A 144,179-nucleotide genomic window follows, 5' to 3' on the forward strand; every position below is an offset into this window, starting at 1 on the left:
GCAGGTATTTTTCTTTCTTATCTTTCAATTTTAATGGGTTCTGTCATATATATATTATCTATTTATTTATTTATCATTAGTCAGGCTTTCATGCATACTCTAAAATTTAAATATATATTTTTTTCTATATTTTCTTTTAATAATTTTATATTTCATTGTCTTAACTTTATATTTTGAGGTCAGCTAGAATTTATTTCTGTATAGAGAGCTATTCTTTCTTTTCCAAATGGTTAGTCAGTACCCCAGCATAATTTACTGTTAGAAGGAAGTTCATTTTTTAGTACCAATTGGAATTCCACCCTTAATCCCATACTAAACTCCCAACATACCTTTTTCTATTTCTGAACTGTATTTGGTTTCATTAATGCATCTTCTCCTGTACTTGCACCACACTATTTTGGTTACTAATTGTAATTGTACTATTTTTTACAAATTGTTTCACTGTTCATCTGCTCTCTGTGCCTGACCAGATTGCAACCTCCTTGAAATCAGAGCCTTGACCTTACATTTGCATCTGCTGTGTATGTGTGTCCTCAAGAGCAATCTAAACACTATTGTACACTCATGGTACTGCACTGCATTTGTCTGAACCTGGGCTCCGAATTTCAAAAGAATTTATTTATGAATGAGCTTTCATACTTTTGCTACGTGTAGAACAGTGGAAATATCTCTCTGGAATTAACTTAGCTAACAGTAGAATTAAGTGATGAGTTGACTTTTGTTCTGCCCTATAATTGCAAGAGAATCAGATGTATTAGTTGCCCTAATTAAATATGATTACTTTGATTTAAAGTTTTGATTGCTATGGCCTAGGAATAATTTTGCTACTCTGCAATGAGATAGAGCAAATAATTTTGACTCTGGGAATGTGCTTAGAGTTTTACATAAGGTCTCGTTTTGTGGTACAGCAGACATAGGCTAGGTATTAAGAGACCTGATACAAATTTTGGTTTTGTCACCTACTGACTTTGTATTTGACATATAATAGACTTGAAATAAATATTTTTTATATTTTTATAATAAACAGAAAGATGAAGAATTACATAAGTTTTCCTAATCATAAAGTGTGTTACTAATTGCAACAACTCCTCAGGAAGTTATCTGCAGTGCCAATATAGTCAACATTTCTTGGTATCAGACATTAGAGGGAACAGCTTCATGGAGACCTCTCCATGATGACAGCAAAAGCTTCCTTAAAACCACTTTGACCTCAATTGTTCAGAACCGGAATACCTCTTTCCTTCAACCATCCTATGAAATACAAAGGAAAACATTTCCAGATCCACATATAAATTTGGAAACTAGATTAGTCCATGCCGCTCATTTCTTGGAAAGCATGCCTTGCCTCCTCCTTCACTCAAAGTCAGTTGTTGTCTTCAGGAAGTTTTCACGATAGACCTAGTGCTTTATGAAAACGTTGGCAAATTTTCCATAGTTCCATACAATGGAAGGTAAGTAGATTCTTTTATATTTGGACTCAGGGGGAGGTGTATTGCCAAGAGACCTGACTTGGTAGAGAAGTTCAGGTTGAGAGAGGAGTACAGGACACAATGAATGTGCAACAGTTAGAACCCATGGAGGACACTCTATGATGATGAGATTATGAGCACCTGACTTTTAAAGGTGTCCAATTTTAATCTGTCATTTTCCTAGAAAGGGAGAGTAATGATACAAAGATCTTATGAAGGAAAAAAGCCTATGGAGAAAGCTGCTAAGTCCAGATAAAAACATTGAATTCAGTGAGATCAGTTACCCTGAATGAAAAAGGAAGGTTGAGACTAGTTGCTTAAGGTGAGTGGGATGACAGTTCAGGAAGAGTGAGCTAAGAAACAAAGAAGAGAAAAATGAAGGAACTGCTTAGTAGTGGTGAAAGCCAAATTGAAATTAGGTTCCATGCATCTGTAGAGGAATAAATTATTTCACACTGAATGACTTTCCCCAGTAACACTCTGTGACCCAGAAGCAAAATCAGAGAAAACAGGCCCTGGCAGACTGCACTGAGAAATGGTACCACAGAAACACAAGGAAATAAAGAAATCACTGTGCCCAAGAATCTTTCCAATAACAACTCATTTAGTACTATTCTTTGGGAATTTACTTCACCTTCTGAAATAGGTTATTATTTTGTTTCCATTGTACAAAAAAAAAGGAATCTGAGGTTCAAAGAAGTTGGTAAGTTACTTAAGGTCAGCCACCTGCCATGTGGGGGATGCCCTTCTTACTCTAAGTCAACGAAAGAGCTCTTTCCACCGCACCATATTGCCCGAAGTAGGCAAAGTAGAAGAGAAAAAATAACCATTCACAAAGTAGGCAACAACACAATTTAACCATGTAAAGAAATGTCAGGCAAGGAGACTGTGATTGAAGGGAGTTAGCAATCTGGGAAATGAAGCTGGGTTGATAGTGGCAAAATCCGAATGATGTTGGGCAATATTACAGATTGGAAATTAAAGTCACCAGCAGTGCATGGAATAAGGGACTCTAATATAGCATGCCATGTTCCAAATGGATATTAAAGTTGTTAATGAGTTGGTAGGAGACAGGAAGATAGATGAAGAGGGTAAAGTGAGCAGGAAGCAGGGACACAATGTTCAAGTGCAGCAATAGCAGAGAACAATTGACATGGAAAAGGCATTGGGATGCAGAGAAAAGGCTGAATCTTTCTGAGTTCACATAAATCATGAAAGAAGGCAATATTATTAATGGGTTTGAATAACCTATGCTTCCACTGATGGAATAAAGCCTGAAGACGAAGGCAAGCTTCTAGTAGCAAATTCAAGGTTTTGTAGGGAACCATGGAAGAGGTTAATGAAAAGGCAGGCTTGCGGTACCCATGAGTAGAACTAATGAATAATCTGAACTGGAAAGAGTTTTGTGATGTGGAGGAATCAGCCTAAAGGAGGAAAAAACAGAAATACAAAAACTGATGACATGAGAGCTTGGGAAGTACAAGGGAAGAAAGGAGTACTTCTGCAGTAATTTAAGTCTAAAATAAGTAGACCGCCATAACAGTAGAGTTAGGTAAAGACTCTCAGAAAATTTCACATAAGGTGTTTTCTGACTTTAATGAGCTCTCTTTGTTCTTTTTATCAAGTACTTTGTACTATATCAAGATCAAGCATTTCCTCAACCTATTTTGTTTTTAAATATCTCTCAAATTAGAAACAAGGTATGCTCACCAGAAACATGGGATGCCCAGGACCCGGTCTATGAATTTTTTATGGGCAAAGGAGAGTTAAAAGATCAGATAAAATTCAGAGCAACAACTGAATCCCTGCTCAGAATTAATGTGCCTCATTTCTGGAGTGAAATTTTCGAGAATAAATGCTGCTCACTTTGCAGTCAGAGCACTGAACTTGGGACATGTTTCCATTCACTCAAGCACTCTAGTCACACTTGAATATGATGTTTCTTAATTATGATAAACTATTCTAGAATAAGAATTATGTTTCTTCATTTATGCAAACTTTCATTTTGTGCAAATTAATACAATTCACGGCCTGGTATGCCTCAGAGTTTAAATATTTAGATGATGTTTAATATAATCTTCCCCAGTGGATAAAACTAGTTTGAATAAAAAGAAGATTTGAATACAGCAACATTCAAGAAAACATTTACTTAAATTTATATTTGCTCAATGTTTAGAATAAATGCTTCAGTTAATTTAGAATCTTCTACTCTGTTCCTCTGTGCCCATTTTTACTCTTGAGAAATTTGTCATTTGAAATTCTCTGTGACTTAAGTGAAAATGTATCAATTTCCACTCTCTGTGGTAGCTTGTTTGTAAAGATGACCTCAATAGTCCTGCCCACCCCCAGAGGGACGGCTCCTGCACATGTCAGTTTGTTTCTCCTCCCATCAAGACTTGAAGTTTTTTTCATCCACCCTTTGAATCCTGCCTAAGCTGTTTGACTCACTTTAACCAATGGGACATGAGCAAATATGAGGTTGACAAAGGCTTGAAAAGAACTTGCACTCTGGGCCTTGCTGTCTTTTGACTCCAGTGGAACCCTGAGATGACAATGTGACTGCGCAGGAGGGAACCTACTGGATAGGACGTTGGAGAAGAGCAGAGGCACCTGGCTTGTGGACAGCCTGCCAGCCACCTCCCTCTGGCCAAGGCGGCTGTAGCGAAAAGGGAAGACCTGGATCCTCTCCTTATTACTTATGTAACTTTGCTCAAATCATTTCACCTCTCAGTTTCTTCCTCTGAAAAATGGGGGGGGGGGGATCTTTGTGCTAGTTTCCTGTGAGTGACAAATGAGATGCATGGAAAAACACTTTGTGAACTCTGAGATGCCACCTAAAATAAGGAATTACTGCCCTTCAGTAGAAAAAAGCCACTAAGTTCTCAGCACAGACTTACTTGTATTGTTAGGTGACTACCTTATAAAATGCTGAGGAAATGAAATCAGACACAAATAACTTTAGACTGGAAGGGCGGAAACTCTTGAAGTAGACCAATGACTAGGAGGTGTTTCACATCAAAGGGGGACCCCCGTGGTGCAAGAGCAACAGAGGTGAACAGAAGAGAAAAAAATGGCTCCACAAGGATGCCAGATACAAGCCTTGCCTATTTCCCAAAGTAACCAAGGATCGGTTCAACGCATGACTTCAAATCAAAATGACTTGGATCTCCCAACAGGGTAATTGCATTCTTAAAGAATGTATTAGGAAAAAAAAGAGTAAAAGATAGGTGCCTTGTAATAATGAACTTGATTAGAGACCTTTGATTTGTGTAGGTGACTATCATTTTACCATTGAAAATCAGGCTATTTCTGTTTTTCATACTTGGAAGCATAGATCTATAACAGCAGAGTCAGAGGAGGAATTTTGTAGATACAGTAAAAAATAAAAATGAATTGCTTTTCTAATTGCCTTGCAGTCTTAGCTTATATGAATAATTATTCATGTTCTTTCCGGTTCTGAGTATAATAAGCTTTTTTTTCCTCTTGATCGCAATGAAATAGATTCATTTATGGAGGCCATAATGATCAAAATGAAAACTTAAAAAATGATGGGCTTATGCACTAGAAGAAAAAGAGTTTGAATATTTAAAATACTACACAGTAAGAATAATGTTTTACTTACTTCAAGCCTTCAAAAATGTTATGTGAAGGTGAATCCTGTGTGCTTGGTTTCAGTATAAAGAATGAAGGTGTTGATTTGGAGAAAATCTGAGAATTATTCCAGATTTTCTAATATAAAGCCAAGAACTCTATGCTTTTCTTTTAAAGGAACTTCATGGCAATACACATTTTTCTAATAAATGAAAAATTATTTGCTGCACTTATAAGGCTTTTTTTCCACCACATATTTCTTTACCCTGTAAACTACTAAAATATTCCTTTTACCCTCTCCTTTCTTTCATATAATCCTTTTATTTTCTGGTGCACTTAATGAGTATAGTAAAAGACACCCAGTAGTAATGTCCAGCCATTCTGAGTTGGACAAAGACTGAGACTTTGAAATGCCCTCTGGTCAAGTGATTTTCTTGCCTTCTAGAGATGTTGTACAACTATGCATGTTTTACACGTCTTCCTTCTCTGCCTAGATGTTTATAAATAACCTGGGATCATTAAACCTGGCTCAATAAACAGAGAAATTAACAATCAATAACAATGCCACATGATAGATACTGTCATAAAAGTGTAATAAAATTAATTAACAATAATGTAACATACCACGAGAATAGTTAGCAACTTGCTCCCGTACTCTGTGCAGTAAAGGAGATGCGTATCAATTTTCTATTGCTTCATAATGGATTACCACAAACCTTGCAGCTTAAAACAACACTCATTTTATTATCTCACAGTTTCTATGGATGGCTTAGCTGGGTCCTCTGTCCAGGGATCAGTGAGACTGAAATCCAGGTTGGCCAGGCTACTTTCTCATCTGGAGCTTTAGGCCTCTCCAAGCTCATGTGGTTGTTGGAAGAATTTGGTTTCTTGCAGCTGTAGAACCTAGGTCCCCATTCTCTTCCTGGCTGTCAGCCTGGGGGCTGGCTGCCCTCAGCTCCTAGAGTCTGCTCACAGGGCCCTGCCACATGGCCCTCCCACATGGACCATTACAACATCGCAGCTCACTGCTTCATGGCCAGCAAGGGAATCTCTCTCCAGTCAGCTAAGACAGAGTTTTCTATACCTTACCGTAACCACAGGAGAGACTATCCCATCACTCTGTGATATTCTATCGACTAAATCAAGGGAAAAAATCACAAGATCCTTCTGCACTTAAGGAGAGGATCACCTTAGGTTGTGTCTGCTGCAAAGCACAAACATTTTGGAAATATGGTGTCTGAGACAAGCATTGCAGGTTGTATCTGATTTGGACAACATATGTGGGAAGTAGGGGAAGAAATGAAGGAAAGACAATCCAAGCAAGGGGCTCAGCAACAGGGCAGAGGTGGGAAAGGCACATTTTTGAAACAATAACCAGTCTATACAATAGAATGAAAGAACCTCCATCCTTTCCACTTTGTGTGAATTTCTAAGAATTCCCAAAAAGTAGGTAGAGTCTCTGCTATCCCAGGCGCTATTGTTATATGAATTCAATAAAAACACTCCTTCCCCCCAGTGTATATAGCATCATACCTTGGAGTCCAGCTCGGTGCCTGAAATCATCCTCCATCCACTCTTTAACCAGTGCCCTTGTGCAGTGAACTGCCTGCACAACTATGTGCAGTGGCCCTGGAAAGAGGATGACAGAGGGAGTTGGGAAGGGGGTAGGATGATGCTAGGTGTCTCAGCTGCAATGTGTCCAAGATGCCTTGCTACTGACCCCTCTGGAACTATAAGGAGGCTCCTCCCAAGCATCCCTGCAGTCACCCATGCAAGGGGCTGGTCTATCCTGACCTCTTCTCACCCTGGAACACATTTAGGAACTGACAGATCTAAGCAAGGGGGCAATGGGGATGCAGAGAATGAAAACAAAACAAAGGCAAAAATTAAAGAATGGAAGATGGTAAGGAGATTGTCAGAAAGAAATACAGATACAGAATAAATTAAGTTAAAGGGGTTTTGCATTAGTAAGATCTAAAATAGAACAAAGTCTAATCTATGCATCAATGGAGTGAAATTCATGTGAAGTAGACTTTTGAAACTCAGAGAAAAAAATGAAAACAGGTTTAAAAAAAGGATATCCTTTTTCTGAAGATTATTTTGCCTTTGCATAAAGTGGAAATTTTTCCAGGTCTTCATAGATTCATTTTAAAACTAAGGTGTATTTCAACATTCATTGGCTAAAAGGAACTTTAAATCTAACTCTGAAAAATGACATTAAGCATTACAGACTGTACTAAGTTGAATAATATCACCCCAAAACTCATGCCTACCTGGAACCTCAGAATGGGATTTTATTTGGAACTTGAGTCTTTGCAGATGTAATGAAGTTAAGAGAATGTCATTCTGAATTAGGATGGGCCCTAAATCCAAATCCCGGTGTCCTTATAAGGAAAACCAGGGGGCGCTAGAGACACACAGAGAGAAGACAGCCTTGGGAAGACAAAGATAGAAAAGGAGCTTAAGCTACGACAAGAACTCTAGGGCCACCGAAGCTGGGGGCAAGGAGGATGCTCCAGAGAGCTTCTAGACGGAGCCTATCCCAGCTGACAACTAGATTTTGGACTTCTAGCTTCCAGAACTTTGAGAGAATGAATTTCTCCTCTATTTAGCCTCCAGGTTTGTGGTAATATGTGGTAATATGGTAATAGCATCCCCAGAAAACGAATGTACATATATTTTAAGTTTTCCCAAATACTGTTTATCAAATACCGCCCATTGCTAGGTACTGTGCTTTGTAAGCATTGCCTCAATTAAACCGCAAAAGATAATTATTTATGTACGTATCCTTCAGATAAGGAAATTGAGATGCCAAGACACTAAGCAAACTCCCAGGGCCTCCATTCCCATTGTATTCCTTGAGACCCGTGTATCCTGGGAGTTGTATGATCTGGTCATCTGCAGTGGCTGGCCCTGTCCACCCATCAGATCAGAAGAAGCCCAAATTCCTCTGGTTCTAAAGCCTCCCCCCTACCAAAAAGTAAGTTTCCATTGCTTCAGAATTTAGGAAATTTTACCTTCTTTTTTCTTTGGCTGAACTCTAGACATGTTTGGGAAAAGCTAGCTACTGCTGAAAATCATTCAAGCTTTCACATTTCTGTGTGAACCATAGCTTGATGAATTGCATACCTGCATTTATTGAGCACTTATCAATAAATGTAAGTGCCAAGCACTACGTGCCAGTGTGCCAACGTGCACAAGCACAACGTGCCAAGCTCTGTGTTATGTCCTCCCCTTGCTATTTTGTTGCCCTCCACAGCTTGCAGATGTAGACGCTATCCTCACTCCCACTGTGCCCACATATACAGCGACAGAGACGCCACTCATCAGACCCGCCTACCATACTCAGGCAGTAATTGATGGATTCAAGATTGAGCCCAGGTGTCCTTGACTTTTTTGCAAAATGCACTAGAAAGTCTATAAGACCGCACACTTCTCAGTTTGACTTCCATTCCATTGTTCATCTGAAATTATCTTTGCACTTATCTCTTTCCTATTTAAGACTGTCATGCTACTTTGCAATGATTTATCATCACATATCAGATTTTATAGTTACCTCCACACAAATCTGTGGTTGATTAATTAACTAAAACTGGAAGACATTTTGATGATGAAAAGTGCTAGGTATTCCATGCATAACAATGGCATGGTACCCCAGCTAAATTATATATGTCAGTATTGGGGATCAATCAGCAGAGAGAGGATCAGACCTTGGACGACAGAACCAGATAAGATGGATCAGTCCTGGCAGCACTGTGACCAGAGAGGATAGTAAGAGCCAAAAACAGTTCTTAAACACCTAGTATATACCAGGGACTGTGCGCAGGAGCCTGGAGATACAGTATTGAAAGAGACCGCAGTCTCTGCCTTTAGAGACCTCTCAGGAGAGATAGCAGCCATCATTGGGGGCCAGCACAGCAAAGCACAATGCAAGGAAGTCTTCCTGTGGACAAGCAGAGCAGTAGACAGCAGCAGGCATATGGCCATGGGCAGAACTGAAATGGAGAAAGGCAGGGTAGCAATACCAAGACAGACGGGATATGACAAGGATTCCACTACTGAAATAAAGCCACAGGAGGTGGGCAAGAGCTAGGCTCTTGGAATCAAATCAAAGGCCTACCATCAGGAAGGTTAAGGTAAGGTTTGTCTTTGGCGTAGAATTTCTAAGTCCCTTCCTGTGCTGGTTTGAAAGGATGTATTTTCCCTAGAAAAGACATGTTTTAATCTAAATCCCATTTCATAAAGGCAGAAAAATCCCTATTCAACACTGTGTGTTTGAATCTGTAATCAGATCATCTCCCTGGAAATGTGATTTAATCAAGAGTGGTTGTTAAACTGGATTAGGTGACAACATGTCTCCACCCATTTGGGTGGGTCTTGATTAATTTCTGGAGTCCTATAAAAGAGGAAACATTTTGGGAGTGGGAGATTCAGAGAGAGAGCAGAGAATGCTGCAGCACCACAAAATGGAGAGTCCACCAGTCAACGACCTTTGGAAATGAAGAAGGAAAATGCCTCCCAGGAAGCTTCATGAAACAGGAAGCCAGGAGAGAAAGCTAGCAGATGACACCATATTCGCCATGTGCCTTCTCCCTTTCAGCTGAGAGAGAAGCCCTGACTGTGTTCACCATATGCCTTCTCACTTGAGAGGGAAACCCTGAACTTCATCAGCCTTCTTGAACCAAGGTGTCTTTCCCCGGATGGATGCCTTTGATTGGACATTTCTATAGACTTGTTTTAATTGGGTCATTTTCTCAGCCTTGGAACTGTAAACTAACAACTCATTAAATTCCCCTTGTTAAAATTCATTCCATTTTTGGCATATTGCATTCTGGCAGCTAGCAAACTAGAACACCTCCCTAGCCAGAAACAGAAATGACCCCTGAGACTGAGGTGAGCCTACAATTTTAGGTAGAGTAGCTGCTGCCGTGGGATTGGAGAATGTTGAAACGGGGAAGCCAGATCAGCCATACCACTTTCCCAAACTGCATTTTCTCTCTTAAGATGTAGCTAGAATAAGAGAATATACCACCAACCTGAGTCGCAAACTAGAAGCTAGGCAAATGGTAGCCCACAGGGCTTTTCCACAGCCCTCCCAAAGAGAGAGTTTTATTTCTGAGCATGAATTAGATCTTTTGCAAGTTTTCTTGCCTAGTAATTCTACTTAGGAGCAAACGTTGCCTTCTTTCTTAGAAACTGAGCTTCCATTTGCTCTAAGTGGGGAAGGTGCTTTAAAAAAGTTATTAGAGAGGGAAAAAAGTTATTAGAGGGAGTGAAAGGGTAACTCAGTGGTAGAATTCTTTCCTGCCATGCAGGAGATCCCGGTTTGATTCCCAGCCCATGCAACTCCCCCCCACAAAAACAGCAACAGCAAATGGTGCAGGAATAATGGGATACTCACATGGAAAAAGAATGAAATGTGACCCCCAGGATGCAAAAAAAAAAAAAACTTATTAGAAAAATTACCCAGGCTTGGGCAGTCAAGAGTACCCAGATATCTGCCGGCTCGGATTGTGTGGGGCCTCTGTGCAGCCATGACTCACATTCTTATCAGGGAGTCAATTGCTTCAGTGATCCGCTTCATTTCCTTCTAACTCTTTTAATCCCTTTTATTTTTTTTATTTTTTTATTTCTTATTTTTTATTTTTGCATAGGCGGGCACTAGGAATCGAACCCGGGTCTCCGGCATGGCAGGTGAGAACTCTGCTTACTGAGCCGCCATGGCCCACCCTGTTAATTCCTTTTTATACTACAGAAGACAATGACTTCTCTTTGATTTTGACTTACTTTCCTTAGTTTTTCAGAACTTAATAAAGGAGTCATTTTCCTTCAGCGATGCTGTGTATGGACCTGAAAGCTATAACCCCCTATGGTAAAAGGCACAAGTCACATGTATTTGATCAAACAAATTAGAAACATCTTTTGCAGAGAGATGCCATATTTTTCCAAAAGATAAAATTTTAAAACAGGATGGCCCACATATTATTTACCACATTTTCTTAAAAGATATTTCTTCTCAAGAGAATAATTTTAAACCATAAATTCACTTGCATCTAAGATTGAATCTATACATTGCCAGTGCTGTCAAATATTTTACATAAGTATTTGTAAATAATCTAACTTAACACGTTTTAAAAGGCTAAGTGACTTCCTATGTAAAGCATGTGACAAATATTCAAGTCAAAGTAGTCTCCATGCCTCCTGATGGCGTAGTCAACAACTTACATTTTTATATACTTTAACAGGATACAAAGTGCTTTCACATAAATCAAATTATTTTATGCTCCAAACATAGCAGGCAATGCTTAGCTCATGTTCACACTTGGGAAGCCAGACTACAACCCAGGTCTTCTATCCCTGAATTCAGTGTTCCATCACCAGTGTACCGTACTCAAAAGCTAATATCTGCTTTATTTTTCAATATGTTTCCATCTCATTTGGGAATTATAATGTATTCTGAATTTTTTTAAACCTTTAACTATTGATATTTATTCAAAAAAAGAAAAACTGACTTCCAAGTGGCAGCTTATCACTTTAATGACATGTTTAATGACACAACGTTTACCAATGAAGACATAATTTATAGTCCTTTGCAATTTTCTTGCTGGGTTTAAAAGCCCTATGCTAAAAGCATTTTTCATAGTGGGCCTCATTATTACCATCACAGACTTTCAGTGAAATCCAGACTTACAGAGATGGGTAAGAATACAGCTTAGAATGAGAATTTACCCACTTGAAAATAGAAACAGGTTGTGGCAGCAAGGAAGATCACCATTGCTGCCCTCCCAGTGGCTGAAAGAGTTGAGTTCATCTCTGGACAAAATCCTGACCCAACAGGTCCTGAAAATGTTAGGTACTTTATTAGAATGTACACACGATAGCTTACCTCTTACCTAAATTGGAGATTTGTATCAAAATAGACCCTTCAAGATACCCAAAAGTAGACTGAAACTCTTGTTTCACCCATCTAGACTCCTGAAGGTCCTTCAAATAGGGAAGAATCCATGGGCAGGGACCGCCCAGAGAAGATGACCAGATGAATACAAAGCTGTCTAGACTCCATCATCCAGAGCTGGTGAAGAATCCGATTGCGTGTGTGTGTCTCTGTGTGTGTAGGGGGTGGAGTACCACCAGAGAAACAACCACCCATTTCACTGCTTCCTATTTATATCCTAAGGGATGAAAGTTAAATAATAAATGATTAAAAAAAAACTAATATATACTAAACACTTATAACATGTCAGAGTTTCCCTCTGATTTAATCCTCATAATATCCCCCATTATCCCATTTAATCCCCATAATACCCTTGGAGGTATGTATGATTAGCCCAATTTTGTAGATGAGAAAACTTAAGACACAGAGTAGTTAAGAAGGTTCCTCAAAGGCGCACAGTTAATTGGTGATGCTGCCAGGATCTACATCAGGGCAGGGCAGCTCCAGGGACCAAGAACCACACTGCTGGTCATCCCACTCCTCAGAGCACAAGAAAACACGTAGACACACACACAGTGTGCCTTCCACACACCAGCCACCGCGAGGAGAATTTTCACACATTATTTCATCAGATCACAGTTATTCGTGAAGCATAATTTCATGATTTTGTTGCTCTATTTCTGTGTTTAAATGTCCTGGTTTCACAAATGCAAGTTTGAGATATAAGTAAAGCTACTGCTTTGTTAATAGACAAAGTAGAATATAGTCAGGTAAATTATTAGGCATTTTAAAGAGGTGAAAGTGAAATGGCCCAAAGGAAAAGAAAATGGATGAATATGTACACCTCACAATAAAGAAGCTTGGGTACATCTCAAGTCAATACTTGGAAGAGAATGATTTGAGCAACTGAAGAGATCAGAGTATTTAGGTTGTTTTGAATAGGTGGTTAAGGAACAGATGGATAGTACTGAAAAAGTCTTTGTCAAAAACATCAAGGAAAATAAATCTATAAATAGCTTCATTTTTCATATTCTAAGGTATGAATATTTGGAAAAACAAGATTGCTGAATTTCTATTAAAAAGTCAGGCATCGACAACCTCAAATGACAAGTAACCATAAATGAAATCCTTATCTTTGCGATTCTGAGCAGTGATTATAAAAATTCCTATCTCTGTCTCTATCTCCCTCTCTCTCTCTCACACACCCACACACACACACAAACTCACACACACACACACACAATGCAGTTTGTTTCTTTTTTAAATGCCAATATTCACAACTGATATATGTCAAATAACTCTCCCCCTGCTTCTTCTACTTTCTTTCTACTTTCTCTAATCACACTGACATGGGGCCTGGGGCCACTAAAGAAGTCAGATGAGTTTATCAACTTAAATCTTCTTTTAAGAGATGCTAATATGTAGTAATTACGCTAAAGAGAAGTATCAGTATGTGTGATTTATTGATGTCCTACTTTGTGCTGGGCTTTATATAAACATCACCTCTGATCCTCCATATAGAAATATTAGGAACTTGAGGAAACCAAGACTCAAAAGTTAAAAGACCTGCCCAAGGTCTCAAAGTTAGAAGGGGCAAAACTAGGATTTAAATCCTCATCTTCCTGATCCCAAAGAGCTTATTCTTTCTACAACACAATTTGTCTTGTAAGTACAATGAGACCTGGCAATAGTGAGCCCACAATTTCTTGAGGAATTTTTTTTTGGCTAGGAAAAAAAAAAGTCACATAAAGTGATAGAGAATGCCAAAGCAAGCTTAGAGTTGAAGAGAGAAAAAGAAAGTCATAGGCTACCCAAGACATATTAATCTGAAAGGGATGATTTTTTTCCTTTAAACATTGGTCAAAAACAAGTGACATTGTGATACCATTTAAACAGACAGAGAGAGCAATCTTTATAATGTCTACACGGAGCATGAGAGGTACCAAACTGCAGTGAGCAATCTTTGAGACGTAGACCAACCACTGCCTTCCTACTACAGGAGCTGATATAGTGTGAGGCACCTAGAACAGTGCCTGGCATGTCATAAACACCACGTAATGTTTGTCGTTGTTGTTCACTGCAACCTTCAGAAACAGACTCTCACAGTTACCTCCTGCAGCCGCAGATGGTTGAACCAGAAGTGGAAACCTGGCACAAACCATGCCAGCCAGCTTTTTTCCCCCAGGAATGTAGAATTGGGATTTGGTGATTCCACCTTGTCTCTGCTGGCATAAGGCTGACTGGACAATTAGGGGCCTGGGAAGTCCATTTTCTACTCTGTGCACAGAGCAGTCAAGTAAGTTAACCTGCTGAGAGACAGAGAAGAGAGAGAGAGAGGAAGAGAGAGAGAGGAGACACCATGTGGGCCCAGAGAGGGAGATGGGGCCAAGGTTGCAGTGAATCAGGATGACTTCCCACTACTGCCCTCAACCTGAATTCTGACTTCACTTTCTCTCCTTGCATCCATGAATTCTTCTACCATATTTCCATTTTTGCTTAAATTAATACAAGTGGATTTCAGTAAGTAACAATCAAATGAAATATATTCCAAAATAAATGGTGGCTAAGAAAACTTGTGAGGAACTCAAGTACCACCTTCAACTCATTGACTTCAGAAGAACCTCTGAGGGCAATTTGGACTGAACTTATTCTTTTAAGGAATGGAGGGATGGAAATCTTTGGCTGAAGGTGGAGTGGAAAGAACTCCTGCAGCTTTCTTGGGATGGCTCTCAGCATGTAAGAATTGTGTGTAAAAATTATTCTACGCACACTTAAGTATTTTGAGATTTAGATATGTGCACTATATAGAACACTTTCCAGAACATTTTTCTGTAAACAGTGTTGCGCAAAACTGTATCTTGGGGGACTGAAAGGATTAATGAGCTTCCTTTATTAACAAGTGTATTTGTCTCCTAGCTGCTAAAATAAATGCCATGCAATGGCTTGGCTTAACAACAAAAATGTATTGGCTCATGGATTTGGGGGCTAGAAAGTTTGCTTCCTCCTGGGGTGGGTATCTTCTGGCTGGCCAGAAATCTTTGGGTTCTCTGGCTTTTCTGTCAAATGGCAATTCACATGATGTTGTCTTATTTCTTTTCCAGGATCCTTTGACTTCCATCCAACTTCTTACTTCTCCCAAGGCTTCTCTATCTGTGTTCAATTTCCTTTGCTTAGAACTTCAGCTCTATTGGATTAAGGCCACCCTCATTTAATCAGGCACACCTCAACTAATAACATCTTCAGAGGTCTTATTTCCAAATGGATTCCCAACCACAGGCAAGGGATTGGGACCTGAATATTTTTTATGTTGGGGATATGATTCATTCCCCAATAATAAGCTTTCTACCAAAAAATGACTTGGGTATAGGCCAAAAGAGAGGATTCTAACAAAGACCCCAACAACTGGATAATGTTGATGCAATAATAGAGAATATTAATACAAATTTTAGTGAGCTCAGGTTTTATGAGAAGCATGGGTGAACTTGGAAAGAAATAAAAGATCTTCCACTTCTTCAGAGTTTTTCATATTTTTTTTAGAACCAGTGGTTGATAATGCAAAAAGAAAACTTAAGCCTTCCTCCTAGCACTTCTCTACAGGTATTCTGTTACCTTGGACTTTGTTTGACAAACCATTGTTTGCCCATTTAGAGATCTTCTCAAAAATAAGCATGGATCAAAAATGGACTAAGATATATCCATCATTCTTATGTTAAATGCAATTACCTGAATCACAAATTCTGTTCTGGTATAGCTGAATCTTGTCATTTTTGACTATTGCTTCTTACAAATGGTTTGAGATGTGAAATTTGAAGGCGCATTCTTGTACCTTGGTATAAAATGGGGAGAATGATTTCTATCACGAATCTACAAAAAAAAAAGTGTTTTTTCATTACACACACAGATACACACAAAAACTTCACATCCTAATTTACACACAATTCTTATGCGCTGAGGGCCATCTCAGGCAGGCTGTAGTTCTTTCTACTCTACCTTCAGTGGAGATTTCCATCCCTCTGCTCCTTCTACCTAGCATCGTTCTCACAATCCCAACACTATAACTCTGTACCTCTCCAAGATCCTCTCCCTAAAACCTACTCTCCCAACCCAATGGGTCCCCTTCCCAGCCCTTCATTTAATGTAATAATTCCAAGCTTGTCGAAAACGTCTTTGCAAACTGCAGAAAATAAACTAGTGGCCTGATGCAGGCTCCCCACTCATACATTTGCATTCAGGGAGAAAGGGAGGAGAAATAAGTTACTGACTTCCCAAGTTAGAAGCTTGAGTGTACTTTCCAGTGAAAGCAATAACATAAATAACAATTAGATCTTTAATGTAATTAGCATTGTATTACTTCAATTCATTTCACTCATTTATTCATTTATTTACTCACCAATATATTTTTGATTGCCTATTATGTTCGAGGCACTTTTCATGAGTCTGGGGACATGACTGAGAATAAAAAGATAAAATTGGACTTCCTGGAAGATGGCGGCTTAGTAAGACGCGCGGATCTTAGTTTCTTCTCCAGGACACCTACTAGGGGAGTAGAAACGATACAGAAAGCGCCCAAAGCCACAACAGAAATAAAAAAGACAGCGTACCCCATCCTGGAGCGGCTGGCTGGCTGAGAGAAGCAGCTCGGGTGAGATCGCCGAGGCGCGCGGGCCTTACCAGGCGGGGTGGCAAGCGGCCGGAGTTACTCCCTTCCCCCTTCCCGGGCCGGCTGGGAGAATTGGAGAGGCGGTCCCCTGAAACAAAGACGGCTGGCGCCCACACCACGCGCAGCCCCCCCGGACCAACTGAGAGAATTGGATCGGAAACCCCCAGGCCGCGGAGAACGGTGACCCCGTGACTCCCGGGGAACGTGCACTCTCTCGGGCGGGCCGCTGCCGCTGGCGCCCTCCCGCCACGCTTGTTGCCCAGGGCCGACTAGGAAATTCGGGGCTCTTTCCCTGGCTGCGGCGACCAGCAACCCTCCCTGCGTTCGGACACCCTCCCTGCGTTCAGACCCCGGGCCGGCTCAAGCCGCTTCGGCTAGCGAACCCCCAGGACGGCGAGAGTTTTCCAAAGTTTAAGGTCCCACAGCACCTTTTACTGGTGGGACCCGCAGACAAACGTGTGCCACGAGCGCCACCTACTGGGCAGGATAAGAAAAACAGAACCCAGAGATTTCACAGAAAAATATTACAACCTTGCTGGGTCCAACACCAAGAGAAATCTGAATAAATGCCCAGACGCCAGCAGCAGAAGATAACTGTCCACGCTCAAAAGATTGAGAATATGGCTCAGTCAAAGGAACAAACCAATAGCTCAAATGAGACACAAGAGCTGAGACAACTAATGCTGAATATACGAACAGAAATGGAAAACCTCTTCAAAAACGAAATCGATAAATTGAGGGAGGACATGAAGAAGACATGGGCTGAACATAAAGAAGAAATAGAAAAACTGAAAAAACAAATCGCAGAACTTATGGAAGTGAAGGATAAAGTAGCAAACATAGAAAAAATAATGGATAGCTACAACGATAGATTTAAAGAGACAGAAGATAGAATTAGTGATTTGGAGGATGGAACATCTGAATTCCAAAAAGAAACAGAAACTATCGGGAAAAGAATGGAAAAATTTGAACAGGGTATCAGGGAACTCAAGGACAATATGAACCGCACAAATATACGTGTTGTGGGTGTCCCAGAAGGAGAAGAGAAGGGAAAAGGAGGAGAAAAACTAATGGAAGAAATTATCACTGAAAATTTCCCAACTCTTATGAAATACCTAAAATTACAGATCCAAGAAGTGCAGCGCACCCCAAAGAGATTAGACCCAAATAGGCGTTCTCCAAGACACTTACTAGTTAGAATGTCAGAGGTCAAAGAGAAAGAGAAGATCTTGAAAGCAGCAAGAGAAAAACAATCCATTACATACAAGGGAAACCCAATAAGACTTTGTGTAGATTTCTCAGCAGAAACCATGGAAGCTAGAAGACAGTGGGATGATATATTTAAAATACTAAAAGAGAAAAACTGCCAACCAAGACTCCTATATCCAGCAAAATTATCCTTCAAAAATGAGGGAGAAATTGAAACATTCTCAGACAAAAAGTCACTGAAAGAATTTGTGACCAAGAGACCAGCTCTGCAAGAAATACTAAAGGGAGCACTAGAGTCAGATACAAAAAGACAGAAGAGAGAGATATGGAAAAGAGTGTAGAAAGAAGGAAAATCAGATATGATATATATAATACAAAAGGCAAAATGGTAGAGGAAAATATTATCCAAACAGTAATAACACTAAATGTCAATGGACTGAATTCCCCAATCAAAAGACATAGATTGGCAGAATGGATTAAAAAACAGGATCCTTCGATATGCTGTCTACAGGAAACACATCTTAGACCCAAAGATAAACATAGGTTGAAAGTGAAAGGTTGGGAAAAGATATTTCATGCAAATAACAACCAGAAAAGAGCAGGAGTGGCTATACTAATATCCAACAAATTAGACTTCAAATGTAAAACAGTTAAAAGAGACAAAGAAGGACACTATATACTAATAAAAGGAACAATTAAACAAGAAGACATAACAATCATAAATATTTACGCACCGAATCAGAATGCCCCAAAATACGTGAGGAATATACTGCAAACACTGAAAAGGGAAATAGACTCATATACCGTAATAGTTGGAGACTTCAACTCACCACTCTCATCATGGGACAGAACATCTAGACAGAGGATCAACAAAGAAATAGAGAATCTGAATATTACTATAAATGAACTAGACTTAATAGACATTTATAGGACATTACATCCCACAACAGCAGGATACACCTTTTTCTCAAGTGCTCATGGATCATTCTCAAAGATAGACCATATGCTGGGTCACAAAGCAAGTCTTAACAAATTTAAAAAGATTGAAATCTTACACAACACTTTCTCGGACCATAAAGGAATGATGTTGGAAATCAATAATAGGCAGAGTGCCAGAAAATTCACAAATACGTGGAGGCTCAACAACACACTCCTAAACAACGACTGGGTCAAAGAAGAAATTGCAAGAGAAATTAGCAAATACTTGAGGCGAATGAAAATGAAAACACAACATATCAAAACTTATGGGACGCAGCAAAGGCAGTGCTAAGAGGGAAATTTATTGCTCTAAATGCCTATATCAGAAAAGAAGAAAAGGCAAAAATTCAGAAATTAACTATCCATTTGGAAGAACTGGAGAAAGAACAGCAAGCTAACCCCAAAGCAAGCAAAAGGAAAGAAATAACAAAGATTAGAGCACAAATAAAGGAAATTGAAAACATGAAAACAATAGAGAAAATCAATAAGGCCAGAAGTTGGTTCTATGAGAAAATCAATAAGATTGATGGGCCCTTAGCAAGATTGACAAAAAGAAGAAGAGAGAGGATGCAAATAAATAAGATCAGAAATGGAAGAGGAGACATAACTACTGACCTCACAGAAATAAAGGAGGTAATAACAGGATACTATGAACAACTTTACGCTAATAAATACAACAATTTAGAGGAAATGGACGGGTTCCTGGAAAGACATGAACAACCAGCTTTGACTCAAGAAGACATAGATGACCTCAACAAACCAATCGCAAGTAAAGAAATTGAATTAGTCATTCAAAAGCTTCCTAAAAAGAAAAGTCCAGGACCAGATGGCTTCACATGTGAATTCTACCAAACGTTCCAGAAAGAATTAGTACCAATTCTCTTCAAACTCTTCAAAAAAATCGAAGTGGAGGGAAAACTACCTAATTCATTCTATGAAGCCAACATCACCCTCATACCAAAACCAGGCAAAGATATTACAAAAAAAGAAAACTACAGACCAATCTCTCTAATGAATACAGATGCAAAAATCCTCAATAAAATTCTAGCAAATCGTATCCAACAACACATTAAAAGAATTATACATCATGACCAAGTAGGATTCATCCCAGGTATGCAAGGATGGTTCAACATAAGAAAATCAATTAATGTAATACACCATATCAACAAATCAAAGCAGAAAAATCACATGATCATCTCAATTGATGCAGAGAAGGCATTCGACAAGATTCAACATCCTTTCCTGTTGAAAACACTTCAAAAGATAGGAATACAAGGGAACTTCCTTAAAATGATAGAGGGAATATATGAAAAACCCACAGCTAATATCATCCTCAATGGGGAAAAATTGAAAACTTTCCCCCTAAGATCAGGAACAAGACAAGGATGTCCACTATCACCACTATTATTCAACATTGTGTTGGAGGTTCTAGCCAGAGCAATTAGACAAGAAAAAGAAATACAAGGCATCAAAATTGGAAAGGAAGAAGTAAAACTATCACTGTTTGCAGACGATATGATACTATACGTCGAAAACCCGGAAAAATCCACAACAAAACTACTAGAGCTAATAAATGAGTACAGCAAAGTAGCAGGTTACAAGATCAACATTCAAAAATCTGTAGCATTTCTATACACTAGTAATGAACAAGCTGAGGGGGAAATCAAGAAACGAATCCCATTTACAATTGCAACTAAAAGAATAAAATACCTAGGAATAAATTTAACTAAAGAGACAAAAAAACCTATATAAAGAAAACTACAAAAAACTGCTAAAAGAAATCACAGAAGACCTAAATAGATGGAAGGGCATACCGTGTTCATGGATTGGAAGACTAAATATAGTTAAGATGTCAATCCTACCTAAATTGATTTACAGATTCAATGCAATACCAATCAAAATCCCAACAACTTATTTTTCAGAAATAGAAAAACCAATAAGCAAATTTATCTGGAAGGGCAGGGTGCCCCGAATTGCTAAAAACATCTTGAGGAAAAAAAACGAAGCTGGAGGTCTCGCGCTGCCTGACTTTAAGGCATATTATGAAGCCACAGTGGTCAAAACAGCATGGTATTGGCATAAAGATAGATATATCGACCAATGGAATCGAATAGAGTGCTCAGATATAGACCCTCTCATCTATGGACATTTGATCTTTGATAAGGCAGTCAAGCCAACTCACCTGGGACAGAGCAGTCTCTTCAATAAATGGTGCCTAGAGAACTGGATATCCATATGCAAAAGAATGAAAGAAGACCCATCTCTCACACCCTATACAAAAGTTAACTCAAAATGGATCAAAGATCTAAACATTAGGTCTAAGACCATAAAACAGTTAGAGGAAAATGTTGGGAGATATCTTATGGATCTTACAACTGGAGGCGGTTTTATGGACCTTAAACCTAAAGCAAGAGCACTGAAGAAGGAAATAAATAAATGGGAACTCCTCAAAATTAAACACTTTTGTGCATCAAAGAACTTCATCAAGAAAGTAGAAAGACAGCCTTCACAATGGGAGACAATATTTGGAAATGATATATCAGATAAAGGTCTAGTATCCAGAATTTATAAAGAGATTGTTCATCTCAACAACAAAAAGACAGCCAACCCAATTACAAAATGGGAAAAAGACTTGAACAGACACCTACCAGAAGAGGAAATACGGATGGCCAAGAGGCACATGAAGAGATGCTCAATGTCCCTGGCCATTAGAGAAATGCAAATCAAAACCACAATGAGATATCATCTCACACCCACCAGAATGGCCATTATCAACAAAACAGAAAATGACAAGTGCTGGAGAGGATGCGGAGAAAGAGGCACACTTTTCCACTGTTGGTGGGAATGTCAAAGGGTGCAACCACTGTGGAAGGCAGTTTGGCGGTTCCTCAAAAAGCTGAATATAGAATTGCCATACGACCCAGCAATACCATTGCTAGGTATCTACTCAAAGGACTTAAGGGCAAAGACACAAACGGACATTTGCACACCAATGTTTATAGCAGCATTATTTACAATTGCAAAGAGATGGAAACAGCCAAAATCTCCATCAACAGAAGAGTGGCTAAACAAACTGTGGTATATACATACGATGGAATATTATGCAGCTTTAAGACAAGATAAACTTATGAACCATGTAATAACATGGATGGACCTAGAGAATATTATGCTGAGTGAATCCAGCCAAAAACTAAAGGACAAATACTGTATGGTCCCACTGATGTGAACGGACATTCGAGAATAAACTTGAAATATGTCATTGGTAACAGAGTTCAGCAGGAGTTAGAAACAGGGTAAGACAATGGGTAATTGAAGCTGAAGGGATACAGACTGTGCAACAGGACTAGATACAAAAACTCAAAAATGGACAGCACAATAATACCTAATTGTAAAGTAATCATGTTAAAACACTGAATGAAGCTGCATCTGAGCTATAGGTTTTTGTTTTGTTTTGTTTTGTTTTGTTTTGATTTTACTATTATTACTTTTATTTTTTTCTCTATATTAACATTCTATATCTTTTTCGGTTATGTTGCTAGTTCTTCTAAACCAATGCAAATGTACTAAGAAATGATGATCATGCATCTATGTGATGATGTTAAGAATTAATGATTGCATGTGTAGAATGGTATGATCTCTAAATGTTGGGTTAATTTCTTTTTTTCCGTTAATTAAAAAAAAAAAAAAAGAGAAGGGATAATTGGAGATGAAGGGATACAGACTGTACAACGGGACTGGATATAAAAACTCAGAAATGGACAGCACAATACTACCCAATTGTAATGCAGTTGTGTTAAAACACTGAATGAAGCTGCATGTGAGGTATAGGTTTTTTGTTTTTGTTTTTTTTGTTTTTTTTTTCTTTCTATTATTGTTTTAATTCTTATTCTGTTGTCTTTTTATTTCTTTTTCTAAATCGATGCAAATGTACTAAGAAATGATGAATATGCAACTATGTGATGTTATTAAGAATTACTGATTGTACATGTAGATTGGAATGATTTCTAATTGTTTTGTTAATTCTTTTTTTAATTAATAAAAAAAGAAAAGATAAAATTGTATGTTTTATGGACTGGTCTTAATATATAAACACGATGTGTAACATCGATGCTATGGCAAATTGTGAACTGATTTCCTTTACTTACTACATGCAACCATCCCATCAAATCAACTGAGGAATTTCTATCTACGTCTATATCTGTGCATGTATAAATACTAAATTATTAGTTAAAAACTTAATAGCCCATTCATTAGTTCATTGACAGGTAGCTAAATATAAAATCCCTATTATCCATATATTTATCATAGGAACTGGAATCTAGACTTCAAATCACTGGTCATGATGTCTTCTCCTTCTTACCCAAGATTCTACATCAGATTCCTAACACATATTTTTGGTCTAAAAACTGAAGTTCCAAATTCAAAACATTGTTTTAGGTTTCTGCATAGTAAGGGCAGGCATGTGTTGTGGAATCAGATAACCCTAGATTCAAATCTTAGTAGCTTTGTGTTTTAGTTTGCTAGCTGCCGGGATGCAATATACCAGAAACAGAATGGGTTTAAAAGGGGAATTTAATAAGTTACTAGTTTACAGTTCTAAGGCTGAGAAAATGTCCAAATTAAAACAAGTCTATAGAAATGTCCAATCAAAGGCATCCAGGGAACAATACCTTGGTTCAAGAAGGCCGATGAAGTTCAGGGTTTCTCTCTCAAGTGAGAAGGCACATGGTGAACATAGTCAGAATTTCTCTCTCATCTGGAAGGGCACATGGTGAACAGGGCATCATCTGCTATCTTCCTCTCCTGTTTCATGAAGCTCCCCGGGAGGCATTTTCCTTCTTCATCTCCAAAGGTTGCTGGCTGGTAGACTGCTCCTTGTGGCTATGTCGTTCTGCTCTGCTCTCTCTGAATCTCCCATTCCCAAAATGTTTCCTCTTTTACAGGACTCCAGTAACTAATCAAGACCCATCCGAATGGGTGGAGACATGTTGTCACCTAATCCAGTTTAACAATCACCCTCAATTACATCACATCTCCAGGGAGATGATCTAATTACAGTTTCAAACATACAGTTTTGAATAGGAATTATTCTGCCTTTATGAAATGGGATGAGGATTAAAACATGGCTTTTCTAGGGGACATACATCCTTTCAAACCAGCACACTTTGTTAAGAACTTTAACAAATTCTTCTATTAAGAATTTCCAGAGGTTCTTTTTTTAAAAATAATTTTATTGATAAAAACCAAACAACATACAAACATGAACATTCTTAACATATGAACATTTCATACTTGGTGTGCAATCAATGGCTCACAATATCATCACATAGTTGTCTATTCATCATCATGATCATTTCTTAGAACATTTGCATCACTCCAGAAAAAGAAATAAAAAGAAAAAAGAAGAAACTCATACTTACCATACCCCTTATCCCTCCCTCTCATTGTCAATAGTATTTCCCTCTACCCAATTTATTTTTAGCATTTGTTCCCTCTATTACTTATTTATTTTCAATCCATATTTTTCACTCATCTGTCCATACTATAGAAGAAAGGAGCATCACAACAAGGTTTTCACAATCACACAGTCACATTGTGAAAGCTATGTCATTATACAATCATTTTGAAGAAACATGGCTACTGGAACACAGCTCTACAGTTTCAAGCACTTCCCTCTGGCCTCCCTAATACACCTTAAACTAAAAAGGGGATATCTATACAATGGGTAAGAATAACCTCCAGGATAACCTCTTGACTATGTTTGGAATCTATCAGCCACTGACACTTTATTTTGTCTCATTTCTCTCTTTCCCCTTTCGGTGAGAAGGTTTTCTCATCCCTTGATGCTGAATCCCAGCTCATTCTAGGATTTCTGTCCCATATTGCCAGGTAGGTTTACACCCCTAGGACTCATGTCCCATGTAGAGAAGGAAAGGGCAGTGAGTTTGCTTGCCATGTTGGCTGAGAAACAGACCATATCTGAGCATCAAAAGAGGTTCTCTGGGGGTGATGCTTAGGCCTAATTTTAAATACGCTTAGTCTATCCTTTGCAGAGATAAGTTTCATATGAACAAACCCCAAGATTGAGGGCTCAGCCTATTGATTTGGTTGTCCCCACTGCTTGCAAGAATATCAGGCCTTCTCCAAATGGGGAAGCTGAATTTTCCCCCTTTCTTGCCATTCCCCTGAGCAGACTTTGCAAATACTTTTTTTATTCATTGTTCAAATCATTCTGGGATTCATTGGGGCATCACTCTGGACAAACCAACAAATTCTTGTGCCCTATTCAAGGTTCCATGTACTTATGGTGTTCAATTAAACTGTCCATATAAGTTATATTAGGAAATGCACTAGTCAAAATATAAATTTTGTACCAAATAAACATTTTTTGCTTTAGTCTCACACATAAATTAAAGTTTTAAAATAATGAATTACTATTTTCAACACCCTGCAATATTGGCATTCCTTTGTTCTTCCTCATGCAAAAACATTCTTTAATTTGTACATTTAGTCACTATCATTGTACACCCTAGGCATTCCTAGATTATACCATCTCAGCCTTTATCATCTATCCTTCCTTCTGGTTTAATCTGTGCCCCCAGCACTCCTCCCTCTATCATTCTCACATTCAGCTTCATTCAAACTCTCCAAGCCCTTAGATTCCACATCTGTAAAATGAAGATAAGGGTGCCCATCTTACAAGGTTGACATGAGGATTAAATCTAATTAAGTATTGTACATATTAAATCCACCATATTATTCTTTGCCTATGTGAAGAATCAAACATCAAGGAGAGTTAGTTGATTTGGAGGTCCTTAAAGAACATTAAACCTCTATTCCTCTTCTGATGAGAATGCATTTCAAGGTAAAAGTAGATGTCTTATTTTTATGGCTAAGTAGTCAAATTTTATTTTTCTTTCCATCTCTGATTCTAATCTTTACCATGCCCCCATGATCTCTGTTCAAATACTCTCTTTCACCAGGCCTTCAGGAAGCAAATAACTCCAAGAATCCAAATGCAACTTAAGTCTGAAAGGTGGTATAAACACACCAACCAAATTCCAAAAGAGCAAATGAAAGTGATACCTTTTGAAATTAGATCTCTAATCCAGCTGATCAAACCTACGAGGCAGATGTGGATTAAAATGAAAGATGAATTATCAGATAATTACTCCCCATAAATTATTTCTTTGCAGGTCTTCAGAATGATGTTGGTTGAGAAATGGCATGCTATTTCGCACCTAAGGCAGTTGGCTAAGGTCTCTTTTTTAACAATCCTGCTTTTCACCTCCCTCTCCAAAGCACCTCTCAACATACAATGATAGTCTGGAATTAAGGTATATTCTAACATAGAATACATTTACCTGCAGCTCTTCCTGGATGGCTTTTGTGATGAGGCAACAGGCTCATATGCCACCATCCTAAGATTCCATCCTCCAGCTAGTTTCCTCAGCCTCTGGCAGATGAGGAAAAGTTCTTCCAAACACTCAAATGGGGCAGGCCATGATGGCTCAGAAGGTGGCGTTCTCGCCAAACCCAGGTTCAATTCCCAGTCTGTGCCCATGCAGGAAAAAAAAAGGCAAATACTCAAATGCCCAGCAGGAAGAAATAAAAACTTGATGTTTAATTAACTTTCTTTCTATAAAATTAAACCTATCTATTTTCCAGTAATAAAAGTATTTCTGAATGCTGAGAAAGTAAAAAAAAAAAAAAAAAGACATTAAAAGTTAAAACCTAGGGCAGAAAGTAAATACACCTGACCACACAGTTAATAGGCATTCCATCCAAGCTGGCAGTGTTGGCCCTGGGGGTGCCGACTCATCAAAGGAAAGAAACCTCTGCCTGAGTGACAAAACTTTCAGAAGCTGAATGAGGAAAGAATTCACTGCTTCTCTGGCTAGAATGATTTTATAAAGAACCCGGAGCTTAGTATGAAATCCAGAGCTCCTTCCTAACCAAAGCCCAGAGATTCCATTAACCTTTCACTGTGCCTTCCACACAAGTAATTTTCTCTCTCCCTATTTGCTTATTATTCTTCATCTACTGATCTCGATTTGCTAATCTTCCTGGTCTACTTTGATAATAGGAATTAGGGTAAGCAAGACTAATAAAATCAGTATCATTGCTTTGTCTTGCCTTCTTAGTTTCCTAACGTCTTGTTTCTGAAAAATCCAAGTCCACATATGTATCTTTGCAGATGCTGTGCACAGATTCATAATAACTGTCAAACTGAAAAAATACATAGAAATAATCTCTTAATATATCTGTCCCTCCCATCAAATCATAAGCTTTTAATTATATAATCTATGACTTATACATCTTTGTAGTCTGACATATGATAGTACCTCGGAAATTTTACTTGTGTTTTGAATCTGTTTGCATTTAGATAAGACCTAGCAAGGAATAACTACAGCCAAATCCAAGACGAGTTTGAATTGACAGTATTTGAAATGCAGACAGTCTGTATCTGTCAAATATTAAAAACAACTAGCTCTGACACTGCAAATGTTTTTATGAACTTTTGACTCTTAAAAGTACATTATTTTGGGTGGGCTATGGTGGCTCAGTAGGCAGAGTTCTCACCTGCCATGCCGGAGGCCCAGGTTCAATTCCCTGTACCTGCCCATGCAAAAGAAAAGTACATTATTTTATGTGACCTTGTAAATCAGCCAGGAAAAAAAATGGACTTTTAAAAATGGTGTTGGAACAAAGGGTAGCCATTTGAAAAAAGAAAAATTTGAACCTTCATTTTATACTGACACCAAATGAATCAGAGATTTAAAACATAAAACAATTAAATGATAGAATTATAAACTAAGGGTAAATCTCTTCATGACCTGGGGGATGGAAAAATATCTCTGATTCACAATCCAGAAGCAATGAAAGAAACGATAAACACTACTACACTAAATTTTTTTTAATTTGCATAGCAAAAAATACCGTAAAGATAAATGACAAACTAAGAATAGATATTTGCCACTTATCATAGATATCAGGATAATAATTCTATGGTACAAAGATATCAAAAAAATTTGGGATGAAAAAGGACCAATAACCTGATAGGAACATGGGCAAAATAAATAAACAGTTTCCAAAAGAAGAAGTGAAACTTCAGAGAACATGATCAATCTAATTCATAAAGTAAAATTTAAGATAATGCTTCTCACCTCTAAGATTTGAAAAAAAATACAAAAACGTGATGATATAGTCTCCTATTGTAACATAACAGCAGCACTGCTGGTGGTAATCCAAAAGGGTGTAACGCTTACAGAGGGAAATTTGGCAATGTCTAAAAAGTACTTACGTATTTTCCTTTTGACTCAGCAATCCCACTTCTAGGAATCTGTCAAGAAATTGGCAAAACTACAAAATATTTTACATACAAGATTATTGTTTTAGTTTCTCAGCTGTTAAAGCAAACACCATATAGCGGGTTGGCTTAAACCATGGGAATTTGTTGGCTTTCAGTTTTGAGGCCAGGAGAAGTCCAAAGTCAAGGTATCACCAAGGCAATGCTTTCTCCCTGAAGAATGCGGTGCTCTGGGGCTGGCCACCAGCGATCCTTGGTTCTTGGCTTTTCTGTCACATGGAAAACATACATGGAAATGCCTTGTCCTTTCTCTTCCAATTTCTAGAAGCTTCCAGATGCTCCCCATGGCTTCACTCTCCATCTGACTTTCAATCTGCTTATAATAGACCCCAGAAATTAGATTAAAACCCAACATGAGTCACTTGGGCTGCACCTTAACTGAAGTAGCATCTTGTAGAGATCTTTTTACAATGGATCCACACCCACCAGAATGCAGACCAAGACCAAGAACATATTTAAACTGAGGTACATAATTCAATCCACCAGCTATTCAATGCAGAATAATTTTTAATATAAAAAGATTAAACAAGGGCAGGCCACAGTGGCTCAGCAGGTAAGAATGCTTGCCTGCCATGCCAGAGGACCCGGGTTTGTTTCCAGGGGCCTGCCCATGTAAATAATAAAAATTTTAAAAATTAAACAATTAGAAGAAACTCAATGGCTGTTATAGAGGGGGGTTAAATAAATTATTACTTAGCAATAAAATAAATGAATAAGATTGCTATATACTGACATAAAATGAGCTCCCAGTACTATTATTAAGTGAAAAGAAGAGAAATGCAGAAAGTATGTGCAGTATGCTACGTTTTGTGCAAAAAGGAATTTGCATTTAATTGGCAGATTACATTTGCAAGAATAATTTTTTGTATTAGCCATAAACTTGTTATTTAAAAAATGGTTATGTATAGAGAGAGTGAAGACGGTGGAAGGAATTCTAATTGAAGCAGGAGTCCTAAAAATTGGAAACAAAGTGAAAAAAATTAACCTAATTGTATAACAAATCAGAAATAGTAGAATTTTTTAAATCACATTTTATAACCTCAAATAATTGATTCAATTGTCATCAAGAGATGAAATCATTAGACGAGAGGAAACTACAATGGAAGGATCAGGCTGTCACCGCAGAAACTCACTAATCATTCTTAGCATCACAAAAATTGGGACAATCCATGCTACCAAATGGGTTATGATCTGAAGCTCAATAAACAGCCTATGGAGGACTCTTGATAAAAAGTTTGAAAGAATTATAAAGAAGGGAATGGTGCATTCCTGACTTAACTAAGATGGAGACACCGAAAGCAGGAATCCAGCCACCATTATCCAGAAATAAACACATACCACATACATTCCATAGTTACAAAATTTCTTGAAAATTCCATGTGTATAACTGAACATGCTTCCCTTGAAAACTAACAGTCAGCTCCAGGACTGACAGCTCTCTCTAAGATTTTTCAGCCAAACAGAAGGAAGGAAATAATAAAGAATAGAGCACACATTAATTAAATATGAAACAGAAAAAAAAACATAGAGAAAATCAGTAAAACAAAGTCAGAATGACCAAGGAAAAAATGACAGAGAAGACTCAAGTTATCAACATCAGGATTTAAAGAGGAACCATAAAGAAACTGCAGGCTTTAAAAGGATAGTGGAGTGGAGCAGGCAGACCACAGTAGCTCAGCAGACAGACGGCTTGCCTACCATGCCAGAGACCTGGGTTAGATTCCTGGTGTCTGCCCATGTAAAAAAAAAAAAGGATAGTGGAGTAATGAAAGTATTTGCATTACTCAAAAAACAAAGAACTCCATTTGTATGAGGATTGTATCAATATGCTGGAAAAGGAATGCAAATTGAATGGGGTTAATTGTGTCTGGCTTGTCTGATGCTTCATGAACTTCCAGGAAATCCCAGTGTTTCTGAGTGCATGACTTTACCCCTTTCTCACAGAAAAGAAAAAAATCTATTGTGATTGGTTTATAGAGGCAAATAAACCCTTATGTAAACTGTTCTAGTTTGCTAGCTGCCGGGATGCAACACACCAGAGATGGACTGGCTTTTAATAAAAGGGGATTTATTTTGTTAGTTTTTCAGAGGAAAGGCAGCTACCTTTCAATTGAAGTTCTTTCTTACTTGGGAAGGCACAAGATGGTCTCTGCTGGCCTTCTCTCCAGGCCTCTGGGTTCCAACAACTTTTGCCGGGGTGATTTCTTTCTACATCTCCAAAGAGCTGGGTTGAGCTGCAAGTGCTGAGATGAGGTATGCTGAGCTGCTTGGGCTGTGCTACATTGAGCTCTCTCATTTAAGCACCAGCCAATTAATCAAACATTATTCATTGCAGCAGGCACGCCTCCTAGCCAACTGCAGATGTAATCAGCAACAGCTGAGGTTCACACACCATTGGCTCATGTCCACAGCAACAGAACTAGGTGCCTTCACCTGGCCAAATTGACACCTGAACCTAACTAACACATAAACTAACCCAGGGAAGCAAAACCTCCTAGAAAGGAAAGAAAGTAAAAATGTTTAAAAATTTTGCTCTTGAAGGACTTGCAGGAGATGAAATGTATACAGGGGAAAAAGAGAGAAAAAGAGCATGTTTGTGAATATATTAATGGACATGGTTGTTAAGTTACAAGAGTAAAAGCAAATAAATGTGAGTTTACATCAGGCTAGAAAACAGTTTTGTTTTTTTAATGGAACTTCAGTTCTTTAAAATAAAACTTGAAGAACTTTTAGCATTGCACATATAAATATGGAAAAATCGCATAAGTTTGTGTAATATTCCTAAGCAAAGTAAATTCTACTAAAGTGCTTGTATATGATAGACAGTTCTCAATAACCTACTTCCCAGTTCTCTCTGTAGCTATGAAGGATCAAGAGTGACTTTTTTAAAAATTGAAACTAATATAAGTGATATGTAAGTTGCAAAGAAATACTGTTATGTTAAATGAAGGATATGTTTTATCTGTTTATCAAGAGAATTGGTGCAATTTTATAAAGATGGCAAGTTCATCAAGGTATACACATTGTCCTGGACATGCTAAATTTAATATACTTAAAAATTCAAACTAAAAGCTTGATTAATTTTATGTGTATTTGCATATGTTTAAATGTACACATATGAAGTCATTTTCACTAGTAATCAAAGAAAGCTTATAAACTATAGTTCTGAAAAAGATTGATCTTTGAATAGAATTTTTATGCTTTTGTTATGCTCTTTAATCATTTTTCATGAAAACTCTTGGTTTTTGAAAAGGCCATACTTTTTAATTCTATTGGTACTTGCTTGTATTTATTTTAAATAGTCACCCTAAGCCAAATAATCATTTCCTGGCTTTAGGCACCTATGACTTATGCTAATATATCCATGTAATGACCAGTCTCCTCTGACAACCTTTTTGATGCTGTCTTTCCCAAATTCAGGATAATAAAACTCTAAAGATGTCTTTTTCACTTAGACAATCCCTGATTGGTCCACTGGGTTTACTCCTTTATCTTATTAAAGGCCAAATGCCTAAAATAACTGAAATACAATATTTTCCATATTTTCATTAGCTCAACCACTGTGCAAGCTAACTAAAGTAATTGACCCATAGATTTTCCCTTGGCCTACAGAATCTGAGAAGTTCTTTCCTTTCTTAAGGGGGCATTATAACTCCTTAATTTACTCCAACTATATAAATCCCCTCTCAGTGTAAGTAAAATAAAAAAATGTTGTGCTCAAGGACAATTACCCCAAAACTAGGAATCTGTCATAAGCCCGCTGCCTGCCTTGGCATTTCTCTTGATATAACTGACTCATACATCATATTTACATGTGGTAGTGGCAGCAATTTAACTAGATGAAGCTACAACAGAAAGTATTTTGGCCTCACCTCTCACTCTGTGACTCCCTAATAGAGTAGAAGCCTCATTATTCCAAAGCAGTACCAACACATCTCAGCCATAGTTATAACCACCTATAAAATTCTGTTTGGTGGATTTTTAATAGTCAAAAGCTGTTAATATAAATTGAAAGTAAAAGAATGGTCTTTTTCCATCCTTTTACTTTCAATTTATATTAACAGCTTTTGTTTATTAAAAAAAGACATGCGAGCTCCAGCAAAAAGAAATCAGGGGTAGCTATATTAATAGCAGATAAAACAAAATAGACTTTAGATGTAAAGATGTTATAAAACAAGGAAGGACACTATATATTAACGAAAGGGACAGTTCACCAAGAAGAACTAATAATCATGAAAGTTTATGCTCCCAATCAAGGAGCACCAAAGTACACAAGGCTAAATAAATACATTAGTACTGGCTAAGTCCAAGGGAGCAATTGACATTTCAACAGTAATAGTGGGAGGCTTCAATACCCCATTCTCCTCTATCGATAGAACAACCAGCGAATCAATAGAGAAATAGAGACTATAAACAAGATGATAAATGAATTGGACTTAACTGATATATATATCAGTTATGTATGTAGATAGGTCATTACACCCTAAAATACCAGGATATACATTCTTCTTTAGTGATCACAGAACATTCTCTAGGATGGATCATATGCCGAACACAAATCAGATCTTTATAAATTTAATAAGATTAAAATTATTCAAAACACTTTCTCTGACCACAATGGAATTAAGTTGGAAATTAAGAACCACCAAAGAAACAGAACTTTTACAAACACAGGGAGATTAAACAACACACTTGTAAACAATCAGTGGGTCAAAGAAAAACTTGTTAGAGAAATTGGTAAATATCTGGAGACAAATGAAAATTAAAATACAACACATCAGAACTTGCGGACTGTAGGAAAAGCAGTGCTGAGGGGGGAATTTAACCCCTAAATGCCTACATTTAAAAAGAACAAGTAAAAATAAGGACCTAGATGCTCACCTGGAGGAACTAGAGAAAGAACAGCAAACTAACCCCAAAGTAAATAGAAGAAGAGAAATAACAAAGATTAAAGTAGAAATAAGTGAACTGGAGGGAAAAAAAAAACAATAGAAAGAATCAACAAGACTAAAAGTTGGTTCTTTGAGAAAAATCAATAAATTGATGGATCCCTAGCTAGATTGACTAAGAAAAAAAAAAGAGAGAGAGGGTGAAAATACCCAAATTAGAAATGGAAAGAGAGTTGTTACTATGGATCTTGAAGAAATTAAAGGAATCATAGAAGATATTATGATTTGCCATAACTATATACCAATAAACTAGACAACTTAGAAGAAATGTACCAATTTCTAGAAATGCATGAATCACCGACACTGTCTCAAGAAGAAAGAGAAGATCTTAACAAATAATTACAAGTGAAGAGATTCTATTTATTATCAAAAATCTTCCTACAAACAAAAGTCCAGGGCTGGAAGTCTTCACAGGGGAATTTTATCAAACATTCCAAAAAGAACTAACACCAATTCTACTCAAACTCTTTCAAAAAAATTGAAGAAAAGACCATTACCTAATTAATTTTATGAAACTAATATCACTTTAGTGCCAAAACCAGATAGAGATGTTACAAGAAAGGGAAACTACAGACAAATTTTCCTAATGAATATAGATGTATTCTCAAGAAAATTCTAGCAAATTGAATCCAATGATATATTAAAAGAATTATACATCACAACAAAGTGGGTTTTATACCAGAAATATAAGGGTGGTTCAACGTAAGAAAATCAATTAATGTAATACAACATATTGATAAATTCAATGGGAAAATCATATGATATACTGACTGATGCTGAAAAAGCATTCAACAAAATTCTGCATACTTTTCTGGTAAAAAAAACTACAAAAGGCAGGAATTGTAGGAAACTTCTTCAACATCATAGGTGAGATATTGAAAGCTTTCTCCTTAAGATTGGAAATGAGACAAGGATGTCCATTGTCACCACCATTATTCAACATTGTACTAGAAGTCCTAGCTAAAGTGATTAGGCAGGAAAAAGAAACAAAATGCATCCAAATAGGTAAGGAAGAACTAAAACTTTCATTACTTGGCAGATGACACAATCCTATATTTGGAAAACCCTGAGAAATCCATGACAAAGCTATTTAAGTTAATAAACAAATTTAGTATAGTGGCAGGACACAAGATAAATGTACAAAAATCAGAAATGTTTCTATAAATAAATAATGACAAATATGAAGACAGTTAAGAAAAAACTTACATTTAAAATATCCACTAAAAGAACCAAGTGTTTAGGAATAAGTTTAACCAGGGAAATAAAGGGTCTGTACACAGAAAACTACAAAGTATTGTTTAAAGAAATTAAGAAAGACCTGAACATATGGAAAGATATTCCATGCTCCTGGATAGGGAAGTAGAATATCATTAAGATGTCAACATTGATCTATAGGTTCAATGCAATATCAATTAAAATTCCAACAACCTATTTTGAAGACTTGCAAAAGCTAGTTAGATGTTTCTCTAATAGCTAAAGATACTCTAAAACATAAAAATGAAGTGGGAAGATTAACACTTCCTGACTTTATAACTTATTACAAAGCCACAGTGGTCAAAACATCATGGCTCAAAGATAGAAGTATTGATCAATGGAACTGAAATGAGAGTGTGGAGATTGGCCACCAAATCTGTAGACAACTGATCATCAAAAAGGCTCTGAAATCTACTGAATTTGGGCAGAATAGTCTATTCAGTAAATGGGTTTGGGAAAATAGGTATCAACAGTCAAAAAGAAAGAGGACTCATATCTTACAGTTATACAAAACTTAGGTCAAAATGGATTAAAGACCTTAATATAAAAGTGAGCACTATAAAACTCCTGGAAGAAAACATGGAGAAACATCTTTAAGATAGTAACAGGGAGTTTCCTGAACTTTATACCCAAACATAAGCAATGAAATTTTTTTAAAAATGAATAAATGGGAGCACCTCAGAATTAAAAGCTTCTGTGCCTCAAAGGATTTTGTCAAAAAGATGAAGAGGCAGCCAACTCAATGGGAAAATTATTTGGAAACCATACATCAGATAAAGGTTTGATATCCCATATACATAAAGAAATTATACAACTCAACAACAAAAGAAAAAACAACCCAGTTATAAAATGGGCAAAAGATATGAATAGATATTTTTCTTAAGAGCAAATACAAGTGGCTAAAGAACATATGAAGAGTTACTCATTTTCCACATAGGTGAGAAGACAGTGGGATGATATATTTAAGACACTAAATGATAAAAACTGCCAACCAAAAATTCTGTATCCAGCAAAACTGTCCTTCACAAATGAGGGGGAAATTAAAACATTTGCAGACAAAAATTCACTGAGAGAATTTGTGACCAAGAGACCAGCTCTGCAAGAAATACTAAAGGGAGCACTAGAGATAGGTAAGAAAAGACAGGAGAGAGAGTTGTGGAGAAGAGTATAGAAATGAAGACTATCAGTAAAGGTAAAAAGAAGAAAAATGAGATATGACAATAAAATCCAAAAGGCAAAATGGTAGAAGAAAGTACTGCCCATACATTAATAACACTAAATGTTAACGGATTAAACTCCTCAATCAAAAGACATAGACTGGCAGAATGAATTGAAAAACAGGATGCATCTATATGCTGTCTACAGGAAACACATCTCCCATTTATTCTTTTTTTTTAAATTTCATTGCTTATGCTTGGGTATAAAGTTCAAGAAACTCCCTGTTATTACTATGTCTTAAAGATGTTTCTCTATGTTTTCTTCCAGGAGTTTTATAGTACTCACTTTTATATTAAGGTCTTTAATCCATTTTGACCCAAGGATAAACATAGGTTGAAAGTGAAAGGTTGGGAAAATATATTCCATGAAATAACAATCAGAGAAGAGCAGGAGTAGCTATACTAATATCCAACAAATTAGAATTCAAATATAAAACAATTAAAAGAGAAAAAGAAGGACACTATGTATTAATAAAAGGAACACTTCAACAAGAAGACATAGCAATCATAAATATGTATGCACTGAAACAGAATGCTCCAAAATACATGAGGCAAACACTGAAAAGACAAATAGACACATCTACCATAATAGTTGGAGACTTCAATTCCCCACTCACATCAATGAACAGAACATCTAGACAGAGGATCAATAAAGAAACAGAGAGTTTGAATAATACAATAAATGAGCTAGACTTAACTGACATTTATAGAACATTACACCCTACAACAGCAGGATACACTTTTTTCTCTAGTGCTCATGGATCATTCTCAAGGAAAGACCATATGCTGGGTCACAAAGCAAATCTCAAAAAATTTAAAAAGATTGAAATCATACAAAACACTTTCTCAGATCATAAAGGAATGAAGCTGGAAATCAATAATAGGCAGAGGGCCAGAAAATTCACAAATATATGGAGACTCAGCAACACACTCTTAAACAACCAGTGGGTCAATGTAGAAACTACAAGAGAAATCAGTAAATATCTCGAGGCAAATGAAAATGAAAACACAACATATCAAAATTTATGTGATGCTGCATAGGCAGTGCTAAGAGGGAAATTTGTTGCCCTAAATGCTTATATCAAAAAAAGAAGAAAAAGCAAAAATTGAGAAATAACTGTCCACTTGGAAGAACTAGAGAAAGAACAGCAAATTAACCCCAAAGCAAGAAAAAGGAAAGAAATAATGAAGATTAGAGCAAAAATAAATGAAATTGAGAACATGAAAACAATCGAGAAAATCCACAAAACCAGAAGTTGGTCCTATGAGAAAATCAATAAGATTGATGGATCCTTAGCGAGGTTGACAAAAAGAAGAAGAGAGAGTATGCAAATAAATAAAATCAGAAATGGAAGAGGAGACATAACCACTGACCCCGCAGAAATAAAGGAGGTAATGACAGGATACTATGAACAACTTTATGCTAATAAATCCGACAATGTAGATGAAATGGACAACTTCCTAGAAAGGCATGAACAACCAACACTGACTCAAGAAGAAACAGACAACCTCAACAAACCAATCTCAAGTAAAGAAATTGAATCAGTCATTAAGAAGCTCCCCAAAATAGAAAAGTCCAGGACCAGACGGCTTCACATGTGAATTCTACCAAACACTCAATAAAGAATTAGTACCAATCCTACTCAAGCTCTTCAAAAAAACTGAAGAGGAGGGAAGTCTATCTACTCATTATATGAAGCCAACATCACCCTCATACCAAAGCCAGACAAAGATATTACAAGAAAAGAAAACTGTAGGCCAGTCTCTCTAATGAATGAATATAGATGCAAAAATCCTCAACAAAATTCTAGTAAATTGAATCCAGCAACACATTAAAAGAATTATACACCATGACCAAGTAGGATTCATCCCAGGTATGCAAGGATAGTTCAACATAAGATAATCAATTAATGTAATACACTCTATCAACAAATCAAAGCAGAAAAACCACATGATCATCTCGATTGATGCAGAAAAGGCATTTGACAAAATTCAACATCCTTTCTTGTTGAAAACACTTCAAAGGATAGGAATAGAAGGGAACTTCCTCAACATAATAAAGGGAATATATGAAAAGCCTGCAGCTAACATCATCCTCAATGGGGAAAAACTGAAAACTTTCCCCCTAAGATCAGGAACAAGACAAGGATGTCCACTATCACCATTGTTATTCAACATTGTGTTGGAAGTTCTAACCAGAGCAATTGGACAAAAAAAAGAAATACAAGGCATCAAAATTGGAAAGGCAGAAGTAAAACTCTCACTGTTTTCAGATGATATGATACTATATGTTGAAAACCCTGAAAAATCCACAGCAAAACTACTAGAGCTAATAAATGAGTACAGCAAAGTGGCAGGTTACAAGATCAACACTCAAAAATCTGTAGTGTTTCTATACACTAGTAATGAACAATCTGAGGGGGAAATCAAGAAAATAAATCCATTTACATTTGCAACCAAAAGAATAAAATAATTAGGAATAAACTTAACTAAAGATACAAAAGACCTATACAAAGAAAACTACAAGAAATTGTCAAAAGAAATCACAGAAGACCTAAATAAATGGAAGGGCATACTGTGTTCATGGATTGTAAGACTAAATATAGTTAAGATGTCAATTCTACCTCACTTGATTTACAGATTCAATACCATACCAATTAAAATTACAAAAACTTACTTTTCAGAAATAGAAAAACCAATAACCAAATTTATCTGGAGGGGCAGGGTGCCCCAAATAGCTAAAAATATCCTGAGAAAGAAAAATGAAGTTGGAGGCCTCATGCTACCTGACTTTAAGGCATATTATGAAGCTACAGTGGTCAAAACAGCATGGTACTGGCATAAAGATAGATATGCTGACCAATGGAATAGAATAGAGTGTTCATATATAGACCCTCTCATCTATGGAAAATTGATCTTTGATAAGGCAGTCAAGCCAACTCACCTGGGACAGAACAGTCTCTTCAATAAATGGTGCCTAGAAAACTGGATATCCATATGCAAAAGAATGAAAGAGGATCCATATCTCACACCCTATACAAAAATTAACTCAAAATGAATCAAAGAGTTACTCATCTTCTTTAGCTATAAGGGAAATGCAAATTAAAACTACAATGAGATATCAACTTATACCTGTAAAAATGGCTGCCATAATAAAGATAGATATATCGACCAATGGAATCGAATAGAGTGCTCAGATATAGACCCTCTCATCTATGGACATTTGATCTTTGATAAGGCAGTCAAGCCAACTCACCTGGGACAGAACAGTCTCTTCAATAAATGGTGCCTAGAGAACTGGATATCCATAAGTAAAAGAATGAAAGAAGACCCGTATCTCACACCTTATACAAAAATTAACTCAAAATGAATCAAAGATCTAAACATTAGGTCTAAGACCATAAAACAGTTAGAGGAAAATGTAGAGAGATATCTTACGAATCTTACAACTGGAGGCGGTTTTATGGACCTTAAACCTAAAGCAAGAGCACTGAAGAAAGAAATAAATAAATGGGAGCTCCTCAAAATTAAACACTTTTGTGCATCAAAGAACTTCATCAAGAAAGTAGAAAGACAGCCTACACAATGGGAGACAATATTTGGAAACGACATATCAGATAAAGGTCTAGTATCCAGAATTTATAAAGAGATTGTTCAACTCAACAACAAAAAGACAGCCAACCCAATTACAAAATGGGAAAAAGACTTGAACAGACACCTACCAGAAGAAGAAATACGGATGGCCAAGAGGCACATGAAGAGATGCTCAATGTCCCTGGCCATTAGAGAAATGCAAATCAAAACCACAATGAGATATCATCTCACACCCACCAGAATGGCCATTATCAACAAAACAGAAAATGACAAGTGCTGGAGAGGATGTGGAGAAAGAGGCACACTTATCCACTGTTGGTGGGAATGTCAAAGGGTGCAACCACTGTGGAAGGCAGTTTGGCGGTTCCTCAAAAAGCTGAATATAGAATTGCCATATGACCCAGCAATACCATTGCTAGGTATCTACTCAAAGGACTTAAGGGCAAAGACACAAACGGACATTTGCACACCAATGTTTATAGCAGCATTATTTACAATTGCAAAGAGATGGAAACAGCCAAAATCTCCATCAACAGAAGAGTGGCTAAACAAACTGTGGTATATACATACGATGGAATATTATGCAGCTTTAAGACAAGATAAACTTATGAACCATGTAATAACATGGATGGACCTAGAGAATATTATGCTGAGTGAATCCAGCCAAAAACTAAAGGACAAATACTGTATGGTCCCACTGATGTGAACGGACATTCGAGAATAAACTTGGAATATGTCATTGGTAACAGAGTTCAGCAGGAGTTAGAAACAGGGTAAGATAATGGGTAATTGGAGCTGAAGGGATATAGGCTGTGCAACAGGACTAGATACAAAAACTCAAAAATGGACAGCACAATAATACCTAATTGTAAAGTAATCATATTAAAACACTGAATGAAGCTGCATCTGAGCTATAGGGTTTTTTTATTTTTGTTTGCTTGTTGGTTTGTTTGTTGTTGTTGTTTTTTACTATTATTACTACTTTTATTTCTTTTCTTTATATTAACATTTTATATCTTTTTCTGTTGTGTTGCTAGTTCCTCTAAACCGATGCAAATGTACTAAGAAACAATGATCATGCATCTATGTGATGATGTTAAGAATTACTGAGTGCATATGTAGAACGGTATGATTTCTAAATGTTGTGTTAATTTCTTTTTTTCTTTTTTTCTTTCCGTTAATAAAAAAAATAAAAAATAAATAAAAATAAAAAAATAAAAATGGCTGCCATAAAACAAACAGGAAACTACAAATGTTGAAGAAGATGCGGAGAAATTGGAACACTTATTCACTGCTGGTGAGACTAGATAATGGTACAGCCACTATGGAAAACAGTTTGGTGATTCCTCAGAAAACTAAACACTGAGGAGCCATAAGACCTGGCAATATCATTACTTGGTATAACCCTAGGAAAGCGGAAAGAAATGACACAAGCAGACATTTTTACACCAATGTTTATAGCAACACTCTTCACAGTCACTAAAAGATTGAAGCAATCCAGTGCCCACCAACAGACGAGTGGATAAACAAAATGTGGCATATACATATGATGGACTATCATGCAGTATTAAGGTAAAATGAGGTTCCAAAGCATAGGACAATATGAATGAAACTTGAGGACAGAATCCTCAGTGAAGTAAGCCAGACACAAGAGGATAGATACTGTATAATCTTGATACAATTACTCTGGTAAAGATGACAATATCCAAGGCTCACATGAGCCAAATGAGTTGCTCTGAATAAATAGGCTAAGAAGTGATTGGCTCCCAGATGGAAAGTCAATGCAACTTCATTTGATATTTTGCTCTAGTATGATCTGGATGAAGATTTTGGGGACAGATAGGGAATGTGGTGCTGTCCTGCCCAACTTACCCTCCTTCCTTACCCCTTCTTCTCTCCATCCTCTCTCTCTTCTTCTTTCTTCTCTTTTTCTTCCTCTTTCTCTGCCTCTATTTCTCTTTTCCTTTCCTCCTTCCTTACCTAAAAAAAAAGAGTAAAGTAAAGTGTTATAATCTAAATCTCTATCTTACTTTCCCTACTTAGTAAAGGTGAATTCTATTACTATTTAACAATTGTTCCACATGGCCATCTTGATTTGACTAATGTTCTCCTAGAAACCCTGGTATATTATTTGTTGATGACCTACATCTTAAAAATAATCAATGTATGTTTTTGCTGTTCACTCTGTTACATAAGATACCTCATTAAAAATTTTTGAGTTAGCCCAGAAGGCATTGTTGATCCCACAGTGCCAGGGCCGGGCTCATCCTTGGGAATCATCTCCTGCTCTTTCAAGGTGACTTTAACCCCTGGTTGTCATGTCCCATGTAGGAAGGAGGATTATAATTTTCCTTGCAGAGGTGGACTTAGAGTGGAGGGGACACATCTAAGAAATGAAAAAGCTTTCCTTAAAGCAACTCTCAGACATAATTACAAGTAGTCTTAGCTTCTTCACTACAGAAATGAGTTTTGCATGGACAATCCTCAGAATAAAGGGCTACAAAAGTTTCATGCCCTAAGTTTACTTTCCTGAAACTGACAACCTTCAGAGAATTCCTAGGTCAGATAAGTATTGAAACCCAGAGGAGCCAACCTGTCCAATATCATCAATTAATTTCATCCCCTATCCTCTATTGTCAATATTCCTTTCAAAATGAAAAAGTTACCCCAAAGTTCCTTACAGATAAGAAGTAAGATCAAAGAAGAAGGGGTTGTAATAGAGAAGATAGGATTTAACAGATGAGTATGACTGCTGAATCATTATATTGATGTTTGTTTTGGCCTCCAGTGTTTTGGAGCACCTAAACAGCAAAACCTGAAGTTGTGGAATGGTAACCTATACCAAACTTTGAAATATGTTCTGTAACTTGTTAAAATGTACTCTGAAAATTATTGCTCCTTGTTTTAAATTATTTTTTACTTTTTGTATATGTTATATTTTACAATAAAAAACATTTTTTAAAATGTTAAGTTGGCATCTTTACTGATGATAGATATGCCTTAGAGATTGTTCATGATTACAGCATTGTTCCCGCAAAGCAGAATCCCAGGCAGAGATTTGTTAGGGAGTTCAACACCTGTTGAAGGGGAAAGGAAAGAAGCAGGATTTCACAGAAAGTTGGGCTGGGATGCAAGGACTCAAACAAAGCCTCAGCCCATCCCCTAGGAAACTCTGAACTGTGATGCTGGGATGGCCTTTTAAACTTGCTCCCCATTATGGAGCCAGACATTTCACTCCTAATCAATCAGTCACTGGATGGAGGCTGCACCTGAGAAGAGAGAATGACCATGAGCAAAAGTGCTGGAGAAAGCAGTTTCCTGGAAGGGCTGACAGCTAAGGGCTGCAGCCAGCCAGAACCCCAGCAGCTGAGGGACTAAGTCCTTCGGTCCTGAAGGGGAGTGCAGGTGGTGTGTCACAGTTTCTAGTCTAGGCACACTATGAAAACAAAGAGAATGAAGAAGAAAGATGCGCAGGCAATATTAATCATGACATTAAAGTCCATATGTCTGAAGCTAGAGAGAACATATCTATAAGCTACTATGAACAAAGCCCCTCCTTACTGATTTTGTTACTCTCGGTGTTATAAACTTGCCCCTCTGATTTCATGAACCCAGAAGTACTTATTAAAATATAACAACCTGCCCTGCAGAACAGATAGCACTGCTGTGTATCTGGTGCACAGCAGTCAATTTGAGCATTGACCAGGACATTCACTCAAGGCAGCCAAGTGAATTTCTAGAATTTTAGCACACGTGCCATGTAAAGAACCTACAAAGGCAAACTGATGCAAACTTCTCAAAAATATTGGTGGGGAAATTTTCCCTTCTAGACTTAATAACCAAAGTTACCCCAAAGTTCCTTACAGATAAGAAGTAAGATCAAGGAAGAAGGGGTTGTAACAGAGAAGATAGGATTTAACAGATGAGTATGACTGCTGAATCATTATATTGGGTTACCCAGACAGTAATGATTATAATCAGAAAAAAAACTGAGAAGGTAGGCTATGACCCAGTACCCCATTCCACAGATACTTTGAGCATTCACAAACAGGTTTCATTTAGTTGCCCAAATCACCAAGCTTCAAATAGGCTTTAGTATTAATTTTTTAATTTTCTGATTAGGTTGAAACTTTCCTTTACTTAAAGGCTAATGCTACAACTTTGGGGAGGGAAAAAAGTTGTCTGTTTCATTTTAGTACCCTCTTTATAGATAAAATGCTTAAGAAGCTATACAAAGAGTCTTCCTTTAAAACAGAACCTTCATTGACCTATCACCCTTAAGAGAAAAGTTGTAAGAATACATCAATGAACTTCACCTACATTCTCCAATTACTATTCCACCATGATTGCTTCCTCTCTCTTTAAATATATTACATACCTTCATACAAGTGATAAAATTATTATTAATATTATTGCTAAACCACTTAAAAGTTAGTTGCAGACATCATGGCCATTTGTTCCTAAATGCTTCCATGTTAATCTTCTAAAAATAATAGAATTTTTTATATAACCACAGTACAGTTATGAAATTCAGAACATTTAACATTGATTTAATACGGATTTTATTATGATTTAATATCATAATCTAATGCAGTTTGTATTGAAATTCTATCAATCCCCCCTTTACAGAGTTTTTTTCTTGATCCAAAATCCAGTCTAGGATAACCCAATGCAATTACTTATCAAGTTCCTTTAGTTTCTTTTAATGTGGAACAGTTTCCTGGCTTTTACAACATTGACTTTTTAAAGAACACAACTTAGTTGATTGTAACTACAGGTTAGCTGAGGTGCAAAGATGCACCTCAATATTGTGTATTCTTTGAAGTTTTGTTGCAACTCGTCTTTGCATATTAGGCAGAATATGCTGTGTAATGCTGTATCTTTTTTAGTGCATCTCATTAGGAGACATGATGTAGTTAATCACAGTACTAGTGATGTTAACTTTGACCACTTGGGTAAGACAGCTACCACTAGGTTTCTCTACGTAAATGTATCGGTAGCTACTTTGTAATTGATTAATGATCTGTAGAAAAATACTCTGACACTATAATTATCTGTTCCCCAGACTTTCACTCAGTAGTTTTTGCATTCACTGATTATTCTTTCTTGAATCAATTATTAGTATGATAGCTGCATAATGGTAACTGTTTTCCAGCTTTTTCATTCTACATTTATTATCTAACATTCAACAGTAAAAAGAAAAAAAGGAGCTTTAAACTTCTCTCCCACTTATTTAGCATCAGAAAAAAACCAAAAAATTCTTATTTTGTTCAGGGAGCCATCATCCATTACTTTTATATCTGTCTTGATGATTAGATTGTTCCAGATTTGGTCATGGAGACCCCTTCAGGCTGGGTCATGCGTCCTTTTTAAAGTGTCCACTATTTTTTAGTATTTCCTTTTTCTTTTTGACATGATATGGTGCCTCAGACTCCTCTTGAATTTTCACTGTTTCGGCCCCAGAGTCAGCCATCTGTCTAAGCTATTCAGAAAGTACTTGGTCTGTTTAAATCCACCATGAGTATTTGTTCTCCACATTAGACCAATGATATTCAGGAAGTGGTTGGTATCAGCTGATTTTATATCCTCTTGTTATGCACCTCAAAGACTATTTTTCCTGTGTAATTAAATGGCACTCCCACAGTAACTACATCAAAATGTGGCCCATATTTTAACAGTCATCTAGCCTTTCTAAGGATTAAAAACAAACCCCTCTATTTTTCATATTTTGAGGGTAGACTGATCTGGTAATTTATCAGAAAAGATACAAGATACTGGATATCCCCAGAATTTTTTATTCAGTCTGATTTCTGAGTCACAATTTGTCACTGACTGTGGTCCAACTAATTAAACACCTCAAGATTGAGAAGTTCAACTGGCTAGTACCATTTTGCTGGCTAGAATAGTACTAGAAAATAAACTTGTTCCTGCCTATTTACAGACCAACCAAGTACTTAGTCGATGCCATAAATAACACCTAGGTAGACACTTAAGAAAAAGCAGAATCATTAATATGATGAAAAAAAGCTACTTGGTTTTTAGGGTTGACCAAATTGATCCATGAGACTTGCTCTACTGATTGATTCTAGGCCAATTAAAAACCAGATACAAAGTGGGATTCCAAATATATCTTTTGCTATTTATGGTTATCCTCATACTTCTTGCCTTCCTCTACTGAATAACATGGAGGTACTTAAAAACTACCAACTGCCTTTATTCCAGTCTGACTCCCAGTTATGATACTGCATCAAAATGATGCCCCACTCAAGCAGAGGCTGATGCTGCAGCCTTGCACCAGAATTTCTCCTTCAAAAGAACCTGTTTTGCCCTTAAGTGTTTTCAACTGATTGGATGAGGCTCACCCACATTATCAAAGATAATTGCCTTTGCTTACAGTCACCTGATGATACATGTTAACACATCTACAAAACACCTTCACAGAAAAACCTTGATAGTGCTTGATTAAATGACTGTGTCCTAGAGGAGTCAAGATGGCAGCTTAGTGAGGTGTGGGATTTAGTTCGTCCTCCAGAGCAGCTAGTAAATAGTCAGGAACAGTACAGAACAACTTCTGGGGCCACATCAGTGACTGGACACAGGGTGTTTACCAGTCTGGACAAGCTGGATCAGCTATGCTCCCACCCAGAACCATGAATTCCCCAAGCTGAGGTGGCCGGCGCCCCTCCCCCACAGGTTGGTTCCCAGAGGGGAAAGAAAGAGACTTTACTAGCAACAGGGGCTGAGCTCTACCAGGCTCCAATTTCTGGAATTAATTAACAAATTCTGACAACTAAAAATAGGCCCCCAACTCAGCTGAACCTCCGATAAAAGTGAGGTTGCTGGGTTTTGCCCCAGCACAGAGGGGCAGGGCTGACAGGAAAAGAAAAACAAAACAAAGTGTTTTTTTGGATCAGACAGTTCAAAATACTTGAAAGCATCTGGGCCCTGAAGGAAAGGAAGGGGCACATAGGACCTGGAGATACACAGAGCAACATACCAACTTAAGCTCTTGATTGGCAAACCCAAATAATGGGGGTCCTCCTCTGAAAGGGATTTTTTTTCTTTTTGTTTTTGTGGCTGTGTTTCTATGACTCTTAACTGCTCTTTGGATACACCTGCAAGGCTTCTCAGGCTCCAACTGCTCCAGGCAATGGTGAAATTAAGCTTGTCTGAGAGCTTGTCTGGAGGCTGTGCATTCCCCAGGAGAGGAGTGGGGCCCAGATCAGGTGAAATCCCTCCCTCAAAGAATTCAGACACCAGGGTCTGGAAAACTGAAGCAATTAAAGCCAGCCTACAACCTCTCCTCTGTCTTGACCACACCCCCAGCAGGGAGAGTCTGCTGAAGTTAAAGGTACCACATCACCTTATCCTGGGGGTACCCACAGGATGACAAGTGCCACATACTGGGCAGGATAGGAAAAACATAGAGTCTAGAGGCTTCCATAGGGAAGTCTTTCAACTTGCTGGGTCTCACTCTCAGGGAAAACTGACACAGGTGACTCTTTCATCCTGAGAGGAGATCAGTTTGGTCTGGGAAAATCTGACTGGGGTCTATAATACCTAAGTAGATCCTCCTAAGGGGAAAAAAAAAAGGCACATGCAGGCAGGGTAAGAAACAAGAAAACAAGAACTGAAAAATTCTGATCTGTTAAGCAAAACCTAAGCTAGAGGTCCAGAATAAGCTGAGCTGAATCTCAAAGAACAGATAGATGAACAAAAGTCATCCAGCATGAAAATCCTAGGTAAAAAAAAAAAAAAAAGTGAAAGCAATCTCCAGAATAAACTAATTAAGAAAATTAAATGCCTAGACACCAGCAAAAAATAATTAATCATGCAAGGAAAACTGAAGATTCGGCACAGTCAAAAAACAAACCAACAATTCAAATGAGATACAAGAGTTGAAACAATTAATTCAGAATGTTTGAACAGACATGGAAAACCTCATTAAAAATCAAATCAAAGAATTGAGGGAGGATATAAAGAAGGCAAGGGACAAGCAAAAAGAAGAAGTCAAGGGTCTAAAAACAAATCACAGAACTTATGGGAATGAAAGGCACAGTAGAAGAGATGGAAACCTACAATGTTAGATTTCAAGAGGCAGAAGATAGGATTAGTGAGCTGGAGGACGGGACATCTGAAATCCAACAAGTAAAAGAAAATATAGGGAAAAGAATGGAAAAATATTAGCAAGGACTCAGGGAATTGAATGATAACATGAAACGCACAAATATACGTGTTGTGGGTATCCCAGAAGGAGAAGAGAATGAAAAAGGAGGAGAAAAACTAATGAAGGAAATTATCACTGAAAATTTCCCAACTCTTACAAAAGACTTAAAATTACAGATCCAAGAAGTGCAGTGTACCCCAAACAGAATAGACCCAAATATACATATTCCAAGATATTTACTAATCAGAATGTCAGATGTCAAAGAGAAAGAGAGAATTTTGAAAACAGCATGAGAAAAACAATCCACCACATACAAGGAAAGCCCAATAAAATTATGCATAGATTTCTCAGCAGAAACCATGGAGGCAAGAAGACAGTGTTCTGACATATTTAAGATACTAAACAAGAAAAACTGCCAACCAAGAATTCTATATCCAGTAAAATTGTCCTTCAAAAATGAGGGGGAAATTAAAACATTTTCAGAAAAAAATCACTAAGAATTTGTGACCAAGAGACCACCTCTGCAAGAAATACTAAAGGGAGCACTAGAGACAGGTAAGAAAAGACAGGAGTAAAAGGTGGGGAGAAGAATATAGAAATGAAGACTATCAGTAAAGGTAAAAAGAAGAAAAATGAGATATGACATATAAAATCCAAAGGTAAAATGGTAGAAGAAAGTATTGCCCTTACAGTAATACCACTAAATGTTAACAGATTAAACTCCCCAATCAAAAGACATAGACTGGCAGAATGGATTGAAAAACAGGAACCATCTATATGCTGTCTATAGGAAATGCATCTTAGACCCAAGGATAAACATAGGTTGAAAGTGAAAGCCTGGGAAAATATATTTCATGCATACAACAATCAGAAAAGAGCAGTAGTAGCTATACCAATATCCAACAAATTAAATTCAAATGTAGAACAATTAAAAGAGACAAAGAAGGACACTACATATTAATAAAAGGAACAATTCAACAAGAAGACATAACAATCATAAATATGATAGATATATTGACCAATGGAATCGAATAGAGTGCTCAGATATAGACCCCTCTCATCTATGGACATCTATGGCTTGATCTTTGATAAGGCAGTCAAGCCAACTCACCTGGGACAGAACAGTCTCTTCAATAAATGGTGCCTAGAGAACTGGATATTCATATGCAAAAGAATGAAAGAGGACCCGTATCTCACACCCTATACAGAAGTTAACTCAAAATGGATCAAAGATCTAAACATTAGGTCTAAGACCATAAAACAGTTAGAGGAAAATGTAGGGAGATATCTTATGAATCTCACAATTGGAGGCGGTTTTATGGACCTTAAACCTAAAGCAAGAGCACTGAAGAAAGAAATAAATAAATGGGAGCTCCTCAAAATTAAACACTTTTGTGCATCAAAGAACTTCATCAAGAAAGTAGAAAGACAGCCTACACAATGGGAGACAATATTTGGAAACGACATATCAGATAAAGGTCTAGTATCCAGAATTTATAAAGAGATTGTTCAACTCAACAACAAAAAGACAGCCAACCCAATTACAAAATGGGAAAAAGACTTGAACAGACACCTACCAGAAGAGGAAATACAAATGGCCAAAAGGCACATGAAGAGATGCTCAATGTCCCTGGCCATTAGAGAAATGCAAATCAAAACCACAATGAGATATCATCTCACACCCACCAGAATGGCCATTATCAACAAAACAGAAAATGACAAGTGCTGGAGAGGATGCAGAGAAAGAGGCACACTTATCCACTGTTGGTGGGAATGTGAAATGGTGCAATCACTGTGGAAGGCAGTTTGGCGGTTCCTCAAAAAACTGAATATAGAATTGCCATACGACCCAGCAATACCATTGCTAGGTATCTACTCAAAGGACTTAAGGGCAAAGACACAAATGGACATTTGCACACCAATGTTTATAGCAGCGTTATTTACAATTGCAAAGAGATGGAAACAGCCAAAATGTTCATCAACAGACGAGTGGCTAAACAAACTGTGGTATATACATACTATGGAATATTATGCAGCTTTAAGACAGAATAAACTTATGAAGCATGTAATAACATGGATGAACCTAGAGAACATTATGCTGAGTGAGTCTAGCCAAAAACAAAGGACAAATACTGTATGGTCCCACTGATGTGAACCGATATTCGAGAATAAACTTGGAATATGTCATTGGTAACAGAGTTCAGCAGGAGTTAGAAACAGGGTAAGATAATGGGTAATTGGAGCTGAAGGGATATAGACTGTGCAACAGGACTAGATACAAAAACTCAAAAATGGACAGCACAAGAATACCTAATTGTAATGTAATTATGTTAAAACACTGAATGGAGCTGCATCTGAGCTATAGTTTTTGTTTGTTTGTTTGTTTGTTTGTGTCTTTTGTTTTTTTTCTTTTTCCTTTTTTTATATATATATTTTTTATTTTTTATTATTATTATTTTTTTATTTTTTTCTCTATATTAACATTCTATATTTTTTCTGTTGTTTTGCTAGTTCTTTTCCTAAATCAATGCAAATGTACTAAGAAATGATGATCATACATCTATGTGATGATATTAAGAATTACTGATTGCATATGTAGAATGGAATGATTTCTAAATGTCGTGTTAATTTCTTTTTTTTCTAATTAATAAAAAAATAAAAATAAAATAAAATCTCACAACAACCATATCAGGTGTTACTGTTATCTATACATTAAAGATGACAAATGGCAATCTGGGTCTAAAAGCTGCTAAGTACCTTGTTGAAGGTCATACAGATGGTGAGGGTCTAGTAGATCTGAGGTCTGAATCCAGGTCCATTTAATGCCAAACCCTGTTCTTAAGCTTCAGATTGATCAATTCTAAGGTACCGCTGGTAGATGAAACCAGAAGAAGGGTAGAGAAGAAATTTGGAATGGGTGTTTTTGGTCCACTTATTTTCCTTCATTGGAAATAATGGTAGCTGTCCTAGATGACATCAGGTAAACTAAACAAACATTAGTAATATAACATAATTTAGTATTTATAATATACCTTCCTCTAAATTAGGCCATTCTTTGAGCCCCCCACCAACCCTCCAAGGAAGGAAGAAGTTTTATTACGTGATTAGGGAAGGGCTGCCCTTGGCCTAATAGTATCCTGTTTCTTTTGCATAAGGCAGAGCTGTGGCAAGCCATGAAACATAGATAAAGCAGAATCAGATTCAATGGTGGGGTGATAATAAAATAGGTATAGTAAAAATAACAACAATAATATTCAATAATATTCATCTGATATTTAGAACTTTGAGCCAAGCTGGGATCTGAGCAAAAAAAAAAAAAAAGAAAGAAACAGAGAGTTTGAATAATACAATAAACAGACTAGACTTAACCGACATTTATAAAACATTACACCCCACAACAGCAGAATACACCTTCTTTTCAAGTGCTCATGGATCATTCTCAAGGATAGACCATATGCTGGGTCACAAACCAAATCTCAAAAAATTTAAAAAGACTGAAATTATACAAAACACTTTCTCAGATCATAAAGGAATGAAGTTGGAAATGAATAATAGGCAGAGGGCCAGAAAATTCACAAATATATGGAGGCTCAACAACACACTCTTAAACAACCAGTGGGTCAAGGAGGAAGTTACAAGAGAAAACAGTAAATATGTCGAGGCAAATGAAAATGAAAACACAATATATCAAAGTTTATGGGATGCAGCAAAGGCAGTGCTAAGAGGGAAATTTATTGCCCTAAATGCCTATATCAAAAAAGAAGAAAGAGCAAAAATCGAGGAATTAACTGCTCACTTGGGAGAACTAGAGAAAGAACAGCAAACTAACCCAAAGCAAGCAAAAGGAAAGAAATAATAAAGATTAGAGGAGAAACAAATAAAATTAAGAACATGAAAATCAACAAAACCAGAAGTTGTTTCTATGGGAAAATCAATAAGATTGATGGATCCTTAGAGAGGTTGTCAAAAAGAAGAAGAGAGATGATGCAAATAAATAAAATCAGAAATGGAAGAGGAGACATACCACTGACCCCACAGAAATAAAGGAGATAATGACAGGATACTATGAATAACTTTATGCTAATAAACTAGATGATGTAGATCAAATGACAACTTCCTAGAAAGGCAAGAACAACCAACATTGACTTGAGAAGAAACAGACGATCTCAACAAACCAATCACAACTAAAGAAATTGAATCAGTCATTAAGAAGTGCCCCAAAAAGAAAAGTCCAGGACCAGATGGCTTCACATGTGAATTCTACCAAACATTCAAGAAAGAATTAGTACCAATTCTGCTCAAACTCTTCAAAAAGATTGAAGAGGAGGGAAGGTTACCTAACTCATTCTATGAAGCCAACATCACCCTCATACCAAAGCCAGATAAAGATACTACAAAAAAAGAAAAATTATAGATCAATCTCTCTAATGAATATAGATGCAAAAATCCTCAACAAAATTCTTGCAAATTGAACCTAGCAACACATTCAAAGAATTATACACTGTGACCAAGTAGGATTCATCCCAGGTATGCAAGGATGGTCCAACATAAGAAAATCAATTAATGTAATGTACCATGTGCTGGTTTGAAAGGATGTATGTCCCCTAGAAAAGCTGTGTTTTAATCTAAATCCCATTTCATAAAGTCAGAGTAATCCCTATTCAATACTGTATGTTTGAAACAGTAATTAGATCATCTCCTTGGAGGTGTGATTTAATCAAGAGTGATTGTTAAGCTGGATTAGGTGATGACATGTCTCCACCCATTTGGGTGGGTCTTGATAAGTATCTGGAGTCTTATAAAAGAGGAAACATTTTGGAGAACGGAAGATTCAGAAACAGCAGAGCAGAACAGCATAGCCACGAGAAGCAGAGTCCACCAGCCAGCAACCTTTGGAGATGAAGAAGGAAAATGCCTCCCAAGGAGCTTCATGAAACAGGAAGCCAGGAGAAGCAGCTAGCAGATGACGCTGTGTTCGCCATGTGCCCTTCCAGATGAGAGAGAAAGTCTGACTGTATTCACCATGTGCCCTTTCACTGAGAGAGAAACCCTGAACTTCATCAGCTTTCTTGAACCAAGGTATCTTTCCCTGGATGCCTTCAATTGGACATTTTTATAGACTTGTTTTAATTGGGATGTTTTCTCGGCCTTACAATGTAAACTAGCAACTTATTAAATTCACCTTTTTAAAAGCCATTCCATTTCTGGTATATTGCATTCTGGCAGCTAGCACACTTGAACACACTATATCAACAAATCAAAACAGAAAAACCACATGATCATCTTGATTGATCCAGAAAAGGCATTTGACAAAATTCAACATCCTTTCTTGTTGAAAACACTTCAAAGGATAGGAATAGAAGGGAACTTTGTCAACATGATAAAGGGAATATATGAAAAACTCACAGCTAACATCATTCTCAATGGGGAAAAACTGAAAACTTTCCCCCTAAGATCAGGAATAAGACAAGGATGTTCACTATCACCATTGTTATTCAACATTGTGTTGGAAGTTCTAACCAGAGCAATTAGACAAGAAAAAGAAATGCAAAGCATCAAAATTGGAAAGGAAGAGGTAAAACTCTCACTGTTTACAGATGATATGATACTATATGTTGAAAACTCTGAAAAATCCACAGCAAAACTACTAGAACTAATAAATGAGTACAGCAAAGTGGCAGGTTACAAAATCAATATTCAAAAATCTGCAGTGTTTCTATACACTAGTAATGAACAATCTGAGGGGGAAATCAAGAAAAAAAATTCCATTTACATTTGCAACCAAAAGAATAAAATAATTATGAATAAGTTTAAGTATACAAAAGACTTATACAAAGAAAACTGCAAGAAGTTGCTAAAAGAAATCACAGAACACCTAAATAAATGGAATGGCATACTGTGTTAATGGACTGGAAGACTAAAATATAATTAAGATGTCAATTCTACCTAAATTGATTTATAGATTCAATGCAATACCAACTAAAATCCAAAAAACTTACTTTTAAGAAATAGAAAAACCAATAACCAAAATTATCTGGAAGGACAGGGTGCCCTGAATAACTAAAAATATCCTGAGAAAGAAAAATGAAGTCAGAGGTCTCACACTACCTGACTTAAACGCTTATTACAAAGCTACAGTGGTCAAAACAGCATGGCACTGGCATAAAGATAGATACACTGACCAATGGAATCAAATAGAGAGTTCAGATATAGACCCTCTTATCTATGGACAATTGATCTTTGATAAGGCAGTCAAGTCAACGTACGTGGGACAGAACAGTCTCTTCAAATGGTGCCTAGAGAACTGGATATCCAAATGCAAAAGAATGAAACAGAATCCATATCTCACACCTCATACAAAAATTAACTCAAAATGGATCAAAGATCTAAACATTAGATCTAAGACCATAAAACTTTTAGAAGAAAGATGTAGGGAAATATCTTCTAAATCTTATAATAAGAGGCAGTTTCCTAGATCTTACACACCCAAAGCACAAGCATTGAAGAAAGGAATAGATAAATGGGAACTCCTCAAAATTAAACACTTTTGTGCATCAAAGAACTTCGTTTAAAAAGTAAAAAGACAGCCTACACAATGAGAGACAATATTTGGAAACGATGTATCAGTTAAGCGTCTAGTATTCAGAATATATAAAGAGATTGTTCAACTCAACAACAAAAAGACAAACAACCTACTTACAAAATGGGCAAAAGACATGAACAGACACATCTCAGAAGAGGTAATACAAATGGCCAAAAGGCACATGAAAAGATGCTCAACTTTGCTGGCTATTAGGGAAATACAAATCAAAACCACAAAGACATTTTTGTCTCAAAGACATTGAGATGTCACACCCACTAGAATGGCCATTATCAATAAAAGAGAAAATGACAAAGTGCTGGAAAGGATGTGGAGAAAGAGGCACACTTATCCACTGTTGGTGAAAATGTAAAATGGTACAACCACTCTGGAAGGCAGCTTGGTGGTTCCTCAGGAAGCTAAGTATAGAATTGCCATATGATCCGGCTATACCATTGCTAGGCATCTAGTCAGAGGATATGAGAGCCAGGACACAAACAGACATTTGCACATCAATGTTTATCGCAGCATTATCTATAATTGCCAAGAGATGGAAACAGCCCAAATTTCCATCAACAGATGAGTGGCTAAACGAGCTGTGGTATATACATATGATGGAATATTATGCAGCTGTAAGACAGAATGAAGTTATGAAATATGTAACAACATGGGTGGACGTTGAGGACATCATGCTCAGTGAGATTAGCCAGAAACAAAAGGGCAAATACTGAATGGTCTCACTGATATGAACTAACACTAATGAATGAATTTGGAGAATTTCTGTTAAGAGCAGAGACCATCAGGAGATAGAAATAAAGTAGGTATTGGGTAATTGGAGCTGAAGGGATACAGATTGTGCTATCCAGCAACAAGATTGATTGTAAAAATTCAGAAATGGATAGCACAATACTACCTAACTGTAATACAATAATGTTAGTACACTGAATAAAGTTGAATGTGAGAATGATAGAGGGAGGAGGGCTGGGGGCACAAATGAAATCAGAAGGAAAGATAGACGACAAAGACTAAGGTGGTATAATCTAGGAATGCCTAGAGTGTACAAGGATAGTGATTAAATGTACAAATTAAATAATGTTTTTGTATGAGGAAGAACAAAGGAACGTCAGTATTGCAGGGTGTTTAAAATAGATGGTAATTCATATTTTAAAACTTAAAAAAAAAATGACTGTGTACTACAGCCCAGTCAAGTTGACACATAGAATTAACCATCACTCCTTCAGTCACAAGATTTCTCAGAACACTCATAAATAACCAAAGCTACCTTCCCTGATAACTGTGCCAGTCGTCTTTGGGGAAACCATTCCCTTATAAGTTTTAACTGATCAACCTGCCTCTAGACAAAAATAAGTTTCTCTGTTCCACCGGCTATTGTGGTTTTGCCTTTATACATACTTCCTTGCCTTGGTTCCTCCATTGGCCTACATCATACGTGAGTAAATATCAACTGTGCTTTCAATCAAATGGAGTACATCTGAACAGTTCTTTGACATGATGCTCCTGAATCTAGCCGAGCCTTCAAACTTGACTTCTTTTTTTATAGGAAATACAGGAAGAAGTTAAGTTACCACATGGAAGTAAATACTCACATCCAGAATATAAGCAGTTCATGGACAATTGACCCAATTTCTGCAGTAACTCAATGCAGGAGTTTTAAAAACAAAGGGAGGGCTGCTCCAGATTTTGAGAAGCATAAAACCAAATATAATGTATGGACCTTATTTGGATCCTGATTCAATCAAAGCAGCCATAAAATAGCATGTTGAGACAATCATGAAAATATGATTATGGCCTTTGTATTAGAGGACACCAAAGAATTATTGTTAAAATTAAGTGAAAATGGAATGTAGGTATGTAAGGAAAGATTCATATTTTTTAGAGATATCTACTTAAATATGTAGGAGAGAATTTAAATAACGCGTGAGATTTCCTCTTAAAGATTCCAACAGACAAAAAAAAAAAGAAAAAGGAATAAACTCAATGAAATCTTAATAATTTTTAACTTGATTGATACAAGGTTCTTTGTGCCTACTTGAAATAGTTCATCACAAAATTTAAGTATCCTATTCTTATACTTTGATGCAGTTATTTATTTAAGTGAGTTTGGGGAATCTTCTTTTCAAAAGAGACATTCTGAACATTCTAAATAAATCCGAATAACATATCTGCAAATCTGTGAACAATCTTTTTTCTGCTACAATAGACAGCATTTGCTGCCTAATCTGATAATTATTTTTTTTGGCTTTTTTGCAGAGCTGATGTGCTGAAAAGTTAGGTGTAGCTGCTTAGCATACGATTCAGGAAGCAGTAGAAAAAAGGAAGAGTCATTTAAGATGTGAAGAGATAAGAAAAATGGAATGAGACTCCATTGTCTATAATTGAGTTCTAGGCTAATGCTACTGTCAAACTGAATTTTTTATGAAATAGCTTTTTAAAAATACAGCCTATATCTATTCATTCAATTCCACTTGATAATAAAGCGGGATGGGGTGGTGGTTCAAAGGGTCAGAGAATGAGTTAATAAATGGCTAATAGGAAAATTTCCCTGGAAGGCAGTATAATAAAGTACTTCCGCTTCCCTTGCCCACAATCTTCCTTCTCTTAGGTGTGATTAAGAATGAAGAAGGTTCTTAGGCAAGTAATGCTTACTATATGTATAATGCAATGTTCATAGTAAGGCTTCTGTTTAAAAAATAGAATAAAATAACACATATAATAAATAAAGTGAGTCATCCTTCCAGATTTCTCTTCCGGGCACTTCACTATTGTCTCCATTCTGTTATAACACAAGTGCTGTAAGCAAAATGCTCAGTGGAGCCCCCAAGGGAACCAATTTCCCCCTTCCAGTGGTCCTGCTGATATTTCCCTTGGACTCAAGCAGTAAATTGACTTACTAGAGAAGGAAAAATTTATGGTAACTTCTGCCAAGATTGCAAATAGTTTTGTAATATTACTGATTTAATCTAAAGATTCAGCTTATTAAATTTCTATCATGCACTTCTTTATGATTACAGCAAGTTCATTTCCAGAAAAGTTCAATTGTGAAAACAACAATAGGATTTACTAATTTCGACATATCATTTTGCTTCAGGGATTCATTCTACTAATTACAAATATGTACAAGTCCCATTTGGATATAAAGAAACTCTAGGTCCAGAAAAAGAAACAATAATTAAGCATTCTTCATTTTTAAATAACTTATTTAAGAGGAAAACAATAAAACATATTCACTCACCATTTCAGAAATAGCTAATACATTGGAAAATTCCTCACCCATATAATTTTTAGTGTTAATAAAAATTTCTTTCTGAATAAACTGTATCAAATAATTCTGTTCAAGGACAGCCAATCCTTTTTATTTTTCATTAATATATAAGGGTTTAAATATGGCAAAATTGTTAGCCAGTTAAATATTTTTTCATGTATGACTATTTTAGACTTATCCCTAGATGTCTTATCTATAATTGCTTTATACATAAATTTCTAACCACCCCCAAAATTCTATAGCTTTTATTTCACAAACTTCCTTTGTAGTCAACTGAGGTTCAGATCAAAGCAATTAATTCACTTCCAACAATATTTTTTAGATCTCACTCAATTTTGGCAATTGCTTTAGGAGTTCTTCCCAGACACTTGATTATTACTAGCAGAAAATCATATGACTGTATCACATGACATCAGCTAATCCTCCAATTTGGAAAGAAATCAATAACTCAGGCAGCCTCTCAGAGAAAATATAGACTAGTCTCTAATCTACATTAATTAAAATCTCTGTTAGCATTCCTTTGATTCCCACAGCTTCCTCTTCCTGATGATGAAGGTAACACAAATTCACAAGGCTCTCCTACCAATGTAAGCTCTATCCACCTGTGTCCTTTTGGGAACTGGGCAGGATATAAATTAACAAACTAACAGCAAACGGCCTGGCACCCACTCCCAACATGAGCTGAGCAAAGAAAGGTGATGGAAAATGTCAGTATAGCTTTACTGGTTTCAGACATTTTGAATCATTTTCAATAGAGTTTTATTACTATCATTATTATCATTATTATTATTTAACAAAGACTGTGTATCTCTCTATCGTATGCATCATGAAGCCAAGCATTAGGAAGGACTAAACACTACTCATTCCCTAAACTTAAAAAATTTTAAATGTATTGGTAACAATAAATATAATCTCTATAATTGATTAAACATCCACTATGGTGTAGGAAGGTTATTATGTACGGTTAACTATTAGGTTTAACCAAAACTCTACAAGATAGATATCATTATTTTATATTTTACAGATCTACTACCTACTCTTTAATGTGGTTTTCCACCCATTCCAATCCAATCCTTTCTTTTTTTCAAGAAAAGCTGATTATTATTCCCAGACCTCTAAGACCCATTCTACCTTTACCACTGTAGTTAGATGGACCAACAAATCTCCTTTCATTATTGGTGTCAGTTTGAGTTAGTTTTCCTATTATCTGCAACCAAAAGTGCTCTAGCTGATGCACAGAATAATATTCATCCTTCAAAATTAATAACTTTTTCTTTAAAAATTGGAGGTTGCCTTTTTGCCATTTTTTAATTTTTTAGACATTAAAGATAAACTTTGCTGTTTTCATAATATAATATGAAATTGCAGTAAATACTTGTTGAATGAATGAATTAGTTGAACAAATGAATGAGTAATTGAACAAACCATTGAATATGAACTATTTTCTCTGTTCCTACTTTGCCCCTATATTCCCAGGCTGAGATGCATGATGGTACATTGTTAACGCTAGAAGGAAATAAAAGTATAATTGATAATAACCCAGATCTTTGAACTTATTTCATTTTTCTTGCAAATGGATGATAGCCTGACATCTTTATAAATAGTAAATCATATTAACCTACCCCCACCCGTGCTTGACATTATTTGAAAACATGCATAACTTTGGTTAACTAACTAGCACCCAGAAAGTCAGAATTAGAAAAGAGTCACACATCTGACAATTTCCCCCCTGAACACTGGCCTCCCTCTCACAAATAATGTTCACCACCGAATGAGCGGTTAGGACAGGGGGATGCATGTTCTGCTTTGTTTTTCTCATAGTGATCCAAAGTGCAATAGATCTTGTTCAACTGCCAAATGAAGTTGTTAAAGGCATTAATGCCCTGACCTACGACCCTTGTTTTCCAAGATGGCTGAAGAATGTGTAGAGATGACACATAACCTGAGGCGAAGAGGTATGATGGGGAGAAAAGGAATACTTCAAAGATATTAGTCATACAGATATGCTGACGATCCCTCATCAAAGTGGGTAACGACTCCACTGAGAGGGAATTAACGCTCACATTTAAAGTGGGAAATGACTATAGAGAAGGAGAAAATGGTTATTTATTTCCACACTCTGCCAAGTTTCATACTGCTATCCTGCTGTGTCATAGTCACAGACCTGTACAATGACAGGAACAGTAATTTCTAATCTTCCTGTTCAAGAAATAATTTTACTGATCTCCACTTTACATTTTATTTTCCCCATGATTCAGCACATCAGCATCGCTCCAGTTCTGGTAGACATCTCAATCAGCAAGAGGACCATGGGGTTAAGATGTCTTACAGATTAAGAGGAGTTGAAGAAAATTATTTCAGCACCAAGAAAATAGTGCCCTACTATTTTCAAATGGTTTTATGTGTTCAATACTGCATGTTATTCTTGAGGCTAGAAAGAGAAATTTTGAAATTTAGTTTGATAGGAAGCTACTAAAAACCTCTGTCATTCATTATAAAAATACTAACTGTGGTAGTTATATTCAGTTGTCAACTTGGCCAGGTGAAGGCACCTGGTTCTGTTGCTGTGGGCATGAGCCAATGGTACGTGAACCTCATCTGTTCCTGATTATATCTGCAGTCGGCTAGGAGGCGTGCTTGCTGCAATGAATGACATTTGACTTAATTGGCTGGTGCTTAAATGAGAGAGCGCAACGTAGCACAGCCCAGGCAACTCAGCATACCTCATCTCAGCATTCGCAGCTCAGCCCAGGCCTTTGGAGATGCAGAAAATCATCCTGGGGAAAGTTGTTGGAACCCAGAGGCCTGGAGAGAAGGCCAGTAGAGATCGCCCTGTGCCTTCCTACATAAGAAAGAACCTCAGTGGAAAGTTAGCTGCCTTTCCTCTGAAGAACTAATGAAATAAATCCCCTTTTATTAAAAGCCAATCCATCTCTGGTGTGTTGCATTCCAGCAGCTAGCAAACTAGAACACTAACCATATCTATAAAACTAAAAACTAAAAACTTGCCAGTTAAAATGGTAGATGGTACCGGATTCATACCTGGTCATTATTGCAACAATGTACTATTCTTTCAGCTTCCAAATACATTGGAATTAGTGATTATTTTCCTATTTTTCTAAAGTCAAAACCAAAATTTCCACATGGATCCAGACTTCGCAACAGTGAAGTCAAGGATGTGTTAAATTAAGTGATTAAAATCTCCATGAGAGCAAGTCCTCCATCTCGCTCAATGCTTTATCCTCAGAGCCTGGTGCATAGCAAACACACTAAATATTTACATGAATCAAGTGAGAAAGAATGAATTAATGAATGTAACTCTTTAAATAAGGGATGAATTAATGAAGGTCATTCATTAAGTGGAAAGGAATGAATTAATGAATGTGTGTTTGTATTGGAGAGTCACTGTTTGCAACTAGTCTCAGAGACCTTCACATACCACACCCTGCAGCCTGAAACTTGAACATCTCTCTCCTTGGCCTTAATCAATGCAGTCTCTGGAATTCATAAAATCCTTGCCTCAGAGCATTCTTATCATCCCCATTAAGCTTTCAGTACAAAGGGGTGCCCTTGGAGTCCTGCAGAGGTCATTGAAGTGCCAGCTCCTGTAATCCAGCACCTCCAAGTCTGCACAACACCCACCTGTGGCTTCTCCCCAGTGCAAAGGGAGGCCTGGCTTGTCCTGAGACCAGAGGGGCAGGGAACAGGCACACAAGGCTAACTCAGCCTCTGCCATCCTGTCTGGGTGGGTCATAAATACTCATCTTTACTTCCAAGCAACCCAGGCAACTCCTTGCTTCCATACCAAGAGAAAAAAAAACACCCTGCTTCTTTCTGCTGATGGGCCCTCAAGACAGTTAAGTCCAGCTGAGCCAGGAAATTAAGAACAATAATGCTGGCCTACTCTGAATTGCCACCATAGCCAGGTAGTACCAAGGACAGGGCCAGAAGTGGAAGAAGAAAACATGAAAAAGTAAATTCACACAGCTTAAACAGATGTTTCAAACAGCCAGGATGGTGTAAGGACTTCTCAGGTCTCTGAATCTCTTTCCCTTTTTCATGTCTATTTATGGAATGAAACGTATGAACCAAGTCAAGCCTCCTGCTTCCCAGGTAGGCACAGCCCAGCCCTTAGCTCCTAAGAGGCTTCTGGGCTAAGGCTCTACTCTACTTGGACTGTACTATCAGGCCCCCAAAATGGGGGGAGCTGCCAAGGAAGGACTAATTTCCATTTCAAACTGCATTCTGGTACTTTGTACTCCAGCACCATTGGCCGATCAATATTTAATGCTTGGAGATTCTGACTGTGCGGGAGTCATGTCAGGGGACCTTGGGAGCCAATCTGCTTGAGCTTCTGAGTGATAATTATTCATGGGCTCCTGCCTCTTGCTCTTTCTCTCGCGCGGTCCCACTCTGCAGACTCAGTGCCTTATTCAGTCTTCTCTCTCGCTCTCTCCGCTGCTGTAGCCGGACCCTTCCCTTCGTCACCGCTCAGCATCTGCTCATCCCTACCATGGCTAAAACAGCAATGGGTAAGGCATCGCGCCTCGTTTTCCCTCGGCTCGTCCTGGCGCCCATCACTCACCCTCTCTCTAGAGCTTTGAACGCACTCGGAGATATTTTATAAAGAAAAAGACATGAATGGTAACCCAGGAGCCAGGAAGGACGGAGGCGGCCCGGGGTGGGGGAGGGGGGAGGGCAAAGAGGGTTTCCTTGCAGATCTAAAGCTAAGAATTTCTTTTTAAAGGTAGAAACAGGTAAGTCGCCCTTCCACGGCAGGGGATTTATTCTGTTTCAATATGTAAAATTAGGGTGCAAAGGTGGGGGAAGGGGGTTACCTTAACTGAATAGCTTAAATGGGGTTAAGGGACATTTTGAAAGTGCTTTGTAACGTCTTTTATTTCTTCTCTAGTTGAAAAAAAAAAAGAAAAAGAAAACGGGGAAAGGGAAGTTGGGGGAATGGGGAGAGAGAAAGGAAGAAGAAAAAGGCAAAGTCAAAGCAGTCCCATTGAGGCTGTTGGAAAGATGGGTGGAGGCGAGCGAAGGGGGGAAAACGAGGCAAATGTCATCGTATTGTTTCTCTGGAGAAACCGCTAGTCCTGGGGTGCAGTGCGGGGAGGTAAGGGGGGTGGGGACCGCCGCTCCTTTGTTTTAGGGAAAGGGAGGGGAAGGAGGGAGGAAGTCGGGGAGGGCGTGGAGGGCGCGGGTGGGCAGCTGCAGGGGCGGGGAAGCGCGGGGTGGGAAGGGGTGGAGGGACAGGGGTTTCGAAGGCTCTGGGGTGGGGTTTCTTTGTGTGCGGACGGCCAGTCCCGGGGGGGGGGGGGGGAGGCACCTGCAGCGCTGGGTGCACAATGCGGGCGGCCCCACCCTGCGCGGAGCCGCGCCGCCCCCCGCCCCGCCCGGTGCAGCATCTTCAGCCGAAAGCGGGCCGGGCGGGGAGCAGAAGCCGCGAGCCCAGTCCTGCGGGGATGGCTGCGCCACACCCGACTCCCCGCGACCCCGACTCCACGCCTCGGCTTCCGAGCGGGACCTGACCACTGTCCCCACATTGTTCTTTTTGAGAGGGGAAAAAAAGTAGGTTAATATTTTCCTCTTCAGAACCGCATTACATAGGATGATTAGATATAGTCACAGATAAAGGCGTCTTGAACTCATTTGGTCATTTTTAGGGAAAAGCCCCTGGAACCTAGATCTAAATGTAGGTATAATAATAACACGAAGAATTTAAAGGTCACCTAAAACAAGAGAGATTGAGATGTTAAGTTGAGCTACATGCCATTCAGTTTTATAGGTTAGAAAGGGCCAGATATCAGCAACTTCATAGGCTCAACCTCTATCAGAGAGGAGGAGATGGTGGCGAAAGAATGAGATTCCGAATCCGGGCCTCCGTCCTCCACCGGCCTTGCGCCTGGAGTGCCCCACGATTCCGGCACTTGGTGGCCCCGGGGTGGACAGACAGGGAAGGGTTCGACGTCTGGGGGCCGCTGTAAGCACCCTCCCTCGGGACCAGGTTAGGGATACGGAAAGGGGAATGAGCATCCAAGAGGTTTAGCTTGCGCGGCTCCGCCCTGCCCCACCCTCCCCGCCGCGTTCGGAAGGCGGCGGGTTCCGAGACTTCGCGGAGGTTGGGGAAGGGCAGTGGAGCGGCCTGGGGTCCTGGAGCCTCTTTTTCCAACCTCGCTGTCCGGCACCGCCCGAGCACCCCTCGTTCTGCGCAGACACCGGGCGTTACTCCCAGTCCTGGCGCCCAGCCCCTCCCAGCCAAGAGGTTGGCTCTGCAGAGAGGCTGGCTGGAGCCCCGCCCGACCCACACAAAGAGGTGGCCCCCACCACGCCCGGCCAAAGGTGACCCCTTCCCAGGGGGGATGCTGTGCGCTTTCTCCTGTCACCCACCCACGGCCCGCGGAGCCCAGAGCCATTTCCACCCAGTAGAAACCCATGATCCACACTCAGGTCTATAGGATGACTTGGGATGGAGACCCCGAAAGGAGTCTAGGAGGGACCCTCTCTCCCACAGCTGGGCGCGCGGATCGGCCCCAAACCTCCCCAGCCCGGGCCCAGACCGCCAGCCTCTGGCCGTGCGGGGGCGCACGTGGTGGTGTGCGCATGGAGCGCAGCCAGCCCTGCAGTGCCCGGTGCCGCACCCTACGCTCCTCTCCCCGAGGCTGGGCACTCGCCCCCACGGGTGCAGCCTGGCGAGGCGGGTTTCTGCGCAGTGTCCTGAGCTACCCCCGCTTCCCACAATTTGCGGTTCATCCACAAGTCCAGACAGACTCTGAGATCGGGGGCAGGGGCGCTGCATCCCCATGGAGAGGTTTTCTGCTGCAGGAGAGCAGCTACAAACTCATCACCATCACATCAGGATTATTATTATGGTTATTACAAATCATTATTATTATTTCATTACTCAGTGGCTTTATGTGTTCTTACCAAAAGGGACGTTGATTGCATAATTCTTAACCCTTGCTGCCCTCACTTTTTTTTCCTCCTACCCACCTCTTATACCCCACCCCCTAAAAAAAAAAAACGGAATTCTGTCTCCGAATTGTTCATTTTACCTTATACAGCAAATATATTTCAGATCCCTGTCGGAATTATGTATGTTCGTGTGGATGGGAAATATGTGCAGGTGCTTGCTAAGGGCAGGGCTTGTGCGCCAACAGTTGCTGGAAAATTCTCCGCAGAGAATTGTTTGGGGCTGCAATGGGTGAAAGTCTATGTATATATTACTGAGATTTTGTGATCTTCAGCATATATTTTATAAGGTTATATCTATCAATATAAATTATGCACAAATTTAAACTGGTTTTTTTTCCGAGACTGTTTTTCCAACTGCTGATTCTTGTTAGAATCTCAGTTCTACACGAATCGTGAAATGGTAGCTGCCATCCCATTAATAACCACCACCATCCCCGAAATATGACAAATGCAAGGATTCTTTCTGCCACAATTAAGCTGCATTTGCAAATCATAGAAAGAAGCACAACTTCTGCAATATTGCAATATTGTTTTGAAAAGCAATACACTTACAAAGCATAATTAATTAATCACTAGGGAGGATACTTTTTTTCCTGATTCATTGAACAATTATTGCATTTAGCCTGATTGTACTAGGTGCATCTAAAAGTCTCCATTATCTTCTCTAATGAACTGGGTACCTGTTAAACGGATATATAAATAACTAGGATTGAAAAAAGCAGAGAGTTTGGGCAGAATTTGGGGATAAAACTGAAAGAGAAATAGCAGTAGCATATTACTTACTCTTACATATTTAGCTTATACCTGTAATAAATATTATATGGCCCATTGAACCACTTACAGGTATCTAGAATTATAGTAAATTAATAAACCTGCTGGTGTTTGTCTCTGCATGTTAAAATTCCCTGAAGAAAGGTATTTTTAAGTGCTGATTAAGATTGGATGTTTTTTTATATTAAAATGTAGAACTTTGATTAGTCAATAAAATTTACAGTGCATTTGTGATGTGATGTAGATTTGTTTAGGAAATTATTTTGAGGGGGGCTGCTGTATTTTTGTTGTTAGAGCAATTGCATGCCTTAGTCTTTGACATTTTAGCAGCATTTTCCTTGGTGCATTAAAACAGTTTTAATTCCTTTTGGTTTTTTCGTGGTTAAAAACTTACTAATGGATACGTTGTGGAAAAAGCTTTTGACAATTTGGCACAAAATTACTCCCATCAGTATTTCATTCCCATTGATAAAATGAGAAGCTGCATTTTTCTCAGATTCAAGAACTGACTTCTCAGATTGCCATACAGCAGTTCACACATTAAAATAGTTTTCTTCCCATAATTTAGGATCAAAAAGTCACCTACTTCTGTGAATATCTAGTAGTAACAATAAAGCAGAATTTTTAAGTTAAGTTTTTATGTACAATTAAAATGAAGTGGAAAAATGAATCCATCACATTTCCCGTTGATAGTTTTTGTCTTCAATCCATGCTATTTTTAGGAAAATTTCTGAATTATCAATCATCATTTTTTCTCGTACAAATGATTCAAACTGACAATATGCCCCATTAGAGCGTTGCTTACACAAGGCTGGATGAACTTGGCCTTCGAGCAAAGGGGAGATCACAATGTAAACCTGTGCCTGGGTGTGGCCACCCCTAACTGCTATCCAACAGCTCATACTAACTTCTTTTTTGGCCTTGAAAAAAGACAATATTCTGTGGTCACAGGATCTGTGACCTCATAAGAAAAAAGCAAGAAACTTGCCAGACAAGAAGTGACTACTGAATTAGCCAGTGACCCGGATGTTTCCAGAACCTAGGCGGCATCCTTAGTTCTGTAAATTGGAAGACTGTGGAGCCTGCATTAACTTTTCGCCCCACTAGAGGGCAATCACCAACGCAGTAGATGATTGGTTACCAACCTAGTTCCAAATACTAGTTATTTAATAAAACCTTTACCTGGAACATTCAATTGCTTATTCAAGAAGTTAATGCCATGTTTACCCCAGTGGACGAAAAGGGTTCATGCACCTTTTCAAGGAGACAAGACAAACTGAGAGATCATCACCTGGATGTAGGCTTAGGCCAAGCTTAATTATTATTCCCTCATGACTTTATTTTCTAGTTTCCTTTCATCGTTATAATATCATTTATGTCAGTTTGGGGGTTTTGTAATGACAAATGGTAGAAAATGATCAATAGTAGTGCAAAAGTATTTAGGAATAGGATGTTTTAATATTTAAATAAAGGAATAAATTAAATAAAAACATTGTTTACTTATTCACTTATTTAAAGTGTGCTAGATGTTAGGGACACACCTAAATGTCACGGTTCCCACCTTTAGGAAGCTTACAGCCTAGTGGATAAAACAAAGGTGGATACAAATGTGATGCTGAGGAAGGGTACTAAAAACTGGCTGCTACTATTTTCCCCATTTCACTAAGTTTGTTTTTTTCCCATCAAAGGACACTTTTTAAAACCAAATTCAATATGATTTCAATTTGGACAATTTAATATAATTTTTATCAGCTTTCAAAATTTATTGAACATCTCCTAGTAATAGTTTTAATACATTAGTAAGAAAGTATTTTACTTTTAATGAAATAAGAAACAAATTAGCATAAACTAGTTTTTAAGATCATCAAAAGTGGATTCTTTCCTTGTTTTCATTGGTAGGGAATTGCTTTTCTTTATAATTCATACGACTATAATGCATCTGTAAAATATATGATGGTGACATAGTATAGTGTTCCTCAAAGTTTAAAGTGCACAAGAATCATTTGGATTTTCATTAAAATGCAAATTCTGATACAGTAAATCTGGGCTGAGGCTGGACATTTTCTGCATTCTTAACAAGCTCTCAGTGGCAACTTATGCTTGACCATCAAACACATCCATTTAGAAACATAACACTGTGACAACCAGGTACCTCTGATAGTAAGCTCGAGTATTATGTGTTAGCGTTTTTAAATCTGTGGCAATCTTTAAAAAGCATTTCATATCCAAACTCATATACTTGGGGGTTTTATTCCTCTGGGAGCAATGCGTTATGTGCCATCACACTCTGTTAATTGGATTTTTAAGAATGTATTCATATTGCAAGACTCAGCAGAATATCTTTGAGAGAGATGTTGAAAATGAGAGGGTGTGTGTGTATGTGTTTAAGAAGAGATAAATGTGGCTAGTGGCACAGTTGAGAAAGATGATAAATCGATATTGCTAGCTTGCTGTTATTTACAAAACAAAGTACAGGGCCAAAAGCTCAACCCAGAATCTTCTAGACGTAGGATAATGTGCAAAAGTCCATAACCTCATTTATCAAACAACAAATGTACCACAAATACTCCACATACTGAAGAATTAAAACAAAAGTTTGAACAGCACTAAAATTGTCTCTTGTTATATCCCATGCTTTGGGCTCACCAAATTATTCTAGCAGAGTATTTCTTCTTGGATACCATATGAAAAACATTTTAAGAACGATTGAATATGGTTTTATATTTGAAGACATTACTTAAGCCCATAAAGGACCTCCATTATTCAATACTAATTTTCTAAGAAGCTCAATCTAGAAAAAAAATTGACCTTTGAGGAATATCATCAAAGATATCATATGTCGGTCCTTCCACTGTGCCTCTTGTGGGTGGCTGGCCATGCAAACATGACCACATTTCTGAAAATGCTATCCTGCAGAAATCATACTATCCATGAAATATCTCACACTAGAAATACAACATTTCCCGTAAAACGCATTAAAGGAATGGTCCTAAATAAAACTGACCGCAGACATGGTAGGATGGATATACTTTTAGTCAACATGAAGTTGGATTAAGCCTCAAGGTTATCCAAGCCTTTTTGTTATTGTTGTGTTTAACTGGTCATTCCAGGGTCCCTCAGAAGCTGAACTTCTTTCCACTCTTGAAATTCCTAGCACTTTAGGGAAAAACGGGAAGAAATGCTAAAACAGCCTTACGAAATCATTGAATGTCTTGAACGCTTAACTGGAGTTGTCAGTCTTGGCTGTATACATAACCTCATTTGGAGATAACAAAATCTCTGAGGACCTGGAAGTCTGAGCCTTTAATAAACAATTCTTCTGGGATTTTTTTTTCAAGAATCTTTTTTTTTTTTCTGACATAGACACGAATTTCAGATTCTCTGTAAGAAGCTATTCTTATTTATTGATGGAAGCCTTATAGCATACATAATGCAGTAGGCACTGTTCTAAGCACTTTGAGAAGTTTGCTATTTTAATCATCCAACAATCCTAAGAGGTGGCTACAGTGAGGTGAAGTGACTTGTCCAGTGTCACACAGTCGGGTCCAGAATTCAGACCCAGGCCATGGGGCTCCAGAATCTGTGTCCTTCCCCGACAGCTGCTGCTTTTAGACTGGCTCCACCTCTAAGCTGCATCTGCCGCCGTTTTGTTCAACAGGCCTGAGGTGGGTCCATCCTGGCTGGACTCAGACTCACTTCAAAGAGGAAATAGCCTCGAATTGATGAATCGTTTTAATAGCAATCCTGGGGCTGACTTATTATAATGATCGCCATGGTCTAAGATTTGGGGCAAAGAGGCCATGGGGCCATCATGTATGTGCTAAGAGCGCAGCCTCAGAGATTTTTTGTGTGGACCAGTTTGGGGGCACGTTGACTTAATCTAGTCTTACGCATTCCTAAATGGATCCTTAGCTCCTTCCATAGATCCTAGATTCTTAATTTTAATATTTTGTTTTAAGAAATAAATTTAGAATGAAACAGACATATGGCCCAGGCATCAAGTTTAATATAACTATTAGATACTACTTCAAACTTATCATCATCTTATTGCCTCAAAAGCAGGCAGGCAGGGAGATGGGTGAGAAGGCACTGAGTCCCCTGTGACACATTTTTAATTGTCTTTTAATAAAGGAGTCAGGTTCTGTCATTTGTCAAAGAGACGTTTGCAGTAGTAAAACCTGTGTTTATATAAATCGTTTTTATTAGTCATGATAAAGGATAACATTTTGTGTACATTTGTTCTCAAAAACACTTTTATGTGAATATAAAGGTTAATTAATGCATTTCAGCAATCATTTTGCTAGTCATCTGGAAATACAGCTTCTCTAGGAATTGTACATAAGAGAAGAAGCCACACATTATACTATAAAATACAACAAAAAAATTTAAGTTTCTATCATTTGTAACTTTTTTACCTTCAGATTAAAATCGTTAATATTTTGAAAAAATATAGGATGCAAATTTTACTTTTGTGAACAGAAATAGGTCATTACAATTCCCATAAAGCACATTTAAAAATAGTTAAACAGCAAGGGGATTGTCTACAACTGATTTTTTTTTAAATCAAGATTATAAAGCAGCTCCTGCAAGAGTGTTTATTTAGCAGTTACTCTTCTGGATTAATTGTAATTTGAATGTCAAACTTCATGAATTTTCCATTTAGCATGGGTAAACTTAGTATAAGGAGGTTTTCGGTAATGTGACTGTCAAACTTTTAGTTTTATATCTTTCTATCAGGATTTAGAAGAATCTGATTAAATTTATCTAAACCAAGTCCCACAAATACTTTTACAAGAAAGTCTTTTAAAGCTTAAATTAAAATTTTATTAATCTTCTACTCATTCTTTTGGAAGGGCTTTCCTTCCAGAGGAGCTGCAGCCATGATGTTTCATTTCCACTCGGCAAAACTACTCACAGGAAATCTAATAATGGTGTTCCGGTTTGGGATTCCTCATGACTGGGAAACTAATTCACATGATAGAGTCTAACTTATGATATACTGACTGTTGCAAACTTGAGTCCAGAAAACCCCATCCAGAAGTCATTTCTCATCTCTGGATGTGAAGGCCCCACCATCTCAGGCACCGATGACAGTGATGTGAGGGGAGCATTGCGGCAACCCCTCAGATTCAGAATACAATCATCTGTACTACTGTACAGTCCCCTCAATTGTGCTTCCCAGCACAAATATCTATTGTGGTTGCTCTTCAATTCATATAGTTTTATCTGAGAGATACCAATTAGCATGCTCATAATAATTATTTAAATCTATGAAAAATTACCAGTCTATTCTTCTGAATATATAGATTGCATAATTCAGCACTCCTGTCACGTTAAAAATTATAATCTCTTTGTTGTACTTCAGACCTAATTTTTCCTTTTATAGTCCGAAAACAAAAACCAAAAAAAAAGAGCAAACAAACACGAGAGGTTAAAAAATGTTCAGAAAAAAAGTAGATATTATCTATTTCTATAGGACCTTTTCGTTTGTTGGACAGCCTCTGCCTCCATCGATTTTAATGCTCACATACTCCCTATGAGATGAGCATGGTATGCTTGTAGCCCTATCTGAAGATGAAAGAATTTAGTCAGCCAAAGTCATGGGTGGTAAGCTCCGAAGCCAGGGCCAGAGCACATTTCTTTATTAGCTGTCCACTCACTCCACCCTCGTGTAATAAAAGATTACTTCACAGAGGGTAACCAAACATGGGCAAGGGAGGAAAACCGCAATCAGAGATATTTGCCTTTAGTCCAGATTAATTAATAATTAATATCATTAACAAAAGTAGAATAGATATTGAACACTGATTTGGTACCTAACCCTAGGAGAGATATTGTGCGAATATAAATAAACATGGTCCTCACCCTTGGAAAATTTAGTCTTCTGAAGAAAACAAGACCCTGTGCATAGAGAAAAAATGGCAATAATGGTAATTTATAAATATAAATTGAGTGCTTCACAATTTTAACATTTTTACTACCCAATCTACGATATTACAAAAGTGTGAACAATGATTTATTGCCAACATCAGTCAGGAAGTACTGAGATCCACCAAAAGGTTGCAAAATATAAATGGCTAACCTCCATTATCTGTCAGTGTCAGCCAGGGAATTCTTTAATAAAAATGCTTCTCAAACTTTACTGAGCATCAGCAGCATAGGGGAAATAGGATCCCACCTCTGGAGATTCTAATTCACAGACCTGAGTGGGGGGACATGGATTTGCATTTCTGGCAGGCTCCCAGGTGGTGCTGCTGCTGCCAATCCAGACCCACACGTTGAGAAAACCTAACATCAGTGACCAACAGCATATCCAGACCAGAGGGCCACAGCAGCACGTAAAAGTTCTCTCTTCTGACAGCTTTGCAACATGGGTTCAACAGAATGGAGCCTAAGAGTTCAACAGCTCTGCCCTTCACCACCAGGGTGGTTAGTGCTACTCAGGAAGAGCCCAGGAGCAGGATTCTGAAGCCCTGAGTCTTTCCTTTTACTGTCCTCAGTCAGATCCTTTTTTCTCTGAGCCTCAAATTCAGCAACTATAAAATAGGGAGACTTGCTGTCCCATCCATATCACAGGGTTGTCATCAGAATCTAGGAAACAATGTGTAAGTTATTATTATCTTTCAAGTACTTTATCAATGCAAGGGGTTAAGGATTTATTGTCATTAGATATAATAACTGTAGATACTTTATTCACGAAAATACCAAAACATTTGGAAGGAGTGAAAAGGGAACAAGGAGCACAAGTGGAACCAAGTCATTTTCTTTTTGAGAAATATTTCTTAAATCATTCAAAGTGAAATAAAATGTTGCTTGAATCCCTCAGAAAACAGAATGGGACATTTTGAAGGGCTTATTGCTTAGAACTCACCTGAGCCCTATGTAGATCGTTAGCACTTTTCTTCTTCCCTCAACTACACTTGTTCTTTCAGGAATAACTCCACATGTTTCCTTAGGCAGATGAATTCAGCCTTCCTCCTGTCCATACATTACTAGATGAGCTCAATCGAGACCCTAGAGCGAAGGAGCACAAACAGAATATCCTTTAGATGGCTACACCGAGAGGATATGAATACTGAGAGTTAAGTATTTTTCTCCCAGTCAGGCATGAAAGCAAAATATTTTCAATCTCTAGTTTTCAGGTTCCAATCAATAATCTATTACTGCCATTTTAACAATCTATAAGGTATTAGCAGAATATAATTATGAGAGTAACGAGCGTATCTTGAGAAATCAAATTAGCATTCATCTGGCCTCTGACTTTACAATGGAATATGGGAGGATGGATAATGGTCTACCAATATAAAAGAGAATTTTGGCATTTTTGTTTTTTGTGTGTATTTATATTTACTGCACAATTGCAGATACAGAAATATTATGGGCTTACATTTACAAGTGTAGTTCTTTTTCATTTTGCATATTAAATTATATTCTTAACATGTATAAGTCATAAAATACAGATGATAAGATCTGCTCCTATTTCCTCATCAACATGAAATAATGACAAAGGAGAAGCTTTATATGAAACCACTAATATAGTTTAAATCCTCACATGGTCATTATATATTGCACTATGTGGGTGACTTCAGCCTTGAAAAAAATGTAGACATTTTCCTCACGTGAAAAAAAATATATGTATAAATAGGAGGTTCTGAATCTCTTCTATCAACCAAAGACTTAGTTTTTTGAAAAAGTTTAGTAGGAGGAACAAATGAAACTTAGTATTTAGGATAAAATAATATTCTAAGTTAGCAGCTAAGTTTAAGAAATACTGAAGCTCGGAAATTTGGATTCCATTTTTTGAAATTTAGGGGAAAAAAAACTTAATGAGTGGTATGACTGGCTGCTTTTTTGCAGTAAATATTGTGAAGGATGTAGATGAGAGGGCATTTTTTAATTTTTCCCAGGAACCAAGTGATTATAGTTGTACCACTTACTAAGTGCAGTTTCCATACCATTGACCTAATTACAGCGATGGGATAAAGGCTAAGGGAGAAGAAAAGAAGGTCACTTCAGAATACACAGAAATACCAATCTGTAACACAAAATTGAGCTTTTGAACTTAGTAGAAGAAAGATTTGAACTCAATCTGGTTCCAGCCTCTGTGCTTTTTAGCGCCACCCTATACTTCGTCTCAGTGGGGAAGCCCCCTGGACCACTGATGGACAGCTCCTACCTGCTCAGCCCTTGTCAATAGGCACGGAGAGATAAGCATTTATAGAATCCTGCTAACTGCTGCACAGGCCTTTACATGCTGGAGAAAATACATAAAATTTTATAAAGCACCTTGCCTCGCCCTCAAAAAACTGAAATATAGTTGGAAAGAAAAGACTAGCAGAGAACAGAACAGCAGTGGAATAAGGATTCATCTATGTGAAACAAACCCAGAAAATGTGTCCTTAAAAAGAAGAGACGCAGGATGTCCGGGTGACTCAGTGGTAGAATGTTCACCTTCCATGCGAGCACTTCATGTAGAGACCTGGGTTTGATTCCCGGACCATGCACCGCCCCTGCCCACACCACCCCCCCACCCCCACCCCACCTCCACACACACACGCAAAAAAAAGAAAAAGAAGAAACTCAAAGGCGCTTGTAATGGAAACCATTAAACTTGACCCACTTCTGTTTTTAGGGAACTACATGCCCAGCCTTAGGGGTTGGATGAGTCACAGTCTTTGGGGACATTTCCAAATCCTTACCCTGTCCTAGTAATAAGCTCTTCTGTCCTGCCTCACCTGCGTTTAAAGATGTGAACAATATTCCAAGCCCCAGATTCACTGTTTAATGAAAATAAGTCTAGAAAACGAGAGCCAACTTTGTGCCTTTAGGTATTAACCAAGTTGTGATTTTTAAATTCTATCAACATTTTATTATGCCAGATTCCAACACATTTATCTCTGCAAATAAAACACTTGGTCCAATTTTTGCTTTCTCCTTTTATTGGGTATGTTTATGACCAAGTCATATGACTTTGATGCCACAAAGTAAAAAGCGCAGGTTGTTTCATCTCATTTCCAGCTAGTTATACCAATACGTGATCCTTCTCATATCTTAAGAACAGATGCCGGGAATTCGTATGATGACATCTAAAAGCTTATATTTTATGCATCACTTATACTGCCTAAAAATAAAAAAATAAAAAATCAAAGTCAAAAATAGACCTTACATGTAGTACATGAAAGAGTGGAATCTGTCCTGGTAATTTGATAATCTGAAATTCAAGATGGAGTTGCTTTATGAAGCGTTTGTCAGATTATAATAATATTTTATGCCCATCACATATTTAGTATGAAGTATCAAGATTCAGAAAGAGGAAATAATTTGCAAAGCAGAAATATGAAAAGTAAGCTTTCCTCTTATTTCACATGAGATATTATAAAAGAATTTGTTTAAAAGAAGGAGATAAAGAAAGCCCCTCCTGCAGAAAATACCATACTTAGAGAGAATATCCATAAGGGTGAATCTGTGTATAATGGGCAAGTTACATTATTTAAAGACAAAATTTGCTACATGTTTGGAATTGAGAAATTTCAGAATTTTGAGAGACCATTTATAGATTAGAAAAGAGGGCCAGAGAGGTTAAGTGACTCGCTCAAGGTCTAAAATAAAAAATTTAACGTTCTAAAAGAACTTAAACCTCATTTAATCCAATCGCCATCTGATGCTTGTTTTTGTATCTGTAAAATGGAATTAATCCAGACTTGTTCAATTACCTAAGAGTATAGTTTTGCTTGAACGAGTCTCAGCATATTCCATAATTTTATTAAGTCAAAAGAAAATGCTATTTTCATGAAAGTTTTGCAGCAAGAGGAATTCTGGAAATAATTCCAGAATTATTGTATTGTATTCAGCAGAGGAAGCAGCCACAAGTGCCACTCCCTCTCCTGGACTTTTGATGCATGTGAAGTACTTTCTGTCCGCACCAGGCCCTGGTCTTCACAGTACAGAGAAATCTGCTTCCCGAGAGAGCCTAAAATATGTGGCCCCCTTTTCAAAGACTGATCTTGGGACTGCTTTCAAGTGCTCTGGAAGAGGAGATTAAAGAATTCAGAGATCTCAGGAAAGGACAAAATTCAAAATAAATTGGTTTTTATTACCCAACATCAAAAATGTGCAAACAGTTTGCAACAAGAGAAAGAGTCAAATATCAGAAAAATAGACAGTGCTTTTTTAAAGGACAACCATCACTTCCATTCCTTTCCCACTTCTGTTTTCCACTCTATTCTTGCCACCACAACCACCTATCACCCCCAGAAAATGGGAAGGAGGTTTAGAGAAATAAAGGCTATTAAGTCTGATTTCTTCATCTATAAAATGAGAATATCATGAGATGATTTCTACTCCTCTTTCCAGGTTTAAGGTATTATGGTTGGTGATTCTAATCACATGAGCCAAATGCAAGCATTAATAATCTAAGCATATCCATACCGCTGAACTTAAAAAGACACTTTTTTGAGAAACAGTGTCCACATATCCAAGTCAACCAAGGCTCACAGTAGGGGAAAAAACAAACAAAAGACCTTCTCAGTGTATCCCTCAGGTATGAGCAGCACTCTCCTGACCGCCCAGGAATTCTTATTTTTATCTCACACGTTGTGTTTGTTGTCAAATCTACCAGCAAGAGCACATACAATCATTTTTTAAATCCAGTACTATTATTATTGTGCCATATAATTGTTTATTTCAAGTAAATCAAAACCGGATTTTCAATGTCAATTCAAATTGAATTTCAATTTCAGTAGCCATTTGCTCCATGACTGTAAAACACAAAGTGGTATTTGGGCATGGAAAGACTAATAACAAAATTACATTTACCATTGTGTGAGTCTATGAAATGTTTGTACCACCCAAAATGATTGTGTTTTAGTGGAGCTATTATTTTATCATATCCAGTAGGAATAAAAAACATTTGAAAGAAAAAGAGTATTCAGAAAATTCTGTCCTGGACTTTGTTGTCTTTACTATTTTGATCTTGTTAGTAAATTGTTTGTGGAACACAGGCTTCAGCCACATGGCTTGTTGCTTTGTATTTCATTTTGTATCTTGTACGTGTTCCTTGCAGAATATTGTGCTAATAAAAGTCATAGTATATGATTTGATGAAGTAGGATTTGAATTCCAAAACAAAAAAAAGCAATTTTCAGTGGCATATCTAGGTTAACATGATGGATTTCTTTCACGCTATTTTAGCTGCCTCCAAAATGGATGCTGAAGATAATTACAGTGTGAAAGCAATAGTAAGATGCTTTTCACTCATTTCAAAGGCTCCGTTACCCTCACACACTCCCAAAGTTACTTAAAAATAAAATCGCTGCAATGTTTTTTTTTACATATCAGGTAGTTCTGAACTGTGACCATGTTCATAGTTTCTGTTTTTAAATATAGGTTATATATAGTCATTCTATTGTCTTTGGCACAAAGTGACTGCAGGACATATTACTTAAGCTTGTCCAGCAAAGCCATAGGGCTTGTTTTCATTCAGGGGAAAGAACTTACCTGAGTGATCCATTTTTGTTCACTGCCTCAGTTACCTAAACATTCAATGCACAGCTTATGAATGATTATCTAAAATAGAACTAATAAATGTGATTCGAAAATCCAACTTTTAGGGCGCTCTTGAGTACACATTTCATTTTACAAAATTTTATTGAATAATACCCTGAAAGTCTCCTTGGGTTTTGGGAAGCAAAAGAAATGCTGGCTCATATGTGAGATTTTTGTGCCCTTTGCCTGAAATAGTTATTGTTCATTATTTTCCTGAGAAAATATTTAAGGAGAGTTCCATAAGTACAATTTGTACGTTACCCACATAAGGTTTCTATTTTGTGGAACTTTGGTAAATATTATTTGGCAATAACACCAAACTAAAATATTTCATTTATGCCAACCTGACGTTATTATAAGTAGTATGTCTTTTTTGAGATACAGTAAGAACTAAAACAAAGATATAGAGTTCTTTGAATGCATAGGAAACTACACTATTCCAAGGCAGAAGAGGTTCACTTGCAAATTCAAGAAATATGCTTCGAACTCTTAACAAACCTTCAAATTGTAGAGGAATTAAATCAGGATGTGACTGATAGGGTTTAGGGCATAAATTCTTGCAGGGTCCCTCTTAATCTAACTCTGTTTTTTCTCAGTTTTCTCTACACATTTGAATATTTCATTATCCGAAGACAAATCCATCTCATGGTGATAAAGAGGATTCCATTTCAGTTCATTAATTTTGTTTCCTCAGTGCACAAACCACTGGCCAATTCATTGGGAATATCAGCTGGACCATTGTTTTCATTTCCTAGGCTGCCCAAAGCAGATACTGTGAAATGGGTTGGCTTAAACAACAGGAATTTATTAGCTTACAGTTTGAGGCCAGGTAAATGTCCAAATCAAGGCATCATTAAGGTGATGTGTTCTTCCCAAAACCAACTGCAAGAGATCCTTGGTTTCTCTGCCACAAGACAAGGTACATAACAGCTTCTGCTGGTCTCTCTGTTCTCTTCAGTGTTTTATTGCTTTCAACTTCTTGCTTCAATGGCACTCACTTTCTCTCCCTCCCTCTCTCCTTCCCTCTCTCTCTCCTCTCTCTCTCTCTCTCTCTCTCTCTCTCTCTCTCTCTCTCTCTCTCTCTCTCTCTCTCTCTCTATTTATTCCATTTATAAAATACACCAGAAGTAGGATTAAGACTCATCCTGAATGAGGTGGGTCATACCTTAACTGAAGCCTCATGAGAAGTTCCTGCTTACGATGGGTTTACACCTATGAGAACATGTTTTTCTGGGATAAATACAGCTCAAACCACCATAACCAATAACTAAGATAAAGTCATTTGACTCATATCATATGTTTTTATTTGGTACTTGTGATAAAAGCCTTGCAATCTCCCTTTTTGAAAGTTCCTACTGTCAATAGAACATAACAGGTAATCCACCTTATATGTAGTCTTATACCACTTTCTTCAGTACAAAGACCTGAATCATAATCAAACTTCATTCTTCAATGCATGTGAAGTAGAAGCCAGAGCTTATCTTCTGGAGAAAGGCCACATATTACAACAAAATGAACAAGAAAATCAGTATCTCTATCATTGGTAACCAAAACATTTGTGGTTCTAGAAATTGATCCTACAAATGCCATAATCACCCTACATAGGATGTGTAAGCTTTGCTGAATTAAGAATGGATGCAAAATATTTTTCCACTCTTAAGTCAAAAATTAAAAAGTAATGGAGGAGCCTGCCCATGCCAAAGGGGGAAAAAATAATGGAAAGAGGTTTAAATCTCTTGAGTTCCACATTCAACCATTTTGGAGACCCAATATGGAAACATCATGGCAACCTCGATTGGCAGTTGCATCCTATTGTAGTTTTCTAGCTACTAAAACAAATACCATACAATGGGTTGGCTTAAACTATGAGAATATGGTGGCGCATGTTTTTGAGGCTAGGAAAAGTCCCAAATTGAGGTGTCAGCAAGCCAATGCTTTCTCCCATAAATCTGTTGTTCTGGAGCAAGGCATAGTGATTCTTAGTCCTTGGCTTTTCTGTCAGATGGTAATGCATGTGGTGCCATCTTTTTTTTCTGGGATCAGTAGATGTCCAGCTTCTGGCTGCTCTCTGTCTTCTCTCTCTGTGTCCAATTTCTCTTGCTTGTGGGGACTTCACCCATATTGGATTAAGGCCAGCCTTCATTCAGTTTGTGCACACCTTAACCAACAATATCTTTAAAGGTCCTGTTTGTAAATGAGTTCATATCCACAGAATTAGGAGTGGGACCTGAACATGCCTTTTGTGGAAGACATGATTCAATCCTCCAACACATCTCATCTCAGGAGACAGGGAGGGAAACGGAGGACCGTTTTTCCGTGAGAACACCACCCTGCTTGCTGAACAGTATCCATTTTTTACCTTCATTTTGTCTAATAAAGTCCCAACCAGCTTAGCTGTCATTTTAGATTTGTTACTACTAATTGATAGTATTGGGGGACTTAAAGAAAAAAAAATCCCTCAGTACCCAGAAATTAGGGATGGTGATAAAATCTTGAAATGTAAAGAGTATTAAATGCTTCCACAACTCCCATACATCAAGCACTGTCAGAGTTTCTTTCATCAGAGGGAAAGAAAAAAAAAAACACAAGACCTTACATGATATTGTAGAATTCTCATTAAATTCAGCAGGCGCTTTAACTAAAATTAAGAGTAAGTTGAGGTCCCAGGTTAGTACAATTTACAGCTCTCATTACAATTTTGATCTAAAAGACAGATTCATACCATCCAGTTTCTTTTTCCTTTCACAATTGCTATGCCAAGAATGGAGAATTGAAAATTATGTTTCTGTAAAACTCAGTGATGGGTTGGACTGCTTTCTTCTTTTTAAATGCCCCTTTACTTGACTCAATATCTGTTCATGAAGAAAAACTGTGATGCTTTGGCTGGTCAAAATATTAATCTCTCAAAACCTCTTTGGTCATTGTCGCTTAGGAGACTGTAATTCTTGTCGGGGAGGGTGAGTAGAATGAATGTAGACTGAATCCATTTTTATTCTAAATGAGTTAGCATTACATCATCAAAGCAGAAATTAGTATCCAGAACATTACCTCATATCAGTGATCTTCTGGGATATTAAAATAGTTCTTTTAAAATCTGATTTATCTTCTTTTAAAATGTTGAGTCTTCAACTGCATATTCATCAACCAAAGTTTTTTAAACTCCGAATTTGAGCCAGTATAGTATGCAAGAAGTGTTTTAAAGAAGATCATTTAAGTCTGTTTCATCTTTAAAGAAGAAAATCACAGTGATGGAGTTCCAAAAGTTTTCCTAAATGGGATGCCAGATTTGACATTTTAAAATATAATCTGGTCTTGGGGTTCAGGGTCCCAAAACAATTAAGGAGGCACACAAAGTATGGTCAAAATCAAGTTAAGATGAAGATCAAGAGCTCAGTTTATGAAATGGAAAATGAAGACATCACAAAAGAGCTAAGAAGTAGCTGATTCCCATCTATGTTAAGACTAGGGACATAAGAGGAAAAAAGCGGGGGTAAGACAAAATTAGGAAAGCAGTGGTAAAGTGTGGGTTCAGTGTTATTAAACACTGAATTGTGAGTGTAAGTTTCAAATCTTTTTAGAGCCAGTTAGCAGAGGCCACCTGTTTCTCCCATTGTTTTTTCTCTTTTTAAATCCAGGCACAAGTGATGAGAACTGTCAGAGAAGTAGGGTCCACAGCTATCATCCCAAATTTGCCAGGTTCTAAAGACACCTCTGCTGGAGATGACAGATTTTTTTCCTAAGGAAAGCAGCTTTCTATCACTGTTCATATACGTCGATAAACTTCAAAGAAAAGGGCTTTTTGTCAATAAAGTCTCTCAAAAACCAATGCACTTTTGAAGTATGTAACAACATGGATGGACCTAGAGAACATTATGCTGAGTGGGACTAGCCAAAAACTAAAGGACAAATACTGTATGGTCTCACTGATGTGAACTGACATTAGTGAATAAACTTGGAATATGTCGTTGGTAACAGAGACCATCAGGAGATAGAAATAGGGTAAGATATTGGGTAATTGGAGCTGAAGGGATACAGATTGTGCAACAGGACTAGATACAAAAACTCAGAAATGGACAGCACAATACTACCTAACTGTAATGTAATTATGTTAAAAACCAATACAAATTTAGTTGCTATAAAACCATATGCAAGACACCTATATCCTGCACTGTTTGTCATCTGATTTTATCCTTTATTTTCTCCCAAGAGGTCTTAACAAAAGAAGAAATTTAGATTGAATTCAAAATGAGAAAACCTCCCTGCTAGACTAATATGATTGCAGAAAAAAACCTGAGGAAGGAAAGGAGGAAAAGGGAAGTGCTGGCATACCCTGGGAACTCTTCAGCAGAGCTATCCAGCCTGCAGGACTGTGCACAGTCACCCAGTTCTCTGAAGCGCTGTGTTCTCGTGGTTTTCACGGAGGCTGATATATCAGGACACACACAAGCAGCCCACTCGGGGATAATGAGATATTTTCTCCCGAAGTGGTACATTAATGGCATTTCCAGAGCATTCCTTGATCTGTTTCATATACTAACAGGAAGTTGAATACATAAATTACTACTCTTCTACACTCAGCAGTAGCCAAAACTAAGGAGTCAGATGAAATTTTGCCCAGAATGAATGAAAGAAATTTTCATGATACAAACTAAATAACAACACAGTAAGAATGAGAACTTGTGTTGGTGGTTGTTCCCACCATCAACTTGTTCCAAGCCAAGTGAAGTGGAAAACTGAAACTTTTTAAAGGACTTATTTTTAATTATTTGGACCATTCAAAAATAATGGGCTATATTGTCATGAATAGTATGCATTGTTTTCTTGTTAAACCACAATATATATAAATTAAGATGTATTTGGAAAGTTTGAGCAAACGCCTTGGGTCATGATGGGCATTTAGAAGAATGAGTGAAATATTATATCCAGGTATATATATTTTTATATTTTTCCAGGTAAACAAACTCTCTCTGCTGTTTTAATGGATCCCAAAATCTAACGATTATTACATCTATAGTACCAGTTGGATTATGCTCATGAACCATGCTTTGTTCCTCAAAGTAAAAAGCACATGCCAGGTCTACAAATACACACACTCTGAAGAAAAAAATAGAGAAAATTCAAGTAATTACCTACCAAATGTCATTCTGGAACTAGCCATGTAAAAGATGCAAAAGGATTTTTTCTAAAATATCTAGGGACTTACTACAATTCACTTGCTTAGCTGTGATATTAATGTGACAGGATATTTTTAGTCCTATAATAAGAATAGATAGACTCAGTTCCTTTTGACAAAACTGTTCTTGAAGTTCCTAGCCATCTCTATACCATTACTTATTACTCAGTTATAATCTATATGTCACAAAAAGTTACACTTTCTTTTATAAACTTCTACACTTACCTAAAATCATGTACTCAATGACACACTTGGAATGAATTCAAGAACAAATTGTGAAAAAAGATGAAAAGAGAAAAAAAGACTTTGACTCCTTATTTTAAAAATCAAAAATAATATAAATTATTTTCTTTGTTGGAGACAATATGTTGACAGTTGAAGGTCTGTATAAAGCATCAGAACAAATTGTTGGGGAAGTGAATATCATTAAGAGTAGGCCATAGAGTCAGACAATCCCACATTCAACTAGACACTACGCTTTATGGTTCATCGGACCTTGGGCAAGTTAACCAACCTAAGTGTTTTTCTTTGTAAATTTGGAGTAATTATAGTACCTCTCTCATAGCATTATTGAGAGGATTAAATGAGAAATGCACACAAATAGCTTAGCATCATGCCTGGCACAGTTTGAACCCAACAAGTAGTAGCTGTTCCCATTATTCATAGTTCATGGTAGCCATTTGGATGAATTAAAGAAAACAATTAATGTTCATACATCATTAGGTTAAGTGGATATTGCTATAGAATCATTCTACTTCATGTGAGTTGAATTTTAAATGAATTCATTAGAGAAAGGCGCTTAATTGCAAACATTAATAGTTAATAGCAAATGTAACCAACCATGGAAAAGATGATACGAAATTACCTCCCACATCCTTACAAACATGCATGCAATTCAGCTGGAGGTTGGGGTATCATGAAAAGACTAAAATACGTGGTTTCCCAAAAACCGATGAAGAAAAATGCCAATTCAAACCATGAAATTTCAATATGAAACTTCATTAGTACGTTTCTTATGGTTTTTCATATTTGCTAGGGATATTTTTATTGCTTTTTTAAAATTTTATCCAAATTATTTATATTTCAGTGCCTCAATCCATGCCCTGTTTTCTGCAGTCCAGCCCATTGTAGATTCAGCTGGAAAGCTTCCCTTGACTACCCATTGGCAAGGACTCTCACTCTCTTCTCCCTTCACTCTTACAGACTCCTGTTGATATGCTCAAAACCTTACAGTCCTCTTTTTAACTTCCTTTTCTTTTAATCCCCACATTCAGTCATTTTTTCCTATCAATTCTCCTTTTGTAAAGTTTCTAGCATCTTCCCTTTCTTTTCCCTTTGCAGTACCATTTTCCTAAGCCAAGCCATATCACCTGTTGAACTGTATGCCATTGTGTCATAATACACCTCCTGGTAATGTCTTTCTTGCATGACATGAGAGTAATATAAGTTGAGACTTTTATCCATTAATCTTCCCATCAAAGAGTTCAGTGGCTCCCTATTGCTAGGATGAGCAAAATGTCCAAACTGGTTCATGTTTGAAAGTGAAAGGGACGTGTTTAACAGCATAAACCATAAGTGTACAGGGAAACCAGGACTTAAATCCATAGTCTATACCTTGCTACCTCTGTACTTCTCAAACTCTTTCCAAGAAATGTTCCCAAGGGTGGAACTCAAAGCTGAACTCTCAAGAGGTTTCCCTGTTTAAAATTTCTAAAGGTCAATATTTTGGCATTCTGGATTCTAGTATAATCTTGTATGTTTTAATGTGAACATTATGTCTTCTACCACATACCTTTTACATGAACAAATATTTGAAACATCTTACCCAAACTCTTGGAGCAAAATCAATCTCCAGGAAGACTTACTGTCGAGACATAACTCCTGAAACCCATCACGTGTAGGCCATGAGAATGCTGCCTCCTAGGACACAGAGAACACCAGTCACAAAAACCACAAAGTGATGCTATCCCAGGAGTTGAGTTATCACTCAGTTCGTAAACTCACTGCCTCACCCACAAGAGTGTTTCACACAATCTCTTTAGAACCCTATCTCTGTGTCAACAACAATAAAGGTATATCTTCTCGTATCTTCCTTGCTTTCCTCAACTATTCAGTCTTCATGATCCAGGTCCATTTGCTCTGGTTGCCAGATAAAATACAAGACACCCAGTTAAATTTGGATTTCAGATAACCACAAATCATTTTTTAATATATTATGTCATATGCAATATTCGTATTTTTATTTGTTAAATCTTGCTACCTTAATTGTAACGCCTTTCCTTAGATGATTCACTCCCCACCCCAGAACGCTGGGGTTCTCCTGAACTTCTAATACAAATCACCTGTGCCCCTATTGGATACTTACCCTATCTTGCATGTTTATAACCCATTTTATATCCATATACTCCACTTCCATGACTTGAAAACTCCTTGAGAATAGGGACACTCTTATGTCTCTTTGTAATTCCAGAATGCCTTACAGAAATTCCTGCCTATAGCTGGGGATCATAAATACTTGTTAATTGAGAAATTGATTTAAAGTCAATGAGCAAGATAGTTAACAGCTATTCATTGAGCAAGTATTTTCTGTTTCATGCAGAGCTATGCTATGATTATTTCATAGATCACTAAGATGTAGTATTTGCCTTCAATGAGCTGAGAGTCCAGTTAACAAAAATTATACATCAAAACTAGTACGGAGGGTGCATGGGTGGTCCAGTGGTAGAATGCTCACCTTCCACGTGAGAGACCCGGGTTCGATTTCTGGACCATGCACCTAAAAAAATAAAAATAAAAATAAAAAACCAGTAGAGAGTGACTCAAAACAGTATACAATCAAGTCCAAGATTGTGTAGTACAGCCCGCCATGAGCAGTAAGAGATCAGTACGGATAGCAGCCACAAGAAAGGGAAGGCACTTGTGACATGGAACCTGCACAGGGACTCAAATTTTGTGAAGGATTTAGATGGAAGGAGAGGTTTAGGAAGGGTGATGCTACCTGGCGGAAAGTGTGGGCAACTGCACGAAGTGGAGAGGAAACACTTCTTAGCAGGTGAATCTGCCTTTATTGCAGAAATACAATCAGGATTTGAAGTTGTAAGTAGTTTTAAAGAGCACACTAGGATTCAGAGCAACTACATCACTGAGAACCTACACAATGGCTGTGACTGTGTGGGGTCATGCCATGTACAATCATAGCCTTTGATGAAGAAAATAACCAAGGTAAGGATGCTATAAAAGAAAATACAGCTCAACTGGGTTTTGTCCCCAGACCACCTAGGAAAGGAAAAAAAAAAAACATTTTTATCAGTTATGGTTATACATTATATAAAGGGTAGTGAATTGCTCTCTTACACACTCAACACCCCTCTCTCTTCATTAGCTCATCCAGCATAATTAGGGCAGTGGCCTTATTGAAAAATATGGAATTTTATTTCCAAGGAAGTGAAGTCAAATGTTGAAGATGGTCATTTCATATTGAGATAAACAGTGCCACCTGCACAGAGGTATCTGGAAAATAACTTACGAAAACAATAGAAATGTAGATTGGGGGTAAGAGTGAGGTCTTGAAAAGCCCATCTCCATATGTCTCATCATTGTCATGAAATATCCAATATCCATCCTTTCTCCATGTAAAATCATGTGTTCTTGTGATACCACACATTGGATTTTTTTCTAAGGAATGAGGTTTCCTTCTATAAGGATGGAAGCTGGGATACTCTCTTGGAAAACCCTCCCTAGATGATACTGTTAGAGGAATTGAAGAAATACGTCTTGTCAGAGGGAAATCTGAGCAGGTATGCTTTGAAGAACAAGTGGAAGTCTGTGTGGCATCTTCGATTGGAACTTCATGTTTCTTGGGTGTTTAGGTGTTTTTGGAAGGTGTAGCGCTGGGATACTTTGGAAGATATTAACAAGCCCCAACTCATCAATCACTCTTCTTCCTTCAGAGCTAGCTACACTGTGAAGTTGCATGTATCATTTCCATCCATGTTTGGGTATTTTGTTTGAATATGCACGAATCTATAAAATATAGCCTAAAATATATTTCACAACAGATCTATAAAAAAAAATGTTGAAGATGGTTATCTTCAGTGGAAATGATGTCCTTTTACTGCTTTATGAGACTAAAATCTTTGGTTTTTCTTTTATTTTTGGATTGGCCATCTCTAGTAGAATTAGTATCTTTAATATCTGCTTCTAATTTATGCACAGTCTTGCAGAATGTTTTGGATATCAGCTTGCATTCTCTCATCCTGCTATTACTGTTTTCAATTAGTACATGGAATTAAATGTATGAAAGAAATGTTCCTACCCTCTGACAGAAATTGTAATTAACACTGAATAGCCATGTAAAGACATGATTGGACTTTTATAAGTGACAGAATTTTATTAACTGAATAAATAAATAAGACAGGTAAGCATTAGGAAATTCAAAATTTCCAAAGGCATTCAATAAAATCTCTCAGAATGAGTATTGGCAGGGCTCTTAATGGCATAAGGCAACTTGTGTTTGTTACTTTAAGGAAATAAGCTAAATGGAAAGAGAGCTCTTTTAGCAGTGCCTCTGGATATGTCAGGTTGAACCACATGCACTTGCCATTATTTGGTCTTTTTTCAACTATATGCAAACATGCCCAGCCCTATTGACACATTGACGCTCATCCTGAAAGTAGAGCAGAAAAAGGCCTCCTAGCAGGCTTAAGAAAAATTGATCTACTGCCTTTTACCCAGAGATCCCAGCTTTGTCACTGGCCAAGAATGATTTTGGCTGATGTGGGGCTCAGGTTTCTCATTTGCAAAATTTGTGGTGGGTTTGCAACAGCCTTCTCTTTGTTCTCATTATCTAGAACTGGATTACATGACCATCCTACTAACACAGGAAACAGAATTGTTGGCTTATTAGCTTAGGTGATCCATAGCATATCAACAGAACTAGCTTCTATTGGCAAGGAAAAGGGGGGAAATGGATTTTAGGTAGGCACCTAGTAATGTCTACTACACGCTATCTGTGGGGGAATCTTCATTGCAATGTAATTTATAATGACAAAAATGGATGCAAGAACATGCCTAAAATACAGGATTAGTTTTAAGCAATTTGGGATTATATTTATTAGGTGGAGTATGTAATCATTAAACACCAATCACTTTGATAAGAAAAATTATTTTAATGATGTATAGAATACTAGGAATATGAAAAATGTTATGCTATTATTTTAAAAAGCAATGTATAAAATGATATATATGTTGTTGATTTCAGTATGCATTTTTCAGATTTTTAACATCTGAAATTGCAATGCATCTTAAAATCATTGCAGCCAGATGGCAGTCTTGATAAAATTGTCATTGCCTGAACATTTATAAACTTGGTCTGAATATCTTCAGTTGACATCTGCTAAGATCAAGGGCCAACATCAAAACTTGCAGAATTGGACTCACTAGCATGAAAGAAAGTTAAAGAAAAAAATTTTTATATTTTTATTGACATATACATAAAAGTGCAAGTACTCTAAGTGCACAGCTTAATGAACTTGAAGCTGAATACATCCCTGTAACCACCTACGTCAAGAGACAGAACATTACCTACACCTCAGAAGCTCCCTTTGTGAACTGAAAACTTAAGAAACGTTGCATGAGGCACAGAGTGCAATGGGATGTGAAAAAGTATGGACATCAATGATGTCATGTTAAAAAACGATTCAGGAGAGCAGCTTTGGATGCATAGAAGTTTGAGCAATACCTTAATCAATTCATTTTACTTTTTTAAAATGTATGTACAAGAGAAGATACATGATTTTTAAAAGTCTGTGATGGACTAAAAGACCTCTTTTGATGCATATACATTTTAAAATTTATTAAGAGCATGGTTTCATGGTTTAAGTGGCATTGTTTTTTTTCACTGAGATACAGAAAATAATGATGCTTATAAGGTACAATTTTATAAAGAAAATATGTGTGTGAAAATAATTGCCATCTTTAGATAGGGGAATATAGATGATTGGAATTTCTTTTCCTGTACGTTTTAAACATTTTGTAATGCTACTATAAAGCATTACATTTTTTAGAACTCTAAAAAAAATTGGTGGGGGGGTAGATGGACAGTTGACTGTTGATCTCTTAGAACCTTCCCAGTCTAACATTCTGTGACACTGTTGAATCTGCTTCCTATTGGCCATCAAAAGATTCACCTGCCCATAATCCCCAATCTAACCTGCCAGGACTTCTTACCTTAAGGCACTCATCCTCCTCTGGGTTTCAGTTATAATCAGAAGACCCTGCCAAGACCATATGTTGCCTGTGAGCTCAATATATTAGGCCGTCACTATCTGTTTATACTTTCTCACAAATGAGTGCACAATACATGCACATCTTTTTCCACTTTCCTTAATTTATTAATTTCACTGAATTAAATAATCAACAGAGGTGAGAAGATCCCACCTCCTTAGCCCTATTTAGTGGTCTGGTGACATTTGTCCTGGTGACATGTGGTAGATGTCCGCCACGGTTACCAGAGCAGGAGGCCTCTTGGAGGAAAATAAGAAAAAGGAAGGGTGAGAAAAGGGAAAGGGAAAGTGGGCACCCAAACAGGTTATGCAGAGAAGGAAGGAGATTCTATCTGATGTCAGGTCCAGGCTTTTTTTGTATGTAAAAACAGAGAAAAATAAGCAAATGTACTTGGGAATAAAGACAAAGCAGCAAGACAGGACCTTGGAGGATGTATCTGCTTAGTAACTATTCTGTGAGTTCTCTCACTCTCTCCAAATGGATATGTGGCTATTCAGGCTAAATTAGCAAATGAGTAGCCACTAAATCTTACTTATTTGCAATAGACCCATGTGTACACTTACTGGAATGGCCCTATCTGCCAACTTTATCTGTTTCTGTTTCTTCCAAATCCTTCTTGCCTCTCTCCTATTCTGTTGGATCCTGATTCCTTATACTTTCATTTCTTTCTCTAACTCCCTTCCTCTCACTTGGTGTCCAAACTGCTTTAATGTGGAATTTATGTCCTCTGTATTTTTATGCTAGTGATGAAATAAGAAATAGACACTTCATAGTCCTATCTCAATCTTTTGTTCAAATGTGTTTCACGAAAGAGCAAAGCAGCGTCCTTGGCAAAATTCATTTTGCAGGAGGTTTCAGTAATTATTTGAATTAAAAGAAGCATTTGGAGGAAATTCAGAAAATGAAAAATACTAATCCTGACTCTCCTATTTCAGCCTACAAGGAAAAAATGAAGGAGCTGTCCATGCTGTCACTGATCTGCTCTTGCTTTTATCCAGAACCTCGCAACATCAACATCTATACTTATGATGGTGAGTTGCCTAGGCTAGAAATGCCCCTGCTGTGGCTAGATCATTACAAAAGCTTGGACCTATTTGTTTTTCTCACACCGCTCCTGATATAATTAAATCAATGTTCTGTAGATCTCACCATCGACCTACTGTGTCTAGCTATTAGGTCTTACTGATTGTCTGTTGCTCAAAATGGTTCAGGTTTGGTCCCAATAACAACACATTAACACCTCTTAAGAAACATGGAAGGATTGTCATTACCAGTCACATACAGCTATCAACATCCACAGAAAGTCTAGAGCTCTTCATTGCCAAACCATAATTAGAGTAGACTAATTTGCAAAGAAATACTTTATACTTTGAAATATTGAAGAAAGAAAATCAACCATCACTCTTTTTGCTTTATGGTAGTTTTAAGATAGTTATCATGTTTTGTGTGTGCATGTCAGCAAACTAATAAGTACCAATAATAATGCTGACTTATGACTAAGGGCCCAAATGAAGAGGATTTTAAAAGGAAAGCCCAAATAATAGGCGTTGCAATTAAATTTATTGAAGTACAACCCTTTAGGTTTGCTTCATCCTGATTCATTATGCTTAGTTTGGTTTCCTTCTTCTCTCTGCCATTCTCCCCATAATCTCGGCGAAGTTACTTAGCTTCTCTAAGCCTCATTTAGCATGGTTGCCATGAGGTTTAGATGGTTGGAAGGCACACGAAATGCTTAGCACCAAGCCTAGCATGATGTTAACACTTAATAATGGTAGCTATTATTATCAACAATATCATCCTCACTTAATCCCGTCCATTTAATCAACATGCTGGCTACAATTACATGCATAGATAGAGCTGAGGTAATAAGTGTGCTACCTTTTTGGCTCACAATTATTTTTCTTTTCTACAGGGTAAAGAAATACATTAAAGATTAGGTGAAGGAATCCTGTGGCAGTTAACCCATTCTGTATCTTGGAAGCCTATCCCAAAACTCAAAGGCTTTTTCCTTCCAAAGTTATTCAGTCATGGCACAAATATCATGTGCTCATTATCTGTTTCACCAGAAAACACCCTCCATGTGAAAGGGTTTCAGTATCAAATAAAATGATCATTAGAATGTTTCAGTAAAAATTCAGGCCCAACGCCTATTTTGTGTAAGTTCATTCAGTCGATAAATGCACTACACAGATCCTTATTAATCTTCTGGGTCCCGCTACAGATAATAGTCCAGCTGTGCTTCTTAGGAGTCTCTAACATCTAATTATGTGTTGGGCATTGAGGATCCATAGATAAATAAAATACAGTTCTTGCCTTCAAGGACCTTAGGGCCTAGTAGAAGAGACTTGCAAAATACAAATAATCAGTAATTAGGACACAGTTGACTTAGTCTAAGGTGGAGGCTTATACCAAGTATACCGGTAGGACAGGGGAGGCAGTGACTGGTTCGGCCTGACTTGGGATTGTCAGGAGGGGAGAGGAAAGTGAGAAGTTGTATATGAGCTGAGTCTCAGACATTGACTGGATGTCCACACTGCTCGGGCTCAGCTTCCCAGTAGAATTAGAGAATTCCAGATTTTCCAAGTCTTTAAACTAGTCTCATCATTCTATATTAGATTCATGATTTTCAAGCATTTATTGCAGACAAAACATAACAAGAATGAATAGTAACTATAATAATAATGAGTTTACATTTATAAGGACTTACTAAGTGCTTCAGCCTGGGCTTTGCATTCAGTATCCTTTAACTTTTAATCTTCACAACAATCTTATGAGGAAAGTGCTCTTTTTATTTCATCTTTTAGATGAGGAAATAGGAGTTTGAAGTCAATTAGTTTTCCCAGTTACAGACAGCTAGAAGAGTGCTTACTATTTGGATGCAAATACAGGCAATACTGATTCCAAAGTCTGTACCCTAAGCCACTCACAACCTTACCACCGTAAGAAATAGGTTATTTGCATTTGCCTATGTTTTCTTCTAATCCTCTCCCATATGCTTAGATCATTTTTAAAGAGTTCTATTCAAAATGTAAGCATAATCTTGGATGTGTTCAGGAAAAATTTTTGATGTTTTTATATTTGTGAATAAAACATCATTTCCTGTCTATCTATGTATGTATGGAATTGGTGTTGCCTGTACTGTCTGTTAGCACTTCAGGTTTTAAGGTCAATTCCTGTAGAACCTGGGTTTCACTTGACCACTACCTCAAAATGCCCCAACAGGGCTGCTAAAAGAGCATTAATAGAAGCATGATATTCACGTGATGAGAAGTAATATGTCTCCTTTATTCTGGAGACCAGGCCACTTTGGTTGCCACAGTTTAAAGGGGCATTAATAAATTAGACTGCATTTAGGTTACAGACCAGTGTTGTGAAGAGTTGCAAATAGTGTCACTCCAGAGAACCAAGGATATTTTCGTTCAGGATGGGGAAGGGAGACTTGAAATGGAACTTTGTAATTGTTTTCAAATATTTGAAAGATGATGATGCACAACAAAGAAGGTTCTCATCTTGGGTAGCTTCCAAGAGCAAAACAAGGGCCAGCAGACTGAAGTCAGTTTGGGGCTCAAAATAAAGAACACCCAACAAAAAAAAAAAAAGGGGGGGTTGCCCATTGAATTAAAAAATAATCATTGTATCTTAGTAAATTGTGAGTTCCTATAATTATAAATGTCTTAGTAGATGCTAATTGACTATCACTTTATTTTTTAATGTTATAAATTATATTGTTTTATGTTATAAATCATATTATACAGCATTAAAACCTGAGCCTCTGATAATCTGCTTACTTTTATCACTTTAACCACTGATGAAAAATAAATGACTCACCATTCCTCAGTCCTTGAATTATGAAGATTTTTAAATAGATACAGTGTATAAATTAGATAAGTGAAACTCCTATGCTGCAATGTCTCTCCTAGATTGCTATCTATAACTGAGGTCTGCTGGGGAAAATATTCTAAGTAGCAGCAAAAGAAGAGCCAAGACATTACGGTGGAGTCTTGTTTAATCACCCTCGTAAACTGTCAGCATCTGAAGACAGGTCCGAGAGTGGGTACTACCCATGCTTGATGACTCAGATCAACAAACACACTGAAGGGCAAATCAGCAGCCAACCTGATGCTTTGCACATTAGCATTGACTTTGCCAAGTTATTTCCAACTATTCAGGGAGTTAAATTGGTTCTAACATATCTCCTATGATTTCCAACTTCAGGAATATATGTATGTATATATACACATACACGCTGAAGAACTCTATTCTCCTCATAATTTAGTCTGAAAATGCTTCCAGCCATGGTAATTGACAAAAAATAAATCTGTGCTATTTGAGTTCATGTGAAGCTCATCTTTATTCAAAAGGAAAATAAACAAACTTTAGTTCAAAATCAATTCAGGTCATTTTTGCAATGCATGCCTCCATCATTCAACTCCCTTTAGACATTATGAAATTTCCCAAAACTGTAAACATTTATTCTGTTAAAATATGTCCATAATTATACTAAAGAGGGAGGTCTTATACAAGCAAAACAGGGTAGAGCAAGTGACCCTATGAGAATTTTATTCCTTTTTGCCAGAATAACAATGCTACTTTCAAGCACCAGAATTTCATTTTTTAAATAAATTTTTATTTTACTCTCTCTGTGCTTAACATTCTCAAACTTCCCATTTCTCAGATATGGAAGTGAAGCAAATCAACAAACGTGCCTCTGGCCAGGCCTTCGAGCTGATCTTAAAACCTCCATCTCCTATCTCAGAAGCCCCACGAACTTTAGCTTCCCCAAAGAAGAAAGACCTGTCCCTGGAGGAGATCCAGAAGAAGCTGGAGGCTGCAGAGGAAAGAAGAAAGGTACCTTCTTCCATATGATCTTACGTCTTTTCTCTCGCTTAGTCTCTCTCTCTCTCTCTCTCTCTCTCTCTCTCTCTCTCTCTCTCTCTCTCACACACACACACACACACACACACACACACACTTCTAGCAGAAGCACAGAAGTCATAGGGGACAATGAAACCTACACTGGTGCTATCCAGTGTGCAAAGGTTCTCACTGGACATGGAACCAGAGGAGTTGAGGTCAAAACTCCCTTGATTGTGGTAAGATGAACATCTACTTTTGAGCTGGCTAAAACCAGAAAACTCAGAAACTGAAAGAACTTTAATACTTTAGTGCCCCTTCCTGCTTGCTATATTAGATCCCCTTATCCTCAAAACGCCCCTGCCCCTACTCCAACACTGCCAAGAAAGCAGAGCCTTAGGTAACTCCAGGATGGTGGGGAGTGAGAGGGGACCGGAGTGGTGGCTTCTCCTGCCCAGTGTCTCCATCCTACCCCCTCATTGCACACGCACCGTTTTTCCTGGAACTATAAACTGCCAGGTCTTAATGCCAAGATCTTTCCTGCCCAGGCGCAGTTCACCCCAGTGTAATGACCAAGCTTGCCCTTGCCTCCTTAGGGCTCGCTGCCTGCCCTTCAGGTTGGACCTTCTAAGTCCAGGACCCTCTCTGGGATCTTTCGTTTTCCTCATCCAATTCTAAGCCTTGAAGGGATGGTTTTGCTTCCTGCCATTGGTCCTCGTTTCTACTAGAAAACTTTTCTTTGGCCAAATTTTTAATCTCCTACAGTCAGACGGCTAAGGAAAGCCAATGGTATTAAAGTGCAGGGGCACCCAGCAATCCAAGGAACTTTATGTATGGAGGCAGATGATAGCCATCTGAATCTATCTGTACCAGCTACATGGCTATGGGAATTCCTTCCCATTCAGCTACTCTTGATCATCTGAATATGAAGTTATTTTAAGTAACACTTCCCCAGACTGTATTTTACGGTGACAGTATCATATCTTTTTAGAATCATGTAGTCACTAAGAATATGCTCCATGCACAGTTCTATCATTTGTATATAAACTCTGCATTTATAATAACCAATTTTATGAATACTTTGTCTATAAAAAATCAGCCGACAGATTAAATATTAAATAATTTCAAAGAGAATGAAGATAGTCCTTCTCCTAAAGAACAAAATTTATAACAGAGTGCAGGACAAATGCAAATTTGTACATGTCTGTGTGTAATATATAAATAATTTCAAATAACAAGTCCCAAAGATTAGAAACCTCAGATTAAATTCTCTGAAACAGAAAATATTTTTTATTTTAATCTTTGTGGTTCAAAATTCTTCCTATGTTACATAATATACTGAACACAATTTCAATTTTCACCAAAGAGTGGAGTTTTCCAAGTGTCTCTTGAGTATTTCTTTTGTATATCTTGTTATCATATTAACCAATTACTGCTGTAAAAGATATAGTTTTTTTTTAAAGATATAGATTTTAAAAGGAGGAGACTGAGCTCCTAACACAAGGATATGTACAGAGAGTTACTTTTTAAGAAAACATTTATCAGCTTCTTTCTCGTGTAATGCTAAATTAATTTATTCAGGATTATAGCTGAGAAAGTATTTGCTGCCAGCAGGGGTAACCAACTAGCTACAGCAGTAGAGAGCATATTGTACTTAAGGCTGTTTAAGTTCTCACCCAAGCGTTGGCATGTTAGAATAATGAAAGATTAGGTCATAGGTTAGCACAGAGAGAGGCTATGACTTCATTAGGATACAAAGTCAGTGACTGAGCTGAAATTAAAACTCAGGGATCAGAAGTCAACACCAAAGCTCAAGATGCTGCTGCTGCTGTCTCTAAGTAATGTATGTAATTTAAAAGAAAGTGTTAAAGAATAAAGAACACAGAGATAATAAAAATTAACTGGGTATTTTTATGAAAATCCCCTGATGTAACTAATTACTGATTCTGGTAAAATTCCTGCAACCCAACAACAGCAATAAATTATCAACAGTTACACATTAGAACAATTGACTTGAGTTGAAATTTGGCCACATGGGTAAAAGGCATTTACAAACGTACCCATCTAACATTATGATACCCAGAAAAAAGGATCTTTGGAACCCTTTAAAATTAGTATTCCTTCACACTTCTGATGCTATTAGCTAAAATTTTCAAAAACATGATAAGGATGATGTACTGGTAGTAAGGTTTTAATTAGAAGAAAATATAACTAACTAGTAGAAAAAACCAACTTAATAAATCATCAGTTGATTTTATTCTATTAAATTGTACTGACTTAATTAGTGTTCATTTGAAGAGCAATTAATTCTCTTTAAAGAGCTTTTGGCGAGTGCATGTATCTCAAGCAATCACTTATTGAGGATTCTCTCCTATGCATACAACTAGAAATCAACTCAGCTGGCTGGAACAAAAAGGGGGGATTTATTAGCCTATGTGGCCAAGGTTACAGCTTCAGGAACAGCTGCATCCAGGTGTTCAAGCAGTTCTGTCAGAAATCTTTCTTTTCTTATCCATCAGAATCCCTTCTTGCCTCTACTTGGTTTCATTCACAAGAAAATTTAGTCTAAACAATCAGTGCCAAATAGTTTTCCTCTCACTTTAGCAAATCCAGCAGAGAGAGAGTCTCTTTCCTATAAGTTTTTTTAAAAATTCTGGATCACTTGCCCATCCCTGAACTAATAATTCAAGGGGTTACAGTTACTTTGCTTTGCTAGTCTGGAGCACATGCCCATCACTGAGTTGCAAAGGAATTGTGCTAAGATGTGGAGGGGTAGTTCCTCAATGAAAATTGAGGTTTCCTTTTCAGAAAAAGGTGAAATGGATCTTAGGCAAGCAAAACAACAGATGTCCACAATTTTTATCTGTAAATGTTTAGTGTTGCTACAACAGTAAACCATTATTTTAGTTCATACATATTCAATTTGTATTCTCTTCATTTGTCCTCTCCATATCCTGCATGAATATCTTCATCTAAACAGAATTTTAGAAAGCAATCTATGCAGCTATATAGAACAGTGCTGTCCAATAAAAATAAAATGTGAGTCACATGTATGTTTTTTTTTCACATGGGCAGGCACCAGGAATCGAACCCAGGTCTCCGGCATGGCAGGCAAGAAGTTTGCCTGCTGAGCCACCGTGGCCCGCCCCCCACATGTATTTTTAAATTTTCTAGGAGCCACATTTAAAAAAAAAAAAAGGAACAGGTGACATTAGTTTTAGCAATATATTTTATTTAACCCACCATGTCCAAAAACATTATTTCAACATGCAGTCAATATAAAAATATTAATGAGATATTTCACATTCTTTTATTCATACTGAGTCTTTAAAATTTGGTGTGTGTTTTATATTGAAAGCCTGTATCAATGTAATCTAGCCACATTTCAAGTGCTCAGTAGCTATGGTAGCTGAAGGGGGCTGAACCGGGCAGCGCAGTGACTATCCATGTAAGTCAGTGGCGGAGCTTTAGATCTAAGTATTTCATATTAGCACCAGGTAATTTTTCAGATTCAACTTTAGTTTTTAAAATATATTCCTTAAGAATTAGATCTTTATAGAAATATAGAATAAAAAGAAGTTTCCCGTGCTATGATTTCAGTCTTTACTTTCTCAGAGCCAAACCAGGTGAATTTTAGGACCTACTGTAAGTAATAGAATCTCTCCTCCTTGCCTGACTACCTGTAGTTTGAGCTTATATGTCCATTCCTCCCTGTGGACTGGGGGCTTCTCTGAGCCCAGGTTTCATCTGTTATTCTCTCTCATGGTACCCTGATCTATTTCTCCTTTGTAGCAATCAGCACAATTTGTAAGCATATTTATTTGCATATTTATTTGTTCAATTCCATATCCCCCATTAGATTATAAACTTTTGTAGATAAGGATTATGTCTTTTTTTTTAATAGTGCCTGGCAATATTTATTTTTTCACAAATGTTCATAAGTGAATAAACAATAAGTTTTAGAGCCAAATGTTAAAGTGACCTTTTACTTCATCCTTCCATACTAAGACAAAATTGTAGTCAATAAGCTTCCAAATGACACCTTCTGAACTTGCACCTAGTGAACTCTGCAATCTGAAAATCTCTTAATCTGGGGAAAACTACTTATTTAGCAGAGCATCTATTTGTCAAGCACTATTTTAGAAATTAGGAATGCTCTCATTCCTGACATTACATTCCAGTGGGGAGAAGTAGCTAATAAATAAATATTTAACATTTCAGATACACTAAATAAAGCAGGACAAAGGAAAGGGGGAGTCTTGGAGTGAAAGGTACAATTTATATGGGGTTGGTTAGGAAAGGTCTCTTGGATTAAAAGGACATTTGAAAAGAAGCATAAAGTAAGGTGGTTAGAGAGTGAGCTGTGCAGCATTCTCTGGGGATAGAACATTTTAAGAGAATAGCTAATGCAAAGGCCCTGAGGCAGGAGTATGCTAAGTAGGTTTTTGAAATAACAAGGAAGCCAGTGTGGCTGAAGAATAGGGAGCAAGAGGACACTGGTAGGTACTGAGGTCAGAAGGAAGCATCTTAAGGACTTTGACTTCAAGTGAAATAAGAAGTCACTGAGGAGACTAGAGCCTTCTCACTACTTTATGTGAATCACAGCATCTGTTTGGAAAAATAACTGTTTTAAAAAGGGTGTGACTGGAAAAATAAGTAGTGCTAGATAATTAGGGAATACAGGAATGTGTGCTAGACCAAGGGTGCACAGAGGTGAGAAGGCAGACCGTATGTTTTCAGGATGGTGGGTTGGACTAGAGGATTTGGGTAGAGAATTGGAAAGTAGTGAGGGGAGATTATGGAGGGCCTCAAATGCCAGTGTAGGTCCTCAGGCTCCATAAGTTAAGGAATGAGGAGTCAATAAAGGCTTTTTAAAAATACATGGACAACGTAGCCCAGGGGTTACGAACTATTTCATTGCCCTGGATCCATTTCCTTTCCCATAAGTTACAAGTTTCTAAAGATTCTGCCTGCCAAATATACTACATTTAAATAAATAGTAATAAATCCCTTTTCCCGTAAGTGTTACTCAAAAGAAACCACAATTGCCAGCTAATATTTCTGATCATCATAAAATAATAAGTATTTTCTCACTGAATTGGCATAATTTTAATTCAAAGTAAATGTAAAGGTAGATGTAGATATAGAAGTGAAATATGATTTCTGCTAGGGATTGTGAAACCTAACAAAGTTTACAAACATCTCTCACCCCCACTCCCATTAGTACCTTCCAGGCCTGTTCTGAAAAATTCAGGGACCCTCACTAGGAACCGCTGACCCAGGCTGTGTTGCTGAGGCCTTCTGAGTCAATAGCCGGGAGGGCGGCCGCAGAGGCTTCTCCATGTGGGCTTGAATTCACTCTGTGCTAAATGTTTTGGCAGTTTCCCCACCTCCTCGTTCCATCTGTTGCCACTATTGCAGCACTGACCATCTGGTTACTAGGTTAGACACTGCTCCCTCAGGCTTCTCTGAATGAGAATCAATGTGCCATTGATTGGTTGGTAGAAAAAGCTTATTATAAAGTAGATGACCTATTTTTGTGCTTTTTCTCCCTTCTTTGATCATCTCGGAGAATCAGTGTTCACCCCCATGAGTATCCTCCTATCTCATGAGGTCAGCTTGAAGCTCACATCTTGAAATCACAGCTTCCATACTGCAACTGACCACTTGAGTGAGATGATAGGAACACCTTAGTCATCCACCCATCTGTTTATTCATTCTTTCAACAAATATTTATTTATTTTTTTTAACTTTTTTTATTAATTAAAAAAATTAACAAGCAAAACATTAAGTATCATTCCATTCTACATATACAATCAGTAATTCTTAATATCATCACATAGTTGCATATTCATCATTTCTTAGAACATTTGCATCAATTTAGAAAAAGAAATAAAAAGACAACAGAAAAAGAAATAAAATGATAACAGAGAAAAAAAAGATTATACATACCATATCCCTTATCCCTCGCTTTCATTTACCACTAGCATTTCAAACTAAATTTATTTTAACATTTGTTTCCCCTATTATTTATTTTTATTCCATATGTTCTACTCTTCTGTTGATATAGTAGCTAAAAGGAGCATCAGACACAAGGTTTTCACATTCACAGAGTCTCATTGTGAAAGCTATATCATTGTTCCATCATCATCAAGAAACATGGCTACTGGAACACAGCTCCACATTTTCAGGCAGCTCCCTCCAGCCTCTCTGCTACATCTTGAACAACAAGGTGATATCTACTTAATGCATAAGAATAACCTCCAGGATAGCCTCTCGACTCTGTTTGGAATCTCTCAGCCATTGACACTTAGTCTCATTTCACTCTTCCCCCTTTGGTCGAGAAGGTTCTCTCAATCCCTTGATGTTAATTCTCAGCTCCTTCTAGGGTTTTTCTCAGTCCCTTGATGCTGAGTCTCAGCTCATTCCAGGATCTCTGTCCCACGTTGCCAGGAAGGCCCACACCCCTGGGAGTCATGTCCCACGCAGAGAAGGGGAGGGTGGTGAGACTGCTCGTCATGTTGGCTAGAGAGAGAGGCCACATCTGAGAAACAAAAGAGGCTCTCTTGGGGGTGACTCTTAGGCCTAAATTTTAAGTAGACTTGACATATCCTTTGTGGGGTTAAGTTTCATATGAACAACCCCCAAGACTGGGGGCTCAGCCTATACCTTTGGTTGTCCACACTGCTTGTGAGAATATCAGGAATTCAACTTGTTGAATTTCTCCCCACTCTCACCATTCCCCGAAGGGGGCTTGCAAACACTTTTCTAGTCACTGATCAAATCACTCTGGGATTCATCGGGGCATCACTTTGGACAAACTAACAAAATCTCATGTCCTACCTGAGATTCCAAGTACTTATGACATTCAATCAAACTAACTACATGAGTTATATTAGGAAATGCTCTAGTCAAAATATAAATTTTGTAACAAATAAACATTTTTTGCTTTAGTCTCACACATAAGGTGACATTTTAAAGTATTAATTATCATCTATTTTCAGCACCCTGCAATAATGATATTCCTTTGTTCTTCCTCATGCAAAAACATTTTTAAAATTTGTACATTGTACATTTCACATTATTATACATGCTAGGCATTCCTAGATTATACCATCTTGATCTTTACCATCTATCTTTCTTTCTGATTTCATTTATGTCCCCAGCCCCCTCCGTCTATCATTCTCACATTCAGCTTCATTCAGTGTTTTAACATAATTACATTACAGTTAGGTAGTATTGTGCTGTCCATTTCTGAGTTTTTATATTCAGTCCTTTTGCACAATCTGTATCCCTTCAGCTACAATTACCCAATATCTCACCCTATTTCTATCTCCTGATGGTCTCTGTTACCAAGGAAATATTCCAAGTTTATTCACTAATGTCAGTTCATATCAGTGAGACCATACAGTATTTGTCCTTTTGTTCCTGGCTAATCACACTCAGCATAATGTCCTTAAGGTCCATTCATGTTGTTACATACTTCATAACTTTATTCTGTCTTACAGCTGCATAATATTCCATCTTATGTAAATGTCACAGATTGTTTAGTCAGCTGTCTGTTGTTGGATATTTTGGCTGTTTCCATCTCTTGGCAATTGTTAATAATGCTGCTATAAACATTGATGTGTAAAATGTCCATTTGTGTCTTTGTCCTCGTGTCCTTTGAGTAGAGACAGCATATAGATGGGTCCTGTTTTTTAATCCATTCTGCCAGACTATGTCTTTTGATTGGAGAGTTTAATCCATTAACATTCAGTGTTATTACTGCATGGGTAGGACTTTCTTCTGCTATATTTTGCCTTCTGGATTTTATATGTCATATCTAATTTTCCTTCTTTTTGCCTTTACTCATAGTCTTCCTTTCTACACTCTTCTCCACACCTCTCTCTTCTGTCTTTTCATATCTGTCTCTAGTGCTCCCTTTAGTATTTCTTGCAGAGCTGGTCTCTTGGTCACAAATTCTCTCAGTGATTTTTTGTCTGAAAATGTTTTAATTTCCCCTTCATTTTTGAAGGACAGTTTTGCTGGATATAGAATTCTTGGTTGGCAGTTTTTCTCTTTTAATAATTTAAATATATTATCCCACTGTCTTCTCGCCTCCATGGTTTCTGTTGAGAGATCTGCGCATAGTCTTATTGGGCTTCCCTTGTATGTGATGGATTGCTTTTCTCTTGCTGCTTTCAAGATCCTCTCTTTCTCTTTGACCTCTGACATTCTGATTATTAAATGTCTTGGAGTATGTCTATTTGGATCTATTCTCTTTGGGGTACGCTGCACTTCTTGGATCTGTAATTTTAAGTCTTTCATAAGAGTTGGGAAATTTTCAGTGATAATTTCCTTCATTAGTTTTCCTCCTCCTTTTCCCTTCTCTTCTCCTTCTGGGACACCCACAACATGTATATTCATGCGCTTCATATTGTCTTTCAATTCCCTGAGTCCTTGCTCATATTTTTCCATTGTTTTTCCTATAGTTTCTGTTTCTTGTCGGATTTCAGATGTTCCATCCTCCAGTTTTGAAATCCTATGTTCTGTCTCTTGAAATCTACCATTGTAGGTTTCCATTGTTTTTTTCATCTCTTCTACTGTGTCTTTCATTCCCATAAGTTCTGTGATTTGTTTCTTCAGACTTTCAGTTTCTTCTTTTTGTTCTTTCCTTGCCTTCTTTATATCCTCCCTCAATTCATTGATTTGGTTTTTGATGAGGTTTTTCATGTCTGTTCGTACATTCTGAATTAATTGTTTCAGCTCCTGTATGTCATTTGAATTGTTGGTTTGTTCCTTTGACTGGGCCATATCTTTAGTTTTCCTAGTGTGATTTGTTATTTTTTGCTGGCATCTAGGCATTTAATTACCTTAATTAGTTTATTCTGGAGGTTTCTTTCACTTCTTTTATCTAGGGTTTTCTTGCTGGATGAATTTGTTGTCTATCTGTTCTTTGACATTCTGTTCAGCTTTATCTGGACCTTTAGCTTAAGTTTTGTTTAACAGAGGAGAATTTTCCAGTTCTTGTTTTCTTGTTTCTTGCCCTGCTTGTGTGGTGCCTTTCACCCACACACATTTAGGAGGGTCTACTTAGATATTATAGACCCCAGCCAGATTTTCCCAGACCAAACTGGCCTCCTATCAGGCGGAAAGAGTCACCTGTGTCAGTTTTCCCTGAGGGTGAGACCCAGCAGGTTGAAAGACTTCCCTGTGAAGTCTCTGGACTCTGTTTTTCTTATCCTGTCCAGTATGTGGTGCTTGTCTGACTGCAGGTCCCACCAGCATAAGATGATGCGGTACCTTTAACTTTGGCAGACTCACCCTGCTGGGGGCGTGGTGGAGACAGAGGAGAGGTTGTAGGCTGGTTTTAATGGCTTTAAATTACCAAGCCCTGGTTTCTGAATTCCTTGATGGAGGGATTCCACCTGAGTTGGGCTTCCCCCCTCCCCTGGGGAAGGCAGAGGCTCCAGACAAGCCCCCAAAAGAGCTCACTTCTGCCTATGTCTGGGGCAGTTGCAACCTGAAAAGTCCTGCCGCTGTATCCAGAGGCAGTCAAGCCTATACACAGCCACAAAAACCCAGCTTTCTTCTTTTTTTTTCTGCCTTTTTCTGTCAGTCCTGCCCCCTTGGCATGAGGCAAAAATGAGCAACCTCCACTTTGATCAGGTTCACCTAAGCTGGGGGCTTATTTTTAGTAGTCAGAATTAGTTAATTAGTTCCACAATTGGTGTTTGATTGTGCCCAGTCTCTGCTGCTGGTAAAGTCCTTTCCTTTCCCCTCTGGAAAGCAGCCTGTGGGGGAGGGGCACTGGCTGTCGCAGCTTTGGGAACTCACGGTTGGGGGGCGTGCTCGCAGCCAGTCCAGCTGGTCCAGACTGGGGTACGCTGTGTGTCCGGTCACTGTTGTGGCTCTGGGAGCTGTTCTGTACTGTTTCTGGTTATTTAGTAGTTGTTCTGGAGGACGAACTAAAACACGCACGTTGTTAAGCCGCCATCTTGACCCGGAAGTCCAACAAATATTTATTTAGCATCTACTATTCTGAGAGGCAGGAGAGCTAAACTGACTATATATCCTGGTTTGTCAGGACAACCCCAGCTTACTCGTGCTGTTTTGATATCTGTTAACGATTTCTCTTTTCACTCTCATAAGTGTCCCAGTTTGGGCAATGAATGAATTGGTCATCGTAAGCCTGCACAGTGTCTAAGAGCATCGTGGTTAGGAACATAATATTTAAGAGAATGTCCGTGATCGAGTTCTGATTCCACCACCTACTAGTTATGTGACCTTGGGCAAGTCACCTAATCTCTCTACGTCTCAGATCACTCTGTAAAAAGACACTATAGACATTTAATCTTGAGTTTATAGAGTTACTTAATCTCTCTGTGTCTCGCTATGTCCTAGAAAATTAAGCTAATAATAAGACACATGTCATGGAGTTATTGTGAGATTTGGAAGTGTTATTCTACATCAAGACACGTAATAAGCACTCTGAAAGGGTTAGCTATTATTATGTAAAGACGCAGCTAGTACCTGACCTTAGGGACATTATGGCTTGGCAAAGTTAAGATTTTTATAATGAAAAGAAGTTTCCCTTTAACACAGATACTGAAATAATACCAGAATACATTTCATAAACGTTTTAAAATATTATAAAATACCCTCCAATCCAATTACAATGGATAGACCATTTGATCTCTAATAATATTTGATATATTATAATTAGGCCAGCCCAAATAAAAGTGCCTTGAAGAAAATTAATAGCATGGAAAAAATGATGAAAGCTTGAGGATCTTAATAACATCTCTAAAATCATGCCCTAAAATAGATTAAATTAAGAAGCACCCTACTCAAACCAGTCCAGTGAGACTTAATTGACATAGTGACACTGCTGACAGAATCGACTCCAAAATCAGTGTATCTCTGAAAGAATACGTTGCTTATTTTTTATAAAATGGATCATTAGTCACTGAACCTGATAGATTTTCTTTTTCCATTTGTTGGATCTCACATTGCAATGGCAATTGAAGTCTACTCTGGGAAAGAGGGCTCTCTCGAAAGTGCTGGATTACTCACAGTTTGACATTCAGGAAACACGTTGCTCCTGAGGGAAGGTGTCACATGGACCACGGAATCCTCACCTACATTATTCCACAGGGAAGAGCATCCCCGCGTTTTTTTCCTAGGAATTAACCACAATAGACCCATTACAAGTTCCAACAGAGGAGGTCACCCTAAAGCTTAAAGATTTGTCATCATTTTAAATTTCTTTGCATACTTCCAGCTTTTAACACAAAGTGAATAGTATACCTTTTCACTTTACATAATTAAATTATATTCCATTGTCATACTTTAACAAGCATCATCTGTGACTTTCACTGGGTTAATGTCTTTTCATTATTAAAAAACAAAGCCAACAATTATAGATAAATCATCTAACTTACCACTGTAAATGGATTTTGACGCTAGATTTAGTTTGATAAACCGTTGTATATGGCCATTAATATAGCCCCCAAATAATGAAAAAGGACAAGGAAATAAAGTGGTAGGAATGTGTTTATTTCAGAGATAAATGGAAAATTAGCAATAACTAAAATGTAGCCTTAAATCTCATGTGTGTACATAAAGCAAAATGAGTTTTATGTACCACTTAAGTCAAATTTTAGCTTCCATTTCATTTGTACAGTAATTAACGCTTATACTCAGTAATATAACAAATGGTGGTAAATCTCTTTAGAAAATTATGTTAAAGTGTTCCTAAATGTATACTAGCTCTTCTCCCCTGTCTCCTCACTTCCCCCCCCTCACATTCCTTTCAGATAATTGCTGCAGTGATGTTGAGTACAGTGTGAGCAGGTTTATGCCTAGAAAGGTGTTCACCAATAAAAGGTACCTCTGTTTACAGCAGCAAAATGGAGACAATCCTTAGTCTCCCAGCATATCACAATGAACATCTCGATTCTATAAACATTTTGCCTTGACATTTGCATTATATCAGCTGTTCATTATCTTGCCCTAATTTTCCATTTCTAGATTTCAGTGACCTTCCATCTTAGGTACATTCCATTAAAAAAATGTTCCTCCAAGGTCAAATCCTTTTTCTTTGGAAAATTTCTTTTTAACAACTTACAGCAAATTTCACCTCCCCAGCTTCTATATCAGTCAAACAGTCAAGATTCCTTTCTGTTAATCTACCTAACCAAGGTATAAAGAGTACTCATTGGAACATGTGGTGAGAATTTTACTTCTCCCAAAACTGAAGGAAAAGCTTACACTTTTGTCTATGACATGTTTTCATTGTATACCCTCACCTTTACTTCATGCCATGTCTTACTGACATTTTTTCCAAGTAAATGCTTAATTGTTCATTGATGGAAGTATTGGAATCCAGACCAGATTCCTTACTTGAGAACATATGGGAAGATTGAAGTTAACGCATAAGAAAGTCAATTTATCTCAAGGAATAGAGTTAGAGAAGTTATAGGCAGGCTAAGAAAAAAATGAAGACTGGCTGACTTTATGTGCCAACGGAATCACAGAGACATTAGAAAACAAGGTAAAGGGCTCTCATGATAGCGCTGCAGAATTTAAGGCTGAGTATTTCTGAGCAGTGCTCAAAATAGAGGGCATCAGAATTTTCTCAGTGAGGAATTCTTTCTATAATAGACTTCATATCCTGTACTTTTTTCATGGACATGAACTTTTAGATATTTAAAACATAGATATTTACTAGGTCCTATAAATGTAGTGGTTGAGACGATGGTGGATGGAGTGATCCTTTCCAGTATTTCAGAAAAATCAGCAGAGAAGTAAGCAGCACTCGAGTGTGGCCTGACCCAGTTTTGCAGGTCTTGGCTAGCAGCAGACTCCTGTGATAACAGGCCTTCTGTTTCTGTTTCCCTCCATTAATTATGCTAAAGAAATGCACCTCACACCTATGCAGTGTAATCTCATTTAGCCCCAATGGCTGCAGAAGGACTAAACTGAGCCAAATGCTGCACTTAAATGCAATAGACTTCTTTCCATTACTTATAATGAGAACCATGGGAGTGTTTGTTCATGCAAACTGAATGTGTCCCACCAAGGCAAGAAATTTGAAAAGATATGTGTTGCTTTATTACCCTTTTAATCCCAAAGCCTTGCCTTCTCAATCCTGTTCCCCCTGATTTTGGCTCTTTCACAAAGGAAGATTAAGAATGCAAATACAAACATTAAATTAAAGCAGAGTACCGAAGTTAACTTGAGCATCTGAGAATTTTAAATTAAGCAGTTTAGGTGGCCTCTTGGTAACTCTCCAGGGCAACTATTTCCAAAGCCCAAGGTGGCTCACCCACACTGTACAAAGCAAGACTCAAACCTAGGTTTTCTGAATACAAGGTGGATTTGTTCACTGCCATGGGAGTTCCTTTAGAAAAGCCATCTGAAACAAATGGGGAGGAATAATGCAGGTGGACCGATCTAGGGCAGTGTGGGAAACACTGTTCTGTCAGGGCAGAAGGAGGGAGGAACTGCTAACAAACTGGGCAGAAATTGTACCTATCTACCTAGCTTTAGCAGCTGTGACTGATGGGCACGTGTACAGAGGGACATCATCTGTGTGTGCAGGTAGAAAAACTATTTAAAACACTGATCTAAAGAATGTGAAAAGCTAAATTTTCATTCGATTTGTTTTATTTTGTTCTGCTGAAGGCTGCCCCATGGATTTATGTCCATTACAAGAGGAGCTTAGTCCTCCAATCCAACCCTTAATTCTTGGATACAACACATCCTTGTTTTGTGATAACCCAGCCCTCTCCCACTAGAAAGTTTTTCAGGCTAGAGGCTGCATAGATTGAGACTACGTGGAGTTCGCTTCACTATAAGCTGTCATATTAATACAGCCCAATGCACTGGACATGTATATTAGGGAAACAGCTCAGACTATGGTCAACCATGAGGACCCTGAATTTACTAACTATTCATAATGAAAGAAATTTGAAAAAATACTCCAGATGCATGAGATAGTCAAAATTTTACAAATAAATTGTCATCATCTCCTAGACCCAAGTGTATCGAGTTTTACTTTAAATAATAATAGCTACCATTTACTCATTTCTCATTCACTCAGTATCAGACACTGTGCTGAATATCTTGAAAACATTATTTCATTTGATCCTGACAAACAACCCAGCGAGAGAACCTTTAAACATGCACACACTTTAGTCAGTCTTTTTAACCCCCAGCCCCCTCTGGAACAATTCAGTAGTGCTGGTGACAGTACATAGGCGAAAACTACTAGGGATGCTTTATCAATAATCCCACCTAAAGGAAGGAAGATGAACTAGCTAGCAAATATTTTCTTCATGTTTCTTTCAGAGGCCCTATATATATTTTTTTCCCTATGGGCAGGCACGAGGAATCGAGCCCAGGTCTCCCGCATGGCAGGTGAGAACTCTGCCTGCCGAGCTACCGTGGCCCATCCTCTATTTGATTTTGAACATATTTTGTGTAAACATTTTCTCATTAATTTTTGTAATAGTTTCTCTTCAAGCGAAAGCAAAGCAAGAATGTGGTGAATCCACCAAAGATGTCAATGAAACCATGATGGGATTCAAGCAAAAAGAAGGGCTGATTCCTTTTAATCTACTATTGTTTAGATATTCACATTTACAATTACTCCTGTGAAGGCTCACCTCAGAGCATCAGCCAATCCTAAGGAATTACCCAGAACACTCAGTGTTTAAGAATTTAGGCTTAAACCTAGAAAGGTCAGTACTGTATAAGATTTATCTCACCTGCAAATCGTGGAGGAGAAAATGAACATTCAGAGAAATTAAATACCAGGAGGGGCACTAAGACTTGAACATGGGCCTGACACCAAAGTCCGTACCAGTATATTTTTCAAAAGGTGAACTGTGGACAGGCTCCATTCGAATCACTAGGGCCGCTTATGGAAAATACAATTTCCTTGGCCTCCCCAAGGAAGCACTGTGGTTGACTTTCTGTGGGTGGATGCCAGGCATGTGCATTTCTTTCAAGCTCCCCATGACCATTCACATACACTGTACACCATCCAGCCTCCTGATACGACAGGGAATCGTAGTGCACAAATTGAGGGGAACAGGAGGTGGGGGGTGGGGGCAGGTGCATCTGGCTCAGATAGTTCCACTCTAGTCGCTGACCAACCACAGGGCAGGTTACCCCAGTCATCTCAACATGCTCAAGAGGTGATCAGAACGAGGCCTTTCTCCTCTCCCTAGCAAAGTGGATATGAAGTTTGCACTGTTCTCAGGTCCTCAGAGACAATTTGACTCAGGAATTTTTTAAAAGGGGATGGAGGAGGACTTAGAATAAAAGGAGCGAGTGAAATTGGCCATTTGATTGGAGCACTTTGAAAAGCTCCTTGCAGGGTCCAGCCTACAGCTGATCCAAAAAACAATGGGGCAGGAACAAGACCAGAAGTCATCCCAGTCCTCACCCGTTTTCCTGAGACTTCAATGGAATGTTGCCTTCCAGTGATTAATTACCACATTTCATGTTGCATAAATGCTTAAGCGGCAATTTATTTAAAAATTCCTCAATGAGGGTTAAATGCTTCTTCCTCTAAGTCTCCAAAAACAAACTCACAGCTGAAAATTTAACTAACCACATTTCCCAACCACCCATATTCCGCAAAAAAACTCTTAAGCCGTGCAGAATTGACAACAGTGCTCTAAGCTAGAAGGACTATTCACTTGAAAAGAAATCCCTCCCTCCGGAATCAGTGGACCATTATTCTGCCAGGTTTGTGTGGGGGTGATTATAAGCTGGATCTGTTTTTCTTCCTCAGTCTCAGGAGGCCCAGGTGCTGAAGCAGTTGGCAGAGAAGAGGGAGCACGAGCGAGAAGTCCTTCAGAAGGCTTTGGAGGAGAACAACAATTTCAGCAAAATGGCGGAGGAAAAGCTGATTCTGAAAATGGAACAAATTAAGGAAAACCGTGAGGCTAATCTAGCTGCTATTATTGAACGTCTGCAGGAAAAGGTAATCACGGCAGCATCCTGAGCAGATGGCTGCATTCATAGGCAGCAGAGGCTGGGTAAATTCTCATGTGCCTGAGCACCAGAACCTTGGTGAAAACCTGCTGCAGGTGTGGAAGACAGCTAGCCCCCGGGGCAGGGTGTCACAGTGTAGCAGCACCCTGGTGGGGGATGCACCATGACAGAAGAAAGAATCCAATGTTAAAACTGGAATTTTGTCGAATTTTCCAGGGGTGAATGGGTTCAGGGAGGCTGACGTGTGCTTTTCACAGGTATAAAAGCCCCCTGTGGCATCCTTAAGGACCAATCGATTTATTTAAACTGGAAAAATGGGATTGTCAGAAAAGAAGAGAATATTTATGCCCACTCATAAACTCATTCTCTCTATATAGGAAAATCTATGTGGAAAACTAGAGTACTGAAATAACTTTGCATGAAACCAAAGCAAAGGGGAATGAGTGAGGTGGCAGTGGAGGGTGGTAGTGTATTCATTTCATCAAGTCCCGATACTCTGCTCCATCGTTTTTCTTCACCAACCCAGACACATACTCCACCAGTGAGGATGAGCAGTGCTGGAGTTCCTCCAAAAAAATGTCATCTTTCTCTTTTGTAGGATCTATGACATCTATCCCCTCCCCCCAAAAAAAGAGCCTTCCCTTTGAAAGAGTACAGTATTGCTATGAATAGTTTAACTTTGGCCATTTCCAGCAATTGGATTAGATTACGCTTTGAGAAATGGGGTCTTTGGAGATGATGCCTCAGTCCTTCTTTTCTGAAGCATCACCTCCACCATGAATATTGAGAACCATTTTGTGCCCAGCACTGGAGTTACAGAGATAATTAGGAGTGCCCAAGAGCTTAGACAAGCCCACTCCCCTATGTTTGGAGTATTTCTTAGGAAACCCTACGAGTTGGACCATCTCATCTAAAGTTCAAGCAGCTTTATCCAGAAGTTCTGGTGATAACTTTGTCTTTACTCCCATTGTCTGACTACAAGTATCAGCCCAGAGCCAAAGGATATCATTTAAAAAAACTTTTAAAAAGTAATAACAAGGAGATTTTTCATGGGCATTTGTACTCTTGAGGAATTTCCAAAACCTTTGCTGGGGAAAGGGGTGTGGGTTCTGACACAGCAATTAGGTATTAAGGCTCTCAGAGGTGTGTGGAAAAGTTGCAGGTGACTTGGGCAGGAGCCAAAATAGCCACTGGATGCCTTGGTCAAAATTTTAAGGATGGGATTAAATTTATTTATAGATCAGTGTTTTCATATTTTCCAGAACTATGTCACTGTGTTTCACCTAAATGAATTATGTCAGGATTTGGACAATGCAACAGAATTCAGCTCTCTGCAGGTTACATATGGTGTGGTTTTTAGAACCCTGTATTAGTCAGGGTTCTCTAGGGAAACAGAACCAACACGCGATACCTGTAAATATGAGATTTTATAAAAGTATCTCATGCAACTGTGGGGATACATGAGTCCAAATTCCATAGGGCATGCTGCAAACTGGCAACTATGATGAAGGCTTTTGATGAATTCTCCAGGAGAGGCTGGCTGCCTGAAGGAGATATAAAAGTTATCTCTTCTGACTGCTGAAATCATCACTCTCCCTTAAAAGTCTTCAACTGACTGAATTAAATCCAACTGATTGGATTCTCTCGGTGCAGAAGACACCCCCCCCCTTAGTTGATCATAGATGTAATCAGCCATAGATGCAATCAGCTGACATTATTTGAGTCCATGAAATGTCCTCACAGTAACGATTGGGCCAGTGTTTGCTCAACCACACAACTGGGCACCATCACCTGGTCAACTTAACACCTGAACCCAACCATCTTATGGTTGGGTTATGTTATGGTACTGCAGGTACCATAACAAATGCTTTGCTTAGATGCTGGAGAGCAAATTTCCACTGGCTCAAATTTACTCTCCTGACCTTGAACCAGTCAGTTTTCTTCTGAGGAAGAGCTGAGGAGATGTGGATTCCTGCTTCATCAGTGCTGCTACCAGGGACAGCAGAGAGTCACTGTGTGTTCCATTTGACATAACTGTGGCTTGACCCTCATCTCACATTCTAGGCCCTAAAAAATCAAGCAGAGTTGCTAGGAATGGGACAAGTCGATCTTATTCCAAGATTCTCAATTCCCCTTAGTATCTAATGCAAGATTTACATCATTTGCTGTCCAGGAATTTAGTTTATAAAATTATACATCACTCTATTGATTTCAATTGTAAAATAGTTCATAAAACTTGTTTACTTTAACTAATATTTTTCAAAAAGCATTAGCTTTTAATAGGCAATTTATTTTTTCTACATACGTTTCTAATCTTCACCCACCCCCCCAATCCCTTTTGCATTTTTCCCCACTTTTGTCATACATTCATATAGATCCATGCACTATTAAGGCATAAAAAAATAAATTGCAATACTCTTTAGGAAGAAGACACAGAACAAACAGCCATATTCCCCCTTGAGTATTTAGCCCACGTATAAATTACAAATTTTACTGGAAAGACTCTCCATGTGGTTTTTTTTGTTTTGTTTTTGTTTTTTCGCATGGGCAGGCACCGGAAATCGAACCCGGTTCTCCGGCATGGTAGGCGAAAACTCTTGCACTGGCCTCCGTGTGGTTTTTTTTGTTTGTTTGTTTGTTTGTTTGTTTGTTTGTTTTTTAACCCTAGATAGTGCTAAAGAAGAGGACGCACATCTTCGCAGCCTCCGTGTGTTTTTAACTGCTTTATGCACTTAAGGAACATCTTCCAGGCTATATGTTTGAACAAATACTCAGTTATTATATTTTCAAAAGTTGAATTCTGAAGAAAAACATAAAATGTGAATGAAAGGTAATACAAACTTCATATCTAATTTTGAGTTTCAGACTTGGTACTGAAACTTTACTTTTCAAGGAAGGCAAAATGAGATAGATGTGAGTGAATTTCAGAATGAAGGTTCATATGGAAATTATACCTCAAATACAGATAACCTATTTGAAAACTTCAGTTTGACAAAAGAAATCACATCAATAGTCCAGTCAGTGAAAACTGAAAATATCAGGCTGTAAATACTTCTCTTGGACTTAAATTCTTAGATGTTTAATTTTAACACATGCTGCCATAGTTAATGTGTGGAATGACACCAGAAAACTGGACATTTTTTTAAAGGCACTCTTTTTTCCATAGCCCACTTACAAAGTTTGCTTGACCTACCAGCAAAAGGTTAAAAAAGAATGCAAGAGTTAGTTTCATTGAGTTAAAGGAATTTTGCTATTTCTTGATCTCATATCAAATCCTCCTTCCTCCAAAATAGGCAAGTGAATTCAAACAAAAAATTTAAATAGTCACAATATTTTGTAAAGTTTTATAAAATTACTATCATTTAGGATTGATTTTTTTCACCAGTCTTGAATTTTCAAAATTGTAATGTACCACTTCAGCATCCTTCTATTTAACAGTTTGATGATTCCCAAAATAATGGTATGATTTCCCAGAAATCAATTTTTCCTGGAAACAGTTAATCTTTGGAGTGTTTAAAATTTCTGATACCAAGTCGCAGAAACTCCAGGGATGTGACGCACACATCTGTATTTTAAAAAAATGCCCCAGTATAAAGCCAGATATGAGAACCCTTGATCATATCCTGCAGTGATCTAAATCACAGCCAACAGTAGTCTGTCTCTTGTCAAATGAAGCAGCCCACATAATTTTGAGGACCACGTGTTCCCTGGTATTCCATAGCTAAAGAGGCTACTTTTCAAATCTAACAGGCTCTTTGGCCAATGTCAACCAAGGTCTGTTATCTGCTCAGTAAAATGGAATACTCCCTTCTAGATGAGCATCAAATTTACTTCTGTTTGATGTATTTCAATATGTTGTAGATTTGGTGCAAAATTTTTGTTTACACATTATGTTTGTGTGCTAAAACTTTTTTTCTTAAAATATGACAAAACTAAGGACTTTTTCCTTACTTTTCCTGTGATGACCATCTAGGCCTTTCGTTTGAATGAAATTATTAATACGAAGTTAGAAATTGAAAACAAAATCAATATAATAGTAATGCTGAAAATACATGAAACTGCCGAGTTAACATAAACTCCTCTAGAACCTGCCACATCAAAAGATGGTTACTACTGAAATGACATCTATTAATGAATTAATCATTTAATGAGTATTTATTGAGTCCTTACTATCTGCTTAGGAACCTGGAAGGGGATGCGCCCTCAAAAGTATTTACTATCTCTTTTCCAATGCAGCCAGTATAAATCCAGCAACAGATAAGACAGCACCAAGAAGAGACTAAGACAACTTGTATGGTCCAGCATAGACAGTGCCTTTAATAGAGAGGCACTAAGAACTAAAGTAGGGTGGATCACAGTGGCTCAGCAGGCAAGAATGCTTGCCTGCCATGCCAGAGGACCCGGGTTCGATTCCTGGTGCCTGCCCATGTTAAAAAAAAAAAAAAACTAAAGTAAACCCACACCAAGGCTACCATACTAATGCTGCCTTCCCCTCCCCCCACCACCCAGCACTTTAACAGCCCTACCTATTGATTAGGCAGAAAATGCAATGCGATTCCACAGGAGCTTTCCAGCCATCAGGCTGCCATCCGCCGTCCCTGCATTTCCTCACCATGTGCCCACAGTGTGGTCTCACATCGCCCACTGATAAACTCCCAGAGACCCCTCAGCGTCCAGCTACGTTGGAGCAAAGCCTTCCGTTAAAGCTGAGAACCAAAGGAAAAGCAACCCAGCTGCACTTTAGAATCTACTGGGGAGCTCCTTAAAGTAAAAGATTCCTATTTAACTGTCTGGGGTGGAGCCCCGAGATCTGTATTATTTTTCAAACTCACCGGGAGACTCTAGTATTTAGCCAGAGTTGAGAATAACGCTTTAATAAATAAAAGCTTCGTAACTAGAGAGTATGCTTTGTTATATAGTCATCAATTATATTTAATTATTTATGATCTTCATTCCACAAACGTATCTTTTCTTCCTCAAAAAAAGAGAATATTACACTTGTTTTTATGTCAGTTTCCTATAAATCATAGCCAGTGTGATATGGGTGTGTGACGTTTTCACTTCCTGCCCCTATTAGTTAAGACTAAGTAGTAGCAGCTTTTATCAGCCCCAACCAGGAACTGTAATGAGATAGTTTTTGTTTTTTAATCCACTAAAGAAGGTAATCATTTAACAAATAATATGTACATTCATTAAACATGTAATTTTAACTCTAGACCTTTAAATACACTCATTTGCCAATCTTTTGATGTAGGCCAAGCCCTTTTTGAGAAATGGGTCAGTTCTATGCCTTTTTTCTTCCATTAGCCACACCCATATCACATTGGCTATGATCTATAGTTTCAGTTTCCTTAAAATTGGGTGAGTACTAAAGATATCTGCAAAATAATATGGATAGAGAATTTTACTTTTCTATAGCTCTTACAGTCGATCCACCCAATATCAAATAATGTCTCTCTTTATCAAGTATTTCCAAAGCTTTTTCTCCACCATTCCATTTTTCTATTTATGTGGTATTAAATTATGTAGCTAAACTTTCAATGCTACTAGTCAAACAGATTCTGAAATACCACCAACTATTATCAATCTCAATCAGTGAGAGGAAAAGTATGTGGACACACTAGACAGGAGCTTGCTAGCCTCGAGTTCTCAATCTATAGGGACATCAGTCAGTAGGTTTTGTGGAAGAAATGGAGAGTGTTTATTAACCTGGCAAGTCATTTAAGAGGACTTCTACTGAGCCTTGTTGAATTCTCTACCTAATCCAGATTGCATCATATCTTCTGGCTTTTATAACCCTACTGCATCATTCCCTAGTCACTGCCCAGACTGCCAGTTCATAATATTGTTAAAAAGAAAAATAAAAACACACCAAAGGAGCTTTCAGTGGTACTCAGGAGTATGAGAGCAAGGAACCCAGACAGCCTCGACTACTACTCTACTCTCTCCACCACAAAATACAGTACTTACGAAATAAAAAGTATTGTTTCAGTGTTATCAGTAATAATATAGGATAATGCCATGCAAAAACATTTAGCCATTATCTGAGTGATAATAGTATCACAAACTATGATGTAGTTTAAAATTATAAAAATGGTTCTCTTAAAAGAATAAGATTCCATGATTATTTTCATAAGAGATGATTTTGATGACTTATAACTCTTTCACTATGAATTTCAACCATCATAAATTTGCTTTCATTGTAGCCTTTCATCCCTCACATCTGACTTTTATTTGTTTTCCTGCTATTCTGATTCATGAATGCCATTTGTATAACCATTGACAATTGAATATGTCTGATGAAAAATAATGAAAGAGAAAAGGAGATTAAAACTAATATATAAACCAGGCAGTTTACATGTGCAACTACATTTAATCCACACAACTACCCTAAAGGAAGATACCTTAGATTTCACATCTAAGGAACCTGGTCCTTAGAGAGTTTAAGCCACTTGGTCAACATCAAAAAGCTAGGTAAACCACAGAGGCAAGATTTAAACCCAAGTCTCTTTGACTCCAAACTTTTATCCTAAACTTAGGCTGAAACACTTTGTCATCCAATATTGCATGGTAAGCAGTCTGGGAAGCAGCACTGGAAATTGCTAAGTCAATTCTATTTATGAAATTTTGTCATATGAGTCTATTTAAATGCAAGATGAGGTGAACATCATCAGGAATTGATATCTTAGGTATCAAGCCCCTTGTTTATACTTGATGCCTAGTGAGGTTAAGGGAACATGAAGACATACAGAAAAAAAATTGAAAGAAAAGGCATCATATTTCTTGGTTTCTAATATAGAAATCTCTCTACTAAATCACAAGGACCACAGTTTTTCCTAAAACCATCTTTCTTACCTTTCACTTTGTCATATCAAATAGTTGTATACAATACTAAAACACTATTTATTACACTTTCTTTGTCATGGAATTAATAGGCTCAATTGCAGAGAACAGTATATATTTAGACGTCCTTGGGTCTTTCTAGCCCAGTGCCTTCAATAGTGCCTGGCAAATATTGGGAGCTTAGTAATGAAATGAATATTATCAAAAAATGGCCTTGACTTCTTGGAATGCATTCTCAGAGTTTCACAACTGCTTTAGTAACCTCTAGATTCAAGGTCTTCTGAAAATTACAAACCATTTGCTGATAAGAAAAATCTAATGAATTGAAAATTACGTGTTCCTTACACGTCTACCTTTGATCTCCCACATTTTGATGTAAAGTGACAATACAATTTAATTAGGATATATTTAGTTATTTGAATGTAAAGTTTTCCAATAATAGATTTACTAAAATGCCTGGGGGGACGATATTTTGGAATAATGTATTTAAGTTTCCATTTGTTTTCATGCTATCTCAAGGTAACAGATTATATTTGTTCTTCCCTATGGCAAAATTCATTTCTTTATGACTGATTTTGAGTCTAATAAGAAGTGTATCCCCATACTATCAGAAATCACCAAAGCCACTTAGTAATATTAATTATGTTTCCTGTTATATCATAAATTTGAGTTCATACGTATCTTCAGATTTGAGGCTTCAGATTTGATTCTAGCACAGTAATGGTCTGAGCTTTTCCACACAGCTCACACTAATTCATTTCTTTCCACATGAGCAAGAGACTTCTCTGCATTGTTAATCTTATAATAGGAGAACAAAAAGAAAGAGGAGGAGTTGCATCTATGCCCATTTCCCTGTGATATTTCCCAACAGGACATGATTTGTCTCTACATGCCTTTTTTTTCCTTCTCTTTAAGGTTTTGGAACATATACTAAAAGCTCATTTCAAAAGATTGCTTTTAAAGTCTTTCTCTGGAGTCAATTTCCTGCTTACTCTAATTCTTTATCTTTGAAGGAAGTGTAGAGTGGTGTATGTTATTTTCTCCCTGAATCTTCATTTGAAAAAAACATATTTTTTCACACAACTGTAAAATTTTCTCCTCACACTAACACTGAGATTGCATAGCTGTGGTTAGCAGGGTGGGCTCTGGAGCCAGGCTTCTTGGGTTTGAATCCCACTTCTGCCACTTGTTAGGTATGTGGTCTTGGGCAAGTTACTTCACCTTTGTGTGCCTCAGTCTCCTTATCTGTAAAATGGGAACAATAGTAGAATCCCCACCACAGAATTGTTGAGATGATTAAGGAATCGGTACTGCTCTACTCTATATGTATGTATATCTGATACATATTAAGTAGCTAATAAATACTCAGTATCAGAATATAATATAAGCAAAGACTCCTTGAGGTTAATAGAGCTTAATGACAAGGTTTATTTTACAGCTGGTGAACCTCATTATCCCTGAACTAAAGGACTTCATAGAGCCTCAGGAAATTTCTAAAGCTTCAAAGGAAAAAAAAAATAGCAATATAAACAATATTCTAAATAATAAAATAAATTATGCTAGTAATAATTAACATTTAAAATTTTCAATTTAACAAACATTTATTTAGCCCCTATGAGTTTCAAGATAATGTGCTTATTCATCCTGGGTAGAATCCTTGAATTAAAAAATATTGGATCCCCCATCTCATTCCCTCCTCGGAAAGTTCAGTTCCCAAGCCAAAGGTTAGTGCCTCAGTTCTTTATGTAAATAAACGTCCACCAGACCACTGCTATGTGCAAAGCAGGCCCTGCAAGTGGGACTCAAGTGCAAAAAACACTGCCTTGGCCCTCGGTGAGCTTATAGTCTGGTGGGGCACTGGATAGAAGAACAAAATGCCCGTAAAGAAATTAATAGGAAAGGGCTGTTATATGGAAGGACAGATTTATGCAAGTGTTCAAATGGAAAGCAAGATTACATCTAATTTTCCGTTTTATGAAGTTATACAGGGCTTAAAGAGTAAGATTACGATTCTGGTCAGTGGAGTTAGATGACCAGGAAATACAAGCATTGCAAATTGCATGGAAGATAATTCCAGTAAACTGAAATATCAGTAAGAGAAGAGTAGGGGGTAAGACTGGAAAAGTCATCTGAACTCAGACTGTGAAGGGCTGGGACTAACAGGTAAAGAATTTAGGAAGCCCCCAAAAAACATTCCTCTTGGATCTAATCTTCCCGAAGTGTCCATCCACAATGATAAAATCCTGAAAATATTGGGGAAAAGGAAAAACACCAACGATAAAAATGAGAGGGAAAACAGCATGATGTTTTATTGCTATTCTCTGAATTCATACAGTATTCGTAGTATACATAATTCTCTTAATCGTGTAACCTTTCGGTCATAGTTTGAATCAAATACAGTATTAGATATTTTTAAAAGACGAAGAAAGTCTTGTAAGATCTTCTCTGTTAGGACTCTTCCACGTTTTCCTTTCCTATAAATTGAGAGATATTCCTAAAGGAAGAAAGTAAACTGGGTTACTTCCAGTCAGGCACGTGGTTTGCTAAGGAGCGGGCAGGCACTACTGAGTCCCCCGCAGCCAAACCGCAGGGCTCGGTGACTCTTCTCCCCTTGGTGTCTTGCAGGAGAGGCATGCCGCCGAGGTGCGCAGGAACAAGGAGCTCCAGGTGGAACTGTCCGGCTGAGACGACGGAGGGTATGGCACGCCCCACCATAAGTAAATCCCCCTGCCTATATTATAATGGATCATGCGATATCAGTATGGGAAATGTATGACATGGATTAAAAAAAAAGAACTCATTAAAAAAAAAACCGAATCAAAAAATAAATTAAAAAAAAATCAATGCGGTCTCTTTGCAGAATGTTTTGCTTGATGTTTAAAAATACCTTGGATCTTATTTTGTAAATACTTACATTTTTGTTAAAAAATACAAGTATTGCATTATGCAAGTTATTTCATAATCTTACATGTCCTGTAACAGGCTTTTGATGTTGTGTCCTTCCACTCAAATGAATTTGCTAGGTCTGTTCTTTTTGAAGCTCCCCATGTCTAACTCCATTCCCTGCCCTTTTCATTCCAACAGAAAAAAGTGAGGTCAGTAGACAATTTATGGTGCTAGAAACCCACCATTGCCTAATGACCTGGACGGCTTTGTCATCTCTGAGCTTGACTGTGACCTTTACCTAGATCACGAGTATTATGACTCCACACAACAGTCCACATTTGTTTGCTCATAATCTATTTATCGCCTAGAAACTACAAAACCCAGGCTAAGAAAAATCACCAGTCATAGCGTTTACTTCTGCTTCTACTCGATTATGTGCTACAAATGTGCTTTGGCTTTAGAAAGGGATGGAAGAGAAGACAGATCTGAGATCAATCTGGGTAGAAGCAAAAAAGCTGAGCCTTTTAAAGTGCTGAGTACAAATACAAATCCAAGTGATTCAAACAGCCGTGAAAATGCTCTTTATGAAGTGGGCTTAATTCTCTAGTTTAAGTTCTTTTGATGGAATGAATTAATGTGTCAGGTGGCTTATTTGTGGATGCCAAGATTGATGATGTTCATTTTAAGCTCTTACCTATAGTACAAGTACATGATGCTACTGAATATTTTTCCACTTGGAAACTGTGAGCTGGTTGTTGCATTAAAACACGCGCACGCACACACACACACACACACACACACAACAAAATCTAAAACACTGCGGACTTTCACTCAAGCTGGTCTTTCTTCCCCAGTGTGAGGCAATCCTGCCTATTTTTTAAAAAGTATTCATCTGTGAGGGCTGACGCGGTTCAGGGGGCTAGGCAGGGCATTTGTGCCAACTAAGAGAATCACCGGATACCCACCATAAATACCTAGTCGCAGTTTTGAAGTTGTTTCTCCCCAACTCCCAACTCCTGACGGTTGCTGCCTGCATATTTACTCTTCATTAGTGCTATTTTCCTGTATGTCATTGTGAGCAAGCTGTGATTAATAAAGAATTGGAGTTCTGTGAACTAATAAAGGTTTGGTCTCTTCTCTTGCTCCTTCCAATGTCTGACCCTGGAGTTGAGATGTTTTAAAAGGTGGCTATTGGATTATAGCAATCTCATAGGCAAATAGATACTAAGAATTTAAAGGAAGCCAATGTCCCACTGATTTGCTTCCCTCCTGCAGCAGGTAGCATCTCTGTTCTCTTTTCTTCTGATGGGCTGTACAGGCAGAGAAGTCATTACCATGTTCTTAAAAACACTCAGGACTGGAGGAGGTACCAAAGGTTTAGACCAATAATTCTGAGGAAGAGAGCCCCTTTCAATGGACTTGGAATTTGGCATCAATTCATTTGCCTGACCTCAAGTTCCCCCATGTATCCTAAAGGAACCCTTCCCTAGCCTAGGCCATCTGTTAAAACATGTTTCTCCTTGCCGTCCTGCTGAACTGAGTACTGCCCATGAACATAAGGCACACATGGGCACGGCAGGGTCCTGTCACTGACCCAGATTGATGCTACAGGACCAAAGAAATCACATCCAGTTTTAGCAGAAAATCATTTAAAACCTTGAAACCACACAGATTTATGAATAAGTCAATTGGACTACAGTGCTCAGAAGCACTAACAAGCCAAGTGTAGGATTGGGCCCCTTGGTCTCTATTCCAAATATCTCTTATATGCGGGAACCTATCAGTGCAACAAATGACACACATACTCTAAAGCAAGAGCTCCATTATCCTTATTTGGGAAGCCAATTAGAGTTTTTGATTAGCATGAAATAAGCTGTATTTGCACACTAGTTCCATGTAACTTAGTTTGAAAATCATTAGTTGGATGATTTTCAATGGGCGGGACCCTGTGATAAGCCCTGGAAACATGAAAATGAATGACGGACTATGAGAGGCTCACAGCCTAATGGCTTATTTTGGACTAAAAACTAGCAAACGGGATATTTTGATCATTCCATGCAATATATTGAGGAGAAACACATGATTTCTGTTGGCTTTCTGAAATATTAACAGTAGTTGGTAAACATCTCCTTTGTGGATCCCTAAATTGGAAACGCTGACTAACCCCACTGCCTAATTTCAAAGGTGAAGAAACAAAGGTACAGAGAGATTAAGTGATTTGTTCTAGGTCATTATACCTGTCTCGTGAATTCTCTTCTTATTAGTCACTCATCAGCAAACTATCTCCAAATCTCACTACACTGGTGAGAACGGGCTATTTCTATGAAGTATCCCTAGACGAGTGTCCTCATATTTTAGCATGCTTCAGAGTCACCTGGAGGCCTTGTAAAAACATGTTGCTGATTCCTGAGGCCTTTATCGAAGCCCCAGAACGTGCATTTCTAGCATGTTCCCAAGTGATGCCAGTGCTGCTTATCTGCAGACCTCACTTGAGAAGGCCCATGAGAAATGGAACTAGTCCAGGTGTGGACCCCACTGATTTCCACACAGAGGGCAACTGTTTCAGTCTAGGCATGTTTGATTAGAGCTGGGGGGGGTGGGCAGAAACTCACTCGATTTTATTTAAAAAATCAGGGGTGGGAGGCAAAGGAATCCTAGAAGAAAAAATATGGATTATGCCTTGCAGATAATAAGACAATAGAAAGAATGTACCTAGAGTGGAGGTAGGGCTAAGAAACAGATGAGATCAGAGAACCAATGACCTAGCATCTCTCACCCAACATATTAACTCAATAGAGCTATAAATGTATGGGGATGGTCTTGACCAGCTAAAAGATGAACTAAGAGCTCTTTCAGGGGTGATGCCACTTAGTAAATTATCTCTAGCTTGCTAGCCTGGTTCCACTGATGTATTTTTTTACAGAAAGTCTTGGGTTCCTTGGTATGTTTAAATTGTTTATATGTCTTTGAAAATTTCTGTGAAAATTCATAAAATACCATTGGTTTGATGATTTATCCTCTTCACCTATCTCCTTTACACCCAAAAATGTATGGGACAACTGAATGTTGACAAATGTTCTCACCTCTGGTGAAAGCCCTGCCGTCAGGAGGGACCAGCCTTTACAACATTTCAAAGGAAAAAGCAAACGTAAAGATATACTCCCAGCTATAATCCGCTCTATACATCCCCTTCCCACCGACGAAGAGAATGTGAAGGGAAAGACATGGCACCTTCGGCTTTAGTAACAATCAACTCTTAGGTTCCCAGCCCTGGACAAGACAATCACCCTGATTTTAATCACACCGACAACTGCTGAGGCAAACACAGAGCTCAAAAGAAAGCTAAGAGCCCATGCTTCCCCAAACTACCTCTGAGTTTGCTTGGAGTTCCCTGTCCCTCACCTCCCATTTCCAACTGACCATCAAGTAGCATCAGTTTAACCTCTGTTGTCCCTTATTCCATGCTGCTCTCTCCTTCCATCTAGTTTGCATTTTCCTCTATTCTCTGACCAAGCTCTCTGAACTCTTCTGCCCATCCCCCATCCCCTTCATCTCCCAGTAAGGTCTGTACTCCTCCACAGGGCAGGACAGGGCCGCACTATCTTCCTCTTTCCTCAAGAATGCTACTCTTCTGGGATACTAAACTATTTACTTGATGTGCAAAAGACATGGAATTTCAGGCCTCCATGCAAAAGCTAAGCTCTGCCCAGAACAGTCTTCACAATATCAGTCTGGAAAGGCTACGTCAAGCTGTGATCACAACCTTCAAATCTCAGTGCGTTACAACCGCTCAGATTTATTTCCCCCTCATGCTACACATCCACCATGGGGCACTATGGGCTCTGCTGTGCATCATTTCTCACTCTGGGACCAAAGAGCATTGCTGGTCACTGTGGCAGAGGAGAAGCGAGAGCATGGTAAACTCTCAAGCTTTTACCGAAAAGTAGCACATGTCACATTTTGTTGCCCAAAATAAGTGATATGGCCACATTTAACTCCAAATGGGCAGGAAAATGCAATCTCATCATTAGCTCTGAGGAGAGAAGCCAGAAATATTTGAATAGCACCAATGACTATTTGTGCTCACTCCACTTCCCACATGCAAAGAACACTCATCCCCATCCAAGGGCAGAAAATGACCAAGTAATTTGATCATCAAGCTCAATGTTCAGGATCTCGAATGATACCCAGTACTCTCTCTATCAGGTCTGGTTGTGGGTCCTCTTAACCAGAGACAAATAAATTAAAAAGACAAGTTACCTTCTCCCATATAATCCATTTGTAGTAAAACAGGAACAGGATAATCATAACAAGCATGCTTATTTTAAAGGAGAAAAATGAGAGAGACACAGCATTCACTGATCCATATTAATTCTGGTATCCCACTGGTCAGACTGCACCAGCCCTCTACTCTCAAGGATAGAAAAATAATCTTTGATTTGGTCTCCATGGTTCTTGGTTCTGTCCTCTGAGCAGCTCTTCCTTTTACATTATTCTCATCCACCACATCTAAGGAGGCATTGGAGAATCTAAGCAGATTTCCCAGCCTGCTTGCTGCCCCCCAGATCTATGGACCTAAGGATCACTAAGTGTTTACCGATTACCCATCAGTTCAGTTCCTGGCAGGGAACAGATAGCACACTACAAAGGAGAAAATTAAGAAAATTCAATGAAGATGTTATTATAAGGATATGAATGGATTAAGAGAAGCCAATAAAGGACAGTGAAGCAACTAGGGGATAACCACAGTGAGAAGTCCCCACCCCTGGCCAGAAGACCAGGAGACAGCTGTAGCTAGGTGAGGCCTCCTGGCCTTCATGAAAACTGTGACCTTCAGGAGAGGAGCACAGCTTCCAACAAATGAAGCCTGGCAAGGAGGGACCCGGAGGATAAATCTCTCAACATCTTTCTTCTCTCACCCTTCAACCTCTAGCTAAGGACTCACATTGGCCAAATCCAACCAGAAACCACAGGGAACCCAGTTGATGTGGTGCACAGAAGTCACCCTCCAGAGGCAGCGAGAAGGGGGAGGAAAGGTGAACAGAGACTCTGGACAGGCAGACAGCAATCGTGGCAGCCGGTGGGTCCACCCTGCAGGCCTAATTAGTGGACAGCACTGATAACAACTAGAATACTTTTGCTATTTTGCCTCTGTGCCATTCACTAATTATTTCTGCCTCTGTCCTTCTGGGCTTGCGTTTCCCTTCCACTTGAAGTTAGGTGTGTTTGTGCGACTTACTTTGCCAGTAAAATGTAAGCTGAAGCAACATGTGCCACTTCCAGGTGGAAGCTTTAACAGCATATTCACAATTCACCTTGCCCTCTTTCCCTCCGCTTCTGTGACCTGGAATAAAGATGAATAGTGCATATGTGCAGACACACACACACACACACACACACACACACACATTTGCTGAGTAAATAAATGAGCAAACAAAATGAATTAATGAATTCAAATGAGAAAAATACTAATACAATGCCTAACACATGTAAGCACTTAATAAATATTAGTTCCCATCTTCATCCTCTAGTCTTTTTTTTTAATTGTTTGAGCTTGAAATAATGTTTCATATTATACGAAAAAAAATTACATCAGAAAAAATATGCTTCTGTGAAACATGGAAAACTTTCAACATCTAACCATAGGGAAAAATTAAAATAAAATTACTTGCAGCAGCTCCTTGACTAGGAATTTAATACTAACATTTTTAGCTACACACAGTCAACCCAATCCCAACAGCTCACACCACCTGGACAGCTGGTTCTGTCTGCCAGCCATGCCGTTTAAGGCAGCAGCTATTTCAGGTCTTTGAAGCCTGAAGCTCCCTTTTGCTCCTGGAGGGAAATAAAAAAAAAAAGGAATCCAGCTGAACTAAACTATCTTCAGAAAATGAGAAAGTAAAACATCAACAAAGTTTTGAGGGTTTGGTAGCAAAATATTGCTGGCATTTATGTGCTAAACATTGTAAATGCATTACAGTCTTTAAACCTTAAATTCCCTCTATAAACATGGTCTTTCTCTGATGGAAACCATTTCTCCCCTGAGGAGTCTGCTTCCTCTTCACCAAGGTATGCTAAGTGATTTCTTTGCTCTTGTTTGCCTTTTCCAGATTATTCTACCTTTTCCCTAAGGATCTCCTCTCTTGAATCTCCAATACCCAGGGCAGGTCCCTCATTTCTGTATTATTTTTAGCTCCTGAATCGCTGTTACTCTCTTCAGCTATGTTTCTGTCCTAATATCAGTCATTTCAGTTTCCACAGAGATGAAGTTTTCACATCCTGCTCTAAGTTCCCGGACCTCCCCTCCTCTAACAATATTGTTCCTCCACTTTTCCTCAGCCATTCAATGCCCTTGTCCTTACCAAGACTTTTCATTATTGATAACCAATATCCCTCCATTATCTCAATTCCATGCATCCTGTTCTCTGACCACCACCTCCAGTCCATGCAGCCGAATCCCTCTAGAACCCTGACTCCAGGTGTCCTTCCAACACACTGAGACCTCCAATCCACTGACAGTTCCACCTTTTCATGCCCATGACTCCTGTAGTCATCTCTGCCTTCCTTAGATCATTTAAATTCCATGAGTAATCATTGTAATCTCTTTCTTAAAAACCCCCACATCTTCCTCCCTTAATATGTTGTTCTCATCTAGACAAACTCATACTCCTGTCTAAATTAACTCTCCATCTAGTCTATACCTGCCCCCAGGCAGATGAACATTGCTGTAGAAATCACACAGCCATGCTGACTGGTCTTACTTTAAATTTACGAACATGACTTTTACCCAGCATGACTTTTACACTTATTTCCCTAGTCTTATTATCATACTCTCTTGAACCAATTCTCCTTTCTCCTCAAATTTCCAGCATCACCTCTCCTATGCTCACACTCAGCTCATGACTCTGCTTCCTTCTTTACTGAGACAATGAAGCTGTTAGAAAAGAATTTCCGTAGGCTCCCACCAACATATCTATTTGCCTACAAGTATCTGTATCATTTCATTCTGTCTTCTCATCTATTACTACAGGTGAGTTATCTGAAGCCAGTCCTACTGTTTATGCACTAGATTTCATGGCATTTCACCAACTCAAATACATTGCCCCAGAAATTCTCTCATCTTCCTTCTATTCCATTATTTTTTCTTTCTAAAATTTCAGCATAAGGTATGTTATTATATCAAACAACTTAAAAAAATTGTTTCCATTTTCCCCACCAGCTTTTAATATATGACTCTACTCCCTCTGCAGCAAAACTCCTAAGCATTGTCTTCACTCTCTTTCATTTCTCTCCTCCCATTCTCTCACAAACCTGCTCTGATGAGACTGTGGTAGTTAGATTCAGTTGTCAAACTAGAGCAGAGACCATCACCCCATTCCCTTGTGCTAGCAGTCACCAACCTCGTCAGGTTACCTATGATCTCTATGTTGCTGGACCCAATGGTAAATTTCCAACTTTCATATTACTTGACTAATTATTTGCCATAAATGACAACTCCTTGCTCCTTAATATCTTTCTTCACTAAGCTTTCATTACCCAATAGTTTCTTAGCTTTGCTTCTTCTCCATCTTCTTTGATGGACTCTCTTCTTCTATCCAACCTCAAAATATTAGAGTGTCCCAGGGATGGGTCCTTGAATTGCTACTTTTTGCTATCAATTCTTACTCTCATGCCCTTTTTGGTCTATATCAGAATTATAGTATAAACATCATCAATAAACTGAAAATTCCCAAACTGGCACATCTAGACTTCTCACCTGTACTCCAGACCCATTTAGTCAATGTATTACACAGTCTCTCCATTTGTATATATATAATAGGCATCTGACACTTAACAGATCTAAAAATAACTTCCCAATATTCCATCACAGACCTGCTACCTCATTCTTTTGCGTCTCCATCCTTCTCAGCCAAAAAAACCTTGTAGTAATCTATGTAATTGCTTAGCCAAAAACATTGTAGGTGTCCTTGACTCTCCTCTTCCTCTCACACCCTACAGGTAAACATCAGAAAATCTTGTTGGCTCTGTTTTCAAAATATTTCTATCTATGTCTAGCAATCAGTAGATAGATCAATAAATGATAGATGTAGAGACAGAGATAGAGATAGGAGATGGAGATGGAGATGGATTTAGAGATAGATGATATATCTAGCCACTTCTCAAAACTTCCACTGCCACCACTGTTGTATAAGTCACCATCAGCTCTTGCATGGATTGTTTAGTTTCTTAATTATGCAGAAAAAATTGGGTGTCCTGGACAATAATATAGATTTTGGAGCAAAAGTACCTGGGTTCAAATCCCAGCTATGTCCCTTAGCTTTGTGACAATGAAAAAATTGCTTAACCCCTTTTGCCTCAGTTTCTTCATTTATAAATTGGGGATCATAATAGAATCAATCTCAAAAAGTTGCAGTGATGATTAAATGATAAGCCAAGTTTAAGCATTAAAAGCAGTGCCTGACCCCTAATGAGTACTATGGAGGATTACTGACTTTTGTTATTTCATCTAGCAAATAGAACTAAAGTGCAAGCTTTGTATCATGAACTTTATATTAGCTCTTAATGTAAGCAACTATTTGAAAGATTTTTTATAGTCATACCAGGATCACTTCAATTCTAGTAGGTTTTTATTATAGGTTTTATTTTCAAACATCCCCTTGCCTGCATTGGGGACCTATATATTTACATACTACAACTTGAGTCATTTTTGGAAAAAAGTGGGATATAAATAAAGGTTTCCACTCACCTGTTTTGTAACCACAATGCCCAAGCATGGTGATCACAGACATTCACTCTGATGGGGGAACACAGCACCCTATATGAGAATAAGAATCAGTCATGAATTCAAGCAGTTGTCAACAACTTTCCGCATGTCATTCATTTATTCATTCATTTAAGAAGCACTCATTTAGCAGCTATTTTTCCTTATATAACTTTTTTATAATCTACTAAGAGATGAACAGTCAATGAGAAAAGTATACGCTTTTAAAGAAATGATGGGGAGCAATAGAGCGATTCAAGGACCCCCCAGAGTTTAACATTTTGAGTAACAGCCTTCAGAAAACTGCTGATGTTCACACATTCGGTGTGAAATGGATAGTCACAGATGAACAAAACATTATTTCTAGTTCTGAGCCGTAAACCAAGCATAGTTCTATAGTACCATAAAAAGGGTAGAAAAATCTATTAAACGTGAGCAATATCTACTAATAACTTCAGGATCACATGCAACCTTTTTACTTAAACTAGCTTGTAGTCTCCTTCCTATCAGGTGTCTGTTTTTGTAGAATCAAGCTAGTAGGAAATGAATGGGAAGAGTAAGAAAAAAATGTTAAAAACAAGGCAGTCTTTTGCAAAGAAAAGTATCTTCTCCTCTTCCAATCTGTTAGGAATAATCCAGCCAGAGGTGTTTGCTAAAATTGAAAACTGATTATATCATTCCTCCACTTAAAATATTTTGAGGGCTTCTCATTGCCCTGAAGATAATTTAAAATTGTTTAGCATAGTTTACAAACCCCCTTGCAATCTCACTGTTTCCATCTCATATTATTTATACTCTCACAATCTGTGTTTACTTCTTTTAGCATTTGAAAGTACTATAATTCTCTACTCTTAACACTTAACATAGTGCCTGGCTTATAACAGTGGCCAATAAATTTGTGGAGTGAATGAATAAAACAAGGAAACTTACAAAATTTTTTAATGATTTTATACACCTGCTCTTATTGTGATAATAGCCCCACTCTTTAGAAGTCTAGGGAGGAAAAATATATATATAACCATATTCAAAAGTTATCTCAAGGGCTTAACAAGTTGATTTCTCAACCAATTGACAGGCACGCATGTAACATATCAGAGAGCATGCAATAACATTTTTATGTTTGTGTTGTAATCCCAGTTTCGAATATACATAGTTTGGAGGATTGTGGGAAGATGGCAAAGTCAGAAGCTCTAGAATTCAGTCCTTCCACCAGAACAACTATTAAACAGCAGGAACTCTCTGAAACAACTATGTTGAAACTCCAGGAGCCAATAGAACACTGTAAGCATCCAGGGAAGAGCAGAAGGAAGAAGATGGTAATTTATGGTAAAGACCAGAAAATTGCTCTCTGCCCACCACGGTCACTGGTGGGTATCCACTCTCAAGGCAGACCTCTGTGGGGTCCAGACCCTAGTTATCTCACTGGTGACAGAAATGGACACAAAAGTCCTTTCCCCCAAGACCAGGAGTGGGCATTGATCACAGGGTCCTGGCTCTGAGGGTGGCCATTGTTCCAACTCACCCAGGACAAGGTGGCAGCGGAGGAGACTTAAAGACACTTTGCTTCCTTGCAGCTGTGGGGGACAGTTAGCTGAAAAGCTGCATTTCCTGGGCAGGTCAAGAAAGCTCAGCTTCGGGGAGCCACGGAAGAGGCTCTTGATACTCTTCATGATCCACTTCCCAGAGCTCCGTGGAGACAGTCTGTGCCCCCTGTGCGGGTCCCTGGCTGTGCTGGTTTCAAACTGTCATGTATCCCAGAAAAGCCATGCTCTTTAATCCTCATTCAATATTGCTGGGTGGGAGCTTTTTGGTTGTTTCCATGGAGATGTGACCCACCCAGTTGTGGGTGATAACTTTTGATTAGATGGTTTCCATGGAGATGTGTCTCTACCCATTCAAGGTTGCTTACTGGAGCGCTGTAACAGGGAACCATTTTGGAAAAAGCTCAGAGCCAACAGAGTGCACACAGGCAGAGAGCGTTGGAGATGCAGAAGGAAAACACCCCCAGGGAAGCCTTATGAAATGAGAAGAGAAAGTTAGTGGACATCACCATCTGCCTTCCCAGCTGAGAGAGAATCCCCCAACTTCATCGGCCCTTTCTTTGGAGTCACGGGATCTTGCTCTGGATGCCTTAGCTTGGACATTTCTATGACTTAGAACTGTAAACTTGGAATTTAATAAATTCTCCTTTAAAAAGCCACTCCACTTCTGATATAAGCTCCAGCAAACTAAAACACTGGCCATGTCTCATCTGGGAAAGACTAACTTGTGAGAGTCCTCTCCAGGGTGACCCCCCTCCCAGAATTTGCCCTCCAAACAACAGCAGCTAAGACAACGAGTTTGAGAAACTATAGAGGTTAACAGTCTGGGACAAAGGCTTGCTGGCTTTAAACACCCAGGCCAGGGAGTTCTCTCTCCTGAGAAAAAGAGGGGGCATTCAAACACCTGTAAGCAGAGGAACTTCAAAACAACTAACAAGTACACCCCTAGGACAAGACAAATACCCAGAAAACACAGGAAGAAGCCTGCACAGTGCATTCGCCGTGGACAGACCTGCCTGATAGGAAGGCTGAAGTGCAAAAAGATCTCTCTCTTATCACCAGCTGCTTAAAAAAAATCAAGGAACAGACATCTCAGAGAATAAATCCCAGAGTTAACATTTTAAAATAATAAACTGTAAAGGGTGCAACAAAGAGTACAAGACAAACAAAGAAACAGGAAATTACAGCCCATCCGAAGGAAGAGAATTAATATACAGAAAACACCAGTGAAGAAGACTAGAATGTGAATACACCAAACAAAGAATCTTTTTAATGATCTTAAAAATACTCAAGGAGTGGTTCAATGGTAGAATGCTTGCCTTCCATGAAGGAAAGCTGGGTTCGATACCTGGACCATGCACCCACAAAAACTAAAAAAAGCTCAAGGAGATAAAGGAAAATACAGAAAGAGAACTAAAAGATATCAGGAAAACAATGATTGAACAATCTGAGAATCTTAGTAAAGAGATTTAAATTTTAAAAAAGAAACAAACAGAGTTATTGGAGTTGAAGACCACCATAACTGAAATGAAAAATTTGCAGGAGTGTTTCAACAGCAAATAAGAGCTGGCAGAAGAAAGAATCAATGAATTTGAAAGCAAGACAATTGAAATGAGTCAGACCAAGGAGCAGACAGAAAAAAGAACTATAACAAGCAAAAATAGCCTAGACACCTCTGGGACATCATTGAACATACCAACATACGCATTATGGGAGTCCCAGAAGGAGAAAAAGAGAGAAAGGGGCAGAAGGAATATTCAAAGAAATAATGATAGAAAACTTCCCAAATTTAGCAAGGACTGAAATGCACATCCAAGAAGCCCAGAGAATACCAAAAAGGATAGACACAAAGAAAAATACACCCCATCATATACTGATCACACTATTGACTGCAAAGGACAAGGAGAGAATTCTGAATGCTGCAAGAGAAAAGCAACAAGTTGTGTACAAGGGAGTTCCAATTAGATTGAGTACTCATTTCTCATCAGAAACCCTGAAGGCAAAGAAGGCAGTGGGCTGAAATACTTAAAGTGCTGAAGGAAAACAACTGCTAACCAAAAATTTTATATCCAGTGAGACTTTCTTTCAAAAATGAGAGAGGGATTAAGAAGACATTCCCAGATAAACAAAAGCTGAGGTTGTTCATCACCACTAAACCTGCCCTATAAGGGAGTTCTTCTGGCTGAGAAAAGAAAGACACTAGACAGTGATTCAAAGTGGCATAAAGAAATAAAGATCTTCTGTAAAGCTAACCATTTGAGAAATTATGAATACTAGTATTATTGTATTGTGTTGCTTGGTATGGAACTCCAATTCTTCCTTCCTACATGTGCTAAAAAGCAAATGCATATGGGGTAACTGTCATGGTTAGGGACAGGTGTCAACTTGGCCAAGTTGTGGTACCTGTTCATCTGATTGGGCAAGTGCTGGCCTGTCTGTCACAATGAGGACATTTCATAGGATTAGGTCATGATCACGTCAGCTACATCCACAGCTGATTCCATTTGTAATCAGCCAAAGGGGAGTGTCTTCTGCAATTAGTGATGCTAAATCCAATCATGGGAAGCCTTTTAAGGAGGACTCAGAGGAGACAGGTTCCATTCCTGCTTCGGCTGGTGAGCCTCTCCTGTGGAGTTCATCCAGGCCATCCATTGGAGTCATCGGCTTCGCAGCCTGCCCTGTGGATTTTGGACTCTGCATTCCTACGGTCACGTGAGACACTTTCATAAATTTTATATTTGCAAGTGTTCCCTGTTGATTCTGTTTCTCTAGAGAACCCTAACTAATACATCTTGGTACCGGGAGTGGGGTTCGAACCCACGCGGGCATGCGCCCATTGGATCTGCTGGATCATATGGCCCAAGTGGCAGAGCAGCTTGCACAGCAGCCTGGACCTGTCGCAGAGCCTCCTCTTGTTCAGGTCCCCACTCAAAACTAGCAGCTTTTCTGGTCACTCGATAAATGGGTCAGAGTAGCACACCCAAATGAGGAATATGTTGTCGCCAAAATCCAAAAAGACCAACTAGGCATTGTGCCTCTTTTTTGGATGTGGGAGGGGCCAGATGCAGCAATTTATCCTTCACCTTAGAAAGGATATCTCGACATGCCCCACACCACTGGACACCTAAAAATTTTACTGAGGTGGAAGGCCCCTGTATTTTTGTTGGATTTATCTCCCATCCTCTGACACACAAATGCCTTACCAGTAAATCTAGAGTAGTTGCTACTTCTTGCTCACTAGGTCCAATCAACATGATATCATCAATATAATGGACCAGTGTGATGTCTTGTGGGAGGGAGAAACGATCAAGGTCTCTGCGAACAAGATTATGACATAGGGCTGGAGAGTTGATATACCCCTGAGGTAGGACAGTGAAAGTATATTGCTGACCTTGCCAGCTGAAAGCAAACTGTTTCTGGTGGTCCTTACTAATAGCTATTGAGAAAAAAGCATTTGCCAGATCAATAGCTGCATACCAGGTACCAGGGGATGTATTGATTTGCTCAAGCAATGATACTACATCTGGAACAGCAGCTGCAATTGGAGTTACCACCTGGTTGAGTTTACGATAATCCACTGTCATTCTCCAAGACCCATCTGTTTTCTGCACAGGCCAAATAGGAGAGTTGAACGGGGATGTGGTGGGAATCACCACCCCTGCATCTTTCAAGTCCTTAAGAGTGGCAGTAATCTCTGCAATCCCTCTAGGAATATGGTATTGCTTTTGATTTACTATTTTGCTTGGTAGGGGCAGTTCTAGTGGCTTCCACTTGGCCTTTCCCACCATAATAGCCCTCACTGCACGAGTTAGAGAACCAACGTGGGGATTCTGCCAGTTGCTCAGTATGTCTATGCCAATTATACATTCCGGAACTGGGGAAAGAACTACAGGATGGGTCCGGGGGCCCACTGGACCCACTGTGAGACGGACCTGAGCTAAAACTCCATTGATCACCTGGCCACTTTGGGCTACGTATGCCTCTGGATCAACACACCAAAAAGGGGATTACATTATTGTCTGGGGTAATTGACCCTGACTATCAGAAGGAAGTAGGACTGCAACTACATAATGGAGGTAAAGAAGAGTTTTCTTGGAATATAGGAGATCCCCTGGGGCGTCTATTAGTACTACCATGCCCTGTGATTAAAATCAATGGAAAACTGCAACAACACAATCCAGGCAGGACCACTAATGGCTCTGAGACTTCAGGAATGAAGGTTTGGGTCACCCCACCAGGCAAAGAACCACGGCCAGCTGAAGTGCTTGCTGAGGGGAAAGGGAACATGGAATGGGTAGTGGAAGAAGATAGTGATAAATATGAACTTCGACCACGTGATAAGTTACAGAAACGAGGACTGTAATGCTGTTTTGTTCGTTTTATACTATTTAAGTTGTAAGATATCAAGTTTAAGAATGAATGTTGCCCAAGGATTTGCACCCTATTCTGGAGACATTTAATGTGTTTCCAGTTATATGCAGGACACTTGAGTATTGTCAGGTAAAAGAAAAAATGTGTGCTTATTTGTTTTCATTTGGAAATTAAGTATGGTCTAAGGTGATATATATATATGTGCCAAGTTGACAAGGGGTGGACTGTCATGGTTAGGGACAGGTGTCAACTTGGCCAAGTTGTGGTACCTGTTCATCTGATTGGGCAAGTGCTGGCCTGTCTGTTGCAATGAGGACATTTCATAGGATTAGGTCATGATCACGTCAGCTACATCCACAGCTGATTCCATTTGTAATCAGCCAAAGGGGAGTGTCTTCTGCAATTAGTGATGCTAAATCCAATCATGGGAAGCCTTTTAAGGAGGACTCAGAGGAGACAGGTTCCATTCCTGCTTCGGCTAGTGAGCCTCTCCTGTGGAGTTCATCCAGGCCATCCATTGGAGTCATCGGCTTCGCAGCCTGCCCTGTGGATTTTGGACTCTGCATTCCTACGGTCACGTGAGACACTTTCATAAATTTTATATTTGCAAGTGTTCCCTGTTGATTCTGTTTCTCTAGAGAACCCTAACTAATACAGGTGGGCAATGGTGTCTCAGTGGCAGAGTTCTCGCCTGCCATGCCAGAGATCCGGCTTCACTTCCCAGGTGCCTGCCCATGTAAATAAATCCATAAATACATAAATAAATAAAAAAAATTTTTAAAAAAGCAAATGCATACAAAATAATGATAAATCTATGGCTTGGGTCATACAAAGTACAAAGACACAAGTGGTAAGAAATACAAAAAAGATTGGGGGAAGGAGAGGTATAGGAAAAGTATATATGCATGCTTTGAAGTTAAGGTAGTATCAAAACAAACACAATTGTTGTATATGTAAGATATTTAATTTTATCCCATAGTAACCACAAGGAAAACAGATGAAAATATATCCAGGTAGAAAAAGAGAAGTCATTCAATACAGTACAAAGCAAAAACTCAAATAAATATAAAAGTAGGTATTAGTGGAAGAATTGAGAAACAAAAGTGGTTAAGACTTACAAAGGCTAAATAACAAAAGAATAGAAGAAAGTCCTGCATTATCAGTAATGCCTATAAATGTAAATGGATTAAACTCTCCAGTCAAAAAACAAAGCTGGCAGAGTGGATAAAAAAAGCATAACTGAACTATAGGCTTTCTTCAAAAGACGTGGGTGCATATAGAAAATAACCAAAGAAATGACAGAAGAAAATGTCCTAGCTAAGAACAGCATGAGTCAGCAGACAGAAAAAAACAACCCAGTGCCAAATAGAGTAAATGGGGACAAAATTATACACAGATCCATAATGCTGAAATCTCAATACATTAAATTCTTATAAGCTTCCAGTAGGGATAAATATAAATTATCTAAAAACAAATAAAAATCAGTTGCCTCTGACTTCCTATGGGGGATGCTACATGCTAAAAGATAATGGAGCAATATCTTTAATTCTGGTGGAAATAATTTTGAATCTAGTAGTCTATATTCAACCAAATGATCAATCAAATGTGAAAGCAAGTTAAAGAAATTTTCAAATAAATAAGATTTCATAAATGTTACCACCCTATTTCCAAAAGAATTACATAAGTATATACCCTGTCAATACAATAAGTCAGAATTTATAGGGTGCATAGGTGGTTCAGTGGTAGAATGCTCGCCTTCCATGAGGGAGGCCTGGGTTCGAGTCCAGGACCATGCACCCCCAAAAATTTTTTAAATAAATAAAAATGTATAGCTATATCTTAAGGATTAGCTAATGGTATTCAGCATCATCCCATTGTCTTCTGTAAATTCCTCAGACCAGAAGCCTTGGAATACATTTCCCGGTCTTTTCTGCCAGTGGAGTTCCTAATACTCTTTGGATTCTGCCAGTGATATGCACTCGCATCTGAGTTGGAAGGTGGAAGGGAAGTAGAAACCATTCTTTCCCTTCTGGAATTGACAGCGGGTGTGTGGACTTCAGCACCATGATCTCTTGCAGCAGCCACATTTCCCCGCTAGTCTCAATACGGGGTAACAGAGACCATGGGGATTGGCCTTTCCTGCCGTCACCTGACCTCCGGGTGGCAGCAGCAAGTGCCTGTTTTTCTGGACTACAGCTTAAGTGGTGAACCTCCAACCCTGTGGCAACCCTCTGACTCTCATTCTGCCATCACTTCCAAAGTTTTGATAAGCACCCAACTCCCTTAAATCTCTTTCTGTTTGAAATAACTTGAATGGTCCCTGACCGAATTTTGCTCAATAATTTTTTTTGAAGTTCTAACACTTTAGAACTTTAAGAAATGTTATCCAAAAAATATTGTTCATAAAGAGAAATCTTTGGAGCCTAAATTCAAACCAGGCTCTCAGATGGTGATCTGTCCACAAAACAAATGTAGCTATCTTGTTTTCTCACAGCGGCAGCCAGTTGACTGCTGGATGGTCCTAAGCATGGAAAACAGACATGATCTGACCTCTGTCTTTCTCACCAGCCTCGTCTCCCTTTACACCCTAGTTTGCTAGCTACCAGAATGCAATATACCTAAAATAGAGCAGTTTTTAAAAGGAGGAATTTATTAAGTTGCAAGTTTACAGTTCTAAGGCCATGAAAATGCCCCAATTAAAGCAAGTCTATAAAAGTATCCAAATTAAGGTACCAAGAAAAGGCTAACTTCACTCAAGAAAGTCCGATGAAGTTCAGGATTTCTCTCTCAACTAGAAAGGCACATAGCAGACATGATGACATCTGCTAGCTTTCTCTCCAGGCTTCTTGTTTCACGAAGCTCCCGGGAGGCGTTTTCCTTTTTCACCTCCAAAGGTCTCTGGCTGCGTGGGCTCCCACTGTTCTCCTGGCTCTCTCGTCACTCGCAAGCCTTTCTCCAAAAATGTTTTCTCTTTTAAAGGATTCCAGTAAAACTAATCAAGACCCACCTGGAATGGGTGAGTCACATCTCCCTCTAATCTAAGGTTAATACCCACAACCGGGTGAGTCACATCTCTGTGGTGATAATCTAATCAAGTTTCCAACCCATAGTATTGAATAGAAATTAAAAGGTACGGCTGCCTCCACAAGGTGGAATCAGGATTAAAACATGGCTTTTCTAGGGTACATAACCCTTTCAAACCAGCACATCTTCCAATATCCCTGAACTGATAGCCACATCTCCCATTGACTCCCTGTTCCTTCTCGGGCCAGGCTTTTACTTATGTTATTTTGTTTGGAATGCTTTTGCTTCCTCTGCTTTTCTTGCCCACCTCCTACATGCAGCTCAAGCATCCAATGACTTCCTCTGGGAACTGAACTAAAGTCCACAATACACCCCCTCTTACTTCCCAAGTTGGAGGGCTTGCCTCTCTATTCTGTACTTTCCTGTGTTTGCCTCTATGAACAATTATCACATTCAATTGAGATTATTTCTTTAAGCTTCTATTCCCTCCACAAATTTTATTGAGAGACTATGAGATGCCAAATATTTGAAGAGGTATCAAATATACAATAGTGACCAAAACTGATGTTATCCCTCCTTTTGTAGAACATGTGTGATGGCGAGGGAAGACCAACAAGTCAGGGTAAACACACCTATACGTTCATCCATACACACTGAGAACGCCACAAGGAAGAGGGTGAACAGCGTGTTCTGTTAGAGAATAAAGGGAGAGTTCCTCTAAGACAGTTTCCCACCTGTCTGAGGTGGAGGTAGTTCCTGGCACAGAGTCGATGCTCAATGAATGTTTCTTTAACCACTGAACTGAACAATTCGTTCTGCAATGGAATAATAAAAGCATACATGGCCACTTGCCACCTCAAAGCTATGATGGTGTAAAACCACATGGTGGAGGAGGAAGGACAATATGAAAAGAAGTTGCAGTGCAGAGAGAGAGAGCGAAATCCTCAGGTATCCTCAGATATCCTCAGGCATTGGACTAGGATGCGATTTGGATTTCTCTCTCCCTGCACTTCAACTTCCTTCCATACTATCACTCTGGACCACCAGGGGGCAATGTCTGATCACATGTGAGATCGCTCTTCTGACCCAATCCTTTTGTAACCGAGGCACTGTTACCGGGAACACGTTAACAGAGGATTCAGACATCAACTGGTATTCATCCCTTTTCCATTACTAATAAAATGCGCAATCCTCAAAAATGCCAAATGCTGTAATTGGATTAAATGTATTAAAATGGAAGAAAAAGGGGGTTTCATAATCATAATTCCCTAATTATCTTTATCTAATGGAAAAACTCTCTACTTCCTAATCATTTGTAATTTTCATCACTCAGTTATAGGTCTCAGCAGGTATTAATACTGGGTAAAGAAGGAATTTTCCGGTTTCTATTCAGGATTTATGCTGTTCAAGCACTTCCACCGGTGCTTCCTTCTTACTGAATAGTCTTATTTAGCCTCATCATAATTCATTGAGACAGATGAGAGGCAATTATCATTTTTGCTTGGCAGATAAGGAAACACAGAGAAGCTCTCTGCTGGTTGGGGCAGGATTGAAAATGGCCACTCAGTCTTGACAGGCTGCCAGGGATTCACTCAGACTCACTGCCAGACAGACAGAGCAGACCCTGGAGCACTGTCAATTCTTGGCAAAAGTCAGTGACAAGGTGCCTTCAAGACTGTGTTATTTGGGACACCTAGAGATTTTATTCTGCTGTCAGAGCGCATAAGGACACGTACAAAGAGCTTAGAGTCTTTGCTTGACTCAAAGGAGGGTGATCCCAAAGGCCAAAGCAGCATTTTCACTAGGATTAATGGGGAAACTACATACTATTCCGGGAAATAAAATGCCGTGAGAACGGGGGAAAACTCAACTTCCCCAAGTTGAATTCTTGATATTCTCACAAGCAGTGTGGACAACCAAAGCTATAGGCTGAGTCCCCAGTCTTTGGGTTTGTTCATATGAAACTTAACCCCACAGGGGATAGGTCAAGCCTACTTAAAATTAAGCCTAAGAGTCACCCCCAAGAGAACCTCTTTTGTTGCTCAGATGTGGCCTCTCTCTCCAGCCAACACAGCAAGCAGACTCACCACCCTCCCCCTATCTACGTGGAACATGACTACCAGGGGTATGGATCTTCCTGGCAGCGTGGGACAGAAATCCCAGAATGTGCTGAGATTCAGCATCAAGGGATTGAGAAAAACTCTAGAATGAGCTGAGACCCAGCATCAAGGGATTGAGAAAACCTTCTCGACCAAAAGGGGGAAGAGGGAAATGAGACAAAGTGTCAATGGCTGAGAGATTCCAGAGTCGAGAGGTTATTCTGGAGGTTATTCTTATGCATTAAGTAGACAGCACCTTGTTATCCAAGATGTAATGGAGAGGCTGGAGGGAACTGCCAGAAAATGTAGAGCTGTGTTCCAGTAGCCATGTTTCTTGATGATGATTGTATAATGATATAGCTTTCACAATGTGACTGTGTGATTGTGAAAACCTTGTGTCTGATGCTCCTTTTATCTACCTTGTCAACAGATGAGAGGAACATATGGAATAAAAATAAATAATAGGGGGAACAAATGTTAAAATAGATTTAGTTTGAAATGTTAGTGATCAATGAAAGGGATCAGTAAGGGGTATGGCATGTAAAAATTTTTTTCTTTGTTGTTATATTTTTCTGTTGTCTTTTTATTTCTTTTTCTGAATTGATGCTAATGTTCTGGGAAATGATCACGAAGATGAATATGCAACTATGTGATAATATTGTGAATTGCTGAGTGTATGTGTTGGGAATGTTTGTGTTTCTTGTAATATTTTTTTTAATTAAAAAAAAAAGTTGGAAAGAAATAATTCCGGCTTTTCTTCTTGGTTATTCAATCAATGGATGTTCATTAAACAGCACTGTATTGGTCACTACTAGGGAAAATAATGTGTCAGACTCTGCCCTTACCCTGAAGGAACTTAAATTTAATTATAAAAGCATAGCAGATAGGCATAAAAACATTTGTACCTAATCGTACAAAACAGACACTATTTCTATGTGTCAGAGTTCAACAGAGATTGTTGAGAAATATTCACTGATCACCCAATATGTGCCACCATGCAAAGCCATGAGATTCAAGAGCAGATATGAAAGACTTGTCCATGCAGACTATACACTGCAGCTGTAAACAGCATAGTCTATTCCATTTATTTAGTTTATTCAGTGCACAGTAGTGAGCCATCTAGCATGTGACGCACCACGCTGGGCAAGAGGGATATGAGTAACCCACAATCCCATTTACAAGGAATTCACAGTCTGGTAGTGGAGGAAGACTTGTAATATATATTTATGCATGCATATTTACTACATTGGAGAGTAAACTGTTTACAGTTTACTGTAACTATCTATTACAGTAGATAATAGAAGAGAAAGAGTAGATTAGATAAATAGACAGATAGATATAAAGAAAGAAATATAGATAGATATAAATATAAATATATAGATATAAATAGATATCTAGATGATAAATGATAATAGATGAAGATAAATAGATAGGTCAATATATCCACAGATGGATGATGCATGATAGATGAAGATGATAGATGATACATAGATAGATAGATAGATAGATAGATAGATAGATAGATCGATCGATGGATATAGATAGATAGAGATAGAGTGCCTAAGGTGAGTAGAAGTAAGCGAAACATCACAACAAAGTTGACATTTAAAAAGATTATTGAAGGTGTTTGCCAAGTAGACTCCTGAATGAAGGGCCTTCCAGGTAGAAGGAATTTATGTATGCAAAGCTATAGAATCATGAAATAGCACAGTGGTTCATGAATGACTGAATCTCAGAATGAACATTAAGCAATAATGGGAGTTGGGAATGGGGAGAGACCAGATGGCAAAAGGGAAAGGGATTTAAACAATGGGGCTCCTTTGAAAGGTCAAAATAGGGGTATATGAAAATCATAGTTGTTGATTAGAAAGATTAGTTTAATTGCTACATGAAGGATGATTTGGAGTAGAATGTGATTAGAGGCAAGGACAGAAATTGAGACAAAAGCTTATGAAAGGAATGGATTAAAGACTTTCATAGGATGTGGAACCATAACAAAATAGCAGTCAATAGGATATTAAGATTAAGAGATGAAAAGTGTCATTGATGATGTATTTCTGTTGGATGTTCTTAATTTTTATAGAGTGCCCTCAAATAGTATCCTCAACCAGAAGAAGGTCTATAAGAAAACAAGTGGGAATAGAAATTAAAAAGCATATCAATTTGAGGATGTTGAATTCAAACACACTTGAATTATGAGTGATGATAACTCATAGACAGCTGAAAGCTAAGGTAGTTCAAAGAGTACTTCCTGGGAAAGTTTGGACTAATCTATTTCTAAAAGAACAGGGAGAGCTTGTGGGGGTTGTGAGAGGGTAGAGGATATTCTAGGTAAGTGAGTATTCTTAGAGAAGTTAAAGAGAGGAACAAGCATAGCATATGAGGCAACCTAAACAAAGCAAAGGGAGAAAAGAAAGTGATGTTTATAGACAGAAATAATTCAGGGTCAAGATGCAAATGGGCTCTAAAGAAGAACATTCTGGTAAGAAGAAGCAATATTTGGTTTAGAGACTAGAAAATCTGGATCAGAGTGGCAGATGAGAGGTTAGTATATTTCTCAAGACATGAGAAGTGTAGGAGAATGGCATTACCCTTAGCAAAGTAAAACACAGAGCCTCCAAAAGTGAAGTCTTCTATGATTGTATAATGATATAGCTTTCGCAGTGTGACTGTGTAATTGTGAAAACCTTGTGTCTGATGCTCTTTTTATCTACTTTATTGACAGATGACTAAAACGTTCAGATTAAAAATAAATTAATAATAGGGGGAACAAATTTTAAAATAGATGTAGTAGATTGAAATGCTAGTGATCAATGAAAAGGAGGGGTAAGGGGTATGGTATATATGAATTTTTTTCTGTTTTCTTTTTATTTCTTTTTCTGAATTGATGCAAATGTTCTAAGAAATGATCATGATGATGAATATACAACTATGTGATGATTACTGATTACATATGTAGAATGGAATGATCATATGGTAAGAATATTTGTGTTTGTATGTTGATATGTTTAATAAATAAAATAAACCTATAAAATAAAAGAATGTTAAAAAAGTAGTCTTCTGGTATAAGGGGCCTTATGTAATAGTGATCATAGTTAATATTAATTACATAGTAGGCACTGTTTTAGGCAGCTTATGTATATTTAATTCACATAATCTTCCCAGAAACTGTATAAAGTGAATATCATTATTATTGTCATTTAATGGATAGGAAAAATGAGACACAAAGGTGTCCAATAATTTGCTAGAGGTCATATGGCTTGCTATGGATTGAATTATGTCCTCCAAAAAGACATGCCTAAGTCCTACCCCCTGTTTCTGTGATTGTGACTTTACTTGGAAATAGGGTCATTGAAGAGATGCATAGTTAAGAGGAGGCCAAACTGAATTAAGGTGGGCCCTAATCCAATATAAATAGTATCCTTACAAAAAAAATGTGGACACATAAACAGACACACACAAGGGGAAAGCCATGTGAAAATGGAGGAGGCAGAAATTAGGGTGCTGCATCTATAAGTGAATGTTTGCTAAGGATTTCCAAGGATTGCCAGCAAGCATCAGAAGCTAGAAGAGGCAAGGAAAGATTCTCCCCTACAGGTTCCAGATGGAGAGTGACCATGCCTTCACCTTGATTTTGGACTTCTAACTTCCATAACTGTAAGAATAAATTTCTGTTGTTTTAAGCCACCTGGTTTGTGGTACTTTGTTACTGCAGCCCTAGAAGACTAAGACACAGCTATTATGTGATGGAGCAGGAGGAGTTTAGCTGTGCAGACTGCATCTCCAGTTGCTTCACCGTGTTGCCAAGACTGTAGCAGCCTTGACTCAGTGCCTTCCTGCATCACTGCTGCCCCACAAGGCAGACTCCAGGGGAGGACTGCTCTGTGCTCTTAACAGCACTGACAACAGCCAAAACTTGTAGAAGTCATTACTAAATCCTAAAGGAAGATAAAATGGAATCACAGGAATACTCAGAAAACCCATCTGATTTAGGAAACATACATCTCTGGTTCTTTTACGGCTAATTTACCCTTTCATCATCCCTGCAGCACACTCCCTCCAAAAGCTGACATCTTTGCAAGCCCCACGCCTGAATTCCTCACCTTCCAGCCTGTTCCATGTGGTAAAACCATCTATAAAACATGCAATATGGAGTAATTAACTGGACGTCTAACCTGTTCTTGGTCAAACTGAAGAAGACATCACACATTTCTCTGCCTCTTTCCTTAAGATCTACTTTTTCATCTCCATTGCCCTACCTGAGAACCAGTGTCTTCCCCAGGTGATTGATACCATACTTCATTTTACCAGTGAGATTTCCTGTCTTTGTTCCTGTCTTCCCACCCCTCACTTTGAAGTGTATCTTGAATCTTCCAAGCATAGGAGCATTTCCTAATACACTACGTCAACATTGTGTCCATTACGGAAGGAATTACATGCCTGTAGAAATGGTGGCATTTCCTTACAAGGTGACAAGGTAAACCCAAAAGGGAAAGAATTGGGTTTGACAAAACTTGGTTAAGTGTTCAGCTCTCAGAGTTGAAGAGGAACCCAAAGTTTCAAGCAAGGTGACAGAGAACTACTGAGGCAGTCAGGGAAAATGGTGGGAATAACTGGTATAGGGTTAAAAATAAAGAATTTTTTTCTTAACCAAGTTGTCTGAGAGGTGAGGGAGAAACGTCCAAGGATAGAAGCTTAATGGGCAACTGGTCACCTAAGACTAGAGGTTGGTGCCACAGATAGAGATAAGGATGTCATCAGCGCAAAGGTGAGAAATGATAGAGTAAGAATTGATAAATGTCCTGAATTTTGAGTGAGCTAAAAAAAAAAAAAGAAAGAGAGCAGAATGCATATGACGAGGCAAAAGGAAGAAAACAAAGAAATAAATGGGAGAACATAGTCCAGGAAAAAGGGGGAAAAACAGGGTACAGTAGCACCAAAAAAGACAAGAGAGAGATTCTGAAAAGTGAAGATGAGTCACTTAAAATTTTCAATGTGGCAAAGCATGCCATTAATAAAGTCAAAAGACAAACAACAGACCAAGAGAAAAGATTGGCGCCACATATATCAGATGAGTTAATATTCATACAAAAAAAGGCAAAGAGGGCGAAAAATAAAAAAGGCGAAGAATATAAATAGTAATTCACAGAAAAGGAAATTGAAAATGATTCGTTTACATATGAAAAAATACTCATACCCATCAATAATCAAGAAAATTCAAATTAAAACCTGTCAGAAATGTTGATAGCATTCATGGGGCCAAAGTGTGGGGACTCGGGCTTTTTTATATCACAGCTGGAAGTGTGAATTGCTACAATCTTTCTGACAACCATCTGGCAGCATCTAACTTTTTTTTGACATGGGCACGCTCCGGGAAACAAACCCGGGTCTCTGGCTCAGCAGGCAAGAACTGAGCCACTGTTGCCTGCCCTAATAAAACTGTAAGTTCATATATCTTTTGACCCAATGACAACCCTCCCCCCCCCTTTGAAAATCAATCACATAGAAATAAATGCACCCATGTGATTTAAAGATACTTGGATTTTAATGTTTATTACAGCATTTTTATTTTTGTTGTAGGGGAAAATACTTGAAAAATTGTATACAAATAAGAAGGAAAGTGATTGAACAAGTTAGGGTATACCCGTACAATGAAATATTATGTAGCCATTAAAAACAACAATTGAAAGGATGTGCTTACCATGAAGGGATATACTATATTTTTAAAGCCAAATTCAAAGTTGCAAAGTAATATTTATGTGTAGTTCCATTTCTGTAAGAACATAGTTGGAAGAAACCCAT

General features: G+C 38.1%; 1 protein-coding gene and 1 long non-coding RNA gene across 2 annotated transcripts; one reads left to right on the plus strand and one right to left on the minus strand.

The window, feature by feature from the left end:
* The first annotated feature begins 61,614 nt into the window (after positions 1-61,614).
* On the plus strand, positions 61,615-119,694 carry STMN2 (stathmin 2). The gene is made up of 5 exons (XM_077167054.1): positions 61,615-61,787; positions 88,941-89,036; positions 92,681-92,853; positions 108,650-108,841; positions 118,321-119,694. The coding sequence occupies exons 1-5, from the start codon at positions 61,769-61,771 to the stop codon at positions 118,378-118,380; spliced, it is 540 nt and encodes a 179-aa protein (XP_077023169.1). The 5' UTR covers positions 61,615-61,768; the 3' UTR covers positions 118,381-119,694.
* On the minus strand, positions 71,737-84,211 carry LOC143686331 (uncharacterized). The gene is made up of 3 exons (XR_013177070.1): positions 84,086-84,211; positions 83,546-83,640; positions 71,737-72,018 (listed from the first exon to the last, which is right to left on the minus strand). It is a non-coding gene; the product is annotated as an uncharacterized LOC143686331 (long non-coding RNA).
* Positions 119,695-144,179: the final 24,485 nt, after the last annotated feature.

The sequence above is a fragment of the Tamandua tetradactyla genome, chromosome 6 (genome assembly GCF_023851605.1).
Source record: "Tamandua tetradactyla isolate mTamTet1 chromosome 6, mTamTet1.pri, whole genome shotgun sequence".
In the NCBI taxonomy this organism is placed as follows: Eukaryota; Metazoa; Chordata; class Mammalia; order Pilosa; family Myrmecophagidae; genus Tamandua; species Tamandua tetradactyla.

Bases quoted from the DNA above. Each gene is read 5' to 3' on its own strand.
- STMN2 (XM_077167054.1), top strand. The intron at 92,854-108,649 runs GTACCTTCTTCC...TTTCTTCCTCAG, and splicing joins CTGCAGAGGAAAGAAGAAAG to TCTCAGGAGGCCCAGGTGCT. The intron at 108,842-118,320 runs GTAATCACGGCA...GGTGTCTTGCAG, and splicing joins TTGAACGTCTGCAGGAAAAG to GAGAGGCATGCCGCCGAGGT.